The sequence below is a fragment of the Hemitrygon akajei genome, chromosome 3, assembly GCF_048418815.1.
Source record: "Hemitrygon akajei chromosome 3, sHemAka1.3, whole genome shotgun sequence".
NCBI classification, from domain to species: Eukaryota; Metazoa; Chordata; class Chondrichthyes; order Myliobatiformes; family Dasyatidae; genus Hemitrygon; species Hemitrygon akajei.
The window spans coordinates 133,659,391-133,803,569 of NC_133126.1; the positions used below are offsets into that span (position 1 = coordinate 133,659,391).

Below are 144,179 nucleotides of genomic sequence, written 5' to 3' on the forward strand. Positions count from 1 at the left end.
TTGTGTTTTGCAAACTTGGAGCCCGCAGTGTGCAGTTTGGAATTTGATTGAATGAGGGCTAGTGCTCTGCTGGCCCTGGAGAGGGTTGAGAACATGAGCTGCCTTGTGGAAAAGACCAAAGATGGGGCGCGGGGCCACGATCAACTTCAATTTGAAGTGCCGAGGAAGACTGAAGAAACGAGGCAAATGCGGAGGAGACCAGCTGTCGCTCTCCATGGAGGCCGCAGGTTTGACGGCGTTTTGAACCCGCCGTGGCGGTCACTCTTCACGGAAGGACCGCGTTCGTGCAGCAGCTCTCTTTGATGCTGACGAGAGGATTTTTTTCCATGTCTGAGATTTATGTAATCATTGGATTGTAGTTTATATTTGTTTCCTTCAGCTTTCTGTGTTTTCTTTCTTGTTGTGATTGGTGGGTGGGTGATATGTTACTTTTTGTGTGAGGGAGGATTTGGAGTCTGATTGGTGGTTTTCTGTTTTGGTGATCCGTTAGTTTTTGTGTGTGAGAGAGGGCTGGGGGTTCGATGTTATTGCCACATTTTTATTGCAAGGGAGGGAGTTAGGGTTTGTGGTTTTTGATGTTATAGCTGCCTAGCTACGATTTATTGGTTTTTTTTCGCAAGAGAGGGGTTTGGGGTTTGATGCTATAGGCACTCTTTTTTGTGAGGGAAGGAGGGGGTTTGAGGTTTGATGTTATAGTCACTGTTTTTTGTGAGGGAGGGGGTTGGGATTTGGGGTTTCTGATGTTCTAGCTGCCCAGCTGCGATTTATTGGTGTTTTTTTTTCGCGATAGAGGGGTTTGAGGTTTGATGTTATAGGCACTGTTTTTTATGAGGGAAGGAGGGGGTTTGGGGTTTGATGTTGCTGCTTCCATTTTCTGTGTGGGCGATCTGCTAGTTTTTTTGTGCGAAGGATGGGTGGAGGGTTAGGTGCTTATGGGCTTTGTTTCTTTTTTTCTTTATTGTTTGTGGGGGGGGGGGTGGGGGTTGGTGTCTTTCAACAGCACCCATGTTTTTTTTCTGTATTTCATGGCTATCTGGAGAAGATGAATATCAGAGTTATATTGCACATGCATAGCTTGTCAATAAAATGAACTTTTGAACCTTTTTTGGACTTAGGAAATGACATCCCCAAGTTTTCTGAAGAGGCTGTTCCTCAAGTTCTCGTTACAATTTAGCTTCATGCTCCTGATCTATGGTCACCCAAGGTGGAGGAGAGAAGGCCGCTCCAGGGATCTCCTGGCTGATTTGCTCTTGCTATTTGGAGGATAGCCAGTGTTGTTCTGCTGTTTAAAAAAGACTCTAAACAAAAACCAGGAAATTAAAGGCAGATATGTCTGAATCAGTTGTGGGAAAGGTATTGGAAGGTATTCTAAGGGACCAGATATAGAAAAATTTGGATAGACATGGACTAATTATGAATAGTCAGCATTGCTTTGTGTCTGGTAGGTCATGTCTAAACAAACTTAGAGTTTTTGAGGATGTTACCAGGAAATTGGATGAAGACAAGACAGTGGATGTTGCCTACAAGGACTTTAGTGAGGCATTTGTCAAGGGCCCACATGGGAGGTTGGTTAAGAAGGTCTAGTCACTCAGCAGTCAGGATGAGTTAGTAAATTGGATTAGACACTGGCCTTGTGGAAGAAGCCAGAGAGTGGTAGTAGAGGTTGTTCTCCCTGACTAGAGGCCTGTGACTAGCGGAATGCTGCAGGGATTGGTGCTCGGTCATTTGTTGTTTGTCAATTATATCAATGATCGGATTGACAATGTGGTTAACTGGATCAGCAAATTTACAGGTGACACCAAGATGGGTGGGGGGGGGGGGGGTGTAGCAGACCGTAAGGAAGGCTATCTTGGCCTGCAGAGGGATCTGGAAAAAGGGGCTGAAATGGCAGATGGAATTTAATGCAGACCTTTGCGAGGTTTTGCACTTCAGTAGGACCAACCAGGGCAAATCTTACACAGTGAACGGTAGGGCACTGAGGAGTGCAGTAGAACAAAGGGATCTGGGAATACAGGCCCATAATTTGTTGAAAATGGCATCATAGGTGAATAGGGTTGTGAAGAAGGCTTTTGGCACATTGGGCATCATAAATCAAATCACTGAGTTTAGAAGATGGGATGTTATGCTGAAGTTATACAAGACATTGGTAAGGCCTAATTTAAAATATCATGTGTAGTTTTGATCACCAGCTTACAGGAAAATGTAAAGAAGGTTGAAAGAGCACAGAGAAAATTTACAAGGATGTTCCTGGATCTGGAAGCCTTTTTCACTGAGCTTGGTTGGGACTACAACCAGCGGTCATGAGTTAAGGGTGAAAGGTGAGAAGTTTAATGGGAACATGAGGGGAAACTCAGAGGGATGTGAGAGTGTGGAATGAGCTGTCAGCACAAGTGGTGCATATGAGCTTGATTTGAACGTTTAAGAGAAGTTTGCATAGGAACATGAATAGTAGGGATATGGGGCGGCGGCTATGGTCCGGTGCAGGTCAATGGGAGAAGGTAGTTTAAATGGTTTTCACATAGACTAGATGGCCCAAAGTGCCTGTCTCTGTGCTATATGACTCTATGATTCTATGGCCTGGCCAAGCTAGCCACTCATGGGTGCCGGTCATGAGCAGCCAAACGCTCTGCCTGAGTTGACGACAAGTCCCTTTCCGTAGTTACCAATATCCATGTTTGGTTGTCCTTGGAAAAGGAGCTTGCAGTTATCCTTGAGCACATTGTCCAATCTCCAGGAACACTGGGCCCCTCAGGAGCTCAAGTGCGTTGTAGATAGTAATAACTGTATTTTGATTTGAAGCTGTTAATAGTTATTGAAGCCCTGATTATTGTAAAGTGTATTATAGCATTGGTATAGTCATTGAATAAACTCTTGTAAAAGAAAAGACATCTCAGCATCTGGTACCTGTTCAGCTTTTCCTTTTGCATATCTGGGGTACTCGATGAAGCACTTTTGAGGTTTTGAACACTTGTCAGACCTGAGAGAATTCTACCCATAATTCTCCAAAGCAAATTTAAACAATTTGAGATGAAGTATGAAGCTGGGAGCTGTAGGTGGAAAAGGTCGAGGGCTGGAGAAGATGGAATCTGATAGGAGAGTGGACCACGGGAGAAAGGGAAGGAGGGGCAGCAGGGTGAGATGTTAGGCACGTGAGGAGCAGAGGTAAGAAGGGGGCCAGAGTGGTGAATTGAGGAAGAGGGAGGGGTAACAATTACCAGAAATTGGAGAAATCAATGTTCATGCTTTTCGTTTGGAGGCTACCAGATGGAATGTGAGGTGATGCTCCTTCCACCTAAGAGTGACCTCATCATGGCAGTAGAGGACCAAAATATTGGAAGGGAAATGGGGATTGCAATTGAAATGGAGGGCCACTGGGAAATCCTGTTTCTTGCAGATGGGGTGAAAGTGCTGTTTAAAGTTCTCCCCAATGTACATAGGGTCTCACCAGTGTTCAGGAGGTCACATCAGGAGCATAGTAGATGACCCCAGTGGATTTGTGGGTGATGTGTTGCCTCACCTGGAAGTGTGAATGAAGGTCAGTGAGAGGTGAATGGACAGGTGTAGCACTTCTTCTGCTTGCAGGCATAAGTACCAGATGGGAGATTAGTGCAACAACATTAAAATGAACAACAGAATCACGGAGGGAGTGATTCCTGTAGAAAGCAGAGAGAGGAGAATGGGGCGGAGAAGGCCACTTGTACATCTGTAAGGGATTCTTTGGATGCCAAAGGATGTTAGATTCACTTGCAGAAGAAATTCAGTCCCATTAGCCAGCCCAAAATGAGGTGAAAATGTATAGTAGCACTCCAGAGAAAGGTTGTTAATGTAACACATCAACAAGTAAATATGTGAAAAAAAGCCAGTTTAAACAATTAGTTTGACAGGTTACATAGATGCAACATCATGAAAAAATGATGAGGATATTTTAACTGCCTCTATATTATCTTGTACAGCTAAGTACAGTTTGCAAGATTAGAACCTGAATACCAAATTCAAACAGAGGTCAGAACCTCAGCACATAGACTCCACTTTAATACAGGGGTCACAAGTTTAGGACACCAGAAGTGGTCAAGTTACCATGCAGCAGAAATGTTCACAGTTGCAGAGTAAAGAGGAAATCAGATGAAGCAAGTGAACATGAAGAGGCACTTTGTAAAGGTCAGATCTCTGAGGCATGAATGCGTATGGTCGGCAGAGATACTTTAATATTAAGGTCTTGTGGGTAACTAATTGCCTCAAATACTTAACCTTAAAAATTACCGAATGGATCCTGAATGTCAGATTTATATTTAATCTCTTATATTATTACACAGTTTACACAATGGCTAATTTGCAGCCATATTAATATTTTGGTGTGGATATATCATTAAGGTAATTAGGTAAATTTTAGAGAAAAAGAGAAACAGAGACATAATATTGTAAAATTCTTCTCTGAGCTGTGAGTTCATTTAATTGCAGCACAAATCAGAAACTTAAGTGTATTCACTATGATTTTCACTCTTTCTTTTAAATAGAGGGAAAATCACAGAGAAGGCACAGATCTTACTGTGGACTTATGGTACTCTTAAAATACCTCTTCAAATCTTCTTGTTTAATTCAAATTTAATTCTGAGTAATGAAAATTGCAAACATCTCATATGTTGGAGAAACACAGGACAGCAAATATTTTTGAAAATTTTGCTTCCTCAGATTTTTTTGTGGCTATGATAGACCGCTTGAAGCTGAACACAAATGTTATTTCAGACTACTTGTATATCATAGGAATTTGGAGAAAGCAGAAATGAACTTTTATTGAATATAGTTAATTGCATAATGGTGCTGATGCTTTGCAATGGTTCAACTAACTTGATGATTTTCATTTATACTCAGTGGCTGAGACTTCATGCTCAGGAACTGGTGCCGGCTGCAGGGGTTCAGATTTATGGATCATTGGGTTCTCTTTTGGGGAACGTACGACCTGTACAAAAGGAATGGGTTACACCTGAACCCGAGGGGGTCCAGTATCCTTGCGGGCAGGTTTGCTAGAGCAGTTCAGAATGGTTTAAACTGATTTAGCAGAGGAATGAGAACCAGAGTGATACTGCTGAGGATGAGGTAGTTGGTTGACAAACAAAGGTAGTGTGTAGTGAGACTACTGGCAAGGAGAGGCTGATAATAGGGCAAAATTGCTGTCAACAGGATCAGTTGGAATGTAAAAGATGGACAAAATACAGAACACAGGACTGAAGGTGTTATATTTGAATGCACAGAGTATATGGAATAAGGTAGATGAACTTGCAACACATGGCTAAAAGAAGATTCTAGCTGGGAGCTTAATGTTCAAGGATACACCTTGTATTGAAACAACACAGAGGGAGTGGTATGGCTCTGTTGGTTAAAAATGAAATCGTATCATTAGAAAGAGGTGACATAGGATTGGAAGGTGTTGAATCATTTTGGGTAGAGCGAAGGAACTGAAAGGATAAAAAGACCCCGATGGGAGTTATACTTAGACCCCCAAACAATAGTAAGGACGTGGTCTACAAATTAAAACAGGAGATAGAAAATGCATGCTAAAAGGGCAATGTTACAATAGTCATCCGGGATTACAGAGGCACAAGAGAGGAACTGGCCAGAATTGATTGGAAAAGAACTCTGGCAGGGCTTAAGGCAGAGCAGCAATGGCTGGAATTTCTGGAAGTAATTTGGAAGGCAAAGCATATATACATCCCAAAGAGGAACAAATCGTCTAAAGGCTACTGACACAACCGTGGCTAACAAGACAGGTCAAAGCCAACATAAAACCTGAAGAGAGGGCATATAATAGAACAAAAATTACTGGGAAGTTAGAAGATTGGGAAATTTTAACAAACTAATAGAAGGCTACTAAAAGGTAATTAAGAAGGAAAAGATGGTGTATGAAAGTAAGCTAGCCAATAATATTAAAGAGGATAGCTAAAGTTTTTTCATATGCATAAAGTGTAAAAGAGAAGTGAGACTGGATATTGGACCATTGTAAAATGATTCTGGAGAGTTAGTAATGGGGGACGAGGAAATGGTGCATGAACTGAATTTTGCATCGGTCTTCACTGTGGAAGACACTAGCTGTATGGTGGAAGTTCCGGGTGTCATGGGTCATGCACTGTGTGAAGTTCCCATAACTAGGGAGAAGGTTCTTGAGAAACTGAAAGGTCTGAAGGTAGATAAGTCACCTGAACTAGACGGTGTACACCTCAGGGTTCTGAAAGAGGTGGCTGAAGAGATCATGGAAGCATTACTAATGATCTTTTAAATATCACAAGATTCTGGAATGGTTCTGGAGGACTGGAAAATTGCAAATTCCACTCCACTCTTCAAGAATGGAGAGAGAACGAAGAAAGGAAATTATAGGCGAGTTAGTCTGACCTCAGTGGTTGGGGAAAATGCTGGAGTAGATTGTTAAGGTGTGGTTTCATGTACTTGGAGGCTCATGTAGTCCATAGTTGGCATCGTTTCCTCAAGGGAAAATCTTTCCCAACAAATATGTTGAAATCCTTTGAAGAAATAACAAATAAAATAAACAAGAGTATCAGTTGATGTTGTGTACTTGGATTTTCAGAAGGCCTTTGACTTAATGCTGCTTAACAAGTTATATGCCCATGGTATTACAGGAAAAATACCGGCATGGATAAAGCAGTGGCCGATTGACAGGAGGCAAAGAGTGGGAATAAAGTGGCCTTTCCTGGTTGGCTGTCATTGACTAGTGGTCTTCTGCAGGGATCTGTGTTGGGACCACTTCTTTTTACGCTATATGTCAGTGACTTGAATGATGGAATTGATGTCTTTGTGGCCTAGTTTGCAGACAATACAAAGTTAGGTGGAGGGGCAGGTAGTTTTGAGGAAGTAGAGAGCTACAGAAGGACTTAGACATCTTAGGATAATGGGCAAAGAAGTGGCAGATGGAATACAGTGTTGGGATGTGTATAGTCATGCATTTTGGTAGAAGAAATAAAAGGGTAGACTATTTCCTAAATAGAGAGAAAATTCAAACATTGAGGCACAAAGGGACTTCGGACTCCTTGTGCTAGATCCCCTAAAGGTTGATTTGCAGATTGAGGCTGTGGTGAGGAAGGCAAATGTAATGTTAGCATTCATCTCCAGAGGACTAGAACATATCAAAAAATGGGTGTAATTTTGAAGTTTTATAACGCACTATGAGGTCCCACTTGGAGTATTGAGAGCAGTTTTGGGCACCTAATCATAGAAAGGCTGTGCTGACACTGGAGAGGGTTCAAAGGAAGTTTGTGAAAATGATTCCATGATTGAATGGCTTGCCACGTGAAGAGTGTTTGATGGCTCTGGGTCTGTATTCACTAGAATTCAGAAGAATGAGAGGGGACCTAATTGAAACCTACTGAACTGTGAAAGGCTTTGATAGAGTGTATGTGGAGAGGATGTTTCCTATGGTGCGAGTGTCTACGACCAGAGAACACAGCCTCAGAACAGAGGGGTGTCCTTTTTGGACAGGTGAGGAGGAATTTCTTCAGGTAGAGAGTGTCATAAGGTGGGCGTTGGGAGTGAACCCAGATGCAAGCCACAGACACTGAAGTACTGGGAACTGGACTGGACTAGAGTTAGGGACAAGACAGTACACAGACTCGAAGCTGGGACAGGAACACAGACTTGGGCTAGGACTATGGCTAGGAAAGTGGGACCAGGACAGGGAACTGGGAACTTGGAGCCTGGGCTTGGACTCCAAGCCAGAGACTGGACAAGGACTCAGAACCTGGGTCGACTCTGGCTTGGATCCCGGAACTAGGCGAGTACATGACGAGGCTTGGCTGCAGGACTAGGCGAGGCTTGGGTTCTTTGAGGCATGACTGCAGGACTAGGTGAGGCTTGGGTTCTTTGAGGCATGACTGCAGGACTAGGTGAGGCTTGGGTTCTTTGAGGCATGACTGCAGGACTAGGTGAGGCTTGGGTTCTTTGAGGCATGACTGCAGGACTAGGTGAGGCTTGGGTTCTTTGAGGCATGACTGCAGGACTAGGTGAGGCTTGGGTTCATAGTGGCTTGGCTACTGGACTAGGCATGGAACTCCTGCAAAGGACGAGGCACATGGACTGGACAAGAACCCGAAGCCTTGACGATCTTGGGACACCTGAGCACAGAGCCTTGGTCTAGAGAGAACAGGAACACGGAGCCTTGGTCTAGAGAGAACAGGAGCACAGAGCCTTGGTCTAGAGAGAACAGGAGCACAGAGCCTTGGTCTAGAGAGAACAGGAACACAGAGCCTTGGTCTAGAGAGAACAGGAACACAGAGCCTTGGTCTAGAGAGAACAGGAGCACAGAGCCTTGGTCTAGAGAGAACAGGAGCACAGAGCCTTGGTCTAGAGAGAACAGGAGCACGGAGCCTTGGTCTAGAGAGAACAGGAACACGGAGACTTGGTCTAGAGAGAACAGGAGCACAGAGCCTTGGTCTAGAGAGAACAGGAGCACGGAGCCTTGGTCTAGAGAGAACAGGAACACGGAGCCTTGGTCTAGAGAGAACAGGAGCACGGAGCCTTGGTCTAGAGAGAACTGGAACACGGAGCCTTGGTCTAGAGAGAACAGGAACACGGAGCCTTGGTCTAGAGAGAACAGGAACACGGAGCCTTGGTCTAGAGAGAACAGGAACACGGAGCCTTGGTCTAGAGAGAACAGGAGCACAGAGCCTTGGTCTAGAGAGAACAGGAGCACGGAGCCTTGTTCTAGAGAGAACAGGAGCACAGAGCCTTGGTCTAGAGAGAACAGGAGCACGGAGCCTTGGTCTAGAGAGAACAGGAGCACGGAGCCTTGGTCTAGAGAGAACAGGAACACGGAGCCTTGGTCTAGAGAGAACAGGAACACGGAGCCTTGGTCTAGAGAGAACAGGAGCACGGAGCCTTGGTCTAGAGAGAACAGGAGCACAGAGCCTTGGTCTAGAGAGAACAGGAGCACGGAGCCTTGGTCTAGAGAGAACAGGAGCACGGAGCCTTGGTCTAGAGAGAACAGGAGCACGGAGCCTTGGTCTAGAGAGAACAGGAGCACGGAGCCTTGGTCTAGAGAGAACAGGAACACAGAGCCTTGGTCTAGAGAGAACAGGAACACAGAGCCTTGGTCTAGAGAGAACAGGAACACAGAGCCTTGGTCTAGAGAGAACAGGAACACGGAGCCTTGGTCTAGAGAGAACAGGAGCACGGAGCCTTGGTCTAGAGAGAACAGGAACACGGAGCCTTGGTCTACAGAGAACAGGAACACGGAGCCTTGGTCTAGAGAGAACAGGAGCACGGAGCCTTGGTCTAGAGAGAACAGGAGCACAGAGCCTTGGTCTAGAGAGAACAGGAGCACAGAGCCTTGGTCTAGAGAGAACAGGAACACAGAGCCTTGGTCTAGAGAGAACAGGAGCACAGAGCCTTGGTCTAGAGAGAACAGGAGCACAGAGCCTTGGTCTAGAGAGAACAGGAGCACAGAGCCTTGATCTAGAGAGAACAGGAACACAGAGCCTTGGTCTAGAGAGAACAGGAGCACAGAGCCTTGGTCTAGAGAGAACAGGAGCACAGAGCCTTGGTCTAGAGAGAACAGGAGCACAGAGCCTTGGTCTAGAGAGAACAGGAGCACAGAGCCTTGGTCTAGAGAGAACAGGAGCACAGAGCCTTGGTCTAGAGAGAACAGGAACACAGAGCCTTGGTCTAGAGAGAACAGGAGCACAGAGCCTTGGTCTAGAGAGAACAGGAGCACAGAGCCTTGGTCTAGAGAGAACAGGAACACGGAGCCTTGGTCTAGAGAGAACAGGAACACGGAGCCTTGGTCTAGAGAGAACAGGAACACGGAGACTTGGTCTAGAGAGAACAGGAACACGGAGACTTGGTCTAGAGAGAACAGGAGCACGGAGCCTTGGTCTAGAGAGAACAGGAGCACGGAGCCTTGGTCTAGAGAGAACAGGAACACGGAGCCTTGGTCTAGAGAGAACAGGAGCACGGAGCCTTGGTCTAGAGAGAACAGGAACACGGAGCCTTGGTCTAGAGAGAACAGGAGCACGGAGCCTTGGTCTAGAGAGAACAGGAGCACGGAGCCTTGGTCTAGAGAGAACAGGAACACGGAGCCTTGGTCTAGAGAGAACAGGAACACGGAGCCTTGGTCTAGAGAGAACAGGAACACGGAGCCTTGGTCTAGAGAGAACAGGAACACGGAGCCTTGGTCTAGAGAGAACAGGAACACAGAGCCTTGGTCTAGAGAGAACAGGAACACAGAGCCTTGGTCTAGAGAGAACAGGAACACGGAGCCTTGGTCTAGAGAGAACAGGAACACGGAGCCTTGGTCTAGAGAGAACAGGAACACGGAGCCTTGGTCTAGAGAGAACAGGAACACGGAGCCTTGGTCTAGAGAGAACAGGAGCACGGAGCCTTGGTCTAGAGAGAACAGGAGCACGGAGCCTTGGTCTAGAGAGAACAGGAACACGGAGCCTTGGTCTAGAGAGAACAGGAGCACAGAGCCTTGGTCTAGAGAGAACAGGAGCACGGAGCCTTGGTCTAGAGAGAACAGGAGCACGGAGGCTTGGTCTAGAGAGAACAGGAGCACGGAGCCTTGGTCTAGAGAGAACAGGAGCACAGAGCCTTGGTCTAGAGAGAACAGGAGCACAGAGCCTTGGTCTAGAGAGAACAGGAGCACAGAGCCTTGGTCTAGAGAGAACAGGAACACGGAGCCTTGGTCTAGAGAGAACAGGAACACGGAGCCTTGGTCTAGAGAGAACAGGAACACAGAGCCTTGGTCTTGAGGGAGACAGGAACACAGGGACATGGAACACAGAGCAGGGACTCCTCCTTGGGAACAGGACTTGGGGCCAAGTTCTACACAGAGTCAGGACCCCTCCTAGGGAGCAGGACGTAGGGCTGGGACTCGTTCACAGAACACAGAGAAATGGTTCTCAACACAAGGTAATGGCAAACAGCTGGACCTACCTAGCAAAGGCGTTGACATGAAGACAGTTCCAAACAATGATAGACAGTTTCTTATCTGGACACAGTAAGGCTCCAGTCTTGCTCCAGCAGGAGAACTTGACAGCAATACAGGCAAAGTTGCAGGCAAGGCTTCAGGAAGAAGGTGAAGACAAGAGAAGGGAATAGTCCAACCCAAAATGAGAATCAGGTGCCTCAATTAGAGCACCCAACAGAACAAGGGAAAACTGGAAAATCTGGAATAAGGAATAATGGACTGGATTGTGAACCGGAATATGGATATCATGGACTGGACCATGACAGAGAGTGGTGAACCTGTGGAATTTGTTGCCATAGGTTGCTGTGGAGGCCAAATGTTTATGTGTATTTATGTCAGAGATTGATAGATGCTTGATTTGTCAGGGCATGAGGGGATACAGGGAGAGTGCAGGAGACTGGGATTAAGAGGAAAATGTATTGGCTAAGATGAAATGGCAGGGCAGATTCAATGGGCAAAATAGCCTAATTCTGCTCCTATATCTTATGGTCTTAAGTGTCCAACAATAATCAGCCAGTATTCATGGATTCCAGTTGCCCTGATACCATTTCTTCATGGTTGCAATGTCCTGGTAAAACCTCTCACAATGCTCATCATTGACAGCACAAGGATTGGCAAGGAAGAAGTCTAAATTGGAATGCAGAAAACAAATCTTTTGTGACATGTTGCATTTCATGGTTCTGTATGTCTGAAGCATGTTGTCAATCAGCTGCATATAGTTTAGAGCTCTGTAGTTACCAAGAAAATTTTCAACAACATCATTGAACGCCTTCCCTGTGATTTTCAATGGTTCTGCTAGAAGTTCTTCAAATTGCCTGTTATTGTTGATCAGTTTGATTTGTGGATCAACAAAAATGCCCTCCTTAATCTTGGCATCAATTATTCTGGGAAACATCTGCCTCAAATATTGACAATCTTGACAGAAGGTTTGTGCATGGTGACAGAAAATTCCAATACTGCTTGAACTCAGTAATACCCAGTAATTAAAAACCCAGCTTTTTCCTCTGACAAACCCAAGTCTCTGACCAAGTCATTTCACTCAGACTGAGTTATCAGATGAGGCTCATTTGGCATAAAGGTTTCAAAATCAATGTTATTTTCCATTCTTTCCTTGTGCATCATGGCATCTTCATCTGCTTCCTCTAGAGTCCATGTCTCTGGTGGCTTCGATACTGGAAGACTATGGTCATGTGGCACAGGTCTCAGGGCTGAAGGGAGACTGGGGCATTCAATGGATTTCTTGTTTTTAGCAGAGAAACCAGACTCACTGGTCAGACAGAAGTAGCAGTCTGTCACATGATCCTTCTGCTCTCACCATATCATCAGGACACTGAACGGCATTGTTTCTGAGTATCTCTGAGCCCTGCACTAAGATCGACAATGCATGTTGCGCAACAAATTTGAGAAGCCCAGGCTTTGTCTTGGTTGCCACTTTTATACCCAAATTAGACTTTCTTCATAAAAGGCATCATGCTTGGTCTTTGAGATTTAAGCTTATACTCACCACAAATGTAACAGAAAGTATTGCGGCTGTTGCAACATTGACAAAGCATTTCGCTATCACCAATATTGCTGAAAATATAATGACTTTATTTTAATGAGTATGCACAATATGCTATGTATGTAGAGCATATGCATTAATGTGATCACAAACTGACATACATTTAATATATTTACAAAAACTCATGTCTGATGCTTTTATAACCTTTCTAAAGCCATACATGCCTAGGCATGCCTGGACAAGATAGAAAACTTTTTATCTTACATTGTGGGCAACATTTTAATTGGCTTGAATTATGAATTAAAATAACAAAAACAGGTGATTTTTTAAAAATCATGCAGGATAGGGAAGATTCATGTTTATTTTCATGGTCAACAGCCCAAAGTCCATAAGATGCACTCAAAAATATTCAGGAAGCGAAATCTTTGTTGTTCAGCAAAATCTGAAATAAAATCAGAAAATGCTGGGAACACTCAGCTGTTGAGGAGCCTTCCGTGAATGAATGCTGCTTGACCTGTTGAGTGTTGCCAGCATTTTTATACAAATCAACCTTAGTCTCCTGCAATAAGAAGCTCAAATATAATTCTATGCAGATGTGAATGAGTTAACTATTTATTTAATCTTGCCCACCCATCCACTAATTTATCATTCCTCACTTGCAGAATCCACACATCTTCCTTGATTCCAAATTCTTTGCCTCTACTGGCTTATCCAGGGATTCATTTAATGCACTGGCCATTTATTGCATGCAGGGAAACTTGTTTGCCCTTTCCCAGTCAGCTTCTGTATCACTAAAATGAAGGAAGAGAAGTGAAAGCCCATGTATTTTCAGGTTACCAGTGTCCGGTTCACTGCTTTGCCTGAAGTAACATGGTTAGAAAAACATCAACTGTTTATTCCCCTCCATTGATGTCGCCTGACCTGCTGAGTTCTCTCAGCATTTGTGTGTGTTGCTCTGGATTTCCTGCATCTGTAGGATTTCTTGTATTTAGCGAACAAAGGCTATTCTTAATTATTATGTTTTAATGAAATGATAACAAAGTTCTATTCACAATCAACTGGCTTCAACAAGTTGTAAGCTGGAATACATATTGAAAATATTAGCAGTAACTGAAACTTGTTTTCCAACAGGAACTTAAATAAATATCTTTCCTCAAAGCAGAAACAGACAAAATATTAAAATAAATATAGCTTTGAAAAAATCACGCTTGAAATTTGATTTTCAGCATGTTAGATTGGAAGATATGTTTTATCCAGAGCAGAATGTAATGTTACAATTTCTAGAATATACCACGGTGCTTGGGAGATTTGATTGAGACTTCTAGTTAAGATAAAACTTGCATGTCTGAGGTGTTTTCAGTGATAAGTGTGCAATTGATAATGCTAGTTCTCAAATACCACCTTTTTACTGTTTCTGGTATGAAATGGTCTCACAGACTGATATATGACAGTCATAAATAGAAGCACGTCTAGCTCAATTACAATACATTTAAATGGCCACCCACATACGAAAGAAGAGCATGAGATGCTTGCTGTGGAATCTTGTGTGGGCTGTTTTGCAGAAGGTGAAAAGACTCAGTCACCACAAACATTTAAAATTGAGCCTTACTTATAATTTGCCATTTGCAAACTATATACCATGGCTATAACCATGATGATTGTGCTAGCTGGAGTTTTTGAGTGACAGCTTTCTCTCTAGATACTGTAAGTACTTCAGATACTTTTTCAAAGTAAGAGGCAGGAAATTTATGTTTGTGAGTCTCCTAAGGCAGACAGAGATTTAATCCCAGCCAAACATTTTGAGAAGCAAAATGTTTCAGTAGGCTCAAATTTACCAAGACAATGGATACTATGTACCACAATAGAGGACTTTAATTGTACCAAGTTTCACTGATCATGCCATCTAACCTTAACCATCCATCAAGAACATAATTTCTCATCTGTGCAGGCTATCTTTTGCCAACTATTCCAAAGGCAACAAAACTGAAGATTTGGTATCTGAAATAAAACTCATGAAATTGTTGAGCAGGCTGTAAGTACTCAACATTGTTCTGATGGAGAGGCATCAGTCTGAAACGTAACCTCTATTTATCTCTTCACAGATGCTGTTGACCTGCTGGATGTTTCCAGTTTTTGCCGTTCTTTCATCACAAGGGAATCATCAAGAAAATCTGGGACTTACACATTCTCTTAAACAAAATTTTGAATTCTCACATGCAAATAGAGGTGTAATGTTGCAGAATGCTTAGGAGAGTCTGATTAGAGACTCTCCGTAACAGATGTTGCATTGATATGCAAGGTAATCAGTTATCTTAAGATACATAGTCCCCTCAATCACCGAGGAATTTGACTGATAAGAAGCAAGTAAAGCTCCTTAGCAAATCGATCTACATAACTAGAATCCTGCAGGACACATAAGAGCAGATCCACAATAGCTGTGACTTCCATCATTCAGAACAGATGAAATGGAGGCAAAAGGTGCACTGTTAGGCCTACTCAAAATATTCAACTTTCCTGCATTAACTCATATGACATGATTAGTTTCATATCCAAAAGTCTACCGAGCTCTTTCTTGAATAGATTCAGTGACTGCGCCTCCATAGCCCTCTTGGTTAGAGAATGCAAAGATTCCCTGGGTACAAACTTTCTTCTCATCTCTGTCCTGACTAGCCAATTCTTCGTCTTGAGATTGTGTCCTATGGTTCTAGATACACCTGCCATGTAAAGCATAAACTCTGTGTCCAACAGGTCAGGAATTTTGTATGTTTCTAAGCCAAAGTAAATTTGTTATTAGAGTACATATATGTTATCCTACACTACCTTGAGATTCATTTTCTTGCAGGTATTTTCAGGAAAATAAAGAAATACAATAGAATTTATGAAAAATAAACAAAGACTGGAAAACAACCAATGTGTGAAATAAGACAAATTATGTAAATATGGAGAATATGAGATATAGAAACCTTGAAAGTGAGTCTGTAGGTTGTGGAATCTACAACTCAGTCAAATTTGTGGTGAGCAGAGTTTCCCACGCTGGTTCAGAACCCTGATGGTCAAAGGGTAATAACTGCTGCTGAACCTGAAGATTCTGGTACCTCCTGCCAGATTGTGGTATCGAGAAGGGATCATGGCCTAGATTGTGGGGATCCTTGGCGATGGATGCCTCTTTCTTGGAGCAATGCTGTGGGGAGGGATTTTCTGTTGATGTACTGGGCGGTATCCATTACAGTCTGTAGACTGTTCTGATCCTGGGCATTGGCATGTCCATACCAGGCTGTGACACAACCAGAGAGGATACACTCCACACTGCATCTATACAGGTGTGTCAAAGTTTTACATGATGTGCTAATCTACATAAGCTTCTAAGAAAGTAGAGACACTTTAGTGTCTTCTTTGTGATGGCATTTGAGTTGATAATGCCAAGGAATTTAAAGTTACTGACTCTCTCCACCTCTGATCACCTAATGAGGACTGGCTCAGGGACCTGTGGTTCTTCCTCCTGTAGTTACTAATCAACTCTTTGGTTTTGCTGAGTTTGAGTGAGAAGTTATTGTTGTGGCACTATGCAGCCAGATTTTCAGTCTACCTCCTATATGCTGATTCGTCATCACCTTTGATTTGGCCCACAACAGTAGAGTCATCAACAAACTTAAAATACGGCATTGGAGCTGTATTTAGCCACACAATCATTGGTATAAAGCGAGTAGAGCAGGGGGCTAAGCACACAGCCTTGTGGTGCACCTGTGCTGTTGAATTGTGGACAAGATGTTGTTGCCAATCCATATTGACTGGGATGTGCAAATGAGGAAATTGAGGATCTAGTTGCAGAGGGAGGTAGCGAGGCTCAGGTCTCAGATCTTTGTGATAAGTTTAGTGAGGATGATAGTGTTGAATGCTGAGCTGTAGTCAATGAAGAGTATCCTGATGTATGCATCCACCTTGTTCAGGTGTTCCAGAGCTGGATAAAGAGCCAATGAATTGGCATCTGCTATTGACCTGTTGTTGTGGTAGATAAACTGGGCTTCAAAGAAATTCAGTCTAGAATGCTTACTCCCTTCAGATACGATAAAACTGTCATAACAGAAATCAGTCTGGTGAACCCTAATTGCATTCCCTCAATTGTGAGCATAATCTTCCTTCGAGATAGAAATCAGATCTATGCACAATATTGCAGTTTCTGCAAGATCATCGAATTGCAGCAAGATGTCTCCACTTTGTCCCCAAATCCGCTTGATTAATGGGCCAACTGCCTTTCTAATTGCTTATTGTACCTTCACATTCATTTTCATTGACTTAATGCAAGAGGATATCGATTCCTCTCTGAAAAGCTACACCATTCAATATCCCACCATTTAAAATAATTCTCTGCTTTTTGATATTTTTTCTACCAAATGCATGACATCACACTTTAAAACACTGCATTCCATCTGCAATGTTGTATTTGACCAAATAAAATCATATTGTGAATTAGCATCTCCTATTGAAATCCAACCCAATCATCAACATCCATTGATCGTGTGGACAGTCAGATGATTTTTCCCAGGGCTGAAATAGCTAACACGAGAGGGAACAGTTTTAAGATGCTTGGAAGCAGGTACAGAGGAGATGTCAGGGGAACGTTTTTTATGCAGAGGCTGGTGAATGCATAGAATGGGCTGCCAGCAACGGTGGTGGAGACAGATACGATAGGGTCTTTTAAGAGACTCCTGGATAGGTATGTGGAGCTTAGAAAAACAGAGGGCTATGGGTAACCCTAGGTAATTTCTAAAATAAGTTCATGTTTGCATAGCATCGTGAGCTGAAGGGCCTGTATTGTGCTGTAGGTTTTCTATGTTTCTATCCAGATAGTTATTATTATGAGAAATCTGATAACTAGTTAAAGCAGTAGATAACTAATGTGTCTACAAGAGAAGGTCAGTTGGAGGTTGAGTATTAAGAAACTTAATTCTTTGCAGAGTAAAGAAACTCCTTTAACTACCACCATAGGCATTCAATCTCTCTATCACTAGTGTACTGTGATTACACTGCATATTGCCATTGTGCATCATAAAGGTATAAAAATAGAATCTTTGCAACAATAAAGTGGAAGTAAATACATATCTCTTTCAGTTAATTAGCAGTAATCCCAGAAGGTTTCCAAAGCAAACAGGTTGTTAGATTAAAGATGTAACGTCTTTTCTAGGTGCCCTGAAGGAAGGATTCAGAAACAGTTGGACACCCACTGGAGCACAATTAAAATAAGTCTCAGGACAGTGAGTGACAAGGCTTGGAATTATTGTGGTGAACTACATATATCTGTCTGGACACGCCCCCCCCCCCGCTGTCTGCTCCTGTGACTCCTCCCACAGACCCCGGTATAAAGGCGATAGGAGGCACTGCCCCTTCCTCAGTCTCCAGGATGTTGTGTGGTGGTCACTTGCTGCTTGTTCTTTCTTCCAGCCAATAGAAGCCTATATCTCGCCTTATGTCTCCGAGAGTTATTGATGGTGCATCAATTTTATTGGCTGGAAGTTTTAAAACATGGAGAGCATTTTACGTCCTGAAAAATTAGACTTGGACCCTCAAGCTCCAGAAGCAGCTCTTGCCTTTGAACTCTGGCTTGCATGCTTCCAATCATACTTGGAAGTGATTCCCGTGACTGAGCCTGCCACAATGCACAAAATCCTCCTTTCCAGGGTCAGCCCGAAAGTATTCTCCCTTATCAGTGACCTGCTGACCTACCAAGGGGCACTGGATGCCCTCAAAAGACAGTACCTGCGGCCAGTGAACACGGTCTACGCAAGACATCGCTTAGCGACACGGCGGCAGCGGGCCGGAGAGTTGAGCGCTTGGTTTGCCCGGGCCCTACAGACACTCATGCGGGCCTGCAACTGCAGGGGACTGACGGCGGAACAGCATGCAGAGCTCCTGGCACGAGACGCCTTTGTTACGGGGATCAGGTCAGTTTACGTGCGCCAGCGGCTGCTGGAAAACGCCGATCTTACCTTACGCTCGGCGATCGAGCTGGCCGACACGCTGGAGGCTGCTCTGCACAACGCTGATGCTGTTCAGCCACGCGATCCCCCGCCGGTCCCGTGGACGCTGCAGACCCCGCCACCCACAAGCGAATCGACCTCGGCTGCTGCCAGTCGCGAGTCCACGAACTCCCCGAAACCAACCACAGCTGGTGCCAGTCGCAAGTCTGCACAGTGTTACTTCTGCGGACTCGAAAAGCACCCCCGAAAATGCTGCCCGGCCCGAGAAGCTACCTGCTCCAGCTGCAGAAAGAAGGGCCATTTCGCCAAGGTCTGTAAGTCTGAACCATGAGCAGGGTCGGGCAGCGCTGCATGTGAGGCATGGGGGAAACCATCTTGGTCGCCGCCATCTTGCCTGCCCGCCTCATGCGAGACATGGGGGCAGCCATCTTTGTCGGTGCCACCTCGCCCCGCCCCCGACCCACCGGTGCTTACCGGGCACCAAGATGGCGATTCATCTCTGGCCTCCGTAACCCTTGACCAAGGCGCCCCACACCAGCTCGCAAGGTCAATGATGGACATCCTGGTGGAGGGGCACAGGACTAGCTGCCTGTTTGACACGGGCAGCACTGAGAGTTTTATTGACCCGGACACAGTGCAACGCTGCGGACTTGTGACACGGCCGGTAAGCCAGAGGGTCACCTTGGCTTCTGGGTCGCATTCCACAGACATCCGGGTGGGTTGTGTAGCGACATTGGTGGTGCAGGGCACAGAATATCGGGACTTTGCGCTACTGGTCATGCCTCAACTGTGTGCACCTGTGCTATTGGGGCTGGACTTCCAGAGCCACCTCAAAAGTGTGACTATGGCATATGACGGGCCCCTCCCACCACTCACTGTCAGGAATCCTCAGTTTTGTGGGACTTCGTCATATACCCCGCTACTGACCACACACACACACACCGACCCACACATCCCACTCAGCACCATGCCGACAGCTGCGCTACTGACACTACTTGCAGCCTCTCCACCCTCAAGATCTCTCCCCCACCACTGTTCGCCAACCTGACCCTCGACTGTAAACCAGTGGCAACTAAAAGCAGGAGGTACAGCGCGGGGGACAGGGCCTTCATTCAGTCAGATGTGCAGCAGCTGCTCAGGGAGGGGATCATTGAGCCAAGCACAAGTCCTTGGAGGGCCCAGGTGGTTGTTGTTCAGACCGGGCAGAAAAATAGGATGGTCGTGGACTATAGCCAGACCATCAATAGGTTCACGCAGCTTGACGCGTACCCCCTACCCCGCATCGCGGATATGGTCAACCAGATAGCTCAGTACAAGGTGTACTCGACAATAGATCTGAAATCCTCTTACCACCAGCTCCCCATCCGCCCAGAGGACCGCCCCTACACCGACTTCGAGGTGGGCGGCAGGCTCTATCACTTCCTGCGCGTCCCCTTCGGTGTCACGAATGGTGTCTCTGTCTTCCAGAGGGAAATGGACCGGATGGTGGACCAGTGCCAACTGAAGGCCACATTTCCCTATCTGGATAATATCACCATCTGTGGTCACGACTGGCCGGATCACAACGCCAGCCTCCAACGATTTTTCCAAGTGGCCAAAGCCCTGAACCTTACTTATAACAGGGTCAAGTGTGTGTTCGGAACCACCCGACTCGCTATCATTGGGTATGTCGTGGAGAACGGGGTCATTGGCCCTGATCCAGACCGTATGCGCCCCCTGTTAGAACTCTCTCTTCCCACCACCCTCAGAGCCCTCAGACGGTGCCTGGGCTTCTTTTCCTATTACGTCCAATGGGTCCCTCATTACGCAGACAAGGCCCGCTCCCTGTCAAGTCTACCACATTTCCTCTCTCTGCCGAGGCCCGCGCGGCCTTCAGCCGCATTAAAGGGGACATTGCCAAAGCAGCAATGCATGCGGTGGACGAGACCATTCCCTTCCAAGTAGAGAGTGACGCCTCCGACTTCACGCTGGCTGCTACCCTCAATCAGGCAGGAAGGCCAGTAGCATTCTTCTCTCGTACCCTTCAAGGCTCTGAAATTTGGCACTCCGCGATGGAGAAAGAAGCCCAGGCCATAGTGGAAGCTATTAAGCACTGGAGGCACTATCTCGCTGGCAAAAGGTTCACCTTACTGACAGACCAGCGCTCAGATGCGTTCATGTTCAGCAACCAACAGCGGGGCAAAATCAAAAATGATAAAATTTTGAGGTGGAAAATAGAACTCTCCACCTACAACTATGATATCCTGTACCGGCCTGGAAGGCTCAATGAGCCCCCTGATGCCCTATCCCAGGGAGCGTGTGCCAGTGTGGAGCTCGACCAGCTATACGCCCTCCATGCAGATCTTTGCCATCCGGGGGTCACCCGATTTTACCATTTCGTGAAAGCCCGGAACCTGCCTTACTCCCTTGAGGATATCAGGACGATGACCAGGGACTGCCAAGTCTGCGCTGAGTGCAAACCGCACTTCTACCGTCCTGAAAAGGCACAACTTATCAAGGCCACCCGCCCCTTTGAGCAACTGAGTGTTGACTTTAAGGGCCCCCTTCCCTCCACCAACCGCAATGTCTACTTTCTCAACATTATCGACGAGTACTCGCGGTTCCCCTTTGCCGCCCCTGCCCCGACACCACTGCCACGTCCGTCATAAAAGCCCTGCGCCAGCTCTTCACTCTGTTCAGATATCCCTGCTATATCCACAATGATAGAGGGTCCTCGTTTATGAGTGTAGAAGGCCACACTTTTAGCCCTTAAGTCAAAGGGGTTGCCGGTCTCTCGATGGCAGGTCCTCCCCGAGGCACTCCACTCTATCCGCTCTCTGTTATGTACGTCCACCAATGCCGCCCCTCAAGAGCGACTCTTTCCTTTTCCCAGGAAGTCTGTCACTGGGACCACCCTACTGGCTTGGCTGACGTCCCCAGGGCCAGTGCTGCTCCGGAAACATGCGAGGAGCAGTAAATACTCCCCGATAGTCGAGAGGGTTCACCTTCTACATGTAAACCCCCAGTATGCCTACATGGTCTTACCTGATGGGCGGGAGGACACGGTCTCCGTCTGCGACCTGGCGCCCGCAGGAGCAGCAGACCACTACCCCGAACACTCCACGGTAACTATGAACCCTATACCCGAGGTGACACCATGCACACCAAGCCCTACACAGACTGCTCATGACACTCCTATACCGGGCGCCTCGCACGCACATATACCAGGCGCCTCGCACACGCATGAGGGATCACTGACGCCTAGTGAGCTGACACCTCCAGTTAGGCCGGAACCAGCACAACCACCGTCTCCGGTGTAATCACCACCGGCACCTGTGCAATCACCACCGGTGCTACGTAGATCGCAGCGACAGATTCAACCACCTGATAGACTAAACCTGTAAATATACTTGTAAGAAACTTCGCCCCATGGGGACTCACTTTTAAAACAAAGGGGGGGGGGGGGTGAATGTGGTGAACTACATATACCTGTCTGGACATGCCCCCCCCCCCCCCCCCCCACTGACTGCTCCTGTGGCTCCTCCCACAGACCCCGGTATAAAGGCAATTGAGGCCTGAGTCCTCCCCTCAGTCTCCAGGATGTTGTGTGCTGGTCACTTGCTGCTTGTTCTTTCTTCCAGCCAATAAAAGCCTTAATCTCGCCTCACGTCTCCGAGAGTTATTGATGGTGCATCAATTATGTAGATGCCCTGTGTCCAAAGTACATTTATTATCAAAGTATGTATGCAGTATACAGGTCTGAGATTTGTCTTCCCCACGGACAGCCACAAAACAAAGAAGAACCATGGAATCCATTCAAAGAAAAGAATCAAACCCCCTTCCCCCACGCACAAAAATATTGCACATACGGCAACAAAAAAAACAAGCGAAAACACAGAATATAAAACATGAAATCAAAAGGCATATTTCAGTTCAGCTCAGTGTTCATTATCTGCAGGCCGCCCGGATTCAAAATTGCCCAAACTAGCAAAAAAAAAGGAGACCAGGAGTGCTGCTGGAAGGAAAGATGAGAGTAACAAGCGTCAGAACATTCCTGATACAACATACAATCATTGTAAGAGAATACATTCCATTGCCACAGGTCAGGATACCCAGACGCTGGGGAAGTAGGGCTATGTATCACTGGGTGATCATGCAGAGCTAGTGATGTCAGCAGCAGCTGATCGAGTTCCCCTCGAGCTGATTGGTTCTGCTGATGAAGATATTGGTATACCAGATAAGATGCTGTGCCACGTCTCTGATTATGTATGAAAGCTCCATGTAAAGTTTGGGAGTTTCTAGTGGACTGCCTCTTCCCATTTGCAAGTGTCAGACTGATCAAAGTGAATGCATTCTGTTTTACCTTACGAGTGGGTAGTGTGGCTGATCCTTTTCACAACACGAAGCACACACAACAATCACTGCAACAATTTGCCAAAGCTGCAAAATCTCCAACTTAATGCATGCTTTCTGCTTCTCAGAAGGACAAAGAGAAGGAGGCTCATGGAACAGCGTGACTTTCAGGTAACCCTCCATGCCACGATCCTTCCTGAGGTGGAAAGTTTGTTTACCATAAAGGATCAAAGTTCCTGAAACTCAGTTTTTCAAGTGGAGGGTTTACCTTCCCGGAACAATATACAATAGTTCAGAAAAGCTACTGCACCCATGTCCTTTGAATAGATTTTATAAGAAATGTGTAGTCTACTGAACACTTCAAGGCCACATTTTCTGAGCAGACAGCGGGTTCCTCTGTGACTGTTGAGTATATGCTTTCAGATCTTCCACATCTTTACCTGGTGATGTCAGTTTTCTTTTGTACTTCCTTTGTCGAAGTAATTAAGATTGTTGAGTATGTGTAATAATCCATCTTCCTAGTCATAAAAAGCAATCTGCTTTTTTTCTTTAAATCAGGTTGTGCAATTTATTTTCTTCAATGGTGTAAGATGCATGTTTGCTAGTTAATTACTTCTGGATTGTTTTATTTAAGTAAAATGGCAAATAGGTATTATAATACAGATAGATCCCTCAATGAGTCAGATAAATGACACCATTTCCGACACCTCTTTCCCCTTTCTCAATCTCTCTGTCTCTGTCTCTGGAGACAATCCTATCCACTGATGTCTATTACAAACCCTCTGACTCTCACAGCTACCTGGACTACACCTCGTCCCACCCTGCTACTTGTAAAAATGCCATCTCCTTCTCTCAATTCCTCTGTTTCTATTGCATCTGCTCTCAGGATGAGGCTTTTCATTCCAGAACTAAGGAGATGTCCTCCATCAAAGAGAAAGGGGCTCCCCTTCACACACCACCAACACTGCCCTCACCCTATACGCCAGCCACCCTACCAGGGTTAGGATGCCTCTTGTCCTCACCTACCACCCCACTGGATTCTGTGTCCAGCACATAATTCTCCATAACTTCCGTTATCTCCAACGGGATCTCACCACGAAGCACATCTTTCCCTCCCCATCCCACTTCCTGCTTTCCGCAGGGATCGCTCCTCATGCAACTCCCTTGTCCATTCATCCCTCCCCACTGATCTCCCTCCTGGCACTTACCCTTGCAAGTGGAGCAAGTGCTACACCTGCCCCTACACCTCCTCCTCTACCATTCAGGGCCTCAAACAGTCCTTCCAGGTGAGCCGACACTTTACCTGTGAATCTGTTGGGGTCATGTACTGTATCCGCGGAGTGCTCCCAGTGTGGCCTCCTGTATATCAGTGAGACCCAATGTAGATTGGGAGACAACTTCGACTAACTCCTATGCTCCATCCACCTGAAAAAAATGGGATCTCTCAGTGGCCACCCATTTTAATTCCACTTCTCATATGTTAGTCGATGGCCTCCTCTATGTTGCCATGAGGGCACACCCAGGTTGGAGAAGCAACACCTTATATTCCATCTGGGTGGCCTCCAACCTGATGGCATGAACATCGATTTCTCAAACTTCCGGTAATGACCCCCCCCCCCTTCACCATTCCCCACTCCCATTTCCCTCTCTCACCTTATCAGCTTACTTGCCCGTCACCTCCCTCTGGTGCTCTGCCCCCTTTTCTTCCTTCCATGGACTTCTGTCCTCTCCTATCAGATTCCCCCTTCTCCATCCCTGTATCTCTTTCACCAATCAACTTCCCAGCTCTTTACTTCACCCCTCCCCCTCCCAGTTTCACCTCTCACCTCGTGTTTCTTCCTTCCCTCCCCCCACCTTCTTCCTCTGACTCCTCATCTCTTTTACTCCAGTCCTGCTGAAGGGTCTCAGCCTGAAACATCAACTGGACTTTTTTCCATAGACGCTGCCTGGCCTGCTGAGTTCCTCCAGCACTTTTAATGTGTCGCTTGGATTTCCAGCATCTGCAGATCTTCTCTTGCTTATCGTTGTTCATAAGCCTGATAGCCTACTTTGTGTCATGGTTATCACAACTGGGGTGCACTATACTGGTGAGTCTGAATGGAGCACTGGAAAAAAGTGCTGATGCATTGTTCGTCAGCCTGGTAGGAACTGCTGTTGCAGTGCGTGATGTTTCAGGGTGCTGTGCAGAGGAGCACGACCATAAATGGAAGCTACGTCAAAAAGAAGAATTAAAATAAGCTGAGGGGCAAAAAGGTTAATTGTTCATATCACCAAGTTTGCTGAACATGGACAATCACAGGATGCCAATGAAAGTCATCAATTGTTGAAATACATTCTTCTAGAATTTGCAAGGAAAGCCTAAAAGTATCATTTCTCAGCCTTCTTAATGAGCAGAGTTACATAGAACTGTCAACATTTTCAAAAAGCAAATTTCCCCACCCCAGTGGAAACATCAGCAAGGTTCTTCAGTTTTGCACAACTGACAGAGGACAGGAAACGTGGATTTATATTTTGTATTTGTTCATGAAACATGAACATCATTAACAAGGCTGGCAATTAGTGTCTGCCTAGTGACTGAACCATTCCGATGCCATCACGTTGCTGTTGGTAGGAGTCACATCAAGTCCAGACCAGATCAGGACAGTGGTGAGTTGTGAACATTTATATACTAAACAGTTTTGTTATGAATTGAGGTGATTCAATTTCAATTACCCTGGCTTTGATGATGGGAATTAAAATCATGCATCAAAGACAAAAATATAATTTGCTCAGTGTGTCTCAGAAGAACTCCTGAACACAATATGTGGACAGGCCAAATAGAGAAGAGGCCATACTAGATCCAGTGCTAGGCATTGAACCTGGTCAAGTGACTGATCTCCAGGAAGGTGAGCATTTCGGAGAAAGTGGCAACATCTCTATGACCTCTTTACCACCCTGTTACTTTTACAACTCCTCTTCCCACCCTGTTACTTGTAAAAATGCCATCACCTTCTCTCAGTTTGTCCGTGTCCACTGCATCTACTCTCAGAATGAGGCTTTTCATTCCAGGACGAAGGAGATGTCTTCCTTTTTTAAAGAAAGGGGCTTCCCTTCCTCCACCATCAACACTGCTCCCAAACGCATCTCTCCCATTTCATGTACATCTGCTCTCACCCCATCCTCCCGCCACCCCACTCAGGATAGGGTTCCCCTTGTCCCCACCTACCACCCCACCAGCCTTTGTGTCCAACATATAATTCACAGTAACTTCCGCCAGCTCCAACGGGATCCCACTACCAAGTACATCTCCCCCCCCCCTCACTTTCTGCTGTCTGCAGGGATCGCTCCCTAGCGACTCCCTTGTCCACTCATCGTGTTCCCCCCCCCCCCCCCCATCCCTTCCCACCGATCTCCCTCCTGGCACTTATCCTTGTAAGCGGAACAAGTACTACACCTGCCCTTACACGTCCTCCCTCACCACCATTCAGGGCCCCAGACAGTCCTTCCAGGTGAGGCGACACTTCACCTGTGAGTCGGCTGGTGTGGTATATTGCGTCCGGTGCTCCCGGTGTGGCCTTTTATATATTGGTGAGACACGACGCAGACTGGGAGACCGTTTCGCTGAACACCTACGCTCAGTCCGCCAGAGAAAGCGGGATCTCCCAGTGGCCACACATTTTAGCTCCTCATCCCATTCTGATAATGTCTATCCATGGCCTCCTCTACTGTCAAAATGAATCCAAACTCAGGTTGGAGGAACAATGCCTTATATTCTGTCTGGGTAGCCTCCAACCTGATGGCTGAACATTGATTTCTATAACATCCATTAATGCCCTTTTCCCCTTCTTACCCCATCCATATTTATTTATATATATATATATATATATATTTTTTTTTTTCTCTTTGTTCTCTCTCTCTCTCCCTCTCTCTCTCTCTCTCTCTCTCTCTCTCTCTCTCTCTCTCTCTCTCTCTCTCTCTCTCTCTCTCTCTCTCTCTCTCTCTCTCTCTCTCTCTCTCTCTCTCTCTCACAATAACTCCTTGCCTGTTCTCCATCTTCCTCTGGTGCTCTCCTCTCCCTTTCTTTCTTCCAAGGCCTTCCATCCTATGATACTCCCCCTTCTCCAGCCTTGTATCCCTTTTGCCAATCAACTTTCCAGCTTTTAGCTTCATCCCTCCCCCTCCTGTCTTCTCCTATCATTTCAGGTCTCCCCCTCCCACTTTCAAATCTCCTACTATCTTTTTTTCTTGTTAGCCCTGACGAAGGGTCACGGTCCGAAACATCGACTGTACTTCTTCCTATAGATGCTGCCTGGCCTACTGCGTTCCACCAGCATTTTGTGTGTGTTTCTATGACCTTCAGCAAGGCTTTGGACAGGGATAGGAGAGACAAGATGGGAAAGTAACTGGGGGAGGGTAAATTTTGGTGGCTATTAGGCAAGAACTTGGGAACATCAATTGGGAAGAGACGTACTCGGGGAAATGTACAATGAAAATTTGGAGGTTGCTTAGGGAGTACTTGATGGGGTCATGGATATGCTTGTCCCATTGAGGCAAGGAAAGGATGATAGGATGAAGGAAACATTGTTGCCATGAAAATTGGAACATCTAGTCCAGAGGAAGAAAGAAGCATACCTAAGGTTTAGGAAGCAAGGATCCAATCGAGCTGTTGAGAGTTACAAGATAGCCCGGAAGGAGCTTGAGAAGGGATTTAGGAAAATTGGAAGGGGGCATGAGAAGGCCTAGGTGGGTAGGATTATGAAAAATCCTGAGGCATTCCACACACATGTGAAGTACAGATGCATGATGTGAATGAAGGTAGGACTGATCAGAGCAAAAGAGGAAACATGGGCCTTGAGTCGGAGGAGGTAGGAAGGTCCTTAATGAATACTTTGCTTCAGTATTCACCAGTGAGAGGATGTGATGAATGTGAGATCAGTGTAGAACAGACTACAATGCTGGAACATGTCAACCTTAAGGAAGAGGATGTGCTGAACCTTTTGAAGAAAGGTCCCTGGGGCCTGGTGGGATATACCACAGGTTACTACAGGAAATGAGGGAAAGGGTTGCTGTGCCTTTGGTAATAATCTTTGCTTCTTTGCTGGCCGCAGGAGTAAGTACCAGAAGACTGGAGGGTGGCAAATGTTACTCCTTTGTTCATTAAAGGTAAAAGGGGTAATCTTGGAATTCCGAGCGTTTGGAAAAGTATAGTCCGATATGGAAAGGTCAGCACGGCTTTGTAAGGGGCAGGTCTTGCCTCATGAGCCTGACTGAATTCTTCTAGGTAGTGACTTGATAGAGGTGTATAAGATTATAAGAACCATAGATAGAGTGGAAAACCAGCTCCTTTTTACCAGGGTGATTCATCACCACCTTTGTTTTGGCCAACAACGATGGTGACATCAGCAAACTTAAAATATGGCATTGGAGCTGTACCTAGCCTTACATTTGTAAGAATAAAGCGAGTAGAGCAGAGGGCTAAGCACTCAGCCTTGTGATACACCTGTGCTGAAGGTGATTGTGGAGTAGATATTACTGCCAATATGTGCTGACTAGAGTCTGCAAGTGACAGAATTGAGGATCCAATTGCATAATGAGTTATTGAGGCTGATATCCAAGGTTCTCCATCCTAGATGAATTAATGGTTTTATTTCCAGTACTGTTATTAGCTCACACTTTCAGTACATAAAAGGCAATTTAAAAATCTAAACAATTCCATTCAAATCTATGAGAATAGTTGAAAGATATCCTGCTCGAACAGACTCGTTAACACAAGTTCTTCTCCCTTTAAATGTAATTTTTAGCTTTAACACGAGAGGGCGCTGTTCGACATAACATTCCCTGGTCCGCTGCATATCCTGGAAAGACACGTTATACACACAGGAAAAATTTCTAGTTAGAGAAGTGACGTTTATTTGCACTTATTTAGACTGAGCCAATTTAAACATTTTGTCCTACAGGTAGCTAGCAACGCATTCTAGTTCTGAAGCTTAAAAGCTTTAAGCTTTCTCCCCCACAATCACTGCAAAATGTAAGTACTGAATGTTATTTGGAAATCTTTTAAGTGTAAAGCCAAGTTATAGTCCGTAAATAAAGTATGATTCAATTTAATAATTTGTAGACCTTATTAAAGTTTAATTTGTGACTAATGCTAAATACTTCATGATGCGTGGATTGGTTAGATGCTGAAAATGAAATGAGTTTTTTCTTACAGTCAAAATGAAGGGGCTTGTCTGTATTGGACTGTTCATACTTCTCACTTTGAGCATACAAACTGGTAGGTTTAATAATATTTAATTTAGAGCAAATTTGCCTTAATATTGCAATAATGCACATATTTTACATTATGATTTTACACTTATAAATGTTATAGAATAATCTAAAATGTTATGTTAATTGCCAGCGAGATGGAAAAATTCTTGAAGTGCTATGTTGGCATTTCTCAAGGGAAGCATTTTATTTCAGGGCTATGAAAAGCCCCTTTGTGAGTTGTCCATCTCAGCATACTGATCACTTCTCTATGTATTTATTTTCAGATGCCAACGTGATCCGACAGTCAGACAGTAAGAAATCTTATTTGACATACTTGCAACCGAGACACAGCAGCACTCAGAATATACGTTTAATTTTATACCAGAATTTTCCCTCACGAGTAGTTTATATTCACATTTGCAGTTATTGTCAGTATAGAAATACAGAATGGAAACCAGTCTTTTAAATTATTTATGTCTTTGGATAGAAAGTAGATAAAATGTTGTGAAATCTAAGAGAGAAATCTCACATCCTTTAAATACAAGGGAGAAATAACTAAGTTATTCTTTAGAAGGAAACTTGGAGCACTGTATATGGCAAATACAATAGAGCAGAGATGCAGGAGACATAAAAGTATATGCATGGTCTATTTTGGTCAACATTTAATCAAAGTAACAGTTCAGGTAATTTTGCCATGATAAGACTCTTACAGAATACTTGTACTGAAACCTAACAAAATCACACTATCAAATATAATCATATATTTTGAGTCCTTGTAAACAGATAACAATTATTAGCAGTTGGAGAGATTTAATGCATTTTCATTGTTGTATGATGAAAAGATGATAAATGTTAATGAAATATCATCAGTATTAAATTTACATATATTCAAATGAAGTATATTAATAATCTGACAGTGTACCATGTACTTATGGATGATTGGCACCTGCACACAATTTCATTACCAGTTTACCGTATATCTCTGTTACATCTGTGTTATTAGAAAGGCACATTTTTATTTAGGTATTTTTTCCTGTAGTGTATCTACCATATTTTTATTGGAATTAATATGACAATTATATTGTATTAATCCATTGTTGTTTTGGATAATTCTGCAGTGCATTTACAGGGATCAGTATATACACACACTCAGTGGCTGCTTTATTAGGTATGAGAGTGGAACCTGCTGTGGTCTTCGGCTGCTATAGCCCGTCCATTTCAAGGTTTGATACGTTGTGCATGTAGAGATGCTCTTCTGCTCATCACTGATGTAACTTGTGCTTATCTGAGTTACTGTTGCCTTCCTGTCAACCCAAAGTAGTCTGGCTAGTCTCGACTGACCTCTCTCATTAACAAGGCATTTCCACCCACAGTACAGCTGCTCACTGGATATTTTTTGTTTTTTTTTTGCACCTTTCTTTGTAAACTCTAAGAGACTGTTATGCATGAAAATCCCAAAGAATCAGCTGTTTCTCAGATACTCAGACCACACTGTTTGGCACTAACAATCATTGCTTGGTCAAAGGAACTTAGATCACCTTCATCCCCTATTCTGATGTTTGTTCTGAAGAACAACTGAATCATTTGACCATGTTTGTTTGCTCCTATGTGCTGAATTGCAGCCACACAATTGGCTGATTAGAGAGTTGCATTAATTGTACCGTGGAGAGCATTCTGACAGGCTGCGTCACTGTCTGGTATGGAGGGGCTACTGGACAGGACCGAAAGAAGCTGCAGAAGGTTGTAAATCTAGTCAGCTCCATCTTGGGCACTAGCCCACAAAGTACCCAGGACATTTTCAGGGAGTGGTGTCTCAGAAAGGCAGCATCCATTATTAAGGACCTCCAGCACCCAGGGCATGATCTTTTTTCACTGTTACCATCAGGTAGGAGGTACAGAAACCTGAAGGCACGCACTCAGCGATTCAGGAACAGCTTCTTCCCCTCTGCCATCCGATTCCTAAATGGACATTGAATCTTTGGACACTACCTCATTTTAAAAAATATACAGTATTTTTGATTTTTCATGTTTTTTTAATCTATTCAATATATGTAATTGATTTACTTGTTTATTTATTATTACTATTTTTATTTTATTTATTTTTCTCTGCTAGATTAGGTATTGCATTGAACTGCTGCTGCCAAGTTAACAAATTTCACAAAACATACCGGTGATAATAAACCTGATTCTGATTCTGTATAGGTGTATCTAATAAAGTGGCCACTGACTGCCCTTGTATTCTTATTGTAGTGAATGGAAGATGACATAAATTATTTTTTTTACTGATGAGCACAACCAACATATTCTTTGTTCCAAATTAGTCACTTGTGGATTTTCATTCCTTATTTAGGCCACCGTGTGGAAAAACGAAGCCCCCCATATTGGCCTTACTCCACCAGTGATTTCTGGAGATATGTCGAGTATTTCCGAAGCATTGGGGATTATGACAGAATCCAGCAGCTGGCGCACACGTTTTATGCTCACTTCCCTATAGGGAATTACATGGGCTATGACACCCCAGAACAACAGGAAATACAAGCTAAGATTGCAAAGGAGGCACACGCGTAGAGTGAAAATGCAAGGAAACGGAGTTGGTCTGAAACAAAAGTAAACGGTGGAGTCAACTTCATTACCATATAATTAATTAACTTAATAATCTGCCTTATCTATCTGTTGCCTTTATGTAGTGTCATAATTGTATGATTCTTTATATATAATCATACGGAATTCACCAGTATTATATAGTTTCCTCAAAGAATCTTTATTTTAGCAAGAGATGATTTGTTTTCTCTTTTGTGACTTAAATTGGATTTATTTAAACTTATTAGAACATTGCAATAATTATTCAAAGGAATCTATTTCTTGTTAAAGATTTAATTTCTTAACTCAGAATCAATTAGCCAATATGTATAGTCTGACCTCTTTCTAATTTGCTCCAATAAAATCTACATACGGTATCTAATGAAAAGGTGTAACATTGTATAAAACTGAATGTAAATGGCAATATTACCTTTCACTTCTTTGACTGAAGAGATAATGCTCTTTTCTTGCATGTACTGTACATAATTCATTGTTGAAGTGTAATTTGCATTTGGTAATACATGAAAATTGACCAAAATTGTAAAACAGTTTTATGCACATACATTTTGAGGAAAAAACATGTACATATCTTAAAGCCCATTAATGAACCATCGATGTATAACTTAACTGGATTATTCTTCTCAATGCTAAATGTTTGAAACACATATTATGTCCTTAAGTATGTACTACACTTACAAGTCAAAGCCAGTTGCAAAACTATGTAGTGATAAGGTCAGGCAGCATGTATGGAAAAAGTAAACATTCGACTGTTTGCTCTTTCCCATAGATGCTCCTGACCTGCTGAGTTTCTCTAATGCTCTCTGTGAATTGCTTTGGATTTCCAGCATCTGCAGACTTTCTTGTGGTTTATGTAATGAAAATGTTGATAGTAAAACCTCATCAGTCTACACTGACCTAATACTTTCAGTTGAGACACAGAGCCATTGAACAATACAGCACAGAAATAGGCCCTTCGGCCCATCTAGCCCATGCCAAACCATTAATCTGCCTAGTCCCATCGACCTGCACCCCTCCCATTCATGTATCTATCCCAATTTCTCTTAAATCCACAACTTGCAATGACATCTTGTTCAACACTGTCACTTCCCTCTCTGATTGAAGAAGTTTCCCCCCATGTTCCCCTTAAACATTTCACCTTTCACCTCTCACTTACTTTCATTTACCCTATCTATACCCCTCATAATTTTGTATACTCTCAAACTTCCCCTCATTCCTCTATGTTCTGGGGAATAAAGTCCTAATGTATTCAACCTTTCCCTATAAATCAGGTAATCAAGTCTCAACAATAGCCTTGTAAATTTTCTCTGCACTCTTTCAATCTTCCTATAGCTGGGTGAAAGATTATATTGAAGATTGTTTTGGCATTGTTTCCTCTGTCCTTACCTGAGCTCCTTATACACAATCTATGCTGTGGCACAGTTTCCATTGCATCATTTCTTATATGAAGAAAATTCAGTAGTTAAATTGCCCAAGAGGTTGTTTATACTTTACTTTATTGTCACCGAACAATTGATACTGGAGCGTACAATCATCACAGCGATGTTTGATTCTGTGCTTCGCGCTCCCTGAAGTACAAATCAAAGTAAATATAATAAAAATTTAAATTATAAATCATAATCAGAAGATAGAAAAGGGAAAGTGAGGTGGTGTAAGTCAGGTCCGGATATTTGGAAGGTATGACTTTATAGACAGTATGCCAATTATTCAGAATAAGTTCATTTTAAAATTTATCCCTCCAAAAGGAGAGATTGTTGGGTTTGGAGGCTAGTGTACGTTAATGTTCTGGAGAGCTATCCTGGCTGGAGTCAGGGCTTTACGCTTTGGCTCTTGGTAGGGTCACCCATGCCAAACAGATCAAAGGGTAAAAGCCGGACTATGTGGTCCACTGTCCTCCAGGTTCAGGGGTTCAGCTCAGGGCCAACAACCCTGACTGGTAAAACAAAATTGTTGTGGAAACAGCGATGAAGAATCTTTCTATATCTGAGTGCGATGGTATTCCTGAGTCTCCACCCAGGACTTGCCTGACTGACAGTAGCGCAAACCGAGAGAAAGCTACTGACATGGTGAAGGAAACCCTGAACACCATCGGAGATGGAGGAACTTCATTGCTGTCATAAACACCAGTGACATAATGGACTGTAAGTAAATAAGTAAATTTTATCAAAAGACATTGTATATAAAGGTGAATTATGTTGTCCTTGATAGAAGCTAAAAGGAGTTAAACATAGAATTTTATCCCAAAATTACTCATATAAGCTGCTTGAACATTCCAACCAGAGAGCAGAACGTGAAATTTGAAACAAGCGTTAATAATGAGAACTTGCACCAGCTCTGCAGCAAAGGCAAGATGTGACTGGTCCATGACCATTCATTGGGGCAGAAATAGTCAAAGGATTGACGGCAGGCCAGCCTGCACAAAGAGCCACATTCCTCCCATGAGAGGCCAGGCTTGAAGAGTTAAAAAAAAACCATGCCTGCAAAATTTGATCTCCGTCTGCTGAATGAATTGTTTCCAATATGGTCAGCTTTGTGGGGAAGTTCAAGTTGTAGCACAACTTGGACCAAATGACAGATTCTTATAGACATTAAGAAGCGCACAGCAACCTCCCTCTGAAATACGAAAAGCATAATGTTCATGGCATCAGTCAGCAAACACTGCTGATTTGAGAAGAGGACTGCAAACCTGGAGTTCATGGTTACAGCTAGGGCACTTCACCTCACACAGTTCAATACACTTACTGAGCAGCTGGAAGGACCAGAAGTTGTACTGTTTAAAGGAATGATCATGTACATTTTGGTCACTTTCTAGCTGCTTTGTATTGGTTCAAAAAGGTTTTGAAAATTTATGGGAGTTGGTGTGGCAGGCTCAGATGGCCTTTACCTGGATTCCCCATATAATAATGGCTCTGTGACATCATGATGCAAGAAGGCATTCCCGTTTGGGCAAAAAATGCAGAGACCTTCCACGACAGCATAGGCTACAATGAGAGAGGTGAGAGAGGATTCTCAGCAGGAATCATGACCACAAAGGCTCTTCAATGAGCAGTTGATCACAGCAATACAAGATCTGCTCTTCACAAGAGCATCCCCACTGAAAGATACCACTTCCAGCCACATCTCCAATCTCAGGACAAGTTGAGGGGTCATTTATTGAGGTCATTGTGACCCTGACTTCCAGATCTCCTTTCTCACTGTTTGCTGCCCTGTGCTGCATAGAAGCAGAAACTGTCAACCACCTTTCAAAGAGAGCTCAGTAGTTTTCATTTTCCCTGACATAAAGCAGTGGGAAAGATTTTTCAGGGTTGCAGGCTGCTCTTAAATGCAGGGTACAAATAACTACATGCACATCCAATTCTGGGTAGTGTATGCTAACTGAAAGGTGTACGTGAATGGCCCAAACTATTCCAGTCCCACGATATCCATCACGTTTTGCAGGTCAACACTCAGAAGGCAGTCATGGCATCTCCATTCTGAGGTAGTCTCCTGTGCTGTTTACGTACACTGGAACACCAACGTTCCCTCTAATTATTTTACAGCTGCACGGACTAACCAATGCTCTGAACAGGAAATTTTTACACAAACTTAAACCTGTGCGGCATTTTAAACATTTTTTTGTATTTATTCATACTTTGAATATTTAGAAAGAAAATTTTACAAAAAAAATCTCTAGTGGGTACAGGCCCATCAAATGCTCCTCAAATGTTAACTCTTTCATTCCCGGAATCAGTCGCGTGAACATCCTCTGGACCTTCTCCAAAATCAGCACATCTTCTCATAGATAAGGGACCCAAAACTGTTCACAATACTCCAAGTGCAGTCTGGCCAATGCTTTATAAAGCTTCAGCATCACATCCTTCTAAACAAATGCTAACATTGTATTTGCCTTCCTTACCACTGACTCAATGTGCAAGTTTACCTTTAGGGAATCCAGCATGAGGACTCACAAGTCCCTTTGCACCTCTGATTTTTGAATTTTCTCCACATTTAGAACATAGTCTATGCCGTTATTTCTTTTACAAAGTGCATGACCACACGCTTCCCCTCCACTACGTTTCATCTGCCACTTCTTCAACCATTCTTGTAATCTGTCTAAGTCCTTCTGCAGATCCCTGCTTCTTCAACACTACCCGCCCCTCCGCCCATCTTCGTATTGGCCACAAAGCCATCAATTCCATCATCCAAATCATTGACATATAATGTAAAAAAGGAGCAGTCCCAATGCTGGCTTATGCAGAACACCACCAGTCACTGGCAGCAAACCTGAAATGGCCCCTTTATTCCCAAGAGTTATTCCTGCCAATTAGCCAAACTTCTATCCATGCTAGTATCTTACCTGTAATGCCGTGAGCTCTTAGCTTGTTTATCAGCCTCATGCGTGACAACTTGCCAAAGGCCTTCTACAATATCCACTGACTCTCCTTTGTCTAACCTGCTTGTTAGTTCCTCAAAAACTTCCAAGACTTTTCAGACAAAATTTCCCCTTAGGAAAACCATGCTGACTTTGGCCTATTTTATCATGTTCCTTCAAGAACTCTGAAACCTCATCCTTAATAATGGACTCCTACATCTACCAGCTACTGAAGTTAGGCTAACTGGCTTATACTTTCCTTTCTCCTGCCTTCGTCCCTTCTTAAAGAATGGAGTGACATTTACAATTTTCTAGTGCTTCAGAATCATTCCAGAATCTATTGACTCTTGAAAGATTATTACTAATGCCTCCTCAATCTCTTCAGCTACCTCTTTCAGAACCCTGGGGTGTAATCCATCTGCTCCAGGTGACTGATTTACCTACAGACCTTTCAACTTCCCAAGCGCCTTCACCTTAGTAATAACTACACTCACTTTTGCCCGACACTCTCAAACTTGTGGAATTCTGCTTGTGTCTGACATAAAATATTTATTGTTTATCTGGCATTTCTTTGTCCCTTATTACTACCTCTCAATGTTATTTTCCAATGCTCCAATATCCACTTTGCCTCTCTTATACTCTTCATATATCTGAAAAATCTTTTAGTATCCTCTTTTATATTATTATCTAGTTTCCCTTCATATTTCATCTTTTCTCTATCTTTTCTCTATTGTGGCATTTTTTAGTTGCCTTCTGATAATTTTTAAAAGCTTCCCAATCCTATAACATACCCGCACTAATTTTTGCTGTTTTATTCTGTCTTTGACTTCCCTCGTCAGCCACAGTTGTGTCATTCTCTTTTTACAATACCACTACTTCTCTGGGATCTTACTATCTTGCACCTTCGGAATTGCTCCTCAAAACTCTAGCCATTGCTGTTCTGCTGTCATCTCTACCAATGTCTCCTTCCAATCAGGTTTGGACAGCTCCTCTTTCATGCCTCTGTAATTCCCTTTACTCCACTGGAATACAGAAATATCTGAATTTATCTTCTCCCTCTCAAACAGTAAGGTGAATATTATGATATTGCCTCCTAAGGATTCCTTTACCCTAAGCTTCCTAACCAAATCTGGCTCATTACTCAACACCCAATCCAGAATTTTTTGCCGTTTTCCTCATGAGCTCAGGCACAAGCTGCTCTAAAAAGGTATCTCGTAAGTATTCCACAAATTCCTGTTACCTTTTTCTAAGCTTTTGAATTCATTTTTACCAACATAGGCACTTTACGCATCTGCCTATCTGCCTGTCCTTTTGATACAAGGTGTATCCTTGAATGTGAAGCTCCTATGATCTTCTTTCAGCCACGACTCGGTGATGCTCACAATATCATACCTGCCAATCTCTAACTGTGCTCCAGATCATCTACCTTATTCCATGTGCTGCGTGCATTCAAAGATAATACCCTTAGTCCTGTATTCATCATCCTTTTCGATTTTGCCCTCATGTTACACTTCAACTCATCCCACAGACAGCAATTTTTCCCTATCATCTACCTGTCCTTCTTCACAATTTCACTGCATGCTGCATATACTTGTATACCAACCGCTCCATCCTCAACCCTATGACTCCTGCTTTCATCCCCTTGCCAAATTAGTTTAAACCCTCATCAACAGCTCCAGCAAACTCGTCCACAAGGATATTGGTCCCCTTCAGGTTTAGGTACAACCCGTTCTTTTTGTAAAGATCATACCTTCCCCAGAAGAGATTCCAATGATCTTGAAAATCTGAAACCTTTTCCCCTGCACTAATTCCTCAGCCATGCATTCATCTGTCATACCATCCTATTCTTACACTCACTGGCACATGGCATAGGCAGCGACCCAGAGATTACTACTCTGTGGGTTCTGCTTTTCAGTTTTATACCTAACTCCCTATATTCTCTCTTTGAGATCCCCTCCCTACACCGTACGTACCATGACATCTGGCTGTCCACCACCCCGCTCTCTGAACACTGCATACCCAATCTGATACATCTCTGACCCCAGCACTTGGGAGGCAAAATACCACAAACAAGAGAAAATCTGCAGATGCTGGAAATCCGAGCAACACACAAAATGCTGGGGAAACTCAGCAGGCCAGGCAGCATCTATGGAAAAGAGTACAGTTGATGTTTCGGGCCGAAACCCTTTGGCATGCAAATTGCCATCTGGGTTTCTTTTTCATGTTTATAGAATCTCTTACCTGATCCACTAGCCATGGCTCATAACTGTGGCTGTAAATCACAATATAGGTGATGTTGCCACACAATTACTCAAATACTGACCTCACTGTCTGGATTTCTCTAAAGGAACCACATCGTCTTTGGCAGTGCAGGTCTGAGGGTCTGTGGTAGATTCTTGCCTGTTGCAAACTTTTGCTGTAATGAGCTCATTGCCTGAATACTTGCTGTACGGCAGCCTTCTGTGCGCAGGACGTGGACAAGACAATCCCAGACAGCACATGTCTGCTCAGACTGACTGCAAACAATTCATTTAACCTCAACACTACAAACACAACATTAATTCCCTCTTCACCAGGAGTTCCACATCCTCTGCTGTAGAAAATAACAGAACACAAAAACCAATGGAAAATAAACCTGAGTCCAGTTAACAAATCAGTGTGCCAACTTCCACAAAAACATCAACTATTTATCCTTGCCCGATGCTCCTTTCCAGTTTCTGCAGCATGATTAATGTAAGTCTGTTGATTTTAAATGGAAGAGGCAGCATGTGGTTTTGGGAAAAGTTTGGCTCTTGACTACAACCTCTTCAGCTGGCTAACCTTTAGGCATCAGGAAGGGCACTGGCTGTGTTCATGATTACTCTCATCCTGAGAGAGGCCTAGAGAATCATGCTGCAGACATTACTGCACTCCTTTGGTTTTAATGTCTTAGAAACCCTGGCTATTAACTGGATGGCATATTGCTGGACTAGTGTGAATTATTCACAGCCCCTTTAGGCACTGATATCTTGGAGCTTCAATGGCAGAAACCAATAAAAGCTCTATCTGAGCCTTCACCACAACACCGCGATCTTCAATGGTTCTAATTGTGGTGCAGCGAAATCCTGCACATGGGACATTTGCATCGTGGTTGGATTTACAAACTTGTGAATGGGGTTGCCCAATATCTCCATGTTGGAAAGGATGGACTCCACCTCTATATCTCAGAAAGGTACTTGACTCCTTAACATTCTATGCAGGCTTTTCATCAACACAACTATGTAGATGCTGACCATCATCTTATATGTTGACCTGTCACTGAGTTCTGTGTTCTGAGTAGAACTCATGTTTGATCTCAGCTCTTAAGTCAATGTCAAGTTTATTGCCATAGCCACAAGCACATGTATGCACAGGTCAATGATAAACTTGCTTGCAGCAATATCACAAGAACGTAGAATCAGATTGTGGTAAATTATGTGTATACCTGTCTGGACACGCCCCTCTGCTGACTGCTCCTGTAGCTCCTCCCACAGACCCCTGTATAAAGGCGATTGGAGGCACTGCTCCTCCCTCAGTCTCCAAGATGTTGTGGTCACTTTTGCTGCTAATAAAAGCCTATCGTTCGCCTTCCGTCTCCGAGAGTTATTGATGGTGCATCACAGATAAGCTGCATTCACAATAACAGCATAAATTAAGGCCACCCATTTTAGTTCTACTTCCTGTTCCCATTCCGACATGTTGGTCTATGGCCTCCTCTACTGCCACGATGAAGTCACTTTCAGGTTTGAGGAGCAACACCTCATATTCCATCTGGGTAGCATCCAATCCAATGGCAATAACATTGATTTCTCTAACTTCCTGTAATTTCTCCTTCCTCCCACTTCCCTCTTTTCCCATTCTCCTTTCTGGCTCCCCTCTTACCCACTTCTTTTCTCCTCACCTGCCCATCACTTCCATTTATTGCCCCTCCTGCTTCCCTGTTTCCTGTTGGATTCTGATGATTTTAATCCAAGGTTTTTTTGGAAGTTCAAAAAGAGGCACAAAACTTGTTGCTTCACAAACATTTTATTAAGTGTTGTAGAATGTAGAAAAATTTAAAACAAACAGTAATAGAGTTTTACTAAGTGAAGGGAGCTAGAAGCAGGAAGACAAAACACTGAAAGATAGCTCTGCTTTGTGGTCAGCTCTTTTTATACACATAACCCTCTTTTTCTTGTTTCCTTCAATCTTAAAGTACTTGCATCTCTTGAAGGCAAACATTCCCTTGAATCAACAGTTAACTTCACATCCTTCAGCCTCAGAACAGTTTTCTTTATAGTCTTGTCCTGTGTTGGAAAAATAAATTTAGTCTTCTCACTGCAAACACTCTGTATTCTGTCATATTATCTCTTATACTGTGCATCCAAACAGTGCTTTTTCCTCTTATATTGGGTAACTCTATATGTAGCTGATGTTTTCAGTATTTCTTGTAGTGTACCCTCCAGATCTTTGGTATATTAACCAACTTCCCTTTTCAATAGAAAATGGGCTGTCCTAAAGTAGATTGCTACAGGACATTAATTTCTGTTAGGATTTTCATAACCTAGGTACCTAAGACCATCCTGGATCTAAAAGATCCAATGGCCAGTATTTTGCAGTTGTGGAAAACATTGTTGGCTTCCTAATGGAATTGCACACAGACAGGAATTTACTGTGAACTGACATGATTTCCCCAATGGAAACTGGAATTCTGACAAAGCTAAACAAGTCGTGCACACAATGCAACCTTACTTCCATTTCTTTCCACTATTCATCAAACTGTATGGTCTTGAAATATAATCACTTAGCACCCATTCACCATATTTTCAGATAGCTACAATTTTCGAAATACTACCCGATTCACCCAAGTGAGGGTCTTTAAAATATATCAAGAAAAACGGTGGTGCTAGTTTGAATCCTTAGGAACCAAGTTGTCTGTGTAAACACAGTAACTGTGGCTGGAGACCAGGGTTGGCACTTAACTTGATCCAGTAAGTTCTAAGTTGTGCTATTGAGAGTCAGCAAATAAACAAGTCGGAAAGTGCCTATATTTTGAAGGTTATGTTGTCTTTCTGACTTCAAATGCATATTTATTTATCTTAGTAACAACCTTCGGGTACGTTCATTGATTGAAGAAGATTCGACATAACTCCCAATTCCCTCCCACTCACAAGACAACCTTGCACCAATACGGCGAATTTGTTGCCTTCAAAATGCAAAATAAATATTTATATTGTAAACACGAATAGTTTCGAGAATCTTTACAGTAAAATAGCCCCTACAACTTGTGCCTCAGCCCCCGGAGAAGGTGATTATTTGGGAAGGGAGGTCCTTTATCCGCGGTGCCGGTTTCCAGCGACAGAGAAACGACCGGGCACCGGAAGTTCCGTCTGTTTTTGAGTCCGGGCTTTGGGTCTGCTACAGGGAATTTAGTGACAATGAAACCGGCGGTAGATGAGATGTTTCCTGAAGGTGCTGGACCATATGTAGACCTGGATGAGGTGAGAGGGGAGAGGGGAGGAGGGAAGAGTTCAGTACCGGCTGGCTTTGTAGGGAGGAGGAGGAGGAGGAGGAAGAAGGGGAAGGGGAGGATTGTTCAGGGAAACTCGACAGATTTGGATGAAGCTTAGGGTCGGGAGGAGGGGAGGGGAAGGTTGGTGCGAAGAAGAGGAGTTGTCACAGGCGCAGGCTATGTGGTGCCGAAACAACAGAACCCCAGACTCAATCTACAGGGACTGGAGGAGGCATGATAATTTCTTTTTGTCATAATGATTTCCCTGCCCTATTTTATCATTCCCTGCATCCTCCCAAATGTGTGATCCTATTCCTTTCTTGCACCTGATTATTAATCTTTCCATCCTTCTGCTTAGACACGGACCTGCACTCCAGTGTGTTTTCCTTCAGCATTTTATTTCCCTTTGCCTACCTGCTGCCCCCATGGCATTGCAATTGATAAGTTTGAATTGGTTTCTTTGCGTGGATAACATCTTCCTAATACCACTGAGCAGAAAACAATAACTATTATGTACTTTAACCAACATTAAAAGAACAAACACAACTTATTCTCTTAACATTAGTGAGTCTAATTCTGTACTCCACTATAGTTTCTCATTTAAATTATAAAAACTTACATAAACTTTATATTCTCCTTATGCTGAATTTTAACGCCTCCAAACTATGGTGTTCACTTTCTTAACTTTGTTATTCCTATTCCAGCATTCTCTACAGTATATCCTGAATTCCTTTTAATGTAAACTACAATACATTCAGATCTATGCTACCAGTATAAAACCAATTCCCAGTGACATCCATTATTTCCTAAATCCTGGCACATCAATTTAGAATCAATTTTCATCTACAAATCTCTCTTGGCCTTGTGCTTATCTGTTGATGACTTGTTCCAGCATAAGAAGTCCCACATGCTCTCTATTCTCAATCTTTTCTTGAAAGTTCCCTAAGCCCATTCACAGTGCTTTCTGTCTTTTAAAAAAAAAACAACTCCGTAACTTTAGCACCTTGACCTTGTGCCACTTTATTCTGTCTCTATATGCACCAGCCCCAACACCAAGTAACTGTGTGCAGTGAGTAAAGGGTGAATGAGAAAGTTCCTCCTTTCAGTTGTCTGCATTACTCAATACCCAGTTACAAAGAAATTAGAAACTATTGTAAATTTAAGTCTAATTTTGTTATTCATGATGTGCATTATTTCTTTTTATTTTCTCCATTACTATTGTATATTCACTTTTTTTTCTAGTACACTTGTATGAATTGCGATAAATTCACACAAGTGTACTGTTATATGAATCCACATACCAAGGCATTGTTCAAGTAAATATTCTTGATATGAGAATTATTCAGTGAATATAAGCAGTTTGCTCACAAGCACAACATGATCTACCAGTTCATTCCCATGTAGGCATACTTTCAGCACGGATCTGGAATGCAATTTTTAAAAAAAAAATTCCACTAATTTAAAGCTTTCCAGTTGTTGCCCTAATGTAGATTAAATAACAGAACACAAACTCAGTTTTGAGTTTGGCGGAGAAATTAAATCAAAGAGTTCTGTAAAGTCCAGACGTTGTGTTAACTTTTTAGGCAGGGGGAAGTTCGGGACTTCTGATGGATCTTGCAGCTAATGAAAAAGCAGTTCATGCAGATTTCTTTAATGGTGAGTGATTTATCAATATTTTTTTTGCACAGTTATTGTTTATTGAGAACTTACTGTGGCCAATTGAGTATTCTGCTTTAAATATGGTTTTCAACTTTGCCCATTTTTCTTTCCACTTTATCCACATATTTTTGTTGCTTCTTTGGCCTATATTGTTCAGAATTCACACGATGCAGTGTCTAGTTCTTTTTTTAAGCTGTATTGGTGTGTGATCTCTGTTTCACATTTTATTGTAATATTCTGGAGACTCTCCGTCACGCCTTGCACTAAATGATCTTCACTTGCAAAGCTCAAGTGGCTTGTGTTTGACTGAGAGGAGGGGAAAGGTGAACATAAGCACTCAAAGAAAGCAGCAGAATAATTGCTGATGCTCTTGCCTGCAATTTTGGATTACTTGCTCTTCATCTAAGTGTAGCTGCAGTACCTCGTACTATACAGTATAACCAGCCATGTTCAAAGAAATGTTGCAGCAAAAGTTACAGTATGAAATTAATAAAAGTGGACAACAAATTTAAAAGAGAGAGCAATTAACATTTATGGATTCTGAAAGTCTTTTCCCATTTGTTTTCATATTTTCTGTTTTGCTTCTCTAGCTTTCTTGTGAAATTTCATCTTGTTTTACCCCAGTGGAAGAAACATTAATGATTCAGTTCTTAGTCATTTGACTTGAAATATTGCTCACTGCAATAGGGAAAATGGTTCTGGCTGAAATAGATTATTTATGCACAATGCAGACATCAAAATGTTGACAGTCTCAACTTTAGTAGTCATTTTCAACCGTAGCTTTGGAAATTTGCAAGTTAATTGAATTTTTCTATTAAACCTGTATTTCAAACACTTGGTATTTGTAATATAATAAAATAGGTAGAACATATTATGGAGTCATAGACTACCACAGCACAGAAACAGGCCTTTTGGCCCATCCAGTCCATGCTGCTTGATCTTTTGCCAATCTACCTGCACTATTTCCAAACCATTCAAACCTGTGTACCTATCCAAACCCCTCTTGAAATAAAGAATAAAGTTTTGATTTCCCCACATTGTTGCTTTCAGGTTTCAGTCAAATGTCTAACCTTACTTGCAATATTTTTCATTTGCTATTATGTGGATTCTGAGTAAGACTTTTAACCAAAATTTCCCACTTCAACTATTCACTTTAGCATGTTAAAACAATGAGATTTTTTACACTGGTGTCTGTGGTTAGTTTTAAACTGAGTTAAGATCTCAACCACTGTTTGAAGTAGGATTCTTGAGACGGTTGTATGAGAAATGGGTCAGAATTTGCTGCAGTAATGAACCAATAGCACTGTTTGGTGACCTTGAGAAACTGACTCAAAGATCTAATGATTTGTGTTGAGAACTATTTCTGTATTGGGTATCATTTCTTGTGGGTATTTTTTTCATTCTGCAACCTCTCCAATTATCTTGGTGGGTTCACTGTCGAGGGTCCAGGGAGCTTTTATATTCAACATAGCAGGTGAAACTTCTAGACATTAAAGGGTAGTTTTTGAGTAAGATAAACTTCTAACCAATATTTATTCAGCTTCTTGTTATAAACAGGAGCTAGTCTTCAGTTCGTAATGTCAGTGGCAAGCAATAAACAGTCTGAAGTTAAAAGGACAGCTTTGAAACCAAGAACTATCCATAGAACACAAGATGCTTACTCAGAGCACCTGGGCTGACTTCTCAAAAGCTGCACTGTAAGACAATGGGGCTTGTTTCAAACCAGACAATGTGGCTAAATTACTTAGTTCAAGGAAGCTTATAGACCAGATTTATACTAACACATAGCACATCAAATAGCTGATCTGTTAGTATTTGGAATGTTTATATATTCAGAGAATCAGCTTCAAAACATCAATTGTGCATACCTGGGAATCGTCTCTCCAGAAACTTTTAGAGTATTTGTGTATAAAGGTATCTGAAAAAATATCATATGCGTGTGAAGTCTCCAAAGTGGCAAAAAAAAACAGAAGAATGTAGAGAGCAGTCAGGCTTATTGGGAATGGTCAGGGAATAGTAAGAAGAATGACAGAAACAAAAGGTGAAGTAGAATCAATTCCTTTGCCTTTGAATTCTGCAACAGGTAATTAATTTGTCTACATCATTGGTATGTTTTTTAGCTTATAGAAATTGCATCTGTTTTGGAACCTATTTGTAACTTGGAAATCTTTTATAAGATATCCCCTGTTAGTTTGAAACGTGTTTGAAGAATTTTTTCTGGATTTAACCATCATTTTCGTCGTTATTTGGCATGTTGTATGACTTGGGTGATCATGGTCTTCCATCTGTACCGTGACTGTTCTTGGCAAAATAACTTGCCATTGCGTTCTTTTGCACAGTGTCTCCACAGACAGGTGACCCCAGCAATTATTAATAATCTGCAGATACTGTCTTCTACCTGGCGTCAAAGGTTGCATAACCAGACAAGGTATGCACTAGCTGCTGCTCATATGACCACCATTACCTGCTCCTATGGCTTCATGTGATCCTGATCGGGGGTGGGGAGTGGGGGGATGGCTGCAAACAGAAGCTACATCTTGCTTAAGGTTGACCTACAGACTACTGGAGAGTAGGAGTGTCTCACACCTCCTTTGGTAGAGACATATGTCCACCCCGCCAGCCAGGATTTAAACATGCGTCACTAAAAATAAATGAACTGTCTTTAAGCTACTTTGCTAGCTAGAAGTAACTCCTGCTTGGTAGGGAGAGGAGGGCCCACTGCTTAAATAGTGGGATTAGGCAGCTAAACTCGCCATTGAGAATAAACAGGGAAGTGAAATAGTCTTTGAAGAGTAGGTAGTTACAGTATAACCTTTTAGTGAGGGTACCCATTGCTGTCTTTATTGCATAGGGATTAATATTTTTGAGTTCAGAACATTGCGTTTAGCAAACCCAAAACCATCACTGCTGCTTTCCATAGGTTGGAAAGTAGAGCACCAAAGTTTCAAACTAAGTAATAGAACATTTACTGTACTATTTGTGTGCTGCTTTACTAAGAGTATCCCACCGATGTACTTGTTAGCTGGGTTAAGCAAATAACGATGTATTTAAAAGCTTTGTTCCAGGGAAGGTGGGATCTGTTCTGAAGGGACGGTTTACACCTGAACTGGAGCGGTACTAACATTCTTGCAGGGAAGTTTGTTAGTGCTTCTTGGGGGGGTTTAAACTAAATTTGCAGGGGGTGGGGATCCAGAATGTGAGAGAGGATAGCGAGAGGAAGAATAAAGGACAGGTGGGGACTACACGGTTCCGGAATATTAAGTGTGTAGTAGAGGAAGGTGGGGCGGAACAAGTGATAAGGAGGACTCATGTACAGAGGGATGGTCTGATGGAACATGGAGTTAAATGTGTTGAAAGAATAAGTAAATTTAGGAAGGACAACAAAATTCTAGGGGCGTATAGCCCGATGGGAGTTCAGGGAGCTGGGTTAAGCACAATAGGCAGCGATTCAAACAGAGAGAGGAGAAATGGGCTAAAAATTCTATATCTGAATGCACGAAGTGTCAGAAATAAGGCGGATGAGCTTGAAGCCCAGGTGCGAATGGGTAACTATGATGTTGTTGGGATAACGGAGACATGGCTGCAGGGAGATCAGACCTGGGAAATGAATGTACAAGGGTATACGTGCTATCGTAGGGACAGAAATGTGGGCAGAGGGGGTGGGGTGGCCCTGTTGGTGAGGAATGAGATTCAGTCCTTTGCAAGGGGGGACATAGGGTCAGGAGAAGTAGAGTCTGTGTGGATAGAACTGAGGAACAGTAAGGGCAAAAGGACCCAAATGGGTGTTGTCTACATGCCACCAAACAGTAGCATGGATATTGGGTGCAAGTTGACTAGGGAGTTAACATTGGCATGTGGCAAAGGTAATGTCGCAGTAGTTATGGGGGACTTCAACATGCAGGTGAACTGGGAGAATCAGGTTGGTGCTGGACCACAGGGTAGGGAGTTTGTAGAGTGCCTACGGGATGCATTCTTGGAACAGCTTGTACGAGAGCCGACCAGGGACAAGACTATTCTGGATTTAGTGTTATGTAATTAACAGGATTTGATAAGCGATCTCGCGGTAAAGGAGCCATTAGGAGGTAGTGATCACAATATGATAAGCTTTTATCTGCAATTTGAGAAGGATAAGGGCAGCTCGGAGGTGTCAGTGTTGCAGATGAACAGGGGAAACTATGGAGCCATGAGGGAGGAGCTGGCCAAAGTTGACTGGACGGATAGCCTAGCAGAAAAGACAGTGGAACAGCAATGGCAGGTATTCTTGGGAATAATGCACAAGGTGCAAAATCAGTTCATCCCCCAGAGAAGGAGGGATTCAAAGGGGGGAAAGGGGCCACAGTGGTTGACAAAGGAAGTCAGAGATTGCATAGCATTAAAAAAAAGGAAATATGACAGAGCTAAGGTGAGTGGGAGGACAGATGATTAGGAAGTGTTTAAGGAACAACAGAACTTAACTAAAAAGGCAATACGGGGAGAAAAAATGAGGTACGAATGCAAGCTAGCCAGGAATATAAAGGAGGATAGCAAAAGCTTTTTTAGGTATGTGAAGAGAAAGAAGATAGTTAAGAACAACGTTGGGCCCTTGAAGAATGAATTGAGTGAAATTGTTATGGGAAACAGAGAAATGGCAGAAGAATTTAATGAGTACTTTAGATCTGTTTTCACTAAGGAAGACACAAGTAATCTCCCAGATGTATGGATGGGCCAAGGACATAGGGTAACAGAGGAAATGAAACAGATTGACATTCGGAAGGAAAAGGTGATGAGTAGACTGATGGGACTGAAGGCTGACAAATCCCCAGGTCCAGATGGTCTGCACCCTAGGGTACTAAAGGAGGTGGCCCTGGAAATTGCGGATGCATTGGTAATCATTTTCCAATGTTCCTTAGATTCAGGATCAGTCCCTGAGGATTGGAGAATGGCTAATGTTATCCCACTTTTTAAGAAAGGAGGGAGGGAGAAAACAGAGAACTATCGACCTGTCAGCCTAACATCAGTAGTGGGGAAGATGCTAGAGTCCATTATTAAGGATGAAATAGTTGCATATCTAGATAGCAGTGATAGGATTGGGCCGAGCCAGCATGGATTTACCAAGGGTAAATCATGCTTGACTAATCTGTTGGAGTTTTTCGAGGATGTAACCAGGAAGTTAGATGGGGGAGATCCAGTGGATGTAGTGTACCTCGATTTTCAGAAGGCATTTGATAAGGTCCCACATAGAAGATTGGTGGGTAAAATCAAAGCTCAGGGCATCGGGGGGAAGGCATTGACATGGATAGAAAACTGGTTGGCAGATAGAAAGCAAAGGGTAGCGGTGAATGGGTGTTTCTCGGAATGGCAGGTGGTGACTAGTGGGGTGCCACAGGGCTTGGTATTGGGACCACAACTGTTTACCATTTACGTTAACAATTTGGATGAAGGCATAGAAAATAACATCAGCAAATTTGCTGATGCTACTAAGCTGGGTGGCAGTGTGACATGTGATGAGAATGTTAGGAGAATTCAGGGTGACTTGGATAGGCTGGGTGAGTGGGTAGATACTTGGCAGATGGCGTTTAATGTGAATAAGTGTGAGGTTATCCACTTTGGGAGTAAGAACAGGAAGGCAGATTATTATCTGAACGGTGTAGAGTTGGGTAAGGGAGAAATACAAAGAGATCTCGGAGTCCTTGTTCATCAGTCACTGAAGGTGAATGAGCAAGTGCAGCAGGCAGTGAAGAAGACTAATGGAATGTTGGCCTTTATTACAAAGGGAATTGAGTACAAGAGCAAGGAAATCCTCTTGCATTTGTACAGAGCCCTGGTGAGACCACACCTGGAGTATTGTGTACAGTTTTGGTCTCCAGGGTTCAGGAAGGACATCCCGGCTGTAGAGGAAGTGCAGCGTAGATTCACGAGGTTAATTCCTGGGATGTCTGGACTGTCTTACGCAGAGAGGTTAGAGAGACTGGGCTTGTACACGCTGGAATTCAGGAGATTGAGAGGGGATCTGATTGAAACATATAAGATTATTAAGGGATTAGACAATATAGAAGCAGGAAATATGTTCCAGATGCTGGGAGAGTCCAGTACCAGAGGGCATGGTTTGAGAATAAGGGGTAGGTCATTTAGGACAGAGTTAAGGAAAAATTTCTTCTTCCAGAGAGTTGTGGGGGTCTGGAATGCACTGCCTCGGAAGGTAGTGGAGGCCAATTCTCTGGATGCTTTCAAGAAGGAGCTAGATAGGTATCTTATGGATAGGGGAATCAAGGGATATGGGGACAAGGAAGGAACCGGGTATTGATAGTAATTGATCAGCCATGATCTCAAAATGGCGGTGCAGGCTCGAAGGGCCGAATGGTCTACTTCTGCACCTATTATCTATTGTCTATTGTAAAGAAGCATGGTCAACTAAAAAAAATGAACTTATTAAACATTCAAACATTTGGAATGCTCATGTGTTTTGTTTTGGGTTCATGGCTGGTCAGTGGAATTTGGCTTTCACTTTGCTTTTCTAGAAATGACCCCTGTGAGAAAATAAATTTCCCAGGGAAATATAATAACCAGCGGAGCAATTTTTCAGTGCGTTCATGACTTGAATGTTTAATTGCAAGTGGTACTGTTCACAACTAGAGGGCAGATGCTGCTTTTCGAACTGCAAGGTTCAGGGAAATATTTATGCATTACTTTTGTTAAGAAAGTAATTTAAGTTGCAGAAGTTTAAAATTGATTTTCAATTGCAGTTTCAAAATGTAAATATTTATTGAAATTGTCAGGTTCCCTATAATTTCAGATCCAATACTTGTAGCAAAAAAACAAAATGCTGGAGGAACTCAGCCAGTCATGCAAAATCTGTGGTGGGAAATGGATAGTCAACATTTCAGGTCGAGTTCCTTTATCCAGATGCCCACTACACTCCACAGATGCCACCTTACCCTCTGAGTTCAAGGATTTTTGCTCCAGATTCTATCATCTGCATTTTCTTGTGACCTAATACTGATATCCGGAAATCCAAAGCTAGGTATGATAGCTACATAGTGAAGCATGGAATCAGCTCTGATTGTGGCCAGATTTCAAACTAATAATACCATAAGACAAAGGAGCAGAACTAGGATGTTTGGCCCATTGAGTCTGCTCCTCCATTCAATCATGGCTGAATCTTTTTTTTACCTCCTCTGCCCCACTCCCTGGCCTTCTCCCAGTAACTTTTGGTGCCGTGTCAGTCAAGAACCTGTCAGTCTCTGCCTTAAGTACACTCAATGACTTGGCCTCCTCGGCTGCCTGCGGTAACAAATTCCACAAATTCACCACCTTCTGGCTAAAGAAATTTTCGCATCTCTGTTTTATATGGGTACCCCTCTATCCTGAGGCTGAGTGCTCTTGTCCTGGACTGCCCCCCCCCCCCCCCGGGAGCATCCTTTCCACATCTACTTTGTCTAGGCCTTTCAATATTCGAAAAATTTCAATGAGATCCTCCCTCATCCTTCTAAATTCCAGCTTGTGCAGACATTGAGCCATCGTAAGTTCAACAACTATTTCATTTCTTGAATCATCCTTATGAACCTCCTCTGAACTCTCTCCAATGCAAGCACATCGTTTCTTAGAAACAGAACCCCAAACTGTTCACAGTACTCAAGGTGAGGCCTCAGCAGTGCCTTATAAAGCCTTAGCGTCACATCCCTGCTCTTGTATTCTAGACTTCTTGAAATGAACGCTAACGTTGCATTTGCCTTCCTTACCATTGACTCAACCTTCAAGTTAACCTTTAGGCTGTTCTGTACAAGGACTCCCAAGTCCCTTTGCATCTCAGTTTTTTGGATTTTCTCCATGTTTAGAATTTAAAAAAATTTATTTCTACTGCCAATGTACATGACCATGCATTTTCCAGCAATGTATTTCATTTGCCACTTTCTTGCTCATTTTCCTAATCTGTCCAAGTCTTTTTGCAGCCTACCTGTTTCCTCAACACTACCTGTGCCTCCATCGGTCTATAATTTCCTTTCTGCTACCTTCCTCCTTTCTTAAAGAATGGAGTAACATTTGTAATTTTCCAGTTCGCTGGCACCATGCCAGACTCCAATGATTTTTTGAAAGATCCATTTCAATTGCTTCCAGAATCTCTACCACTACCTCTTTTAGAACCCTTGGGTGCAGTTCATCTGGTCCAGGTGACTGGTGTATCCCTAAGGTCTTTCAGCTTTTTGAACACCACCTCCCCTGTAACAGTAACTACACCCACTTCTCTTTCTTTACACACTACAACATCAAGCATACTGTGTGTCTTCCGCAGTAAAGACTGATGCAAAATACTCAGTTTAGTTCATCTGCCATCTCCTTGTCTCCTGTTATTATTTCTTCAGCCTTATTTTCTAGTGGACATATATCCACTCTCATCTCTCTTATATTTGACATACCTGAAGAAGATTTTACTATCCACTTGATATTGTTTGCGAGCTTGCTTGCATATTTCATCTTTTCCCTCTTGATTCTTTTAGTTGCTCTCTGTAGGTTTCTAAAAGCTTCCTGATCCTCTATCTTCCCGCTAATTTGTGCTTTGTTACATGTCCTCTCTTGATTTTTTTTACAATAGCTTTTACTTCCCTTGTAAGCCATGGTTGTAATATTTTGTCATTTGAGTATTTCTTTGTTTTTGGAATACATTTATCCAGCACCACCTTCATTTTCTCCAGAAACTCACGCCATTACTGCTCTGCTGTCATCCCTGCCAGCATTTCCTTCCAATTTACTTTTGCCAAAACCTCTCTCATACTCTCTCACTGTAATTTCTTTACTCCACTGAAAAAGTGCAATGTCAGACTTTACTTTCCCCCTGTCAAATTTCAAGTTGAATTCAATCATCTGCCTCTTAAGGGGTCTTTTACCTTAAACTCCCTAATTGCCTCAGGTTCATTACATAACACTGAATCCAGTACAGCTGATCCCCTGGTAGGCTCAACAACAAACTGCTCTAAAAAGACATCAGAGGCATTCAACAAACTCACTCTCTGGAGAATATCTCTCATGAATATTATAACATTGCCCCTTCACATGCCTTTTCTATTTCCCGTTGTAATCTATGGTCCACATCCCAGCTACTGTTGGGAGGCCTGTATATAACTGCATTGGGGTCCTGTTGCTCTTGCAGTTTTTTAACTCAACCCACAAGGATTCAACATCTTCTGATCCTATGTCACATCTTTCTACTGATTTGTTACCATTCTTTACCAGCAGTGCCACACCTACCTCTGCCTACCTTCCTATCCCTCAATGTGTAACCTTGGACATTCAGCTTCCAACTACAACCATCCTTCAGCCATGATTTATTGATGTCCATAACATCATACCTGACAATCTGTAATAGTGCACAAGATCATCCACCTTGTTCCTGCACTGCACTGAGATGTAACACTTGCTACCGCTTTTGAATCTGCATCCCTAATGCACTGATACTCACCCTGCTGGCTGTAATTTTGTCCCGTCATCTGCTTGCCCTTTCTGACAGTCTGACTGCATGCTACCTTTGCTTTTTTACCATCTGTCCTTCCTGAGTCCCTTCACTCTGGTTCCCACCCCCCTGCCAAATTAGATAATGCTTCAGTAGGTAATAAAAGTCAATTGCTGGAGATCTGAAATAAAATCAGAAAGTGCTTGAAAATGTTCATTAGGTCAGGCAACATCTTGAATAAATGCCATTGATGCTTCTGATTGTTGTCGGAGAGAATGGTAAAATATCATTGTTCACAGCAGAACCCCCACCCAGAGATGAAATGAATGAGAATACAGAACCTTCATGCAACATTTTTTAACTTGTACTAGCCATCTTGCAGCCTCTTGAGTTACAGTTTTAACTTTTATTTAACTCCGCCATTCTGTTAGCATTGTTTTATGTGTTCAGTATTTTAATTTGTCTTGAGTCACAGTTGTCTACTATTGACATGCTGAGTTCACCACTTAGATCTTATCCTTTTGAAGATCTGCACCTACCGCTCTGGGTATTTAAACACAATACTTGCCTCATAAATCTCTTAAATTTCCCACTCTCGCCTTAAAGCTATGCCTTCTAGTATTTGACATTTGCACCCTGGGATAAAGACCCTACTGTCAACCTTGTCTATACTTACATTTATAAACTTTTGTGTTTTAGTTTTTCGTTTGTTTTGAGTCACAGTTGTGTACAGTGAGTATGGTCATTTGGCAGAAGCCAATTTCCACTCACTCTGTGCAAGCTCACGAAGTAGAGCCTTTGCATGCAGCATTTAGAAGTCTTTAAATTTGCAATTTAAAACATGCCACGTTTTAGCCACTAGAAGTATCCTTTCCATGATATGAAGTGTGTTTAGAGGGAACTTTGTTAGCTGAGGCTTGAACCTCCTTTGTGGTTCTTCCAGACCAATTAGATTAGAACATAGGACAGTACAGCATGGGAATCTGCCTTTCAGCCCACAGTCATGATACTAGTTTAAATGAATCCCACCTCCCTGCACAATGTCTTTATCCCACCATTCTCTGCCTGTTCATTGCCTAAGTGTTTCTTAAACATAGCTATCATATCTGCTTTCAAAACATCCTCTGATACCACGTTTTTATGTACCTGTCACTCTGTATAAAAACAAATTCTTCATGAGTGTCACTTAAATTTTCCCCTCTCACCTGAAAGCTATGCCTTCTTGTATTTGATATTTGCACACTGGGGGAGAAAGACTGGCTGTCTACCTTACCTATGCTTCTCATAAGTTTATAAACTTTAAACCAGTTCTCTCCTTGGTCTTAGCTGCTCCAGAGAAAACAATACACATTTCTCCAGCCTCTTCTTTCAGCTAATACTCTAATGCAGGCAACATCCTGGTTAACCACGTCTGCACCCTCTGCAAGCCTCCACATCCTTCCTGTAAGGCAGTGACCAGAACTGCACACAGTACTGCAAATGTAGCCAGACCAAAGTTTTATACAGCTGTAACATGACTTCTCAATTGTTATAGTCAACACCCTGACTAAATGAAAGCAAATATGCCATTTGCAACCTTTATGCTACCCTGTCTATTTGTGTTGCCACTTCCAGGGAGTTATGGACTTGTACCCCAAGATCCTTCTGTGCATTAATGCTCCTTGTGCTCCTGCCTTTAACTGTATACTTTCTCTTACATTTGACCTTCAAGACTGCATCACCTTGTATTTGTTTGGATTGAAGTCCATATGTCATTTTTTGTGCACATTTCTAACTGTTCAATCCTTTGACAACCTTTTTCAGTATCCATAACTTTACCAGATTTGTGTAATCACAGACTTTGCTAAGTTGCCCACCTATATGAATCATTATCATAAGTAACAGAGGTTTTGGCACTGATCTCTGTGGAACATTTCTAGACAGTGACCTCCAGTTAGGATAACACCCCTTCATTGCTACTCTCTACCTTCTGTGGCAAAACCAGTTTTGAATCGACTATGCCAAGTTCCCATTGATCGTATTTGTCTTAATTTACTGGATAATAAATAAACTTCCTCAATAATATTAGTATACTCTGGATACTGTTTAGAGGGATGACCAATTAGGGGAAAGTCATAGTGACCAGGTCTCAGGCACTGAATCTGGCTCTGTGGCTTGGGGGGGGGGGGGGGGGCGGGGGTAGAAGAGGACCACAGTATTGATAGGTGAATCCATTGTTGGAGGACCAGACAGTAGATTCAGTGGACCTGAAAGAGATACTGGATGGTACATTGTTTCCCATTGCCTGCGCCAGGGACGTCCTAGATCGGGTCATCAAAGAGGGAGGGTGAACAGCCGAAAGTCATGGTACATATTAGCACTAGGGTTTTGAAGAGAGAATATAGCGTGTTAGGTAGAATGCTGAAAAGGAGGTACTAATCTCTGGATTGCTGCTTGTGCTATGTGCCAGTGAGGGTAAGAATAGGATGATTTGGCTGAGGAATTGGTGCAGGGGGCAGGGTTTCAGATTTTTGGATCACTGGGGTCTCTTTTGGCGAAGGTATGATCTATTCAACAAGGATATGTTACACCTGAACTGGGAGTGGGGGCGTGAATGTCATTGCAGGCAGCTTTGCTGAGCAGTTGGTTAAAACTAATCTGGTAGGGAGATGTGATAGGCTGTGGTTGGGGCATTTGGTATATAAGCAGAAGCAGTACGTCATGAGACTGTGAGGAAGACCTTCTTCATTGCTGCTGCTGCTGTGAGGTCCGGGTCTCTGCTGGGAAGAACAGGCCCTCAGTCCTCAGGGTCAAGTTGACAATGGCCATTGGCGGGGCCGTCTTAATACGCTCGGCAGAGGATGGTGCTCGGAGAAGCTGTACGGGAGGGGATGGTCGGAGGCTCGAAGGTTCAATCGACTCGGAGTCCGCTGCGATCAGGTCGCTTTCATTGTGTGCTGTGTCTGTGAGGCTGAGTCCGGCGGCACTTTTATTGTGTGCTGCGTCTGCGAGGCTGAGTCAAGTGGCGCCGTGGAAGTCCATAGCGGGGGTATTCCCTTCTGCCACCGGCGTGAGATGACGAGTCTATTGGGACCCTGAGGACTTGTGGAAACTGTGTGGTGGTTTCTTTCGAACTTATAGTCTTTTAACATCTTTGGACTATTTTTACTGTGCTCATGGTCTTTTTTTTATTAATTATGCTATTGTTGGCACTGTTGTAACTATGTGGTTTTGTGCAGGTCTTGTAGCTTTAGTTTTTGGTCTTGTTTGTCTGGTGGATTTGGAGCTCCTTTCCGGGGAACACGCTAGACGGTAGCGCGATATTAATACGCAGCAGCCTCTCCGGACTCTGGATTGGGATTTGCCAAACGTTATGTGGATTTTCTGGTATAGTCTGTTTTGTCATGCATTTTTGTGATAACATTCTGGAGGAACGTTGTCTCATTTTTTAACTGCATTGCATTTGTGGTTTCTAAATGATAATAAACTGAATCTGAAGAATAGACAGATGATAGGGAAAACTTTCAGTCAGTGGGGTGAGTTGCAGTGTGACAGGGGAGCAAAATTGAAAAGAGTGATGAATACAGGATTGAAGGTCCTGTATGCATTTTACGGAATAAAGTAGATCTTGTAGCACAGTTAGAGATTAATAGGTATGATGATGTGGTTATCACTGAATCATGGCTGAAAGATCATAGTTGGGAGCTTAATAGCCAAGGATGCACATTGTATCAAAAAGACAGGCAGGTAGGCAGATGGTTTGGGGTGACTTTGTTGGTAAAAAAAAAGAAATCAAGTGCTTAGAAAGAGGTGACATAGGATCGGAAGAGGTAGAATCCTTGTTAGTAGAGCTGAGAAACTGCAAGGGTAAAAAGACCCTGATAAGAGTTACACAGTATACAGGGCTTGAAGCAGTGGCCAGGATGTGGGTTACAAATTACAATGGGAGATAAAAAAGACATGCGAAAAGGACAATGTTACAATAGTCATGGGGGATTTCGGTATGCAGGTAGGTTAGGAAAATCAAGTTGATGCTGGATCCCGAGTGAGGGAATTTGTAGAATACCTATGAGATGGCTTTTTAGAGCAGCTTATGGTTCAGTCTGCGAGGAAAAAGGCAATTCTAGATTGGGTATTGTGTAATGAACCAGACTTGATTAGGGAGCATAAGGTAAAGGAGTCCTTCGGAAGCAATAATCATACTATGATAGAATTCACCCTAGTGTTTGAGAGGGAGAAGATAAATTCAGATGTATCAGTATTCCAGTGGAGTAAAGGGATTACAGAAGCACGAGAGAGGAGCTGGTCAAAGTTGATTGGGTGGGGACACTAGGAGAGATGTAACGGCAGAACAGCAATGGCTGGAGTTTTGGGGAGCAATTCCGAAGGTGCAGGATAGTGACATCCCATAGAAGTAGTAATATTATAAAGGGAATATCACACAACTGGCTGACAAGGGAAGTTGAAAACAGTATAAAAGCAAAAGATAGGGCATATAAGATAGCACAACTCAGTGGGAAGTTAGAGGATCAGGAAGCTTTTAAAAACCAACAGAAGGCAACTTAAAAAGCTGTTAGGAGGGAAGAGATTAAATATGAAGGTAAGCTAGCCAATAATATAGAAGAGGATCTAAAAAGTTTTTCAGATGTGTAAAGAGTAAAAGAGAGGTGAGAATGGATATTGGACCTCTGGAAAATGACGCTGGAGAAGTAGTAATGGGGTCAAAGAAATGGCATAAGTATTTTGTATCAGTTTTCACTGTGGAAGATACAAATGGTGTGCCAGAAGTTCAATTGTGTCAAGGAACAGAAGTGAATGTAGTTGCTATTACTAAGAAAGTACTTGAGAAGTTGAAAGGTCTGAAAGTAGATAAGTCAGCTAGACCAGATGGACTGCATGTGTGGGTTCTGAAAGAGTTATAAGCTGATAAGATTGTGGAGATATTAGTAATGATCTTTCAAGAATCACCGGATTCTGGAATGGTTCCAGAGGTCTGGAAAATTGCAAATGTCATTGCTCTCTTTAAGAAGAAAAGGGCAGGAAGGAGATTATAGGCCAGTTAGCCTGACTTAAGTGGTTAGGAAGATGTTTCAGTCCATTATTTAGGAGGTTGTTTCAGAGCACTCAGACACATGATAAAATAGGCTGAAATTAGCATGGGTTCCCCTGGTGGAAATCCTGCCTGACAAATCTGTTGGAATTTTTTGAGGAGATAGCAGTCAGCATAGACAAAGGAAAAAGTCTGTGGATGTTGTTCATTTGAATTTTCAGAAGGCCTTTGAAAAATTGCCACGTATGAGGCTGCAAAAGAAGATAAGATCCTGTAGTGTTAAAAGGAAAGGTACTAGGATGGATAGGATGGCAGGGGGCAAAGAGTGAGAATAAAGGGGGCCTTTTCTGTTTGGCTGCTAGTGACTAGTGTGTTCTGCAGAGGTTGGTGTTGGGTCCACTTCATTGTATGTCAGTGATTTTGATGAGGGAATTGATGGCTTTGTGGCCAAATTTGCAGATGATATGAAAATAGGTGGAGGAGTAGGTGAGGAAGCAGGGGGTCTGCAGAGGGACAGACTGATTATCAGAATGGGCAAAGAAATGGCAGACAGAATATAGTGTTGGTGGAAGGAATAAAGGTCTAGAATAAGGGAAAATAGTCAAAAATCAGAGGTACAAAGAAACTTGAGAGTTGCAAAGGTTAACTTACAGGTTTAGCTGGTGGTAAGGATGACAAATGCAGTGTTAGCATTCTTTTCAAGAGGATTGGAATATAAAAGCAATGATGTATTGCTGAGACTTTATAAGGTATTGGTCAGACAGTAGTTGGAGTATTGTGAGCAGTTTTGGGCCTCTTATCTAAAAGGGATGTGCTGACATTCGAGAGGGTCCACAGGAGATTCACTAGAGTTATTCTGAGAATGAAAAGCTTAATGTTTGAGGAGCTGCTGATGGCTCTGGTCCTGTAGTTGCTGGAGTTTAGAAGAATGAGGGAGGATCTCATTGAAAGCTATGGAATGCTGAAAGGCTTAGATGAAGTGGATGTGGAGAGGGTGTTTTCTATAGTGGGGGAGTCTAGGGCTAAAGGACCTATAGCAGGACGTCCATTTAGAACAGAGACGAGGAAGAATTTCTTTATCCAGAGGGTGATGAATATGTGGGATTCATTGACACAGACAGCTGTGAAGGCCAAGTCAGGGTGTCAGAAAGTTACAGAGAGAATACGGTTGAGAGGGATAATGAATCAGCTGTGATGAAATGACAGATCAGATTTGATGGGCCAGACAGCGTAGTTTTATGGGCTAATGGATCATCTTATCACAAAGGACCTTGTCAAAAGCTTTATTAAAGTACACGTATATGACATTCACTACCCTACCTACATCAATCATCTATGTCACCTGCTCCACACAAAGTTATGCTATCTGTAGAATAGAGAACATTATCACAGATTAACCTTCACTCTGAAACTTTGTTTGATAATTGTGAAATACACTTGTTTTATTTTGTGTATCTATTTATTTTTATATCATTCATTATCTCAATTGTAATTAAACCTGACTAGAAAAATATGTGCATTGAAATAATTTCTTGCTTGTAGGATTGGAAATTACTTGTTGCTTTATCTAAATCTAGGCTTCAAACAAATTTGTGCAGCAGGACTTGTATTCTGTGCTATAGCTCCCTTCATTAAAACCCCAATTTATTGTCGGCTCCTTGCGCATTTTCCATCTGTGCTGGGTTGAGCGTCGAGCTAGCAACTCAGCCTCATAAAATAGACGAATGATAAAGGAATGGCAAGGTTGTCACCCAATGCACCAAACAAGGTGTGAGGAGGAACTTTACCTTTTTTTACAAAGGAAATTATATGGTTGCATTAAAATTGTTAACTTATCCAGAAATCTTCAATATACAATGAAATATCTTGAGGTAGCACAGTTCCTGTTGTTTTGAATCTATTTTAGGTTATTATGGTCACCTTTTATGTTTTGTTTATGGTTCCAGGAGGAGGTGTAGTGATCCAACATCAAATTGTGTGCAGCTGGGAATATTATAATGTGGCAGTAACTAACCTTTAACGATCTCTCCCAAATTTAGCTTTGCTTAAATTACTTGCAGGTTCCACTAGGAACTTGTGTACAGTGCAAATTATTCTGTGATTTCTGTGAAAGTATGGATACATCATGGTTGCATTGTATTTGCATGCCACAATAAAGAATTTTCAAGTTTTTAACTGAATGAAGCAGTGATGTTCAAAGAAATTTCAACAAGATAATTCCTGTACATGTATCTGAGAAGTTATTAGATGTGGCTGGATATACTTTTAATTTCTTTAGCTTGCATCTGTAAGTAAACTACTCACAGTGAAGTCCTTTTACTTGCATAATATTTTAGAATACAGGTTTCCCCTGCTATCCAAAGGCAGAGTGTTCCTATGAACCTGTTTGTAAGCTGAAATGTTGTAAAGTGAAGAAGCAATTACCATTAATTTGTATGGGGAAAATTTTTGAGCGTTCCCAGACCCAAAAAATAACCTACCAAATCAAACCAAATAACACATAAAACCTAAAATAATACGAACGTATAGTAAAAGCAGGAATGATATGATAAATATACAGCCTATATAAAGTAGAAATATTGTGTGTACAGTGTAGTTTCACTTATCAAAATCGGGAAGACAGCAAGTGAAAATCGATTTGAAGAAAAAAAAACGGAACATACACACATACCTACATACATGCGTACACAACTGCCCGCACAAGGCTTCATGGTAGTCTTTCTCGGGGTAAACACACATATAAAGCGAGCGTCTTTTTTTCATAAAAGCGAAAATCCTCTTTGGTTAGCGAAAACAAGTACTAATGTAGGTCTTCCGTAACAGCAGGCTGTCATAAAGCGAACGTTTGAAAAACGGGGGCCACCTGTACTGATTCACTTCAATAACCTTGATGGAATGTATGAATTAGTTTGCACTGACAGGCTTTGCAGTTTGAAGAGAGGAAGTGCCCATTATAAAGAACATTCCTCTTGTTCAATGATTAAGTGGGCTTTTATGTATCACCATCCTTCTGGTTATAGAGATGTCTAATTGCCAGTTTAAGTTTATTCTGTTCTTTAGAATCTTGCAGACATAAATTTTGATGCAATATTCCTTGTTAGTTTTTTTTTGTTTTTTGAAGCCAGTGGTGCTGTAGCATTGCACTGAGCTCCACTGGCACCTACGTAGAGAACAGGTGTACATAGAGTTTGCTCTACTTCAGGTTTATACTACCTTTTACACACAGGTTTGCAGTACTTTCAAACAGCCAATCTGAAGTCTACAATTGCTAATTTTGACAAGTATGGGTACATTTGAAATTGGAAAGAAGGATCTGATTATTTTATGCCTTTGCTTGTTGGGCCATGATATAGATATCAAAATTCACAAAAACAACCAGCAAACCTGTCCAAAACTCTTTTATAAGTTTGGTATTGAACTGTGATAACAGGCTGTTTTGAGAACAAGGAGCTGAGATCTACTTCAGATACTTAGAATGGCGTTGTAGAAATTGATGTGACTTAAAAGGCCTCAATTGGTTTCAAAGTGCTGATTTTTGAACCAATGAATTTTGAACAGGAAATTCTTTAGTGGCCAAAACTGCAAGTTTCTTGCTGTTATCTAAGTGTGTCCCTATGTACATTGATGTTCTTCCCGAATAGGATTCTATATTGAAAAAAAATTTTCAGCCTCATATTTTCTGACATGGACATAGTTCTATAATTTATGGAGAACTACAGAAGGTTGAACTTCTATATGGGATTGGCCTTATTTCTCATATTCTTAAATCCACTTAAGGCAGTGTGTTAAAGCTATATGTCCTTAAACAACTTTATTGAAATCCTACACTAAAGTATAGAGTTTTAATCTCTGCTTCCATTTTGACATCAATTGGAGTACTAAATTAAATTTGGTTCTTGCAAAAAGTGGCAAAAGTCTTACAAGGGTAGGAAAATTGAGAACACCTTGCACAACTGAATTTTGTCTACTGACAGTCATTGCTAAAAAATTGTGGTGAGGCAGGAAGCCAAGCCTTGAAGTCACTTGAGTTGCAGTTTATATTCATTCCTACAGTGGATTCTTTTTGATTTAAAAAAAAGCCAAATGCCTTCACACCATTTTCTGGCTCTCCCACCATCACCATGTTTTTGTCTTCTGAAGTTAGTGTATGCTATCTCAGTTAGTTAGATTTCTCGGTTTGAACCTACAACACAAATATTCTCAATCAACATTTAACATGTACAGTTGTTCAAGGTATTTCTTGCAATGACATTGAGCTGCAAATATAAATACTCTAATGGCCAATTCTAACAAATCAATTGCCACTGCTGGTGACCTAGCGTGGATTGTTACCCTTGTATGATGCGCCTTCCAGTTGATCCAATAATAATGTTGATGAACTGTATTAGCCTTATTAGCCTTTATTAGCAATGAACAAAACATACAATCTTGAAACGATGAAATTAAGCCTTCAGCAAAAGATATGACATCCGCTGGTCCCCGGAACTTAACTACTCGAAGTAAAGCAGGAATACATACCGGTAACTTATTCCCTTTGGATTTACCACATTTCACCCAAGTGACTAACTACCACAATAAACATAATAAATGTGCAGCAAGAATACAATGCAGATAGAAAACTGATGCTTGACAGGTAATCAAACACATAGTTAAATTGAGGATTTATAACTTCCCTTGACAGAATAGAAGGTGTTTAGAAAGTGTACATTCTATAACTGGAGACCTGTCAGTGGTGGAGCAATAACATAGGGTTTGTGAAGTGGCCAGAATTTGTTCAGTGAAGGGGTCCAAGAGCATTGGAGGACTCAGTTACAAGATACAGTAATTATTCGATTTGCTCAGTCTGAAAATTGTGACTACAGGTGATGTGCAAAATGCCATGGTCTACACTGAGGGAAGATTGGTTGATTTTAAATTAATCTGCTTATACGTGTCCTAGCAATGCATAGTTGGTACCTGGATTGAGAAAAGCTTGGTCCTTCATATAAGTAATTCCAAAACATTTCTTGGATTCTTGAATTCAGATATTACTCCAGATTGGCATTCACACTGTTTTATTTTGATCATATACTCTACCAGTCCTATTACTCAAGATAGGAAGTAATGTGAGTTCTTTTGGTGTCATCAAGCATATTTTCTTGTGTGAATGAGGGAATGTTAGTTTCATGGTAGGGAAGTGTTCTGAGGAAAATTGTCTATCATTTTCAACAGATGAGTTTGGTGAGTATGTAAAATTAACAGGAAGGAAAGGAAGGTTGTAGAGAAAAACTAACTTTTTCAGGATATTAATGTGCCTTCTTTAAACTTTAGATTTTGAAGACCTCTTTGATGACGATGATATTCAGTGATTCATTCTCCTTGCTTCATCCAAGCTTCAACTATAAAGGAGGAAAGAAAGTGGGCAACACCTCAGCACATTTACATACATGAAAATATCATCAAAATCCTACGAGTGGATTTCATTTCTTGTGTTAAAAATGTAAATTCATTATATTAAATTAACAACGTTCTGTGTATTTCTGTAAAATATACTTGAAACTTCTGTAATTTGTGTTTCCTTACAATAACTAATAAATTTGTAGTTTCACCTGGAGTGAAAATCTGTGTCCTAGTCCTAATCACAGTTCTAATATGATTGAAGGATTGAGTTTTTAAAAACACATGTTAGGGTACACAATTTAATGAAATAATTTAAGTCTGACTTGGTTCCAGTGATAAAATTTGTTAATTTTGTACAAAGATTTACATTAGTATAATGTACTTTGTTCAAAAATATGTGATTAGGCAAATTCCCAGAGCTGTGAAAAATATGGGTAAACTTAGTGGGGGCTTCCAATTTTTATTCCCAAAGTTTCACTCTGATGCTGAGTGCACAGCATTGAACACAAGGTTATCACACCATCTAACTTGCTCTAATGTCAAAAAGATATCTTCTCAATAATCAGCTGGCACTGAGCTATTTCATTTTGTTTTCATTTGTGGAAATTGCTCTTTTCTCCAAACCTGCACACTGGGCTTGATTTTTTTAAAAAAATATTGCATAGTATTTACAGCGGAGAAAGAAGCCACTCAGCCGATCCTGGGGCTTACTTATGCAATTCCATAAAAAACCATTGTGTAGTGTTACCTCCTTTTCATGTTGTGCTGTTTGTCTCAACCAATCTTTATGGTAAGCTTCTACCTTCTAATCATACCTGAATGAAGACACTTCTCCTGAGTTCCTTTTTAGATATGTTTTAACAATCTATTTGTAGCCCTAGTAATTTATATTTCCTCTTGTGATGAATTTGTTTATAACTAGACCTGGCTGTAAAGACATAATTAAATAAGATTTTTAACATTGGATTTTCTTGGATTAATAACCATATAACCATATAACAATCACAGCACGGAAACAGGCCATTCCGGCCCTCCTAGTCCGTGCCGAACTCTTAATCTCACCTAGTCCCACCTACCCGCACTCAGCCCATAACCCTCCACTCCTTTCCTGTCCATATACCTATCCAATTTTACCTTAAATGACACAACTGAACTGGCCTCTACTACTTCTACAGGAAGCTCATTCCACACAGCTATCACTCTGAGTAAAGAAATACCCCCTTGTGTTTCCCTTAAACTTTTGCCCCCAACTCTCAATTCATGTCCTCTCATTTGAATCTCCCCTACTCTCAATGGAAACAGCCTATTCACGTCAAAAGTTATAAATATAATTATTTATAATTATTTGTAATAATTATAAATGAATTAAATTAATATGTAATTTGGGAATCATAAGTTAAAATGAGAATTGCAAATATAAACTTGTAATGCAGAGATATCAGTCACTTGTTTAATACTACTGTTTTGCATTTTAATTTAGCTATACTCCAAGCAATTGTATTTTGCTACTTAGAGCAATGTATTTCAGTTTTAGCAACTTAGTAAAAATATAGAATTTGGATAGCTGGGCAGTGTGTGACTTTTAAGGAACATACTAAATTACATTGTGCCATAGACAATCTGTCTTCTAATTTGCTTTTAGTGACTATTCATCTCATGGAAAATTGACTAGTATGTTTGAAATAACTTCAAGGTCATTAAGGTCACTGGGCATACATTGCATGAGATCTGTAAGTGAAATTGAATTACTTATATATTTTCCCATACTTGAATTTTGTTTTTACAATAACTGGAATACAAGGAAAGTGTTTTAGAGGAGGTTTATTAGCAAAGCAAAGGTAAAGGCACTTATCACTATTGATATCCATTGGCTGCTTTGATTATTTGTGAAAAATAGTGTTTCTTCAGCCTTAAATAAATACGATATTAATAACCACAAGAAATTCTGCAGATATGGAAATCCAGAGCAACACATACAAGATGCTGGAGAAACTTTGCAGGTCCAGCAGCAATCATGAAAATGAGTAAGCAGTCAACATTTCAAGCTGAGAACCTTCATCAGGATTGGGAAGAAAGGGGGAAGATGGCAGAATAAAAAGGTGGAGGTAGGGGAAGGAGGAAAACTTAAAAGATGATAGGTGAAACCAGTTGAGCAGGAAAGGCTGGAGAAGGAGGAATCTGATAGAAGAAAGTGGACCATGGGAAAAAGGGAAGGAGAGGCACCAGGTGGAGGTGTTAGGCAGATGAGGAGAAGAGAGAAGAAGCCAGAGTGGGAAATAGAGGGAAGGTGAATGGAAAAGAAAAGAAAAATTACCAGATGGAGAAATAGATGTTCATGCCATCAGGTTAGAGGCTCGCTAGATGGAATATTAGGTGTTGCTCCTCCATCCATTTGGCCCTTTGAGTTTCCTCCACCATTTCATCACGGCTGATCCATTTTCCCTCCCAGCCCCAATCTGCTGCCTTGTCCCCTTATCCCTTCATATCGTAACTAATCAAGAATCTATCAAATATATCCAATGATTTGGCCTCCATAGCTGCCTGTGGCAATTAATTCCACAGATTCACAACTCTCTGGCTAAAGATATTCCTCATCTCTGTTCTAAAAGGGAGCCTCTGTTCTGAGGCTGTCCTGGTCTGAGACTCCCACACCATAGGAAACATCTCTCCACATACACTGTATCGAGGCCTTTCAACATTCAATAGGTTTCAATAGGGTCACAATACTTCTAGTGAGGCCTCAACAGTACTCGACAAATCCTCAACATTACATCCTTGCATTTATGTTCTAGTTTACTTGATATGAATGCGAACATCCCATTGCCTTCCTTTGCACCTCAGATTTTTGAATTTTCTCTCCAGTTAGAAAGTAGTATACCCTTTTATTTCTTCTACCAAAGTGCATGACCATATACTTCCTGACACTGTGTTCTACCTGCCACTTCTTTGTCCATTCTCCTAATTTGTCTGAATCCTTCTTTAGTATCCCTACTTCCTCAAGACTATCTGCCACTCTACCTATCTTCATATAGTTTGCAAACTTAGTCACAAAGCTATTAATTCCGTCATCCAAGTCATTGACATATAATGTAAAAATGTGGTCCCAACACAGACCCCTGTGGAAGACCACTGGTCACCAGCAGCCAATCAGGATAGACTCCCTTTATTCCCACTGTTCGCATCCTGCCAGTCAGCCAATGCTTTATCCATGCTAGTATATCTTCAGTAATACCCTTTCCTCCAGCATAATACTGATAAATCTGATTTTAGCTTCCCCCTCTAAAATTGCAGAGTGAATTCTATCATATTATGAATATTATTCTGTAATTAAAATTCTATCATAGTGTGAACCCCTAAGGCTTCCTTTCCCTTAAACTCCCTAATCTAATCCATTCATTGCACAACACCCAATCCAGAATAGGTGATCACCTTGTGGACTCAACCAAGAGCTATTCTAAAAAGCCATCTCGTAGACAATCTAGAAACTCCTCATCTTGGGATCCAGCACCAGCCTCATTTTCTGAATCTACCTGCATATTGAAATCTCCCATGATTATGACATGCATTTTCTATCTTCAGTTCAAAATCGTAGACCATATCCTTATAACTCCCAACAATTCAACATCTTTTGATCCTGTGTCACCTCCTTCTAATGATTTGATTTCACTTTTACCAACAGAGACACATCACCCCTCTGCCTATCTACCTGTTCTTCCCATTGAATATGTATCCTTGAATTTTAAGCTTCATTGGTGCGGGGTGGGGAATTCTTGCCAAAGAAGTAGGCTCGGAGACTGGCAATGGAGGAAGAGCTTATAGAGTGGTGAGTGTGGAACTCACTGAGGAGCAGGTGTTATTCTTTCATTTCGGATTTTCTTTTTGTACAGTTTTTTCCAGCATGTTGGCTATGAGCAACATTAATGTGATCTCTACAGTTCTTTTAAACTTCTCTGTCCTAAGACTGTGTATTAGTGTCTTCAGAATAGTAACACTACAGCAAATGCAAAACCAGCTCTGGAAATGTCCTGCATCAGACCTTAGAAGCATGAATGGGATCAGCACTGGGCCATATTGCTTATTGGACTTGTTCTACCAGTCAGTAATACTGTGGCTGATCTGATCTTAGGCTGCAACTCCATTGTTTTCCTACTGGATATCTATAGATCGAAGTCCAATAATCCCAACCTTAGATATACATAATAAATTAATATCCATAGCTTCTGGAGTAGAAAATCCCCAAGATTCACAGCGCCCAGCTTCTTAAGATTGACATCAAAGAAGCCATGTTTCAACATCTTTGATTCACTCTGACACTTGGAAGTGGCAAAACTCACTGGATGCACCTAAAGCATTGGGAGATGTCAGTATCCTAATTGTATAGCTAAAAGATATTTGGATCAAATCTTAGCTAAAATATTATCAATCATCCATCATGGAATTTTTTTCAGGTAAGCCTATTCACAAAAAATAGAACAAATTGATTCTGCCTGGTTATTCCCTCATCATCTGCCTGTCAATCATGAAGATAATGATAGTCAATTTAAAAAAAAAAGAATGAATAGAAGAGCTGAATTCTGGAAGTGATGCGAAAATAATTACAGTGGACATCAAGACATTATTTGATAAATGTGACGGTAAGGAGCCTGAATACAAAAGAAGATGTTTATAATTACTGGAAGTCATCATCAGGATTCCCAATGAAGAATCTCAGTCCAAAATATAGACTGTGTATTCCCTTTTATAGATGCTGCCAGATCTGCTGAGTTGTACCTGCATTTTGTGCAAGTTGTTGTGAGAGAAACTGCATTTAACATTTGTCCCTTAAAAATGAGAATGAGGAATGCCCCTCCTCCCCTTCTTACCCCATCTCTGACATATTTAGTTGTTTGCCTGTTCTCCATCTCCCTCTGGTGCTTCACCCCCCCCCCCCCCCACCTTCTTTCTCCTGAGGCCTCCCGTCCCATGATCCTTTCCCTTCTCCAGCTCTGTATCACTTTCGCCAATCACCTTTCCAGCTCTTAGTTTCATCCCACCCCCTCCGGTCTACTATCATTTCGCATTTCCCCCTCCCACTCTACTTTCAAATCTCTTACTATCTTTCCTTTCGGTTAGTCCTGACGAAGGTTCTCGGCCCGAAACGTCGACATCGCTTCTCCCTATAGATGCTGCCTAGCCTGCTGTGTTCTACCAGCATTTTGTGTGTGTTGGACTGAGGAATTAATTATGTGAAATAAAAGAAACTGAACAAATAACTTTAATCTGTCTTAAACACACTGAAAATATCTCAATAATAGTGAAAACAAAATCGGGCGAATGGAAAGGGGGAAGAAGCATGTTTATCTTTGAGAATTATGCGCTGAACATCTACTTGTTGTAATAAAACACATTTTACGTGTCTATCACAGCAAGGTAGTTGCCCATTTTAAATTATTTCTACATCAGAATCACAAGTAAACAGTAATATTAAAATTTTACATCCCCTCCCCCACACTCCCACATACTTAATTGGGAGCAGCTTGGGTTCTATTTCTAACATCCCAGTTTGTTTGATATGACTGTAGTACTTTAACTATTTGCACATTTGTTACTGGCATATATTTTTAAAATGAGATCCTGTGCAAATAAGCATTTAAAAAGCCACTTTATATGTTTAATAAATCTGAACAATGTTCTGAAATGTTTGACATAACAATTTACCTGCAAGAATGAATTATATATTGCATTTGAGATCTTGGAGATGAGTGTGTGGCTTCTGCTAATGGCCATTAATGAGGGAAAAGTCTAAAGAAATACCATATAAAGCCAGGAACAGAATTAGGCCATTTGGCCATTGAATCTGCTTAGCCATTTGCAGACTCGATTCTCCCCATTCTCTGCTTTGTCCCTATAATCTTTGACACCCCAACTAGTTAAGAAACTATCAACCTCTACTTTAAATATATCCAATGACCTAGCCCGCACTGCTGTCTGTGGCAATTAATACCTCAGATTCACCACCGTATGGTTAAAGAAATTCTTCTTTATATCTCTTCCAAATGGATGTCCCTTATGAGGCTGTGCTGTCTGGGCCTGGACTCACCAACTGGAGAAAACATAACTCTACGTACATTCTATCTAGGCCTTTCAATATTTCATAGGTTGCAATGAGATCCCCCTTCTTTCTTAACTCCAGTGAGTACAGGCCCAGAGTCATCAAACACTCCTCGTATGTTAAACCTTTCATTTCCAGAATCATTCCTGTGAACCTGCTCTGGATCTTCTCCAATGCCAGCGCATCTTAGATAAGGGTCCCAAAACTGTTCACACTCCAAGTACATTCTGATCAATACTTTATAAAATCTCAGTATTTCATCCTTGCTTTTATGTTCTAGTTCTCTCAAAATGAATGCTAATGTTGTATTTGCCTTCTTTACCACTGACTCAGCCTGCAAGTTAACCTTTAGGGAATCCTGCATGAGGACTCCTAAGCCCCTTTACATCTCTGATTTAAAAAAAAATTCTTCCTGTTTAGAACCTAGTCTATGCCTTTATTCCTTCTTCCAAAGGTCATGACAATACACTTCCCCACACTATATTTAATCTACCACTTCTTTGCACACTCTCCTAATCAGTCTAAGTCTTTCTGTAAACTCCAAGCTTCCTTCACACTACCCGCCCCTTCACCTATCTTCATTTTGTCTGCATACTTGGCCATAGAATCTGAAAGTAGTTTTTTTTTGGCTACATGCCAATTCCCATTGGTGTGTCAGAATGGAGAGTGTAAGCAGTTTCAAATATTTTGGTATTAATATCTTAAAAACCTGACACCGATTGAGTGTTTTAAGTATCCTGACTGGTTGCATCACAGCCTAGTATGGCAATTCCAATGCACAGGAATGCAAGAGACTAAAGAGAGTTATGAGCACAGCTTAGTTCAGCAAGGGCAAAGGTGTCCCTACCATAGACAGCATCAACAAGAGGTGCTCCGTCACAAAGGATCATCAAGGATCATCACTTTCCCAGTCATGCCTTCTTCTTGCTGCTACCATCAGGCAGGAGGTACAGAAGCCTGAAGTCCCACACAACCAGGTTCAGGATCAGCTGCTTTTCCACAACTATCAGGCTTTTTAAAAAAATTGACCTGTCTAACCCTAATCTATCTCAGCAATGGAACACTGCCAGCTATTTCTTGAACTTACATGGAACTTATTTAATTGATAATTTTTTTGCACTGAATTCTTGTTTTCACACAATATTTTTCTCTGTCTCATCATTGACTTGTAAAATATATGTATAATTTATATTCTGTGTTTTGTCCATATTTATGCTGCTGCAAAGACATTTTTTATTGTTCCTTTACTCATCGTACTTTTGCATACGACAATAAATGCAACCTGACTTAATTGATTGGCTTTTGTTAGATCAGGGGTTCCCAATCTTTTTTATGCCATGGACCAATGCCAGTAAGCAAGTGGTCCATGGCCCCCAGATTAGGAACCCCTGCTTTAGAGAGATGCTTAGTGTAAAATGAGACTTTGCTGAGCAATAAAGAAACTAATTTTTTTTCATGGTTTCAAAATAATTCTTTGAGCATCCTAAAACACAACATTTAAAAAACAAAAAAGAATTAAACAAGTAATACACACAAAATACTGGAGGAACTTGGCAGGTCAGGCAGCATCTATGGAGAGGACTAACCAGTCAGTGTTTCAGGCCGAGATCCTTCATCAAGTCCTGATGAATGGTCACAGGCCAAAACATTGATTACTAATCCTCTCTATAGATCAAGTTCGTGTCTCTCTTAGTATCCCCCAGTGTTTTAGTTCCATCACTATACTCTGGACAACTGTCTTAGTGCAGCCTCTTGCAAACAAACCCTGGCAAACAAAGCAAGATTTCTGCGTCTTCACAGCAGCTACATCTACCACAATTCTCTTCCCTTTCTTTTGATCTGTTTCCCCAGCCCATTAAACTATTGTGAAGTAGGTGAATCCTACGGTTATTCCCAAGTCAAAAACATCCTGGTGAGCTGAGCTCTCCCCTTCCTTTTCAGGAAAACTAGATAATCTCTCTCCCGATTGCCCAGCCCTGAGTATACCTCATAGGCCCAGTATTTTCACTTTTCATCGTCCATGTCAGGTTCATCAGCCTTCTGAACAACTGACATCATCATTCCCCAGTTACCCTCTCTTCCTTCAAATCACTGCCTCACTTCTTTATAGTTCCGATATCTTTCCTCATTGCTGGCATTCTGTCAAATTATCCAGCACTTCCCAAATTTACCTCATCACTTTTCTCCACAGTTATTCCCAAGTTAATAAATAATAGTCTAACATAGTTTCTTTACTGTGGAGATGCTGCAGAAAAGAATGTAGGACAAACTGTAGACCTGCTTTGGCAGTAGGCAAATCACAGTGGTCAAAGGTATCTGGGAGGCTGGAGGTAATGTGTGCTATGACCGCTTTCTCAAAGCGCCTCATGATGGTGGATGTCAGAGCCACTGGACAGTAGTTATTAAGGCACATTACCTGTTTTTTCCCTAGGTAGCAGGATGATAATCACTCTGGTACTTAAAGCAGGTTGGAACCTCAGACTGAAGCAGGGAGAGGTTAAAATATCTGCAAGTAACCCCATCAGCTGATCTCTAGAGCATGTAAGGACATGGTCCATGCACCGTCCAGGCCAGATACTTTCAATGAGTTCTCCAGATGATGGATGTTATGTTTACAATGTTGTCTGTAAATACAGGTGCATTGAGTGTTGACATTCTAATCCCTTCTGTTCAAAATGTGCATAGAATTCATTAAGCTCATCATGAAGTTATGTGCTGTTGTTGGTAATGCACATTGATTTTGTTTTGTAGCTTGTTATAGCAATGGATGGTCCATCTGGGACCCAATTTTGGACAAGTGTTGTCTCTTGGCATCCCTGATGGAGGTAGTATCTCAATTTCTTGTAAAGGTCAGGGTCACCTGATTTAAACACTGCAATCTGAGACTTCAGTATAGATTGGATCTAGTGGTTGATCCATGGCATCCATTTGGGAACACCCAGATTGTCCTCTTTAGTATACCTTAGACATGCTACTTCCCTTTTCACTATACCACCAGTTTTGGTGTTTTTTTTGCAAATTTATTAATCGTGCACCTACATTTTCATCAAATCATTAATATGTAACTACATAGGACTCACCACTGATTCCTGTGACATTCCACTGGTCACTTGTCTCCAATCTGACTCCACCACATTCTGCCTCATATCACCAAGCCAAATTTGTGTCCAGTTGGTTAACATATTCTTGATCTCATAAGATCTCAACATCTGGACCAGAGTATCTTGAATGATCACATCAAAGGACTTGTTAAGATCCATATAGTCTACTTCTACTAGGCTACCCTCATCAATCCTCTTGGTCACCTCTTCTCTTGAACAAAGCCATGTTGACCATTACCAATCAATCCTTGCCTTTCCAAATAGAAATTAATCCTGTATCTCACAATAACTTTTCCACTGCTGACTTTAGGCTCAGCAGTCTGTATTTCCCTGGCTTACCTCTGCTGTTTGTTCGACATTTTTAAAAACACTCAAATCCAGTGCTTTAATGTTCTGGGTGGTGAACGGAAGAAATTCAGATAAAATTGACCTGAAATTAAGAAGCTGTTGAGATGAAGGTGAACCACATTTAATACAGTCAGTGAAAGTTTAATAATCTTCTTTAAAGGAAGGGCATATTTGACCAAGAGTCACAGTAACCTCATGCAAAAATTCAATTTATTACTGAATGCTAAACAAACAATGACCAGTTTAACATATAACATATAACAATCACAGCATGGAAACAGGCCATTCCGGCCTTCCTAGTCCGTGCCGAACTCTTAATCTCACCTAGTCCCACCTACCCACACTCAGCCCATAACCCTCCACTCCTTTCCTGTCCATATACCTATCCAATTTTATCTTAAATGACACAACTGAACTGGCCTCTACTACTTCTACAGGAAGCTCATTCCACACAGCTATCACTCTCTGAGTAAAGAAATACCCCCTCGTGTTTCCCTTAAACTTTTGCCCCCTAACTCTCAAATCATGTCCTCTCGTTTGAATCTCCCCTACTCTCAATGGAAACAGCCTATTCACGTCAACTCTATCTATCCCTCTCAAAATTTTAAATACCTCGATCAAATCCCCCCTCAACCTTCTACGCTCCAATGAATAGAGACCTAACTTGTTCAACCTTTCTCTGTAACTTAAGTGCTGAAACCCAGGTAACATCCTAGTAAATCATCTCTGCACTCTCTCTAATTTATTGATATCTTTCCTATAATTCGGTTTAAATGTGAATACAGGCAACTTCCCAGACTGTATAACATGCCTTGACCTTGGTAGTGGATATCTTCTAAGAAGAGGGAATTGTGTAACAAGATGTGATCTACAGCCAGATAGATTTAGGAAGAGAGCTGGAAAAATGAAGTATAACACCAAATGTGCTTGTTTAGCTGGCACAGGTATAATTGTATGTTGGAATGGATGCTCCAAAAAGATCTTTTTATGCATTATTTTTAATGCCAAATTTAAAAACTAATATTTAAATATTGTACAATAGAATGTGTATAAACTAATCCAAAGCAACTCAATTTGAAGAGGAACCTTGGTCTTGCTCATGCAAAAAAAATGGCTTTAATTCTTTTACAAACGTACAGCTTATCTGTTTTTTTCTAAGTTTGGCTATAGTCATCATTCATTTCCATACCAAAAGGCGGCACGATCCACTGCAGGAACTGGAAAGCTTTCGCATTATCTCAACCTTTTCCTTAGCGGGTGGATTTACTTCTTCCTCTGTGATTACATTGATTATTCAGTATTTTATGAACCATCCCAACGGAATTATTATAATACTTCATCCGCTTAGTTACTAACATGTCTTGGGGTTAAATAACCCATTCCTAATCTGTATCATTGAAGTATTCTGGTCCAGCTTTTGGCCAATCTCACTCATTCAGCTCATTTGCCAGCTGTATACAGACAAAGGAAAGAACATTGATGCACCATCCTCAGGGTGCTAAAGAGATTGTATTTAAGTCAAGTCAAGTCATTTTTTATTGTCATTTCGACCATAACTGCTGGTACAGTACACAGTAAAATTGAGACAACATTTTTCAGAACCATGGTGCTACATGAAACAATACAAAAACTACACTGAATTATGTAAAAACATCACAGAAAAAAAACTACACTAGACAACAGACCTACCCAGGACTGCATAAAGTGCATAAAACAGTGCAGGCATTACAACAAATAATAAACAAGACAAATAGAATTAAGTAGAATTCAAATAGAATTCTAAATGGAATTATGAAAATGGTGCTAAAGGCTGAACTTTACTTAAAAAACTGAAATTCTGTAATTTGTTAGTAAGCTTTTTATTCACAATTAAAGTACCCTTTCTTATTGGAACTGTAGAAGGGGGCTGGGAGTCTGCTATCTCCTATATGAAATGAGGCACTGTAATGATAAAGGACTAAAAATGTGTGATTTCCTGCAAGTCTTCAGAGTTCTGAAGAATTGATGTTGAAAGTTTTTTTTTTGAAATTTATTAAATATTAAATGGTGACGAAAGGGCGTACAGGAGCGAGATATACCAGTTAGCTAAGTGGTGTCGCATTAACAACCTTGCAAGACCAAAAGTCTGATTGTGGACTTCAGGAAGAGTAAGATGAGGGAACACGAACCAATCCTTATAGTGGGATCAGAAGTGGAAGGAGTGAGAAATTTCAAATTCCTGGGCATCAATATCTCTGAGTACCTAACCTGGAGGCAACATACTGATACAGCTATAAAGGCAAGGCAGCGATTATATTTCATTCTGAGCTTGATGAGATTTTGTTTGCAAACTAAAATACTCAAAACTTCTACAAGTGTACCATGGAGAACGTTCTGACTGGCTACTGCACAAGATTGAAATAATGACAGAAACCAGCTCTATCATGGGCAGCAGCCTCCATAGTATCCAAGGCACCTTCCAGGAGTGGTGCCTAGGAAGATGGTGTCCATCATTAACAATCCCCACCACCCAGGACATGCCCCCTTCACACCACTGCTATTGGGAAGGAGGTACAGAAGTCTGAAGGCACACACTCAGTGATTCAGGATCAGCTTCTTCCCCTCTACCATTTGATTTTTAAATGGACATTGAACCCATAAACACTACCTCCCTACTTTTTTATTTCTGTTAGTTTGCATTACATATTTTAACTATTTAATAGAGATACATATACTTAATGTAGCTCAGTTTTTTCTCTATATTTATCATATGTTTCATTGTACTGCTGCTGTAAAGTTAGCAAATTTCATGAAGTATGGCAATGATATTAAATCAGATTCTGATTCTGATTCATATATATATATATATATAGGACAAACATGGAATGAGAAATTGGAAGGTGTTATTTCTATACAGAAGGTTGTTGGTAGGCTACTGAAGCTGGAGTTTACTTAACACAATCAAAATTAATGTTTGAAAGAGTATAATATAAAAGAAGGCAAATGACAGATGGCAATGGAACAGGTGCGATGAGTAGAGTGGTTTTGTTCAACTGATTTTAACGTCTGTGATCATCTGGGCTATGTTACAGCCATACGAAAGCTGCCATTCATCCTCCCACAATCGTACCTCAATGTCGTGTTGCAAATGGTGGAGGTGCTATTACAACTTCACAAAATCCATAGGTTTACTTGAGTTAGGAGAAACACTACTAATGGTTAAACATTCTTGAAATTTGATTCCAAATTTCTTCTGTTGGCTCAAACGTTATGTATTTAATTAAAGCAATTTGTTTTTATTTCAATTTTCCAGTGTCTGCCATATCCTGACTTTATGGTCAGTGAAAGTTATTTTTATTATAAAGATCAAAGAAAGATGATTATATTCTCCTGAGAAGAAGGACCCATGTGCAAGCTGTGGCAATATGCTTGAAAATATGTTGTGCTCTGCATTTGAGCATGTGTGGCCTTAATGAAAATTTAAGCAGATTATGTCATTATCATTCTTCTGTAAAGTTTATTCATAGTTTAATAATTAGTTTTCAGAATACATGAATATAATTATAAATCTGGGGTATTATTTTGTATTTCCTGAAATGTACTTACTTTTCATCAGAAGGAATTTGTATGTTGATTGGCACAAGCTCAGAAATAATCATTCCACTCCTGGTGATATTCTCCTGTTCTTGATTTCTCAGAGAGCATTTTATCAGAAAAAATATTTAATTAGGATTTAACAGAATATTTTTGTATTTAGAAATGTTATTTCTATATTGTTTCATTATCAATATTATCATAAAAAGAATATATTAAAATGGCCACTTTTATGAGTGATTTTATTTAGACTTATCTTCTATAAATTGATTGATTTTTTCCAAAGTGAATAACACATCTGTAGCTTTTGATTTTATTAGTCAGACTAAGGTGTACTTAACACAAATTATTGTCTATGAAAGCAACACAGTGCCTTTAATTTCTTAACTAGTGGTTGCAATACAGGAATCTTAGGCAGTTGAAAGGAACCAATTGCTTTGCAGCTACCAGCATGCATTCTCCATGTAATGTGCCTATTTGTTTCTTATATAAAATGGTTGCAGAAACACAGGAGTGATCTGAAGGTGGTTCCTATGATTTTCCCTGAGTAGTAGCAGTGTCAGCTGAGAGAACTGGAGCAATACTTTATGGAACCAATCATTCTAGATTGGAGATTTGGTTAAATCACACAAGGGATATTGAAACAAAAGTTGGTTAGTGATACCAATGAATAGCTGGTGAGTTGGTTTTGTTTATAATGTTTACTTTTTACAGAAAGTTCAGTGTTGTTAATTTACATGTTACTGCATTTTTAATAATAGCAGTTTAAACAGTTTTAGCAGTCTAGCAGTGTGATACTTGTGGGATTTAAATGGTTCAGGATTAAATGTCATTAAAAGATGAACCTATTTTTCCCTGTATCTTCATTAAATTGAGGCTTCATTCTTGTGGAATGAAAATAAAGCAGTGGTACTCAACCACTCAAATTCAGAATCAGGTTTAATATAACCAGCATATGTTGTGTTGTCTTTGCAGCAAGAGTACAATGCAATACATAATAATAGAAAAAATATGAATTATATGTTAAATAATAAATTAATAATGCGATAGTATTCATGGGTTCAATATCCATTCAGAAATTGGATGGAAGATAGGAAGAAGCTGATCCTGAATCATTGAGTGTGTGCCTTACTGCTTCTGTGCCTCCTCCTTTCAATCTACCACTTGTTCCACATGCATGTTTCATGGTTTGAATGAAGTAAGCTTTCAGTGATGGAATCAGGTTCAGAGACGGGACTTAAAATACTTTATCTCCTCATTTCAAGATAGCACCCATAATTCCCAACTCTGTGATTGTATATTTTCCATCACTATTTAATCTAACATTGAAAATTATTTTCATGCAACACACACAAAATGCTGGTGGAACACAACAGGCCAGGCAGCATCTATAGGGAGAAGCACTGTCGACATTTCGGGTCGAGACCCTTCATCTATGAAATAATTTTCATAAATGTTTTGCATTGTCCACTCTGGAAAAAATGTAAATTTGAATTCTGTAGAATGGTCTATCATTTGTAAAAGTACAGAGTTTCAAATAATTTGTAGAAGGAAGAAATGATTAGTTTTGAAAGTTTTGTTACAGCACAGGTGGAGCATAAAAACATGTCAATGTTGTTGGATTTACTGTTTGAACTCTAATCATAATGTCTTGGAGAATTCTTGCAAATCTTTATTATGCATTTTTTTTTGCTTACTAATTCAAAAGGATACTTAGTGTTGTAATGTGAGTATTATTAAAAGTAAGTTAATACTAATTGAGAAGCTGTTGGTAACGAGAGGCAGGATCCGGGGTTGGCGGGGTCTTTACTTCTGCTCTTTTCACTCCCAGTATGCACTGTATATAGTTCCTCCACCCACGCCACACAAGGTACCTGGAAGCCTCTGTATTGTAAATATCATTTGCCATCCCAGATAAAGATGCTCTTTTGGCCATAAAATTGTCGAGTGGTCTTTTGTAAAGTAGAAGTTACCACACTTAGTGTGTTTTTAAAAAAAGCTGACAAAGGTAATATTGACATTATGCTCATGGACCCATAATTCACGGATCAGAACTGTTTATCTGAGAAATAAGCTCAAATGCCGGTAACTTAAAGACAATTGACTACATACTGTAAATGTAAATCATGTCATTATCAGTAATGGTAGCCATGCAGTATTGGGATGATGTAAAAAGCTCTCTGGTTCATTGATGAGATTGGGGAAGAAGATCTGTATGCCAACCCTGTGTGTGACTTCAAATATAATGTAGTGTAGCAAGTCACTAAGTTCAAAGGGAAATAATGCCATTCTTGACAATGATGCCAATATCCCACACGTGAATAGCAAAATTCATATCTCTTCTTGAGAAGTCTTTCTGTGGCATACATAGGAGATGATTGGAGTAATAAAGTTCAGATCACCCCATTCCATAACAATTGTAATACACATTGAGGCCCAATATGTCTGTTTAAATTGACCCTCCACTTAACACACAACGTGAAAATCATTTGCATGCTTATGGTAGAGTTGTTGATTCTAATTGTGCGTTTTCCATGTTAAAGCAATTGCATTCAGGAAGCTAAATGTAGGTAAGAGCTTTATCAACTATCAAAGAGGAAGATGGTAAGTCAAAACTTAATGGAACCAATTTTAAGAGGGCTGGAACAAAAAGAAAAGTCCTATTCCCTGGTTGTGCATATGCAGCCATTTGCTTGTACTGTGTAACTTTCAGGTAATGTTTACATCCCTCAAAGATGCAACCTGGAAGTTCTCAGCCATCAGCTCAATAGCTACAAATATAAAGGGAACTGCAGTTTTGAGAAGTGAAATTCACCATGTTCTCAATCTTTCTTCATAAGCTTCAGTTTACTTCAAAGGAGTTTATGGAATTAGTCTTAACATCACATATGAGGGGTGACTGATAAGTTTGTAGCCTAAGGTAGAAGGAGTCAATTTTAGAAAACCTAGCACATTCATTTTTCAACATCATCCCCTTCTACATTTACACACTTAGTCCAGCGGTGGTGGAGCATATGGATCCCTTCTTTGCAGAAGTGGTCCACAGCTGGGGTGATTGATAAGTTCATGGCCTAAGGTAGAAGGAGATGAGTTATACAGCTCTTGTTAAATGCACGTGCAGGTCAACTCTCTGAGTGAAAATGCTGGAAGTTTGAAGTTAATAACTCCTCTCCATCTGCTTTAGGCCACAAACTTGTCAATCACCCCTTGCTGTGGACCACTTCTGGAGGTCCAAGACGCCGACTTCTACAAAGATGGGATCTGTATGCTCCACAACTGCTGGACTAAGTGTGTAAATGTAGGAAAAATAAATGTGCTAGGTTTTCTAAAATTGACTCCTTCTACCTTAGGCCACAAACTTATCAATCACCCCTCGTATAAAGATAATGAATACAATGGAAAAGTGGGATTTTTCAGAATGTAAGTTAACTTACAAATCCCACCAATGCTATTCTCCAGGGAAAGCTTATGAAGTTGTGCAAACAACCACAAAAACTGTACTCGTTTTAAAAACTCCACAGTTTGATTACTGATTTATTTATGTATTTAATTCTCATAAATTTCAGATTTTGCTTCAGGAAATATTTATTGTTATTTTTTTCTGGTGACTCTGCTTGTATGTAGTAATGTAACAATGGAAAGCCAAGATCTGTGAGCTACACTTGATTAGAACACATCCCATTGCCTCTTGGGCTGTTTAATGTACTCCATATGGATGGAGTTTCCTGTTTGAGATAGTTGTTAAAGATCCTAAATCAAAGCAGATTGAGGAAATCTACTAAATTCCCTGTGTGCAGACATTTATGATATTAGGTTTCTCATAATACTACTTTAATTAGCACTGGTTACCATACCTCATTGATACATTGTTTACGATAGTAGCTCATGTGGGGAGAGGATGGTGAAAACTGCATGGTTTGCTTTTTTCCGTCAAGGTTCAGTTGAATTATTAGTAATTACAATGGATGTTGTTTGATAATGTTGTTTTGTTTGACACATCTTGAAATCCACGTTGAAAAAGAGGCCCCATATATGAATTTAAATTTATAATGTGAAATGTCATAATCATTACTGCACTTACTTTTCTGTCTTCTAGTTTCAAGAGGATAAAACTGAAAGCTGTATGGGGAGCATGGGATTGGAAAAGGCATGTTACTTTTGCAGTCCAATTTATCACAAATTGTCACCCATGCAAAAAAATAACATGATCTTTGGAATGACATCTCCAATAAATCATTAGAAATTCCACAATACTGATCTATTTGCTTTTTTTAAAAATCTTTGATTCAGAAAACTGAGGAAAATAACAGTTGGATGTACCAAATATCTCCGTAGCAAAGGTTCATGGGCCATTTTCTCAGCTGAACAACTCAAAGGGACTGCATCAAGGCTGAGTTTGAATAAGGCTGGCAGTAGACAGGACAGAAGAGCGAAGGTAGTGACTATGAACACAGTTCACTTGTGCTCTACCTTCCTAGTTGACAATTTAATCACGGGGATCTGACCACAGGAAGTGGTGCTCATGATTGAATTTACATTCCTAAGACACCACAAGAATGGGCAGTCAACCAGGGAAAAAGATATTGCCAAAGGAACATCCTACTTGGGTTAACACCAAACTTGGTGTTATCAGGAAGCACAAAGGAAATTCAGTATTGCCCCTGGACTCCTGGCTGTCATGATAAAAGTAAAATTAACTCCTAAAATAATTGCGTTTATTTCCACAATACACTCTCAGAAGGAAAAGCATACCAATGTACAGGTACAGCTGCTCTAATCAGAACAATGATCACAAAATATTCAATAAGTGTTCAAAATTGTAACTATTTCTTTACAAACTGGAATAGTATAATAATTATTTGGTTCATTAGCATACTTGAAATGTGAAGTGCTCATTTTAGAAATAATGTATGTACTTTTAAAGAATTTTGATAGTGAAGAAATATAATAGGAGGAGATTGAAAGTCTGGATGAAGTACTAATGAAGAGTCCTGATGAAAGACTGCTGGCCAAAATATCAACTCCTTATTCCTTTCCATAGCTGCTACCTGACCTCCTGAGTTTCTCCAGCACTTTGTGTTTGTTACTCTGGATTTCCAGCATCTGCATAATCTCTTGTGTTTAAGAAATTAAAATGATGATACTCTCTTAGAATACATTTAATCATTAATTTTTCCTCACTTTTTATTTTGAGGAATTCCTATAATTTCTCTTTTTTGTTTTAAAATTAAACCTAGCTCTTCAAACAATACTCTTGGTCACTTGACCTTTTGCTCAGTCGTACAGTATGGAAACAGGCCCATTGACCGAACATGTCCACGCTGAGCAAAATGCCCTTATCCCTCTAAAGCTTTCTTGTCCATGCCACATTTTGACTGATTTACCCCTGTGAATCTCTTTGGAATGCTTCACTGTATTAAAGGTAATACATAAATGCTTTTGGTGTTTACTGCCCCTTCTTTCTTGTTCTGTACCCACATTGTACCCTTTCCTGGACCAACAGAACATGGTGGTAAAGGCCTGAATTCAGAGTTCTACCATTATCTTTCATAAAGAATAAGGTTTATATCAAGTGACTTGTTCTGCAGCTCTCCCTGCCACTCTATGGGGAAGCACGTGGGTCCCACTTGATCTATTTTTTCTAAGAGTAGTTTATATTGTCTTGGTCAGATCCCTAACATGAGTAAGTGTGTCACCAGACTGATCAAACAAAATAAGGTTTTAATAATTATTTTGTACCTTTCAATGTTTAGTAATTGTTCTCTGTTAAATATTTGACTGACTTTTTTAAAATGTGCTTTTCCTTCTGCCTATAACTCCTGCAAGTTGTTTTACATATTTATTCTGAATTTTGCAAAATAGGAATTGAAAATCAACTAGTTTTCTTTTTCTGGATCACATCCAACATTTCCAAAGCCGTCTTCCTGAACTGCCACTCCAACAATAAAGAACCTTTCACTGAAACAAGATCAAGTCCACTGTATGTCATTTGCATCTTAGATCAGTTTGAGGCGAAGCCCACTTATTAAAATGTAAGCATTTGTGCAAATCACTTTACATTAACTCATGATTCCAGAAACATCAAGAAGCTGGTGCATTCAGGTGGAAAAGAGGCCTGTTCGATTTAAAGGAATTGTTTATTGAGGACACAGTAGTGAAATTGGGTTGGTTTAACATTCTGACACTTTTCTGTAATTCTGTGCTATAAAAATATGCAGTTATGATTCAGTCACAGTGATAGTCCTGAGGTCAATCCGTTCCACACAAAATCATGGGAACAATTGTGTGTGGGTTTAAATTCCTTCCATTAATTGTAGTTTCTTTTGCCAGAGCATAACAAAATGACAAATGGCAGGAGCATATTTCCTGCACTTTTGGAAATAAAGTACACCTTGATCTTCTTTCCAAAGTTTTATTGAGAAAATATGTTTGAGTTTTTTTAAAAAACTCTCCTTTGCTGTACAAGAGCCAAATTAACAGTTAATTTTGTGGAGCTGCTAAGATGATACATACTGCCTTTCAAATAAAAATATCTCCGAAACAGCTCGATCATCTACTGCAGACAGAAGAGATTCTCAATATTTTCCGTGCACTGATTATTCCATAGTACTGGGGACAAAGCTGATTGCCCAGATTTTCCAATGTGCTGTATGTGTGTACTGAGACCATGTCACAAGTGACCCACACTTGTATTAATCATTATCACATTGTGGTCCAGGGAAGCTTGCTGGGTGCAAATCGATTGCTGTGTTTTGTTATTTTCCATCAGTGCCTACACCTCAATACTATCTCCTACATTAGTTTGTAAATACTAATCTTGCATAATGGCCAAAAGCTACTTTTGTTGAAATACTTTAAAGTAATTCAGTTTAAAACAATGTGTAACATCTATTTTTCAGTAGTCTACTACTTCTACAACTCCCAATGCTGGGCATCGATGGAATAAAGTTGTAGAAAGTGCTTACTTTAGCAGAGTAACAGTGAACTATAATTATATAATTGAAAACACAGCGTTAAGGTTTGTCTAGGTTTAAGTGGGTAAGCTAAAGCTTTGGTACTTCTCCACATCATCCAATGGTTTCCTGCCAGTTTATATGTTCCTTTCATCTTATGATTAAAGGAAACTCAACTCAAGGGTGCCTCTTGGTAGGTAGGAAATATTGTTCCGTCTACAATAGCTGGAAACTCATTATGAGCAGAATTTAGATGGCTCCCGTAAAAGGAGATAGTACAGCAAATTAAAACAGCTTGGTGTCTGAGCTTTGTGTCTGGCAATTTTACAGACTCATTTGGTACATGTTTTAATCAGCAGTCTCTCGGTTCACGCCCAGCATCACTCACTGTTTTAAAGGACCATAAAATGACAGATTTGACTTGAGCATGATCAAAGCTCTACCAGAAATGGCAATTTTATTTTGGGAAATCCCTGCAGTTTGCTTTGCATTTCACATTAAATCATGTTCAGTTAAATTGAAATAATTTCAGTTTTGATTCTTTTCTCCATCCAATCTCAAGATATGGCTGTCGGTGGTAAGGCTGGCATTCATTCTCAATTCTTATTGTCCTTTGAAAGCTGGTGGTGACTGACTATCCTGGAGGCAATGTGGCAAAGGTGCCTCTAGAGTGCATTTACATTGTGAATTTTAGGATTTTTCTCACTGTTATGATAATATATTTTTGAGTTTAGACAGTGTTTCTCTTTGCAGAGAGCTCCCTGCTGCCCTTGTCCTTCAATGATGGTGCCTTATTGATCAAGGACAGCACAGCAAGCAAAGTTGTTGCCGCACACCCTGAGTGACTGAAGTTCAATTCTGACCTCCGGTACTGTGTACGTGGAGCTTTAACGGGTTCCTCCCACATCCCAAAGATGTGTTTAAAATTCAAGAAAATTTATAATCGAAGTACATATACATCACAATATACCACCCTGCCATCCATTTTCTTGCAGGTATTCGCAGTAAATACAAAGAAATGCAATAGAAAGGCCCCAATGAAAAATGGCAACAAATTTCCAAAAGACAACAAACTGTGCAAATAGAAGAATTAAGAAAACAAACTAATAATAAATGAAAAAGCAATAAATATCAATAACATGAGATGAAGAGTCTTTAAAAGTGAGTCCATAGGTTCTGGAAATAGTCCTGGTTGGGGTGAATTAAGTTATCTCCTCCGATTCAAGAGTCTGATTTCTGAGAGCTAATAACTATTGCTGAACCTGGTGCTGTGGATCCTGAGGTTCCTCTACCTCCCTGCTGATGGCATCAGTGAGAAGAGAGCATGGCCTGGATGATGGAGGTCCTTGATGATGGATACTCCTTTCCTATGACAACACTCCTTGTAGATGTGCTCATTGGTGGGCAGGGCTTTACCTGTGATAGACTGGGCTGCATCCACTACTTTATTGTAGGCTTTTCTGTTCAAGGGCACTAGTGTTTCCATACCAGATCGTGATGCAGCCAGTTAGTATACACTACATCGTGCATCTAGTGAAATTTGTCAAAGCTTTAGATTACGTGCCAAATCGTTGCAAATACCTATGAAAGTAGAGGTGCTGCTGTACCTTTGTAATAACGCTTGCATGTTGGACCTAGGACAGATCGTCTGAAACGAAAATGCAGAGTAATTTAAATTTACTGAACCTCTCTACCTCTGATTCCCCAATGAAGACTGGTTCCTGGACCTTTGGTTTCCACTTCCTGCAGTCAATCATCAGTTCTTTGGTTTTGCTGACATTTGAGTGAGATGTTTTTGTTGTGGCATCACTCAGGCAGATTTTCAGTCTTCCTCCTATATGCTGGTTTGTTTCTGCAAATGAAAATGGTGTCATCACCAAACACCATGGCATTGGAGCTGTGCTTAACCTCAGTCACAAGTGTAAAGCAGTGTGGTACACCTGTGCTGATGGTGAATGTGGAGGAGATGTTGCGGATCCAAACTGACTGGCGTCTAGTAATTTGGTAGGATACTTTGAAACACTGTAAATTTTGTTCGGTAGAATCTAGAGGAGGTGAAGGGAATATGAGGGGAATAAAATGGGATTACTGTTGGCTTATTATAAATGCTGTCTTTATGCATTGACTCAGTGGACTGAAGAGCTGGTTTCCATGCTGTAGGTGTTTCTGTTTATGACTCCAGGTTATTAGCTGTTGAGATGCTATGGACTTGGCCTTGGCAAGTTTCTGCAGTACTTCCAGGGAATGCAGCTTGCAGGAATGTTTGGTCTTTGCTGGAAGAGGTGAACATTGAAGATGGCGGATGTGCGAGAAAGTGTCAAGAGCACTGCAGACACCCAGTCGCTGCACAGCCAGCAGAGTCCCTGGTCAGTAGTGACACCCATGGAATGTTGTTGGTGTGAGACTTGCTGAGAGTAATTCCCTTGACGATGGAATTTATTTCTTTAGAGATACAGTGAGGAGTAGGCCCTTCCAGCCCACTGAGCCACATCGACAGCAACTCACTGATTTATCCCTAGCCTAACCACAGGACAATTTACAATGACCAATTAACCTACTAACCGGTACACTGGATGCTCTTTTTAGTGATGATCATTGCCTGGTACATGTGTGGTGTGAATGTTGCCTATTATCAGCTAAAGCTGTCCTTCATGACTGCGCCAGAGTATTACTTGATCTATAAATTCTGATTTATTGGACCATTCTTTAGTTATAGAGATCAGATATTTTAAAAATATGAAAGAAAATAAATATATATATATATACACACATTAATTTTTGCCAGTAGTATAAATCATATATACGTACAGGTTAAAGGAGTTTTAAATTTAAAATCATTGAGTGTGCATTCTTCAGCTTGCTTTTTGTTTTCACAATTATGAATGATCCCAGTGAAACAGTGAAGACTGAAGACTGTTAAAGTCAGCAGACAACAAGGAAAAATGTGGAGCTGAATAATTGGGGAAAATTTCTCTAAATATTTTTGCCAAAGGAATAAAGTTTTGAAATAAGTCACTAATTTAATTTGTATTAAATTAAATATGAATATAAATAACACACCTTTCTGGGGGAGATTAGAAGGAATGATGGGGAAGCAATGCTTTGAGGTTATCAACTTTGCCTAGAAGATTTTATGTACATTTTCTGCTCGAGGGATAGGTTTTGGAATAAATTAACAATTGAAACAGGGAGTATAACTAATATCATTTCTGGTAGGAGATTAGAAGGGATAATGAAGAAAATGGAATTGGTTGTGAAATAGCAATAGGTCTGTAATCTTCAACTGTTCTGAAAAGATTTATATAATGGTCTGAGTTTGCAGATTTGTTTTGTATGTTATTAAACCCAGATTGCAAATGGAAATGTGTCATCAATTTGCTCTCAGCATCACAAGGTAATTAGGCACATTTTTATTGTGTTTTTTCCACAGTATATACAGGTGTTAAAACATAGGTTAACATGGCCGACACAAAAGGGAACTTTTCTTCTTTGATCCTGGCGACCGTGGTTCTGACTATTTTGTTCTTACCCGGTGAGTGGAAATTATTTTAACTACTTTTAATATTTTGTAAAAGATTTTATTCTTGTATAACAGTACACAGATGCATTCCAACTGGCTGAATATCTAAAAGCATGCCTATTTTAATGCCACTGGATTCATGTTAAATTAGAAAAATATAGCAAGATTTGAAACATAAGAAATGACATACAAAGATATTTTAAAGGTCAAATTTATTTTGTAATCTTGCTGCAAATGCATTCCATGTAATGTAAAAATGTCACACCGAGACAAATCTGATATATTCCAGATTTTATCATCAGAATTTCTCTCGAGTTTTATTTTGCTAGTTCTTTCTATCCTAAATCCATTATTTCTATCTAATACCTTGTCTTATTGTGTTTTAACCTGATTAATTGAGATGGTATCTATCCAAATTGTATTTACTTAAATTAAACCATCAATCTGCTCAACATGCTGCAATCTAAAAAAATGTTTAATTAATAATTTGGTATGAATATTTTCTGTTTTATAAAATGGTATGGCAGTGAAGGGCACAATAAACTTTTCATGTCTGAATAAATTATTTGAAACTGCTGTCCAACTGGATCCACCATCTCACTATTTACCTTCATTCCCTTTAGTTTCCTGCTTACTGATACTGAGGAACTTCATATGACATAAAGGCTTCCTCATGTAACTGGACAAAACTTAGCTTTGTCTCACTACCATCACTCTCAACTTCTCTGTTCTTTCTAAGCTGACTACTTATCAAACACACAGAACTGTAATTTCCTTCAGCTAAACATTGGGAGGGGTGCAGCCATAGTCTACTGGGTCCACAGCACTCCTCAGTCCTTATCAGTGAATTTTTATCCTTCTCCCTGGTGTCCGTCCTAAATGGAACCAGACTTTTGCAGATATCATCCTTGGATGGGCTTTGCCAAAACTAAGGCTGCCTATTTGCCCTGTTATATCACTGATAGAGAGTACAAGTATTGTGACTATTCTAGCCAGACTTCCTCCTTCTATCTGCTGGAAACTTGAATTGTACCAAATATCTGACAGTTCCTTTCATTCATAACCATTGTTACTGACCTAACACTTGCCCCTGGATAGGCAACACCTCAGACTGAAAATTCTCACCGATTTTTGCATCAGAGGCAACTACAGTTCTTCAAGTGTCATTGAATTTATTTGTTCTACCTTTAGCAGCTGTAACTTTATAAGGGACAATCCGAGAGTCTAAAATTTCTTCCCTAAACCACTCTGCATTCGAGATCTCCTCCTTTCTCTTTCAAAATGTTCCTTCAAGCTTACATCATTGACCAAACATTTTGTCCAAGGTGGTTCAAAGTCAAATTTGGATTCAAAAATCTCATGTAAAGTGCTCAAAAATTGAAAATTTTCAGGCAACCAATGTACTGTACTTTTTAAATATATGACTGAAAACAAATTTCCTTACTGAAAACAAATTTCCTTACTGAATAACTCTTTTCTGGAAGAGGCTGTGCCATGCCATAAGCCTATTTCTTGACTGGAAAGATTTTTACAGGAACTACTGCTGGGCTAGCAACAAAGAGATCTCCCACTCCCCTTCCCAACCAAAAGGAACACCTTTTTTTTAAAACCTGGCCAAATTCTTTTTTTTTCATTTTTATATTAAAATACATTATTTTTCTGTGGTATCTTTGCTTGCTGAGCTTTGTTAACAATGAATATTGTGGGAAGTCAAGAAGGAATGGTGGTGCAATGAACTACAATGAATGCATAGAGTTTCAAGGCACCTAAAATGACTATGTGGATTTAATTTTCCATAATATTCAGTAAGTTTGATATTTGGGAACAAAAGATGGAAAATTAGACAAGAATATTTCAATGTTTCCTTGCCTGAATTATTGAATATATTGAAATGTTTTATTATTTTTCCACAAATAGTAAATGCTTGATCACACTGATTACTTGGTCAATGATTCTTGGAGCAATTTGATTTGGCAATCACTGTTTGAATCATTAAATAAATAAAATAAATATTCTGAAAAATGAACTACTTTGTTTATGGCTAGTCTTGTTGAAATGTCTCTTATCCCTCAATAAGTAACAGCAAAAGAGCAGATTATATAATAAAGAGAAAATGCTATTTACTATGTGACATGTGTCTATTAAAGGAAGATGAAATACTCAAAATGCAGTAGGCAATGTACTATCATTGAATCTAACTGTTGAGATAAACTAGTTAAGCTAGTAATGCTGTTATTGAGACAAACCAAACTTCTCAACTAATTTAAAACATTTAATTTAACTATTTATTCTTGGGATAGGAAGAGATGCCTTCTTAAACTGTTCTAGTCCAAGTGGTGAATTTACTTTCACTTTCTCAACCAGAATATCTTTCCAAGGGTAGAAATGGAAATATAGGAGGTATAGCTTTAAGATGAAAAGGGAGTGCATGGGCTACTTTTTTTTCCACAAAGTGGCCAGTGCAGGTACGTGCTACCAGGGTTGGCATTTGAAGCATATATGATATTGGTGATCAAGAGGCATTTAGATAGTCATATGAATATGCAAGGAATGGAGGGATATGTATCGCTTTCAGGTAGAAGGGATTAGTTTAATTTGGCATTAAGCTCAGCACAGATATTGTGGGCTGAAGGGCCTGTTAATCAGCTGTATTGTTTTGTGTTCTGTTCTTGTTGTGAGGTACTGAATGACAGAAATAACAGAACATATCATGGTTGTGAAGACTATTCAATAAGATATTTGCTGGCCTTGAACCTCAATTTAATTTTCCTGCCTGATTCCCAAATCCCTCAATTTTCTTTCATGTCCTAAAATCTATCGATCGCACCGTGTATGTACTCACCAAATGAGCATCCAGAGTACATTCATTAAATGATTTGCAACTCTGAATGAGAGAGATTTCCTCATAACTAAATCATGCCTAACTACCCACTAGTCTGGACTTCTCACCAGATAATGTAATGTTATTTTGTCTATTTTACAAAGCTGCATATTCCCATCAAATAAAACTACTATTGTTAAGACAAATAATCTGCATATTATTGTAGGTGAAACAAATCAAAATGAAGCTGCTGTTATCCTGCAAATTTATTTTTGAATTTTTATAAATGTTACTTACCACTAAGTAAATGCTTTTTCTTTAATCCAAAGAGTGAGAATGCAAAACGTTTTACTGAATTTCTCCTGCGCCTCCAGCAAATTAGATGAGCTTTGTAGTTCCAGGTCTAGGTTTCCATTAGGGTCACATTAACAACCAGCTCCTGCTGACACAATTTTGCAAGACATGTTTGAAGATTCCTCCACTAAAATACCACCTGTAGCAACGAGACATGAGGATTTCACTGTGTCTACTGAAAAGGCTATTTTACAGGTAGCAGATTTGGACAGATTCCTTCACTCCATCATATCTGGTTTGCTTATTTTTTTTTTGTTGGTTTCTTTCAGATATGCTGGAGGCTAACGTGCTCCGCCAGCTGTTTAAAAGGGATGGTAAGTAGCTTGCTGTGCATTGATAGAACAAGGTGTCTAAACGGTAGACAATTACTGAACAGATGTATGATTGCTTTAATCCTAGCAAACTAACTATATTACTGAGGAAGCAACTGCCCTGTTATAATGTAGCTTGTATTGGGGCTCTTTGGTGTGACACTTGGCCAGAAGCAGATTGTTTCAAGGTTTGGCCTATATTCTGACCAGAGAACAACACAGAAACAGGCCACATGGCTCACAACATTGTGTTGAGCCAATTAAATTAGTAATCAAATGGCCAACAAAACTAATTCCTTTTGACAACACAATGTCCATATCCTTCCACTTTCTTTGCATTCATATGCCTGTCTAAATGTCTCTTAAAAGTCCCTAATGTACCCGGCACTACCACCACCCCACGTTGTTATAGCAGGAAGTGGTAGTGGGGACAAGCTCCCTCTACGTATTAAATGCTCCCAACAATGTGCGACTCAAGTCGTCTCTGACAACTAAGCCCAGATCCTGGTCTTCATGTATGGCTTAGCTACTAGGCCTGGTGGAACCGTTTCTACTGACAGGAGAAGGAGCAAAAGCAGGTTACCTGTGCCTTAAAACCAGTTGCTTTGGGAAGATGGGGTTTATGAGTTGTGGCTGGCAGCTCATCTAGGAGAAGGAAAACTTTGATCTAATGACTCCACTGCCCTGTGCTATACCCATTCATTGAGAAGGCTTCTGGAGTAAATCCTGAGGGAAAATTCTGGGCCTGGAGTCCCTAAGGCAGTCCTACTTTGCATTAAACTCTGTTGGCAGCTCTTGCAACATTCCTGGTGCCGAACTGTATCAGTCTCTGCCATTCCTTTGGATTCCTCAGCTGTGTGGAGAGGGGGAGCCTGCTGCATGAGCAACAGCTTACTCTCCATGTTGTACTGCCCAGGCTTGTGTATCTAGACAGCAAGGACACAACATCCATGGTCAACCCTGACTCACGGAGGCCTCATTACCACCACTCCAGGTAGCGCATTCCAGACACCCACCACTCTCTCTTTTTTTTTAAAAAAAAAAGAAGCACTTTGCCCTCAAATCTCCTTTGAACTTGCTCCCTCTCATCTTAAATGCATACCCTCTGGTATTAGACCTTCCAGCCCTGGGAAAAAGATATTGTCTGTCTATCTATGCCTCTCATAATCTTATAAATCTCTATCAGATTGTCCCCCCCGCCTCTGCCGCTTCAGAGAAAACAACCCAAGTTTGGCCAACCTCTCATTATTGTACATGTCCTCGAATCCAGACAGTATCCTGGTAAACCACTTCTGCACTATCTCAAGAGCATTGACACAATGGGGTGACCAGAACTATATCCAATACTCCAGGTGCGCTTGACTGGAGTTTTATAATGCTCAACATAGCTGCCCTCAGTAACTAACCTCTACTGCTCTGTTTCTTGCAGGTGATGAAGAGAAAATAGTTGTGGAGCCCAAAGAAGCAAGCAACTTTTTAAGCAAATTGATACGTTCAAAACGACATAGAAAGCGAGATCAAATTTCCTCAGATTTCTGGAAGGCCTACCAGCATTTCTCTGATATAGGATTTGATGAAGGAGTAAGTATTTAATGTGCTTGTGATATAGGGATCTGTAAGTTAAAGGTGAGTATATTTACCAGGTGGGAAATTGCTTGAAATTGAGAGGGATGTTAATGATATTGTGTTTGTGGGTAGTGATTTAATTACCAGCTGAGAAACCGAGGTCTGGATTTACAAACCAGAGACCAGGGACCAAATCCCATTATCGATGATGTCTAATTTAAATATGATGGAAGCTGTCTTTAGTATGAGGATGAAACTTAGTCTCCTTAAATCTAGAGTTGAAAAAATCCTGCCATTTTTATAACATTGCTTCTCCATGTGTACGTGATTTGATAAGGAATTCACCCACTGTAATTCATTGATTGAACTGTTTCCCTTGTTGTGCTGTTTACATCGAACAAATTCTGCAGCATTAGTATGACCTACTTGAGCTGAAGTGTCATACCTACCAACTGCCAGTGAGTTAGCTGATGCCCCCTATACTGGATTCTAGCCAAATAATCACACGATGCACTAGGCCAATGACCATTCTGAAATTTATTCAACACGCTGCCATTCTTTTTTCAGAGGGTAGCAGGTCAAAGGCAATCTTAAAATCATAAAACATAGGAACAGAATTTGGCCATTTGGCCCATTGTGTCTGCTTTGCCATTTCATCATGGCTGATCCATTTCCCTCTCAACCCCATTCCCCTGCCTTCTCCCCATAACCTTTCAAGCTCTGACTAATCAAGATCCTTTCAAACTCCACCTTATAGTAGAAAAAAAAGGATTATTTCTGTATATAATATAACCTACTAGATGTAATTTTAAGTTGAACCTGGAATACTGATAACTCACTGAATACTGCTACCTCTAAGAAATATTGATTCTCTGGACTGCGTGATCTACAGAAATACTTTTATTGTTGATGATTTAGGCATCATGTGAAAATAAAATTGACAACATATTTGCTTATAACAATTAATTAAAATGCCTGCTGTAAGAAGATAAGGTGCTTTTTCACTATGGTCGAATGTTTTAAACCATGCCTTGTTAAGTTTGTTTCTATTACATTGTTACAGTGGAACCTATTGTACAGTAGGTCTTGGATTTCCAGCATCTGTAGATTTTCTCTTGTTTGCACAGTATGTCATCCTGTGGCATCAGCCTTCACATGGTTCGATGATTGCAAAGTCAGTGTACCTGGTGTCTCAGGCAACATTTTTCACTCAGCTACCAACTGAAAGCAGATTAATTGCGTATACTGTACAGCTCATGTTCTTTTGTAGGAATATTATGTGTGTCAAATGCCTGCCATATAACAATAGTATCTGCTGAATGCAACTTATTTTGAGGCTTTGTGCAACATTTCTGAATGATGTGATAAGAAGCAACATATGACTATCTGTTATTTGTAACAAGTGCAGTGCATGCACAATTAGACCAGGAATAAATACCTTTTTCCCAATCTTTTGCCATATAGCTTCCTATTTTCTTCCAACAAATACTTAATCACATTCTCTTAAGTTGTGCTTTCCTCTCTGTTCACTTCAGTGGGTTCAATAGGTGCATTTAATGTCAGAGAAATGTATACAATATACATCCTTAAATTCTTTTTCTTCACAACCATACATGAAAACAGAGGAGTGCCCCATTGAATGAATGAATGACAGTTAAACATTAGGACCCCAAAGCCTCCCCAGCTCCCCCTCCCACGCACAAGCAGCGGCAAGGCAACCACACCCCCCCCCCCCCGCCACCAGCAAAAAAAGCTTTGGCGCCCCCCCACGGAGCTCTCATGCGTGCAGCAAAGCATCAATAAAGACACAGACTTGCAGTGCCCCAAAGGCTACTTGTTCACCCAGTATTTGACATGCCACTGGCTCTCTCTCTCTCCCTCATAAGGGAAAAGGAGGTGTCCCCATTTCACAGTGAAAGGGGAGACATAACAAACAACTCACTGATTTATGATGTTAAAGGTCTGTTGCATCGCTTTTTCCGAGCTCTGTTCCCAGAGAACTGGCCCCGGAATAGCTCAGGTCTCTGGACACACACCTCCTGATGTTGTGTCCTCCCATGACACCTCCGTCAGGGGCACCGGCATTGATCAGCCTGTCTCCAGAGCCACGAAAATCTGGCACCCTGAAGCGGCACCCACCTTCCAGGCCGAGTCACTGGCATATCAAAAAGTGGCCGGTCATGAGGCCCTGAGAGCAGGTCCCATTCCCGCAAAGAACCAAAGCCAGAACGTAATTCCCGGTCAGGATCTTCAAAGTAACCTTGGAGAAAGAAAATAGAGAGACATCAAAGAGAGAAACAGAATTGTTTCAAAAGATGCAAACAAAGGAGTCACAGTTTAGCACCATCTTAACTTTGCTCCGATCTCCTTATATCAGAGTTCTAGGATGCACACTCTTGCCTTCTGAGTATGAAATTTTTAACACATCTTCCTACTTTTGCAACCTTTTCATTGTATTAAGCTACTTGATTAAAACAATGATTCCACAGTGTTCAGTTTCAATTGCAACTTCTCAGAAAATCAAGAACTCTCCATCTATATGGATCAACATTCAAGTGAAGGCTGATAGCTCACATCTCTCCATAGTGACCAGCAATATTCATCTCTAATAAGAGAAAATCTGACTGCTTATCCCATCCGTTCAGTAGCATTCCCATCATTGAGTCAATACCATCAATATCTCGGGATTTATCATTTACAACAGGGGTTCCCAACCTGGAATCTACAGATCCCTTGGTTACTAATAGGGGTCCATGGTGTTTTTAAAAAAAAGGTTTTTGAACTCTTGATTCACCCGATTTTTCAATGTGATGTCATAACTAGAAAGCAGGTTGAAGCCTGGCTGTCCTATATCCTGCAACAAGACTCATCTCTTGACTGCTCGAGGCCTTTTCACCATTTGCAACTCATAACCTAACAGAATGATGGAATACACTTTCCTTGCCTGGATAAGTGCAGTGCCTCTCAAGAAACATGACAGCACACAGGACAAATACCTGCCTGAATGGCCCCCCATCCATAACTGAGTCTCTCCATGAACAGTGCACTGTGTCTACTGGGTGTGCCTTGTAGTTACTCACCTGGGCAACTCTAACACCCCTGAGCCACTTGGACAGCTGACTGTATGGGAATACCTCTAACTGTGAGTTCCTTTCTAGGTGATACAATATCATGATTTGAAAATATTGCTGGTCCTTCATTGATGCTGGGTTGAAATCCCTGAACTCCCTACCCAATAAAACTGTGGATGCAGCTTCTTAATGCAACAGCCCAAGAGGACAGCTCTCTTGCTCTTGCTCAAATGCAATTATGGAGGGGTAATTAATGCTGACAATTCCCTAATCATGAAAATAAAACACTGTTATAATGTGGTATTTGAAGGGCAAACCTGAAATATCAATTGAGAACAACATAAGTACAGTTATCAAGTAAAATAATTCATTCATCAGTAGACATGCATAGAAATGAGTAGGGAGCATGTTATGTGGCAGATGTTTGCAACAGTTTCTGTTAGCATAACTGTTTCCATTTCACTTACGTATTTTCTAGGTATATGAAATGGACAAAGTTTATCTACAGTACCTTCAAGCCAAGACTAGAGATGAATCCGCCCGGTCACATCAGGCCCTCCTGCAGCATCTACGGGAGGAATGTGACACTACAAATGATCCTAATTGTCACACAAGTATTCTTCAAAAACATTTAATCCCTGCTCCTAAGGCATGCGATCCATACAGAGATCCGTATTGCAGGACTGAATCTCCCCAGTGTGATCCAAAGACGGACCCCTATTGCAGAATGGAAGCATACCCATGTGATCCACAGAAAGATCTATTCTGTAATATTGAGCAATGCGATCCATATGAAAACCCCAGCTGTCAATCACAACTACAATCATGTGACCCTCAGAAAGATCCTTATTGTATCCTCGAGTCACATTCCAAACACTCAGAGCCATGTGATCCACGTTATGATGCAAAGTGTCATCAACAATCCTTCACCTATGAAGAATATGCTCAGTTAGTAAACCAGTACTGTAATCCGTATGACCCCAACAACCCGCACTGTCAGGTACTGGTTGCCTACCTCAAACAAGTTTGCGATCCATATTCAGACCCTAACTGTTTTCCAAGAGCAAAGAAAGGACACGGTGAACATCAAGCCTGTGACCCTGCAAAGGATCCCTACTGCCGTCCCACTGCGGCAGTGTCATATGACTGCAACCCATACTACGACCACAACTGTCGAATGGCACTCCACCCTAAGGATGAGCCTGCACCAGAACCTGAATGTGACCCCAGGTACGACCACCACTGTAGCTCTGTATATGGTCGTTGTGATCCCAAATGTCGTCAAAATGTGAAGTCCATTGATCGAGGTGTCCGAGACCACAACTGCGATCCTGAGTACGACCGTGACTGTCGCAGGCCACAGTCCGTGTATAGAGGTCAAACAGAGGAAGGTTATGCTTGTGACCCCTATTATCATCCAGACTGTTACCCTGTGCGTAATTCTGAGACTAGTGCAGGCTGCGATCCATATCGCTCCAACTGTAATAGAAATTATGAATCTAATCATATACCTGAACACAGCCTACATTGTGATCCTGCACGTGATCCTTATTGCCAGGAAAGAGCAGCCACAGAGGACTGTGATCCATACTCTGATCCGGAGTGTTATTCCCGATATCGGGCTAGACAGGAACAACAAAGAAGTGACAGAGGGAACTGTGATCCATACAGTGATCCCGAGTGTTATTCCCGATATCAGGCTAGACAGGAACAGCAAAGACAAGGCTCAGAGGACTGTGATCCATACTCTGATCCCGAGTGTTATTCCCAATATCGGGCTAGACAGGAACAACAAAGACAAGGCTCAGAGGACTGTGATCCATACACTGATCCCGAGTGTTATTCCCAATATCGGGCTAGACAGGAACAACAAAGAAGTGACAGAGAGAACTGTGATCCATACACTGATCCCGAGTGTTATTCCCGATATCAGGCTAGACAGGAACAGAAAAGACAAGGCTCAGAGGACTGTGATCCATACTCTGATCCTGAGTGTTATTCCCAATATCGGTCTAGACAGGAACAACAAAGAAGTGACAGAGAGAACTGTGATCCATACACTGATCCTGAGTGTTATTCCCAATATCAGGCTAGACAGGAACAACAAAGAAGTGACAGAGGGAACTGTGATCCATACACTGATCCCGAGTGTTATTCCCGATATCAGGCTAGGGAACAACAAAGGGAAAGCACAGAGCACTGTGATCCATACACTGATCCAGAGTGTTATTCCCAATATCAGGCTAGACAGGAACAACAAACAAGTGACAGAGAGAACTGTGATCCATACACTGATCCTGAGTGTTATTCCCGATATCAGGCTAGACAGGAACAACAAACAAGTGACAGAGAGAACTGTGATCCACACTCTGATCCTGAATGTTATTCCCGACATCTGGCTAGACAGGAAGAGCAAAGACGAGGCACAGAGGACTGTGATCCACACACTGATCCAGAGTGTTATTCCCGATATTTGGCTAGACAGGAACAGCAAAGACGAGGCACAGAGGACTGTGATCCATACACTGATCCCGAGTGTTATTCCCGATATCAGGCTAGACAGGAACAGCAAAGAGAAAGCACAGAGGACTGTGATCCACACACTGATCCCGAGTGTTATTCCCGATATTTGGCTAGACAGGAACAGCAAAGACGAGGCACAGAGGACTGTGATCCATATGCTGATCCTGACTGTTATTCCCAATCACGTGATAGGGAGCAAGAAAGAACAGAAACAGAGAATTGTGACCCGTATGCTGATCCTGAGTGTAATTCCCAAGCCCATGGTAAAGAACAAGAAAGAACAGGCACAGAAAATTGTGACTCGTACACTGATCCGGAATGCTATTATTCTTTATACCGTGCTAGAGAGCAGGAAAGAAGAGCCATAGAGAACTGCAATCCAAATTTTGAACCACATTGTGATCAGTACCAATCTCACATTAAGAAGCAAGACCATAATGGAACAAATGCAGAAGACTGTGATCCAAATCATGATCCAAACTGCCACGACTTGAATGAATCAGGTCAAGATTGTCTATCTGACCTGGACCCTAATTGTGGTGGCACTCTCTCTCATCGCAGTGAAAAACCAGATGCTGGAGGATGTGACCCTTATGATCCCTATTGTGGTAGAGAGACAATGGACTCTCATCTACCAGAGCAGAACTGTAACCCTGACTATGATCCTGACTGCGGACCTCAGCCTCATGAGGATAACCAAATGCACCAGGAAAATTGTGACCCATACTATGACTCCAGCTGTCAAAGTGAAAAAGATGATGTGTACAAAACAGATTCTGACTGTAATCCTGACTATGATGGTGAATGCCACATGCAGCAATTCAACTTGAAGAACAAAGAGCTTGACTCCCAAGATACTAGCCACTATGAAATGATCTGTGATCCAGACCTTGAATATTCATGTCCTTTTGATAATGATATTAATGATGTGACAACATCTTATGACGGTTATAACCGAGCATATAACCCCTACAGTGCAGGGTATGATAAACATTATCAAGGTGATCAGGAGGTTCATGAAACTGAAAAGGAAGGTGATTCTCAAGAAAATCCGAATCCATCTGAAGAGATGAAGTAAATTTCCTTGATTTTTAGTTTTGGACAGAAAGCTGTTTATGATGGCATTATTCATATTCTATGCCTTTCAGTAATGTTACAGAATTATAGGGATATGGATCGTATTGATTTAAGAAAATAAAAGAACCTGTTTCTCACTATTCTGCGTCAGTGCCAGCTATTTTTACTGGAATCCCTGAATGCAGTATACTTCAATATGATCAACATCAGCTCGTTGGAAAGCTTAAAATATAACTGGCTAGCATAAGTATAGTTTTCACTCTCTCTATGATAGAGAGTAGTAGTAGTAACAACACCTAAGTCATGTACAAAACTTAGCAAAATTTTAATGATTATGTTGATAATCTAGCTTTTTTATGATGGAAATGTAATAAGCAATTTTATTTAATTGGTTTTGTTTCTCATTAGACTTCAGTGTATGAAAATAAAAAGGTGATTTCTGCCTGAAGTAATGAGTCTAATATGTAAGTAGTCATTGCTTTCCATTTTCAGTTTATATCTAAAGCCAGCTTTTACGTATCACATTTCTTTTTGTTTAAAAAAAAGTCCATCAAAACTGTGGTATGTTCTGCAATTCAATCCAATTACTTAATTTCTTTCATTGGACTTCTATAGTTAATTAAATGACTTCAACCAAACAATGTTTAAGACTTTTTTTTACCAACATAGTGAGTTGTTTGGGCGTGTAGTGCCAAGAAACAGACTTTAAAAAGCTAATAAATGTAAAATAATGCATTAGTGCATAGGGAAAGCAAAAACCAAGTGAAATATTCCCAATGGTCAGCACAATTTAACCATTTAATTACCTACAACTATAAATGTATATCATACTTATTTGGCTAAGTTTTAAAAGCTATCTATTTGCTGTTACATGGATTTTTAGAAGAGGTTAACAATGTTCATTCAGAAGCAAAAGGTATTAAGTATGCCAAAAGATGAACACAGCCATCTATAAGGCCATTATAAGTAAATGACAGTAACTGAAAAATATTGATTAATGGGTCTTGAACAGTTCAATTGCTTTCAGTTAGCTTCATTGCAGGGAATGTGGCTTGGAAAATGTGGATGGATCTCCAATCAAGTAGTCTTAGCCAGTCACAATGCTGGTCCTTCTCTTTTTTACCAAAGACAGTTTCAATGTGACGTGTTCGTTATTGTATTCCACTGTTACAATTGCCATTCCCACTAGAATTATCTTTTCTTTGGTACAAGTTCTTAGTTGGATGTCTGCAGGCTTCAGTTTAGTATCTTTGAAATGCCTCTCAAACTCATTTTGAGGAATTGACTGAAACAGCTGAGCCAGTGTCCAATTCTATTTTAATTAATTTGCCATTCACCTTTGACATAAACCATACTACTTATCTATTGTTAATTTTCACACTGTAAATCTTAAAGATACACAATCCTGTATCACTCATTATTATCAGAATTTCCAACAACAGCATGCAGATTAGTGCTTTCATTGAAACTGCAAGCTGACTTTTAATATTTTTCTCTTCCCTGAGTAGTTCATTTATTTTTGTCTGCCTGACATACTCTTTGTATGTGTTCTATTTTGGTGCATTTTTTACAAGTTTCGTCTTTAAACCTGCATTGGTCTGTAATATGTAAGTCCCTGCCACATTGGTAATATAATTTGTTTGTTTATCCAGGCTGGTTTCTGTTTAGATGCTGCAGTCTTGTTGAGGCTCACTTTCATTCCTAACTACAGTTCGATTGCATCTCTGTCTGCAGTTTCCATTGAAACAGCGATTTCAACTGCTCTTTTAAATGTAAGCTGTGCTTCAGTTAGGAGCTATTTTTTGAATGCTTTCTTTTAAGATTCCACAAACTAAACAATCTCTTAGTGGATCAGTAAGACCATTATCAAATTGACAATGCTCAGCCAATCTCTTCAGTTTAGCCACATATGCTGAAATTGAGTCCCCATTCTTTTGACTCTGCTTATGAAACTTAAAGCATTCTGCAATCAACAATGTCTTTCATTCAAAATGTTCCTGCAAATACTTCTACAATGACAGCAAAACTAATTTCTGCTGGTTTGGTTGGAGCAGTCAAACTTCAAAGCAAACTGTATGTGTTTGAATCCAATGAACTCAGCAAAATTGGTATTTGTTTCTCATTGGCTATTTCATTTACTTCAAAATGTTGCTGAATTAACTCAATGTGCAAATTCCAGTTATCTTTTGTGTAATCAAATGTGTCAATTTTCCAATGTATCTAGCTATTTCTGCTTTTGTATGATTATTATCATCTGGTACTCACTCTTTATTAACCCGTGAAATTCTCCATTTATTGACTTTTTAAAAAAACTCGATCATATCTCACCTTCCAAAGAACACGTGCTGTGCTGCTTTTAACTCGACTGTTCCTCTGTGTGCTCTTTTTTAGTTTGAATGTCTGACTCTGCTTCTACATGTCAGTAGTTGAGGTGAGAGTCAGGGAATGCGGATCTAACTTCGTGTTTACTTTAAGTGAGATGTGCACATATCACACAGTAATGTGATGTCATATGCAATTGAAGTATTTTTACATAACCTTTAAATTCTAACTGTAAAGCTGAAACTCTTCATCCCTGGAATCATTCTTGTGAACATTTTCTACATCTTCTTTAGGACCTTTGCATCTTTCCAAAAGTGTTGTGCCTAGAATTTGATGCAACTGTCCTTTTTTTTGGTCTAAAATTATTTTGTGCAGGTTCATACTAGTGTCAAATGCTTTTTTAATTTATGCTTAATCTATCCTATACAAGGGTTGGGATGAAAGATTTGGGGGTGTAGAAAAGGATGGGTGAAAGTGGAGAAAGGAAAGGAGATGAAAGAGATGTGTACATATACATTCCAAAGAGCTCAAGGAAAAAGCAGTGTGTGGTGGACTACATATACCTGTCTGGACACGCCCCCCCTGCTGACTGCTCCTGTGGCTCCTCCCACAGACCCCTGTATAAAGGCGATTGGGGCCTGAGCCCTCCCCTCAGTCTCCAGGATGTAGCATGGTGGTCAATTGCTGCTTGTTCTTTCTTCCAGTCAATAAAAACCTCATGTCTCAGAGAGTTATTGATGGTGCATCACAGTGGAAAGTTCCACACATGATTTAAGGATGGAAGTCCATTGCACCTCACAGATACCTGTCTGAGCTAGGTCCTTTGGATGTAATTATTGCTCAATGGGACTGTTGGATGTGCTTTATCTGATGCTGTAATAGGCATGGGAAATGTTGGTGGCAGGGGTGGAAGAGTCTGTGACGCTTCCTGACCTTCAGACATAATGATAAAACACTTCCATAATTCACAATCCAGGATGACATTTGGCACCTAAAAAGTAAAGGGTAGAAAATTTAGAGATCTGACAGCAGACACAAGGCTAAGAGAAATGTACAATATTTGCCTCATAAATATACAGGAACCAGACAGTGTACCAGCTGTACTCACAAAGACTGCTAGTTGGAAATGATGAAATAAAGAATTCGCTTCCTTAGAGAGAGGCCAGCAGGGGGTGTAGTCTGGGCAAATGTGGGAGTCAGTGTTTGTAGTGAATGCAGAACTGGTGATAGAAACAGACAGCAATTTAAAAATACAACAAAGCAATGCTTTCAGAGTTGTTGAACATCACTTCACATTGCTGACTGACAAAAATTGCTGAATACATACATTTTACAGAATGGAATATCTTTTCAGACAGATTCTTTGGGTCCACATGACATACTTCTCCTCTTTTGGTTTGGGAGTTCATTGGTCTGGAACCTGAGTGGCCCTGGACTCGGGGTGACCAGTTTAATGGCTGGTTCTATAACAAAGTGGAACTATGTTTGTGTGTACTTGTCCATGCATCATCCACACTGAAGTGACCCTGAGAACTTTCAGAAGACAAGTTTCAGCTTACACAACAACCAAGAAAATGGGAGCACAAGAAGGCAACTGGTCTCTCAAGCCTGTTCTTCTATTCAATGTGATCATCTCTGATTAACACCATGACACTGTAGACAGAGTCCATGGTGGGGAGGTTGTTTTCCATGGTGTGGTGATCTGTATCCACAACTCTCTGCATTTTCTTGTGGTCAGAGGCAGAAGAGTTGCCATTCCAAGCTGTGATGCATCTGGATAGGATGCTTTCTATAGTGCGTTGATAAAATATTGTACCAAACCACATTTCTTCATTTAGCACTCTACCACCAGTAAAAATATCTGGGGATCTATTCAGTCATGCCCCTTCAGGATCTTTTATATTTCAATAGGATGACATTTCATTCTTCTAAATACTAAAGAATACAGATCAGTTTGTTTAGTACAGCATTAACAAGGACATGAATAGGAACACCAGACTCCAATTTGCATAATCTGTCCTGGACGTCACAGGTGCAAGGAAAAGATCAGGAAAACTGCAGCTGCTGAGAATCTGAAACAAAAACAGAAAATGCTGGAAACATTCAGGTGATCTGGCAGTATCTGTGGAAAGAGAGACAATTAACATTTCTTTCCAGGTCTATTGTCAGAACTGAAAAACAGGTACAGGAACTTGAAGACAGTGGATTCCCATTAATGGAATGGTCAAGAACCAGGAGACATGAAAGAAAAGTGATTGGCAGCAGAAACAAAAATGACACGAGGGAGGTAATCTTTTATACAGTACATGGTTGGAGTCAGGACTGAAGTGTGATAATGAAGAGAGATTTAATTGTGGTGTTCATAAGAAATCTGGATAAGTATCTTAGACAAACAAGTTTGTAGAGTAATGTGAGAGTGGACCTAGCTGGAACACTCTAGAGCTCGTGTCCCCGCCTAAATTTTGCTACCATGAACAGAGAGCAAGTAATGCTTGAGTAATTATGATCTCTATTTGTTTATCTGACCATGCATTCTGTTTACAGACCTCAGCAATCAGGACAAATTCGTGGAACTGAATTATGTTACTCACCTTAATTTGAATGGAGTTGGGTTGGGCTGGTTGAGAAGAGTATGTTTTGTTTTTAGTCCCCAAAGACCCGCCACAAGTCTCAGTTTCCATCACTAAATATATGTAAGAAATTTATCCACCTGTTGTATTCAGCTCTGCTTATTTTGGTCTGTTGAGAGTAAGCAGTTTTATGCATTTTTTAAGTTAAGCTAGGGGGAGGAAGGTGGAGTGTGGGGTCAGTGCCAATACTGGAGCAAAGGATCGCAGATATATAGATAGATAGACATCCTTATGCAGCAGTGCTGCCCTGTGAATGCCGAGCTCTGATAACTTCTTTGATAATTTTATTTGATTGCCCTGCACCGGTCCAAGAGTAAATTGCCTAGTCCTGTGCATGGCTGATATGGAGTTGTGTCATGCCTACAAATGTGATTTGCTTCAAGATGTACTTGCCGTAAGTTCTGTAATTACACGAAGTGAATGTAAATAGTGCTTATTGCACTTCACTTGGATAAAAAACAACAACATAGAATTGAATTTTTAGGCCAATTTTCACAATCAAGAGCCCTAAATAGAAGCAGCCAAAGGCTATTCAACCTTTGCATTTTCTCCCTCATTATACAGATCTTTTACCTATTCTGCATTGACATCATAACCCTTCACTTCTTTAAAATCCCAAAGTCTATTGAATTCTGATTTTAATATATAGAGTGATAATCCTCCATAGTTCTTGGGCAGAAAATTCCAAAGGACTGGAAGGAACAGCACCTTATATTCAGTCTGGATAACCTCCAGCCTGATGGCATGAACATCGATTTCTCAAAATTCGGATAATGCCCCCACCCTCCCTACCCCCTCCTACACCATTCCCATTCCTATTTCCCTCTCTCATCTTATCTCCTTTCCTTCCCATCACCTCTCTCTGGTGCTCCTCCCTCTTTTCTTCCATGGCCTTCTGTCCTCTCCTATCAGATTCTCCCTTCTCCAGCCCTGTATCTCTTTCACCAATCAACTTCCCAGCTCTTAACTTCACCCCTCCCCCTCCCAGTTTCACCTATCAGCTGGGGTTTCTTCCTCCCCTCCCCCCACCTTCTTACTCTGACACCTCATCTTTTTTCTCCAGTCCTGCTGAAGGGTCTCAGTCTGAAACATCAACTGGACTCTTTTCCATAGATGCTGCCTGGCCTGCTGAGTTTGCCTAGCATTTTGTGTATATTGCTCTGGATTTCCAGCATCTGCAGATTTTCTCTTGTCCCTTAGTTTAAAATTATGACTCTTGATTCTAGACATCCCAGCCAGGGAAGACATCATCCTTGCAAATACCTTGTCAATTACTGTAATGATATACTGTATGTTTAAAAGGATGATTTCATCCTTCTAAATAATAGATAATGTAGCTTTGGTTTTCTTAATATTTCCTCATGGGACAATCTTTCTGGAATCAATCTGTTAAACCTTTGTTATTATCCCTTTAATGCAAATATATCCAATTTTAGGAAGGGAACCAGGCTTATTTTCCTTATTCTATGTGGGATTTCACCAAGGCTCTATGTAATTTCAATACATTATCATTACTCATAGTTAAGTTTTTTAAAAAAATATAGACCAACACATCATTTGTTGTAGTGAGAATTTAAAAATATGCACCACACTTAACAAGTTTAAAAATTACTTTAAAATAATTTAATAAACAAATATAAAATACATGATTTTAAATGAATGGGAGTAATGTAAATAAATGATACTTGGAGTAAAAAAGATTATGAAATTTTTCATTTTGATGTGTTGATTGACTCCAAATATGTTTTTGTATAAGTAAGAGGGGTAGGCATAATAAGCTGTAGCTTTAGCCTACACCTTTTTGGTCTGTTTTAAAGATTTTTATTATTTAATTTTGTCTTAAGAAATCATCATTGAAAATGCTGCTTTTTGTTATGTTTGTACCTACCGAAATAAAATTTCATTCATTCATTTATTTATATAAATCTCGATAGCCAACAACCTTGATTAATATAAATAATCTTAATTGAATTATAATTAAAAATATCTCATTTTGTTGACAAAATAAAAAGCCATGCACTTATCAAAATACCCTCTAGGGGGCAAACCAGCATGACTCATTGCCTTGATGGACCTTTCTTGCAAAAGCTCAACTGGAAGTCCCTGGACCCTAGTATTATCATCAGAAGGGAGAGTTCCCAGTAACTGTCACTTAACTTCAGAAGTTGTCAGTCCTGCACCTTTGACAATTTGTTGAGAAGAATTATTTGGTATAGTAAATAAAATAAAGTATTTTACTGGACCATATTTTATAGGGACGCTTTTCTGTTGTTTTAGGGTTTTAGTAGCAAAGATGAAAGTACATTTTTATAAGTAATTTGTGGCAAGCATTGAAGACAGTGTCTAAAAGGACAATTCAGATGTAATCATTGATGAAAGAAATAATATAGCAACTGAGTGAAACGTTTTAAAATAAAGAAAACTTACTAAAGTACAAAAGCTTGTTAAGAGTTAATAGTTTATAAAGCAGTTGGTTTCCTTTTGCATAATATCACATATAATTGCGATCTGCGTGAACATTCTTCTTAGAAATTGAGAATAACTTGCTTCCACTCTGGTTTTGAGAGTCTACAAGTAAGTGGTATGTTGGTCTCTATTTTGAAAAGAATTTAAATATGAGTAATGATGATGTACTTAAGTTACACAGGGCCTTGGTGAGATCCCACATAGAATATGAAAAATATGTCTAGTGTTCTTCCTAAAATAGAATATATTTGCATTGAAAGGCTAATAACTGATGAAGGCAATGTGTAAATCACAGACTCTTCCACAGATGAGGCAGATGTTGCCTGGTGGAGAGGGTGGGTGGGTAGTTTGCAAGTTGTATGCTTTTTCTGCCACATATACTGGGCTCGTATGCTCCCAATGGATGGTCTTGAGGTTCTCAATACCATTCCAAATGGTTTTGCCTCAACTTTGAAATGTCACAGACCAAAGATCCCAGGAGTCATTGGAGATGCTTCAGCAATTCTTCATGGAGATTTTGAGTATATTCTTAAATCTTTTTCTCTGTCCATCTTCTAATTACTTTCTGTGACAAAGTTCGGAGTTATGCCATACAAGCAAGAGAACATCTGCATATGCTGGAAATCCGAGCAACAAGCACAAAATGCTGGAGGAACTCAGCAGGCCAGACAGCATCTATGGGAAAAGGTATAGTCAACGATTTGGGCCGATCAGTGGGAAGGGATGAAAGGACAAGAGAGTCACATAGGGTCCGATCCCTGCAGAAAGAAGAAAGTTGTGCTGAGGGTGGAAGGGAAGGATGTGCTTGGTGGTGTCCATATGTCCCTCCCCACTGATCTCCCTCCTGGCACTTATCCTCGCAAGTGGAATTGGTGCTACACCTTCCCCTATACCTCCTCCTTCACTACAATTCAGGGCCCTAAACAGTCTTTCCAAGTGAGGTGACACATTATCTGTGAGTCTGCTGGGGTCATATTCTGTGCTCAGTGTTCCCGGTGTGGCTTCTTGTATATTGGTGCAACCTGACGTAGATTGGGAGACTGCTTCGCCGTGCATCTATGCTCTGTCCACCAGAACAAGTGGGATCACCCAGTGACCACCTATTTTAATTCCACTTTCCATTCCCATTTGTCCATCCATGGCCTCCTCCACAGTTGTGATGAGGCCATACTTAGGTTTGAGGAACAACTCCTTATATTCCATCTGGGTAGACTCCAACTGGATGGCATGAACATCGATTTCTCAAACTTCCACACCCTCTTCACCATATCCCATCCCCTTTTGCCTCTCTCACCTTATCCCCTTGCCTGCCCATTGCCTCCCTCTGGTGCTCCTCCCCTCTTTTTCTTTCTTCCACAGACTTCTGTCTCTTTCACCAATCAACTTCCCAGCTCTTGACTTAATTTTCCCCCTCCAGGTTTAACCTATCACCTGGTTTTTCTCTCTCCCTCCCCCCCCCCCCCCAAGCTTGGTGTATTTTCAGTGTTTTGTATATTCTGCCATATGGGAGAGAAGAGCAGATAAAATTTCTGGTTGGGTGGGGTCTTTCATCATGCTAACTGCTTTACTGAGGCAGACAGCATAATCAAAGACACAGAGTTCACGGAGGAAAGGCTGGTGTCTGTAATGTGTTGGGCTGTCTCCAAAACTACCTGTAATTTCTTGTGATCACGGGCAGAGCAGTTCCATCCAGTTAGCATGTTTTCTGTGGTGCATTGATAAAAATTGGTAAGGGTCGACAGGGACTTGCCAAAATTCTTTATCCTCTTGAGGAAGTTGAGGCATGGCTGAGCCCTCTTGTCCATGGCGTCAATGTGGCTTTGGTGATGTTCACTCATAGGAATTTGAAGCTTTCAACACTCTCAACCTCAGTATCATTGATGTAAGCAAGAGCATGTACCTCATCCTCCTTCCTGAAGTCAATGACAATCTCTTTTGTTTTGCTGACACTGAGGGAGAGGATATTGTCATGATACTACGCTACTAAACTCTCTGTCTCCTTTTTGTACTCCTACTCTTTGTTATTTGAGGTATGGCCCACTATGGTGGTATCATCTGTGAAGTTGTAGATGGAGTTAGAGCAGAATTTGACCACACAGTCATGAGTGTACAGAGGGTTGAGTAGGGGGCTGAGCACGCAGTGATGAGAATATTTGCAGCTAAAGTGATCCCATCCAGTTTGTTGGCCAGGATGTCGAGGATCCGGTTGCAGAGAGAGCTGTTGACTCCCAGGTCTCAGAGTTTGGTGATGGCTTTGCTTGGAATTATTGCATTGAAAGTACAACTGTAGTCAATAAACAATTGTCTGACAGATGGCCAACAACGTCTGTGACAAGAATGATGTCAAATTAAGCTAATCCCTTTTGCCTGCATATAATTCATATCCCTCCATTCTCTACTTATTCATGTGCCTGTCTAAAAGATTTCTGAATGCCACCATCTGCTTCCACTACTACCCCTGGCAGTGTGTTTAACGCACTCACCACTCTCTGTGCAAAAGACTTGTCTTGCAATCCCCTTTAAGCGTTCCCCTCTCACCTTAAAGCTATGCCCTCAAGTATTCGACATTTCTACCTTGGGAAAAAGCTAGAGATTTTGTCAGTGTTTTGGATTTTGGCTGGAGGACACTGGCATTGGTTCGCTTATCCTTGAAGGGATTTTGCTGACACTGATGGTATTTTTCCAGTGCCTTGAGATGCCTATTGTAGGTGGTGCAGCTCTCTGAACCATATAGAATGAACTTTGTCTCCGGTCTGAGGTTTTATTCCTCAAGTATCCTCTTGCTCAATCAATTGAAGGTAGTGGTGAATTTCATCATTCATGTATGTCTTTACAAGGAGGAGGTTCCTGAGAAAGGGGATTGGAGCTACATTTTCCATGGTCTTCCCACAAACCCTTACTATGAGAGAAAGATTGTAGACAGTGTGAGAGGGAAGATAGGCAAGTGATAGAGAAGGGATGCGCTCAGATCGATGGTTTGAGATGTGTCTATTTTAATGCAAGGAGCATTAATTTTAATTAATGTAATGAACAAAGCGGATGAGCTAAGAGCATGGATCAGTACATGGAGCTGTGATGTTGTGGCCATTACAGAGACTTGGATGTGTTTAGGGGCAGGAATGGTTACGTAGAGTGCTATGCTTTAGATGTATCATAAAGGACAGGGAGGGAGGCAAAAGAGGTGGGTGTGGCTCTGTTGATCAGAGATAGTGTCAAGGCTGCAGAACAGGAGGAAGTTATGGAGGGGTTGTCTCGCGAGTCTCTGTGAGAGGAAGTTAGGAACAGGGATGGGTCAATAACTCTACTGAGTGTTTTTTATAGACCACCCAATAGTAACAGGGACATCGAGGATCAGATAGGGAGACAGATTATGGAAAGGAGTAATAATAACATGGTTGTTGTGGTGGGAGATTTTAATTTCCAAAATATTGATTGGCGTCTCCCTAGAGCAAGGGGTTTAGATGGGGTGGAGTTTGTTAGGTGTGTTCAGGAAAGTTTCTTGACACAATATGTAAATAAGCCTACAAGAGGTGAGGCCATACTTGATCTGGTATTGGGAAAAGAACCTGGTCAGGTGGAAAATCTCTCAGTGGGAGAGCATTTTGGAAATAGTGATCACAATTCTGACTCCTTTACCACAGAATTGGAGAGGGATAGGAACAGACAAGTGAGGAAAGCATTTAATTGGAGTAAGGGGAAATATGAGGCTATCAGGCAAAAACTTGAAAGCATAAATTGGAAGCAGATGTTCTCAGGAAAATGTACGGCAGATATGTGGCAAATGTTCAAGGGATATTTGTGTAGAGTTGTGCATAGATACGTTCCAATGAGACAGGGAAAGGATGGTAGGGTACAGGAACTGTGGTGTACAAAAACTGTTGTAAATCTAGTCAAGAAGAAAAGAAAAGCTTATGAAAGGTTCAAAAAACTTGGTAATAATAGAGATCTAGAAGATTATAAGGCTAACAGGAAGGAACTTGTGGTGAACTACATATACCTGTCTGGACACGCCCCCTGATGACTGCTCCTGTGGCTCCTCCCACAGACCCCTGTATAAAGGTGATGGAGGTCTGAGCCCGGCCTCTCAGTCTCCAGGATGTAGTATGGTGGTCACTCACTGCTCGTTCCTTCTTCCAGTCAATAAAAGCCGATATCTCGCTTTTACATCTCAGAGTGAGTTATTGATGGTGCATCAGAACTTAAGAATGAAATTAGGAGAGCCTGAAGGGTCCATGAGAATCCTTGGCGAACAGGATTAAGAAAAATCCCAAGGCATTCTACAAAAATGTGAAGAGCAGAGGATAAGACATGAAAGAATAGGACCAAACAAGTATGTCAGTGGAAAAATGTGTTTTGAACTGGAGGAGATAGCAGAAGTACTTAATGAATACTTTGCTTCAGTATTCACTACAGAAAAGGATCTTGATGATTGTAGGCGTAACTTACAGTGGACTGAAAAGCTTGAGCATGTAGATATTAAGAAAGAGGATGTGCTGGAGCTTTTGGAAAGCATCAAGTTGGATAAATCACTGGGACCGGCTGAGATGTACCCCAGGCTAATGTGGAAGGTGAGGGAGGAGATTGCTGAGCCTCTGGCGATGATCTTTGCATCATCAATGGGGACGGGAGAGGTTCTGGAGGATTGGAGGGTTGCGGATGTTGTTCCTTTATTCAAGGAAGGGAGCAAAGCTAGCCCAGGAAATTATAGACCAGTGAGTCTTACTTTAGTGGTTGGTAAGTTGATGGAAAAGATCCTGAGAGGCAGGATTTATGAACATTTGGAGAGGCATAATATGATAGGAATAGTCATGATGGCTTTGTCAAAGGCAGGTCATGCCTCACGAGCCTGACTGAATTTTTTGAGGATGTGACTAAATTTATTTCAGACAGGATATACTGATATTGGAGAGGGTTCAGAGAAGATTCACAAGAATGATTCCAGGATGAAAGAGTTACTGTATGAGGAACGTCTGGCAGCTCTTGGGCTGTATTCCCTGGAGTTCAGGAGAACGAGGAGGGGATCTCATAGAAACATTCTGAATGTTAAAAGGCCTGAACAGATTAGATATGGCAAAGTTATTTCCCATGGTAGGGGATTCCAGGACAAGGGGCATGACTTCGGGATTGAACGACGTCCATTTAGAACTGAGATCCAAAGAAATTACTTTAGTCAGAGGGTGGTAAATCTGTGGAATTTGTTGCCACAAGTGGCTGTGGGGGCCAAGTCATTCGGTGTATTTAAGGCAAACATATATAGTGTTGTAATGTGGGCATTATAAAAATAAGTTAATACTAATTAGGTTAATGATAATATAGCAGTACTCACGCGAGGGGAAGTGTTTTGTAAAGAGAGGCTGGTTCCGGGGTTGGGGGGGTTTTACTTCCGTTTTCTTGTCCGGTGTGCATGTGTACAGTTTCTCTGCCATGCAGTACGGTTCAGTGAAAGCCTCTGTATGTAACTATTGGTTTTACTGTCCCAGATAAAGTTGTCTTTTGGACATGAAGTTGTCGAGTGGTCTTTTTTCAAAGTAGAAGTTACCACAGATAGGTTCTTGATTAGCCAGGGCATCAAAGGGTATGGGATGAAAGCAGGGGAGTGGGGATGACTGGAAGAATTGGATCAGTCCATGATTGAATGGTGGAGCAGTCTCGATGGGCCGACTGGCCTACTTCTGCCCTATATCTTATGGTCATGGTCTTATGATCTTATATTGATGAAGGTAGAGTAGTTGATGTAGTGTATATGGATTTTAGCAGGGCATTTGATAAGGTATCCCAAGCAAGGCTTATTGAGAAAGTAAAGAGGCATGGGATCCAAGGGAACATTGCTTTGTGGATCCAGAATTGGCTTGCCCACAGAAGACAAAAAGTGGGTGTAGACGGGTCATATTCTGCATGGAGGTCGGTGACAAGTGGTGTGCCTCAGGGATCTGTGCTGGGACCCCTTCTCTTCGTGACTTTTATAAATGACCTAGATGAAGAAGTGGAGGGCTGAGTTAGTAAATTTACTGATGACACAAAGATTGGAGGTGTTGTGGATAGTGTTGAGGGTTGTCAGAGGTTACAGCGGGACATCGATAGGATGCAAAATTAGGCTGAGAAGTCGCAGATGGAGTTCAACCCAGGTAAATGTAAGGTGGTTATTCTTGGTAGGTCAAATATGATGACAGAATATAGTATTAATGGTAAGACTCTTGGCAGTGTGGAGGATCAGAGGTATCTTGGGGTCTGAATCCATAGGACGCTTAAAGCTGCTGCATAGGTTGACTCTGTGGTTAAGAAGGCATATGGTGCATTGGTCTTCTTCAACCATGGGATTGAGTTTAGGAGCCAAGAGGTAATGTTGCAACTATATAGGACCCTGGTCAGACCCCACTTGGAGTACTGTGCTCACTTCTGGTCGCCACACTACAGGAAGGACGTGGAAACTATAGAAAGGGTTCAGAGGAGATCTACAAGGATATTACCTGGATTGGGGAGCATGCCTTATGAGAATAGGTTGACTGAACTCAGCATTTTCTCCTTGGAGCGACGGAGGATGAGAGGTGACCTGATAGAAGTGTATAAGATGATGAGAGGCATTGATCGTGTGGATAGTCAGAGACTTTTTCCCAGGGCTGAAATGCCTAACATGAGAGGGCACAGGTTTAAGGTGCTTGGAAGTAGGTACAGAGGAGATGTCGGAGGTAAGTTCTTGATGTGGAGAGTGTTGAGTGCGTGGAAGGGGCTGCCGGTGATGGTGGTGGAGGTGGATATGATAGGGTCTTTTAAGACTCCTGGAGAGGTACGTGGAGCTTAGAAAAATAGAGGGCTATGGGTAACCCTAGGTACTTTCTAAAGTAAGGACATGTTTGGCACAGCATTGTGGGCCGAAGGGCCTGTATTGTGCTGCAGGTTTTCTATGTTTCTAGCATTTGTTGAGGCCAGGATAGCTTCTGTGAACTGCACTACCTGCCAGCAGGTTAAGGCCAGGGGATAACCAGTGGCCTCACAGGATGCATCCAAAGGAGTGTGGTCAGCTATAGCATGTAGATGATGTGGGATTCTGCCATCACAGAACAAGAAACCATACTGTAAAATCGAATTAATATAGGGTTAGTTTTAACGGGTGCTTGACAGTCAGTATTGATGCTGTGATATGAAGGGCCTGTTTCCATTTTCTTCTAGGACACTAATCTTACATTGAAACTTTGAATCTTGTATCTGAAAATAAGCCGGATGAATTACAAAGCATCCACTTCAAGTTCAAGTTCATAGTCTTTCAACCATACACATTATACCATCAGATGAAACAACGTTCCTCCGGACCAAGGTGCACAACACAACTCACACACAGCACAGAAAGTAAAATCACCACAAATCAATGAACAAATAATAAGACACATTTATGATACAAATTAAAAATAAACAGTATAACTCCACAGGTGCTTCATGTGTGGTGAGACCTGGGTAGTGGCAGGAGGTTCAAAGGTATTATGGCCTGGGGAAAGGACCTGCTTTCCATCCTAACAGTCCTTGGCCTAATATTATGGTGATATTAAAGAGATTGTTGGACAGATAGGAGGGATTATTGACAATACTAAGGGCCCTGCATGTGCAGTGCTCCTGATAAATATCTCAGATGAGTGGAAGAGAGATTCCAATGATCTTCTCAGCAGCCTTTGCAAACCTTTGTAGAGTCTTGTGGTTAGATGTCTTGGAATTCCCATACCAAGTAGTGATGTAGTTGGTCAGGACACTCTGAATAGTGCTCCAGTCAAATTTGGTACAAAAGGGCAGGGGGTAGCCAGACTCACCTCAGTCTCCTCAGGAAGTGGATATGCTGCTGTGCTTTCTTCACTAACGAGGTGGTGTTGAGGGACCAGGTGAGATCCTTCATTGTGAGCACTCCCAGAAACTTAGTTCTCCTAACTCTCGCCATGTAGGAGCTGTTTATGTACAGTGAGGAGTGGTCAGCCAGCACCTTTCTAAAGTTCACAATCATTTCTGTAGTCTTGTCCATGTTGAAACTCAAGTTATTGTGCTCACACCATTCTGCCAGCTGCTCTACCTCCTCTGAATGCTGTCTTTTCATCACTGTTAATGAGGCCTACCACTGTTGAGACATCAGTGAACTTGATGGTTTGGTTCTGTTATGACCCCAGCCCCTTCCTTTGTGAGAATCGCAAGAGAGAGAAGCCTTACGGTTTGGAATGTGGTCTGGCCTCTCAGCCAGACAAAAGCCACGGACATGGCCATTGTCTTGGGAGACACCTTTGTGGAATAAGGGACTGGACTACGTGCAAACCCTCAGGGCAACGTGGGCTGGGTGATGGGGGAAAGATTGCCTCACCCCCACCCTGATTGACATCTACAACCCTGCCAGTCCAGATAAAAGGTGGGCTGCCGAGGCGGGGCCTCAGACGCACCAAGGAGACACTAGGAAGACACGATAGCGCTTCCTGTCGGATCGGGAATCCATTTTGAAGGAAGCCACGTGCGTTAGATTCCGGATCGGGAGTCTGTGGCTGAAACCAAAGGAAAACCGTTTTAACTAACAACAGGGATTTGCTTCGCAAAGACGACAGGCAAGTGTTCCTTTTCTCTCACCAATCTCTCTCTCCAACACGTGAAATGCCAGTGGTTCCCAAAACGGGAAAGCCTGCAGATTTTGAGTGACTCTTATATTCCATTGGACTCAGTATTATCCCCTAGACAACGATAGAGCTTATTTCTGATTGATTATTACTATACCTGTGCTTTAGATTGAGTTTTGACGACGTATATGATCTGAATGTTTTGTATTAACCATACGTTTGTGCCCCTTTATAAATAAAAAACGTTTGAAAATAGTACCATCAGACTTCAGCGGACCTCTCTATCTTTGCTGGTAAGTCACCCGGTTACTGGTAACGTAACAGTTCAAACTAGATCTAGCAATGTACTCATATATCAGCAACGTGTACATCAGTGGGCTGAGCTTAAGGCCTTCGGGGCACCAGTGCTCAGTGTGATAGACCTAGAGATCTGGCTGCCAACATGGGCTGACTGTGATCTCTTGTCTGTAACAAATCATTTTGGTATCATTTAGTGAGGTCTGCCATGATTCCTCCATCAATAATTGCACTCCACCGATGGTGAAGCAATGTGAATGGCATCGTATAAATGTCTACTTTTTAAAATTGCCACTTGTTTGTTTTTTATTAGAGTTTAAATTTCATAAAGGTCTGGTGCACTGTGATCATGAATGCCACAGATACTGTCAATGTAGCAGGTATTGAGTTATATCATACCTTAGGATAGAACTGTCCTTACTTAGCAATGTTACAGTCACGTCCATTAGTAGAAGAATTACAGCTAATTCTGTCTTTACTGTGTGTATTTATAAAGGTCTCAAAGTGTGGATGACTCACTGAAGTTCATATGGCTACTTTTACTCTCTCTGTAGTACATGACCAGGCACTTCAGATTAAAATATAATAATTTGTGAACAAGATGATTGTTCTTAGTTTAAGAATCTTTATTCAGTTATATCTTGACAACCATGTAAGAAGATTATATGAAATATACACATAATTCACTTAATTTTTGAGGTTATGGATTCATTGCAAAGAAGCAAAAAACGGAACTGACAATTTTCTTCTCTGTGTTCTCAGTTTGTAGTTATAAAACAAATAGTGGTGGTTACATTTTTAAAGTAATTTATATAGAAATTCTGTAATTGTTTTAAGAAAATAGTAATTTAATTTATTTAGTGCAGATCTGGGTACAAGAGGAATCCTGTGAACACAGAGTCATTATTGTTGTCAGCATAAATCCCATTAAATGTATTGTCTCCATAAACCTGCAACCACACTTCATCCCCTTCATCCAAATGAATAGCTACAGAACTTCCAGCTTGGTCAACATCATTATTCTGAAACTGATCATAAGTAAAAATGATAACCTTATTGTTTTTATACAAGCCAACCTTGACATCCTTAGTATAGACAGTAATGTGATATGAAAAGAAATAGATCCCTGAGTATGGGCAAGTGAATTTTCCAGTGTCTTCATTGTAGTGCTGTTGATCATTGTAGAAGACTTTGGAGAACTTGATAGGCATGTTTGGGACAGGATTTCTTGAGGTCAGACCCACGCTGAATACTGAGCGATAAGAATACCCACTATCTCCCTTTTCTCCCTTGTCTCCTGGAAGTCCAGCAAGCCCCTCTTTACCATCTAAACCTGGTAGGCCAGGTACTCCTTCATCACCCTTTGGTCCTGGTTCTCCTAAGGAAAGGAAAGGAAAATAATTAATGACTGATGTTTATTAATCTCACAGTTTGTGCACTCACTTAACATTGACTGCTTTACATGTTCCTTCTCCAAGTATTAAAATTTATAGACATAATTTCTAACTTGCTGTTATTAGCAATTTGCTTTGATGCCAACAGCAAAGATGCATACATCAGGATACTCTTTATTGAATACAGCTCAGCATTCAATACCATCATCCTCTCAAAACTAATTAATAAGCTCCAAGACCTGGGCCTCAATGCCTCCTTGTCCAATTGGATCCTTGATTTCCTCACTTGCAGATTCTAGTCAGTTTGGATTGGCCAAATTACCCTCTCTACAAATTCCATCAGCACAGATGCACCACAGGGCTTTCTACTTAGCCCCCTGCTCTACTTGCTTTACACCTATGACTATGTGGCTAAACACAGCTTCATGGCATATTCAAGTTTGCCAGTGACACCCCAGTTGTAGGCCATATTGAAAGTAGTGATGAATCAGCACACAGGAAGGAGACTGAAAATTTAGCTGAGTGACGTCATAACAACAACCTCTCACTCAGTGCCAGCAGGATTTCAGGAGAGGGAAACCAAAGGTCCATGAGCCAATCCTCATTGGAGGATTAGAGTTGGAGAGGGCAACTTTAAATTCATGGGTGTTACTATTTCAGAAGCCCTGTCCTGGACCCAGCACATAAGTGTAATTGCAAAGAAAGCGCGGTAGCACCTCTACTTTCTTAGGAGTATGTGGAAATTTGGAATGGCATCTAAAACTTTGACAGACTTTTATAGATGTGTAGCAGAGAGTATGTTGACTAATACCTTGGCATAGAAATGCCTACAAAAAATAACAAATTTGGATCAGCACATCGTGGGTAAAGCCCGCCCAACCATTGAGCTTATCTACATGTAGGAATGCAGCATCCGTCATCAAAGTTTCCCACCAACTAGGCCATGCTCTCTTTTCACTGCTGCCATCAGGTAGAAGGTACAAGAGCCTCAGGACTTGCACCACCAGGTTCAAGAACAGTCACTACCTCTTATCCATGAGGTTCTTGAATAAAAAGGGGATAAATTAACTCACTTTCCCCATCATTAAAATGTTTCCACAACCAATGATCTTACTTTAAGGACTCTTTTTCACATTATTTCACATTCTTGTTATTTATCGCTATTTATTTATATTTTCGTTTGCACAGTTTGTTGTCTTCTACACTCAGGTTGATATTTCATTGATCCTGTTATAGTTACCATTCTGTAAATTTGCTGAGTATGCCCAAAAACCGAATCCCACTGTTGTATGTGGTGACACATATGCACTTTCATAATAACATTTACTTTGAACTTTGAGCTTTAATCCAAAGCACACTTGTACGTTACATTTTAACCTAAACTGCATGAGAAGTATCTGGCCAAGTGGTTCCCTTCCACTTCTCATTCTATTGATTTAAAACCATAAGACCTTAAGAGATAGGAGCAGAATTAGGTCATTTGAGTCTGCTTTGCCATTTCGTCATTGCCGATCCAATTTTCCTCTCAACTCCAATCTCCTGCTTTCTCCCTGTATCCCTTCATACCCTGACCAATCAGGAATCTATCAAGCTCAGCCCTAAATGTACATAAAGACTTGGCCTCCACAACTGCCTGTGGTGAAGAATTCCACAGATTCACCACTCTCTGGCAAAAGAAATTATTCCCCATCTCAGTTCTAAAAGGATGCCCCTCTATTCTAAGGCTGGTCTTGGACTCTCCCACCACAGGAAACATCCTCTCCACATCCATGTTATCAAGGCCCTTCACCGTTTGATAGGTTTCAATGAGTTCACTCCTCATTCTTCTGAATTCCAGTGAATACAATCCCAAAGCCATCAAACACCCTTCATATGACAAGCCATTGAATCCTGGAATCATTTTCCTGAACCTCCTTTCACAGGAATGATTCCAGGATTGAATGGCTTACCAGATTTCAGGGAATTAAATGATTGTTTATCAATCCTACAATAGGTTGCTGACTCCTTTTACCAGAATGTCAATGATGTGATGTAGACAAGAACTTACTCTAGTGAATAAGGAAATCAGATACAGTCTAGCTCAAAAGTATAAAGTCTTTATAGTTGGTGTCCCTGAAAGAAATCAGTGTGCCAATTCTGGGGTCTCATTTTCTGAGCTCCTGATTATTGAAGGTATGTCACCTCTGGTCCTGTCTATCCCAGCAAGAACACAGAAAGAACTAAACCTAGCTTATTCTTGATCAACAGAATAAGCTTCTTGTTTGAGTGAGGTGACTAAAAATGGTCATTTTGCAACTGAACACGAATTGTATGAAAAAATACATCTGACACTTCCATTTGCTATGTAATTCAATAAAATGCTGAATAACACACTTTGATCAGAGCTCCCATTCAAAATATACAATAGAAAAATGCATGTGACCTCAGCAAAATAAATATTCGTAAATATTAATCTGATTACATTGATTTCAGTGGAAGAAAGTGCCACAATTGACATGCACCTAGTTGCAGCTGCAGAACCTTACATAATGTAGCATTTTTAGCATGGTTCCACAGAAGAACACTTTAAAAAATAATTTATTGGCTGCAAAGTTCTTGACATGATCTTAGAAGATTAGAAAGTACCCAGCAGGGTTCTAGGGTGGTGGGGTTTAGAAGCTTTTCACTCCTTTATTTCTGTAGTAGGAAATTTCACAGTCTCCGGTGGAATAGTCCACACTCTCAGAGCAATTGCAGCCATCCCTTTCCCCTATTGACTATTCTGCAATGTATCATCTCTCATATGGCCATCAGCTCCCAGCTGTACCAGAGGAGAACACCTTATATTCTGTCTGGGTAGCCTCCAACCTGATGGCTTGAATATCAATTTCTCCTTCCAGTTAAATGTTTTCCCTCCCTCTCCCCTCTTCTTGTATTCCATGCTTTACGGCAGCAAGGCAGAAATCTCATGTCGATGAAAAGCCACATCATTCACTGTACACATTTCTGGAAAAACATTGGACACACTGTGATGAATAGTGTATAAAAGTGCCTGGTCCTATTTCACACAGCATTTATTACAATAATCTTGAAATATCTAAGCCTGTGAAAACAGTTTTCACAAGTGAGGGAGGGTGTAAGAGTATTTATGTGATTTACTTTTGAAGAAATGGCTGCTAGTAGATGCTATTTCTTGTCATATATGTTCTTTCTTTTTCTTTCTTTCAATATTAACCACTCTTACTTACTACATAGAATGCGAATACATTAGATTCATATCAATGGATATTGATATGATGTATAAGAAAAGTTATATTAGGAAAAGTTAAACTCAAAACATAACAAAAGCGAGTAAACTGTGAGAAGGGCTTGTGATATTTATAGAAGGTGAAAGGGTGATAATATATACGGAACAAGGAGTAATATATAGGGAAAGGCAATTATGAAAGATAGGGAGAGGGAGAAGAGGAAGAAAGGAGGAGTCCAAGGTAAATAATGGAAGTGAGTGGGATGCATAGAAATTAGAAGCACAATATTGGCTTGCATTTTTATAGCACATTTGAAGTTAATTACATTTTCTCTGTCAGTTGTGAAGTACGGTTCACAGCTGTAAAATAGAAAAGGCAACCACCAATATGTAAACAGTTTCCTGAGGAAAACATTGTGACAACAAACAGATCACTTGCTTCATTAATGTTGAGTGAAGAGTAAATAATGATAAAGAGACTGAAGCACCAGGAATCATGTCCCCACATTTCTTTTTTGTACACCCAAATAAGTGTTTGGAGTCTTGGTTGAAAACCTCAACTCAAAGTTATTAGTTCCTGCAAGACATGATCAGCAGTAGTGCACTGAACTGCCAGCCTAGGTAATCGATGACTCACAGTGAATAGGCTAGGACGTGACCACTGCTGTTAGAATCAATTAAATTCTTTAGAATGCCAGTCATTATATCATATAAAATAGAAAGGCACTTTGGGAGGAGAATGTAGCTGGCGTTGGACTATTTACTTCCTGGATGAATGGTAGCACAATGCTTTACAGTACAAGTGACCTGGGTTTAATTCCTGTCACTGCCTGTACAGAGTTTGTACATTCTCCCTGTGATCACGAGGGTTTCCTCTGGGTGAAATATAGAAAATAGGTGCAGGAGTAGGCCATTCAGCCCTTCAAGCCTGCACCGCCATTCAGTATGATCATGGCTGATCATCCAACTTAGAACCCTGTACCTGCTTTCTCTCCATACCCCCGATCCCTTTAGCCACAAGGGCCATATCTAACTTCCTCTTAAATATAGCCAATGAACCGGCCTCAACTGGCAGAGAATTCCACAGATTCACCACTCTCTGTGTGAAGAAGTTTTTCCTTATCTCAGTCCTAAAAGGCTTCCCCTTTATCCTTAAACTGTGACCCCTGTGACATCGGAAACAATCTTCCTGCATCTTGCCTGTCCAATCCCTTTAGAATTTTATACGTTTCAATAAGATCCCCCCTCAATTTTCTAAATTCCAGCAAGTGTAAGCCTAGTCAATCCAGTCTTTCTTCATATGAAAGTCCTGCCATCCCAGGAATCAATCTGGTGAACCTTCTCTGTACTCCCTCTATGGCAAGAATGTCTTTCCTCAGATTAGGGGACCAAAACTGCACACAATTCACTTTCCTTCACTTCACTTTCCTCCCACAGTCCAAAGACATATTAGTTGATAGGTTAATGGATGTGGTACATTGTCCTGTGATTAGACTAAGATTAAATCAGGGGAGTGTTGGGTGGCGTGGCTCGAAGGGCCGGGAGGGCCAATTCAATGCTGTATCTTAATAAATCAATAAAATAAAATAAAATAACTATCATCGGCAAGAAGGGTTTTCCGCTTGCATTATGTTTGACTTCCCATCGCTGAGGGAATAACCTGCCCATGAGGCGCTGCTGCTCCAAAGACAATCTCAATGCAAATTTGATTTGCGATGTCCATTACCTGTTTCACCAGTTTCTCCCTTTGCACCATCACGGCCGTCTCTACCATCTCTGCCAGGGATGCCATTGTGGCCGGGGCTGCCAGGTATTCCTGCCATCCAGTTTGGGCAACCTTCAATTACTCGAGGAGGTGCTTGGGGAGTTGCTGCCAGGATTTCAGGAGGACTGATGTCAACAGGGGATTCAGTCTCAAGTTCAGGTTCAGCTTCAGGTTCAGCTTCAGCTTCAGGTTCAGGTTCAGCTTCAGGTTCAGCTTCAACTTCAGGTTCAGGTTCCACGTCTTCTGGTTGTTCAGTTGTTTCATCAGAGTAGGTGAGGCCAATTAGAACAACCAGCCAGAGGAATCGTTTGAATAACATCGTTACTGTGGTAACCAAGCTCTGTTCCAAGTGACCTAAAATATGTATAAATACTTATTGTTAAAAACTCACATTGAATCATGAGAAGTCTAATACAGAGGAAGACCATGTAGCCATTTAAATCAGGCCTTCTTCCTAATGATGTCTCTAGTTCTTCTGCTAATCACCATAAATCTCCGCCATCTGGTTATCAACTCTTCAGGTATTAGAAACACTTTTTATTTACTGACTTTTAACCTTTCATGATTTTAAATATATCTGTCATTCATTTCTTGGACTTTGCTGCTGAAAGAGCCACTGTTAATCTGTACCAAGAAACCATTCCGATAGATTGCTTGTGTATCCTCTCAAAAGTCTCCATGTGTTTCATAGAATACAAGACCAGATTTACAATGTAATATTTCAGCAGGGATTGAACTAGTATTTTATGCCATTTACATAATGTTGTGCCAAATATTAAGGGTAATTTGAAAAGCATGTATAATAACAGGAACAAGGGAATCAATCTGAATATCAATATGGAACACTTATTGACATGTTGACAGGACTGGCCGTAATCAAATAACAAAAGTGTGAGGCTGATTGTCTTGATGCTGGTTAGCTATATCAGGCTCACCACTGAGACCCACCTCCCATCAGTCACCAACCTCTCATCTGTTCTTCCAATAAACTATCCCAATCCCATTCCCCAATCACGAAAACCCTCAGATTAGATTCAGGGCCCCAAACAGTCCTTCCAGGTGATACAACACTTCACCTCTGAGTCTGTTGGGGTCATCTACTGTGTCCAGTGCCTCTGGTGTGGCCTCCCACTTCTCCAACCCTGTGTCTCTTTCACCAAACAATTTTGCAGCTCTTTACTTCACTCCTCTCCCTCCTGGTTTAACTTATCACCTTGTGTCTCTCTGTCCCCTCCCATCACCTTTCAACTCTACCCCTCATCTTTTTTTCTCTAGTTCTGCTGAAAGGTCTCATCCTGAAACATCGACTAAACTCTTTTCCAAAGATGCTGTCTGGCCTGCTGGGTTCCTCCAGCATCTTGTGTGTGTTGCTTTGACTCCTCCCATCTTCAATTCCAACTACCTCCAATGCAACATAATTTGTGCTTTCCTTTCCATGTCATTAGCACCAATCCTGACCCATTCTCCACTTCCTTCTGTGCCCTAATTGTTATAATGATGTATGCAGCTTGTACCACCATTTTACACAAAGCAGATCTTACGTAAAGTAATAAATTGCACACTGAACTAATTGTTCATGTGTTAATGTTCCTGGTGAAGAAACGTTAAAGGTAAACTTGCTCCTGTTTTGAACCATGATTTTTAGCATCTTATTTTTATTTTTTATTTTTAGAGGTACATCATGGTAAAAAGCCCTTGTAACCCAACGAGCCTATGTTACCCAATTACATCAATGTGACCAATTCACCTACTAACCCATACGTCTTTGGAATGTGACAGAAAACTAGAGCACCGGCAGGAAACTCGCGTGGTCACAGTGAGAACATTCCTTACAGACAGCAGAGGAACTGAACCTGGGTTGCTGGCATTGCAGTAGCATTATACTATTCACTACACCCCCATGAATGCCCTCATCAGCATGAATGATTGCATTTGAGCAGTTCTCAGCTGATATATCCAAAAATCAACAATTATACATCAGCAGACATTATTTTCTGCTTTAGAACTGATTATAAACTTCTGGCTCAGGCCTTGAACAGATCACATATAGAGAACAAGCAATTAAATTATCACAAAGGGAAAGTAAATTGAGCCCTGTAAAAGACCACTGGGCAATCGTCTAACTAACAAGGTCAATAACAATTTCAGCGAGGAAGAATGCCAAATTGCTGTCAGCAGTATAGAACACTGTACGAAATGGAGATATACAGTAGAGATCCTCCAGAGAGGTTCTCCAAATGCTAACACAGACAGTTACTCACCTAGTTGAGTCATTTAATCTTAGTAATATTTGAATTAATAATATTGGATCTGTACTAAATCACCACGTTATAAACACTATCAGAACTAGCTTGCGGAAGGAATAGTTTCAGTTATCTGTCGAGATGAAGAACACCCTGAAGGTAAAGCCCTCAATTTAACATTGATGGTTGGAGTTGAGTTGATGGTATCATGCCCAGTCTCTGCTCTCTGGGTGATACCTCGGGTGATTTTAAAGCCTGGACCTGATCTTAGTTAAAATCTGGCCAGGAAACACCTAACTATGATGCTGAGTGAAATAAATCAGCAAATTCTGGAAACACTCAGCAGTTCAGGAGGCCTACCCTCCATGAACTCTGTCTATATTTCTTGCTGGCTCAGTAAACAGCCAGCATTATCAAAGGCCACACCCACCCTGGATATTCTCTTTCCCCCCTCTCCCATCAGGCAGACAATGCTGAAGCCCGAAAGCACATAGCACCAGACTATTTTATGTGTTGGGAGATGTAAAATTGATTATTTATGTGATATGGACTTGCTGGTGTGCTAAACATATAATGTGACTTTGAACTGATGCTTTAGTGCATGCAATATGTCTACACAAGGAGGTCATCTGACATGCTGGCAGTTACTGTATAAATTACTGTACATTCAACTTCGCAACTGCAACATTGAAATTGGGTGTGTAACTGGGAGACAGCATGAGCTTTGATCAAGAATGAAGGCTCTAATGGAAAGATGTATTTGAATTTGAATTGACTTTATTTTTTGCATCCTTCCCATACACGAGGAGTAAAAATCTTTATGTTACCTCTCTGTCTAAATGTGCAATGTGCAATCATAGTCATTTATAATCATTTGTAATAAAGAGAACAGTCAATGTAACATAGAAATACACTAAAATCAACGTGAGTTAATCAGTCTGATGACCTGGTGGAAGAAGCTGTCCCAGAGCCTGTTGGTCCTGGCTTTTATGCCTCAGTACTGTTTCTCAGATGGTGTCAGCTGGAATAGATTGTGATTGGGGTGACTCGGGTCCCCAATGATCCTATGGGTCCTTTTTACACACCTGTCTTTGTAAATGTCCTGAATCATAGGCAGTTCATAACTGCAGATGCGTTGGGCTGTCTGCACCAGTAGACCTATTTCTATGATTGATTCTGTGTATTTCATCTGATGTTCCATTTCTGGCTCACTGTGTGTGTAGGAAATTTTGCATAAAGCAATGTTTGTTCCAACAATGTTCTTCCCTCCATCAATCTTCTCCATTGATAACAAGCTCATTCTATGTGTTCACTTCATTGCCCAAAAACGGATGTCCGTATAAGTTATCCTGTTTGCACTTTATCAGTCAGTTCAAGTACAATCAGGTGAAGGTTGAATTTACAGGGCTGAATCAAGCTTGCATTTCTGAAAGTACTGGTTATTAGACTCTCACACCTGGTTGTCCTCTGTACTTTGGCAGTCAAACGCAGAAATCTGAGACATTCAGACGATAGTGATCTGGTTGTCTATAGCATTAACATCAAATTCAAAGGTGGAATACTGAAACTCTGAAGAGAGAGTTCAGATGCATTTTACACCCCACTCATGATTTAACCAGGGAGGATAGATAGGTTAAATGGTACCCCACTCAAAAAGAACGCATTTTTTGGAAAAAATGTAGTAGCAACAGATAAATAGTACAAAAATGTAGCCTCAGGTAATTTTTTTTCCTTGTTTGTATATTATTTGCTTTAATTATTTTAATGTTAGTGCATCTTAAAGCATCTTTTTAAAGTTTTAACCATAGAAAAGAATATTTGAGAAGTTTATACTTGTCTCTGTCTATTAGAAATGTTTCACACCAGTTCAATAACACTTTACAGCTTCCAAAACAAAAGCTGTTATGGTTTTCTGGAGAATTGGTGTTGCATCAGGGCATCTTACCTGAGGCCCACACACAGTTTAGAGCTTGCTCTCCCTTTCCTTCAGGTGTGGAATTCAACTGTTCTGTCCTTTGCCTATTGGGAAGTTAAATGTGGGTAAGAGGGAACTCTAGTTATTGGGGATGATGGTACAACCCAATATCTTCTTAATCTCACCTTCCAGTTTTGATATCAATACATCCATTTAATGCTTCCACAAAAGCTCCCATCTCCTCTCCCATCCCAAAAATATGTGGGTGGTAGGTTAATTCAGCACTGTAAGTTCCCCATAGTATGTAGATGAATTTGAAAATCTAGGGAGAGAGCTGATGGGAATTTTGGGAGAATTAAATAGGTTAGGGTAGGATTAGTGTGAAAAAGGGGTATTTGATGATCAATGGGCCATAAACAACACGCAGTGAATGCTGGAGAAATGCAGCTAGTTGGGCAGTATCTATGGAGGGAAATTAACAGAAAATACAGTCGGCTCTCCTTATCAGTGGGTTCCACATGCATGGATTCAACCAAACGCGGATCGGGAAAACCGGGAAGTTCTCCCTGCAGTACTCATTGTTAGAGCATTGTTCGCCTCGTGTCTCATTTGGTCGCTGCTTTGTTTCTGTGAAAAAATGGCTCCTAAAAAGCAATTAAGTGGTCAAAGCAATTCCTCAAAGGCTAAGAGGGAACGTAAAGTGCTATCTCTCGCCGAGAAAGTAGAAATCTTACATTGTTCGCCTCGTGTCTCGTTTGTTCGCTACTTGTGTTGTGAGGAAGAGGAAGGAGTTTAAAGCTAGTAAGGGATGGCTGGCTAGCTATGTAAAGTGCTACAGTCTCAAGAAGTTGAAGATTATGGGAGAATCGGGATCAGCATTCCCAGAAGAACTATGATGGTTGCGTCTGTACTGAACATTTACAGACTTTTTTTCTTGTCATTATTCTCTAAATGATACAGTATAACAACTATTTACATAGCATTTACATTGTATTAGGTATTATAAGTAATCTAGAGATAAGTTAAAATATACGAGAGGATGTGCGAAGGTTATATGCAAATACTATGTCATTTGATATAAGGGACTTGAGCATCCACGTTTTTTGGCATCTGCGGGGGGTCCTGGAACCAATTCCCCACGGAAAAGGAGGGCCGATTGTAATTTGGGCCAAGACTGTTCATCAGGATTCTAATGGGCCAAAAAACCTGTTTCTGGAACATGATACATCTAACATATAGTATTTATACATAATTTTGTCATTAAACCCTTGCTAATAATAAAATAATGTTGCTGAAGTAAAGAGTTTTACACTAGAGCATGTAATTGTAATACCTGTCTTCATTCACTGAATAGAACAATGTTTCTTTTACTGTTGCATCTCTAAGTTTGAACCATTGAAGTTAACAGTGCAGTAGTTTATCTATACGTGCTGCAATATTTGCAGTTCATGCCATGCATTTTAAAAATTTATGCAATTATGCACCAAGGCTTGAAACACGATAACATTATCAAACTGAGGGAGCAATATTAGTATATTTTGAAAGTATAACGACTTATTCTATGGCAGCTTTAGCCCAGCCACTACAGTGTATGACAGGGGCACAAGAAATAACCACCATACTGCTTTTGGAATGCTACAGATTACACTAACTTCTATAAACAACAAGCATAAACTAAGTATTTGTTTCAAAATAAACTCAGAATAATTCTCCCTGAGTAAGTTATTTTAGAACAGAAAATGTTACCTGTCAGTCCTGCTGTTCTTGCCTTTTGCTAGGAGCTGACTCCTGGCAAAGTATCCAAGGCTGATGTCATGTTATAGTCCTGATAGTGCTCCACATGGAATTGTCTGTCACACAGAAGCAGGATCCTATTTGACGGTTGATATTTTGATCTTCGTTCATGGCTCTTTTTATAAGCTTGCTAGATGTCAATATGTCCTCCTCCGTTGTCCCACAGGAGCTGGCAATTAAAAATTAAGTACATAATCTGAAATGCATGTTAAAAGTTATTTAAGATACTTTCCAAATGGGATGGCATTAGATCTGTTAATTTCAGTCTTAAACACAATGTGTTTCAATGTTAAAAATGCCTGGCCCTACAATGGATATTAACGCAATTCACCTGATAAGCTGGCTTACCTCTACTGTTATATTTGTGACTATTAATGTTTTTGATGCCTTTAGAGCAGTAGTTAATTGCACCTTTTACCATTATTGGATGTTCCAGTGTCTCACATATTGCAGCACTATATTTAGATACATTCCTAAAATGATCTCTGCATCTGTTTGGAAAGATCATGTTAGCTCATAGGCCGGTATTCCACAGCTCAGTTATAAAAATAGCACATTCTGAGATCAACAGTTTGAGCTCCAGCTAAAGGCTAATTTCAATTATTACAATTAAGAAAAATACATTGGCAATTTTATACTGCATTCAATTTGTTTCCTCTGTTAGTGCAAGACATTAAGAAGCAAATTATCAGCTGGTTTATGTTTGTGAAGCAGCAAGGCAGGGACATAGGGCAAGAGAGTGGGGAATAAAAGATTTAAATCAATGAATGTGAGGACTAACTCAGTGAAGAGACTGGGGCTCAAATATATTTTTGTAGAGACCCTACCAGTACCCTTTGAATCTCTCTCCAATTATGGGGAGTCTTACCTTTTCATATTGATCTTTGCCTCACATGCAGAAGGGTTATCTAGACTATGACTGGTGCCAGACAATGCACAGTCAGTATTCATTGAGAACTCCCAATGACCGGTGAGCAGGAGGGGAGGGAATCTCCACAACTTCTGCTCCTCAGTATTTGGTAAGTGACAGAAACATGTTAGCTCTTTGTTTAACTGATTGTACATTTACTTTGCAGGTGACAGGAATATTGCACAGTTGGATATTAAATGGGGGACTCAAGTCATTTTATGAGAACTGTTAAAACATTAAAAATGGAAATAGCTTCGATAGATTTCAATGTGTAGATTTGTTTACAGCTACTGGTTAATATTTTCCAAAATTCAACATTGGCAACCAAATATGAATCCTCTCCCAAACACTCTTTGTTTTATTTATGAGCTTATGAGATTTGTTGAGTCTCGCTAATGAGATGATCTTCATGGCAGATCCACCAGGGAACTCTCAACATTTGCCTGAATCATGGGAGTACCATATGTCAGAAGGTTATCAGAGTTACTGAAATGTCAAAGTACCTCGGAACACAATGATTTCAAGTCCATTTTCTCAGTAAAAGAACATTCCTAGACTGTTTCAATGACTGAGTGGTTGGATGTTTAATATTCTGTTTGTTATTCACTTGCTTTTTGCCGTTTATGTGATTTGTTCTTTTTTTTTGCATGGTGAGTGCTTGATCTTTTCTTTAAATGGATTCCATGGTGCTTCTTTGTCTCATGGCTGTCTGTGAGAAGACAAATCTCAGGGTTGTATACTGCATACATTGATAATAAATTCTTTGTATCTTGAATCTTTAGAAGAGAAGAGGGCATAGTAAACAAAGCCATTAATAGGCTTACTCATGCTATTCTTTAATTTTGCTTTATATACTGTTTATTATGATCTGATGATCCCTTCATCATCTAACTGTATTCATTCTATGCTGAAGAGCACTGAGAGGTTTGCACTATACTCTATGTGCTATCTTATTGTTGGCTTATCAATAGATACTTAGTCCCATATATCTGTCACTCTGCATGCCACTTAGTTTCATTATAACCACCACCTGTTCTAGTCAGCAGCAAAGCTGCATTTGAGGGCAACAGATTTGCTCATTTCTGAGAAATGGAGCTGAGAAAGAACTTCTCTGTTTCTTAAACTGACAGCTGGCTTGTTGCAATACACTCATTTACTGAATGATCAAATACACCCAGTAAAAGATGGCCTGGTGAGGTAGCTTCATGACCTGGATGCTGTGAGATTGATTTTGCTTGGCGTGGGTGTGAACCTTAGTGCTTGCCCTACAGAGGGCTGGGAACTGGAGTATCAGGTCAGGAAGTGGGTGGATGCAGAGGAAGGTAGATGTCTGGACCAGTACAGGCAGGAGTAAAGAAATAAATGCGATGAAGCGTGTATTTTTTTTATAGTTTGAAGTGTGTGTATTTTAATGCTAGAGAATGTATAAAATATACAACCTGAAGTTCTTGCTCTCCACAGACATCCATGAAACAGAAGAAAAAACCTCAAAGAATGAATGACAGAGGAAGAGCATAAGAACCACAAAGCCTCCTCCCCCCTCCCACGCACAAGCAGCAGGAAAAGCACCAACCCTATCCCTACTTATTCTAGAGAAGCATCAGCATTCCTACCTCCTATGATGCAAGTAGCAACAAAGCCCCCAAAGAGACCATGGGCTACAGTACATCAAAAACTAACTGTTCACACCAGCATTTCAAAATCCCACTGGCTTTCGCTCTCACTAACAAGAGAGAGACAGATATGGTTCCTTTCGCAGCAAGAGAGCAGACAAACAGTTGCTGTTTCAATGTGACGGTCAGTCTGAAGCATTGCTTTTATTTTGAGTTCCCCAACTCAGCAAACTCTCGCTCACCATTGAGGGATGGGGAGGGAGGGGGAGGGGGAGAGAGAGAGAGAGAGAGAGAGAGAGAGAGAGAGAGAGAAATCACTGAGTGCATAGCCCTCCGACAGCCGTTCTAGCTGTCTTTGATGTTTTGGCTCCTGATATGCTTCAATTTGCAACATTGGCAAAAATTCGTGCACACTGAACCACACAAGGCCACAACCTGAAGGCACCCGACTTCAGGCTAAACATGGACATATTGAAACGTGGCTGATTAGCAAGCTCTAAGAACGGGAACACACTGCTGTGTAGAACCGCAGTTTGAATGCCACTGTAGATCAAAGATCCCCACAGGACCACAGCCATCCTGAAAAGGAAAATAAAGAGGTTAGAATAGGAAGAATTTCACTGTTTCACTGATGAGCAAAGAGAAGTCGCTCTCTAGCACCATCTGATAATGAACATCGAGCATGGATCAGTACATGGAACTATGATGTTGTGGCCATTGTGGAGACTTGGTGGTGAGAGAAACAGAACAGGTGCTTAATATCTCAAACTAGAAAAAAATCTGCAGATGCTGGAAATCCAGGCAACACACACAACAGGCTGGAGGAACTCAGCAGGCCAGACAGCATCTACGGAAAAGTGAACAGTCAACATTTTGGGCCGAGACCCTTCATCATTTTGTGTGAGATGCTTAACATCCCTGGGTTTTGATGTTTTAGGAAAGATAGAGAGGGAAGTTAAAAAAAGTGGGTGAGTTGTACAACTAATCAGGGACAATATCACAGCTGCACTCAGAGGGAACATAATGGAGTGGTCACTCACTGAGTTGTTGTCATGGTGAATTTTAACTTCCCTAATATAACATGGGAACTTCTGAGTGCAAGAGGTTTAGATGGGACAGGATTTGTTAGGTGCACCCAGGAGGGTTTCCTAAATCTGCATAGATAGTCCAACAAGAGGAGGGACTGTATTGGATCTGATGCTGGGTAATGAGCCTGGCCTTTCATTGTGCAAACAGTTAGGGAACAGGGACCACAACTCATTAAGTTTTAAGAAAGCTATAGATAAGGATATGTATGGACCTTGTGGGAGAGTTTTAAATGGGAGCATTCAAATTATGAAAGAAAAAGGCAGGAACCAGGGAGATATCATTGTAAACAGCTGTTTTTGGGTGTCCATATGAAGGGTATTAAAAGACCAACTGCGCAGATTAGAGGGTGGGTACATTCCAGTAGGAAGGACAAGGATGGCAGCTGACTTATTTACCGTCAGACCTTTCAGTTTCCCAAGAACCTTTTCTCCAGTTATGATAACTTTACACATTTCATGGCCCCTGTCACGGGTAACCCTAGTTTGGAATGGGATCAAGAATTGACCCTATGAACTGTGCTCTTTTTAAGAGAGAGAGAGAGGGAGGCATCCAGCACAATGAGAGAGAGAGAGAGAGAGAGAGAGAGAGAGAGAGAGAGAGAGACAGAAACTGCTTGAAAGATTGATGTTATGGTTTCTCTGAAAGCTGTTTACCTTTCCACAAGGACAGTTGCCTGCTTGTTAAAGTTCCTTCAGAGAGAGGAGGGCAGAGCAGATTGATGGACAGCTGGTGTATAACATGTGGAGATAAAAACCAGGTCTGCTGGGACACAGACAGACACCCAGTTTCGGACACTGAATGAGCTTTGTTGCACCCACAGGAAGGTGGGGTTTTCGGAGGATCAATTCAGGGAAATTGATCAGTGGCACTTGCAGTGTAAAAGGTGTGACCAGTGGGAAATTATTTGTGTGTCCACCCTTGCCTGGGTGATAATTCCATCACTGAAGAACGGTTTTGTTCCTATTTCCACACTTATGCATATATATCATTGCTAACCTGTTTGATATATTTGCATTTATAGTACTGTATTGCATAGTTTACTAATACACACTAATAAATAGTTTATAGCAATACCAGACTCCAATGTGTTTTCCATTTCTGCTGGTTCTTTAACCCGGTCACAGGGTACATATCAAAATTGGGGGCTCATCTGAGATTTGAGCCAGTTCTGTGGGGGCTTGTTTGAATTGATTGGGGAGAATCCCTTATTTGATTTGGTGTGAAAATACAGCAGAAATTGAGTTTGAGGTTAGTAATTTTGTGGCAGAATCAACCCCTGAGGCATTGGATGATGCTAAGAGGGATGTACTGTTAGGAATTGCTCGGAAACTAAAGATTAAAGTGACCACTTACATGAAGAGGGCTAAGATACAGCTGTTACTAGCACAGCATTATGTAGCTGAGGGGAAATTCGAAGAGGAGGTGTTTGAAATTGGAGATAAAGTCCTGGTTTTGTTTCCCTTAGTGACCAATCCACTCCAAGCGAGATTTCAGGGACTCTACGGGGTAATTAAGAAGATTGACTCTTTGAACTATGTTATCAAAACTCCTGATAGGTGAAAGGCTAATCAGCTAGTTCACATAAATATGCTAAAACCATATTATGACTCTGAGATAGTACCAGTCAGTACTGTCATGAAAACAAATGAGGTTGTGGAATCTGATAATAAGGGGCAAGAGCATTTAATAAGTTAAATATGGACAATAGACAGTAGGTGCAGGAGTAGGCCATTCGGCCCTTCTAGCCAGCACCGCCATTCACTGTGTATGATCATATGATCATGGCTGATCATACACAATCAGTACCCCGTTCCTGCCCTCTCCCCATATCCCTTGACCCTGCTATCTATAAGAGCTCTATCTAACTCTCTCTTGAATGCATCCACAGACTTGGCCTCCACTGCCTTCTGGGGCAGAGCATTCCGCATATCCACCACTCTCTGGGTGAAAAAGTTTTTCCACATCTCTGTTCTAAATGGCCTACCCCTTATTCTTAAACTGTGGCCTTTAGTTCTGGACTCACCCATCAGCGGGAACATGCTTCCTGCCTCTAGTGTGTCCAATCCCTTAATAATTTTAAATGTTTCAATCAGATCCCCTCTCATCCTTCTAAATTCCAGTGTATACAAGCCCAGTCGCTCCAATCTTTCAACATATGACAGTCCCGCCATTCTGGGAATTAACCTTGTGAACCTACGCTGCACTCCCTCAATAGCAAGAATGTCCTTCCTCAAATTTGGAGACCAAAACTGCACACAATACTCCAGGTGGGGTCTCACCAGGGCCCTGTACAGCTGCAGAAGGACCTCTTTACTCCTATACTCAATTCCTCTTGTTATGAAAGCCAGCATGCCATTAGCTTTCTTCACTGCCTGCTGTACCTGCATGTTTGCTTTCAATGACTGATGTACAAGAACACCTAGATCTCGTTGTACTTCCCCTTTTCCTAACTTGACTCCATTTAGATAGTAATCTGTCTTCCTGTTCTTGCCACCAAAGTGGAAAACCTCACATTTATCCACATTAAACTGCATCTGCCATACATTTGCCCACTCACCCAACCTGTCCAAGTCACCCTGCATTCTCCTAACATCCTCCTCATATTTCACACTGCCACCCAGCTTTCTGTCATCAGCAAATTTGCTAATGTTACTTTTAATCCCATCATCTAAATCATTAATGTATATTGTAAACAGCTGCGGCCCCAGCACCGAACCTTGCGGTACCGCACTGGTCACAACCTGCCATTCCGAAAGGGACCCATTAATCGCTACTCTTTGTTTCCTGTCAGCCAGCCAATTTTCAATCCATGTCAGTACTCTGCCCCCAATACCATGTGCCCTAATTTTGCCCACTAATCTCCTATGTGGGACTTTATCAAAAGCTTTCTGGAAGTCCAGGTACACTACATTCACTGGCTTTCCCTTGTCCATTTTCATAGTTACATCCTCAAAAAACTCCAGAAGATTAGTCAAGCATGATTTTCCCTTCATCCTTCTACTGCTATCCAAATGTGTCGTAATTTCCTCTTTTATAATTGACTCCAGCATCTTTCCCACCACTGACATCAGGCTAACCGGTATATAATTCCCTGTTTTCTCTCTCCCTCCTTTCTTGAAAAGTGGGACAACATTAGCCACCCTCCAATCAGCAGGAACTGTTCCTGAATCTATAGAACATTGGAAAATGATTACCAATGCGTCCACAATTTCTGGAGCCACCTCTTTAAGTACCCTGGGATGCAGACTATCAGGTCCCGGGGACTTATCAGCCTTCAGACTCAACAGTCTATCCAACACCGTTTCTTGCCTAATATAAATTTCCTTCAGTTCATCCTTTACCCTAGTTCCTTTGGCCACTATTACATCTGGGAGATTGTTTGTGTCTTCCCTAGTGAAGACAGATCCCAAGTACCTGTTCAACTCATCTGCCATTTCCTTGTTCCCCATAATGAATTCACCCGTTTCTGTCTTCAATGGCCCAATTTTGGTCTTAACTATTTTTTTGTTATTCACATACCTAAAGAAGCTTTTACTGTCCTCCTTTATATTCTTGGCTAGTTTACCTTCGTACCTCATTTTTTCTTGGCGTATTGTCTTTTTTGTTATCTTCTGTTGCTCTTTAAAACCTTCCCAGTCCTCCGGTTTCCCACTCATCTTTGCTATGTTATACTTCTTCTCTTTTATTTTTATACTGCCCTTTACTTCCCTCATCAGCCACGGCTGCCCCTTACTCCCCTTGGGATCTTTCTTCCTCTTTGGAATGAACCGATCCTGCACCCTCTGCATTATTCCCAGAAATACCTGCCAATTTTGTTCCACTGTCCTCCCTGCTAGGGTATTTTTCCATTGAACTTTGGCCAGCTCCTCCCTCATAGCTCCATAGTTCCCTTTGTTCAACTGTAATACTGACACATCCGATTTTCCCTTCTCCTTCTCAAATTGTAGGTTAAAACATATCATATTATGGTCACTACCTCCTAATGGTTCCTTTACCTCGAGGTCCCTGATCAAATCCGATTCATTGCACAACACTAAATCTAGAATTGCCTTCTCCCTGGTAGGCTCCAGTACAAGCTGTTCTAAGAATCCATCTCAGAGGCACTCCACAAACTCCCTTTCTTGGGGTCCAGTACCATTCTAATTCTCCCAGTCTACCTGCATGTTGAAATTCCCCATGACAACTGTATCTTTACCTTTGCGACATGCCAATTTTAACTCCTTATAGTGTCAACCAGACTGGAGAATTCCATTATTTTGACCAACCTTACTGATAAAGTCTGTAACTTGGAGCCTGCACAAGAACACAACTGACAGAGTTAATTAACCGGCATAAGGATTTATTTCCTGATGTTCCAAGGCAGTGCACGACTGCAGTGCATGATGTCATTGTAAATTCAGCGCAGCCCATTAAGCAACATCCCTACAGAATGAACTTAGAGAAAAGCAAGTTGGTGGAAAAGAATTTGAATACAAGCTAGCAGCCGGTATCATTAGGCGATCTACCTCAGACTGGGTGGCACCTTGTGTTCTTGTTCCCAAATCGGGCAGTAGCATGAGGTTCTGTACCGACAACAGGAAAATCAATGCCATGACAAAGACAGATGCTTACCCTATCCCGAGAGTAGATGATTGTATTTATAAGGTGAGGAAGGCTAAGTACCTCACAAAAAATGACTTGCTGAAAGGATATTGGTGTGTTCCTCTGACTGAAAGGGCTAGAGAAGTCTCAGCGTTTGTCACCCCTTCAGGGCTGTATGAATATAATGTTTTACCTTTCGGAATGAAAAATGCTCCAGGGACATTTCAAAGAATGATCGGCTTGGTAATTAGAGGGTTAGAAAACACAGGAGCTTATATCGATAATTTAGTGGTCTGGAATGACATGTGGGAAGAGCACATTGTGGCCGTGGAAAACTGTTCAAATAGCTGTCTGAGGCAAATCTAACAGTGAACCTCGCTAAATGTAAATTCGGCCATGCTACTGTCACGTATCTGGGGTATGTGGTAGGTCAGGGGCAACTGGCTCCTGTACAAGCCAGGGAATAGGCTATTGCTGATGTTCCCATTTCGACTAGCAAGAAAGCTTTGAGAAGGTTTTTGGGAAGGGTAGGGTATTACCGAAAGTTCTGTAAAAACTTTGCAGATATCGTTCTCCCCCTTACAAAACTCCTGGGGAAGAGTGAGAGATTTGTATGGACTGACCTCTGCCAGGAGGCATTTGAGAGACTGAAAAGTGTCCAGTGTATGGAAAAATGTGCAACAACTGTGATAAGAATAATTATTTTTCATGCTTTGCAGAAGTAGAAAGGAAATAAAACACGTATATCCAGTGCTTGAAAATGAACGTGAGGAGTTTTATACAGTAGAGATGTGCTCTGTGAAAACAAAGTAAGAATGGCTGGACTATTCCATTGCAAGTGAACCAAAACAATATTCTGTTTAAATTGGATACTGGAGCACAAGTAAATGTTCTTGCAGAATCTGAGTTTAATGCATTAAAGCCAAGATCAAAGTTACATCAGACAAATATAAAAGTGACTGGGTAATCAGGTGCAGATATTCCAGTTAAAGGAACATGTGTGGCAAAAGTATCACACAAAAATAAGATGCATACACTTTCATTTGTGGCCTTGCCTAAGAATGTACAGTCAATACTGAGTTTATCTACCTGTGAGAGACTGAATTTGGTGAAAAGAGTATTAGTCCTGGACAGTGACACAGAGTTAGAATACAGTGACGATGAAAGAGCAAGAGAGAACAGAATTTGATTCCAACACAGCAAAAGTAAAAGAAGTCATAAAGAAAGCTCCCAGACCCATCCCTTTGTTACCAGCATATGACAAAGCATTGCCACCAAAACCGGTACAGTACAATACTGATCTGAACCCAAAGAGTAACAAGAATCAGGATCCAATTGAAGAAGTGAAAGCACAAGAAATGAGAAGTTTTATTGAAGTGATGAAGTCTCAGCATAAAAAAGAGATTACACAGTTAATGAATGAATTGTGATTTCTTCTCAAAGACCTTAAGAAAGAGCCAATTTCAGAGTTTCAGTTAACTGATGCAGACCAGACAAAACATGAAAATAACAATGAAACACAAGAACTGTGTGAACCACTTAGAAGGTCTACTCGTGTTCGTAAACCCCCAGAGAGACTGATAGAGACATGTTAAATTATGCATTTGTTTTGATTAATGTTGCTAATTGTTTTTCTTTTTAAGGAAAGGAAGATGTGGTGATACCATGTGTCACGTGTAAGAACGTGATTGGACAGAGTCAGAGGCATGCGTAGAAATGACAGAATGATCTAGAAACTGTATCTTAAAAACGTGTTTGGTTTTGGTTGCTGTAAATAAAAGTTCTAGTTATATTCTTCCAGAATATGTTTTGTTGTGAGTAACCCACGATACGTATAAAGAACACAATGTAGACTGATGCATAATACTTATTCAGTTCATCCACCATTTTGTTGTCCTTTATTACTACCTCTTCAGCATCATTTTCCAGGGTTCCAAATACACTCTCACCTCTCTTTTACACTTTATGAATATGAAGTTAATTTTATTGATTAACTTACTTTCATATTCCATCTTTACCCTCTTATTTACTTTTTTTAGTTGTCCTCTGCTAGTTAAAAACTTTCCAATCCTCTAACTCCTCACTATTTTTTTGCTCTATTATATCCTCTCTCTTTGGCTTTTATGTTGGCTTTGACTTTTTTCATTAACAATGGTTGTGCCATCTTTCCTATAGAACACTTCTTCCTCTTGGGGATGTATATATCCCATGCCTTCAGAATTGCTCCCAGAAATTCCAGCCACTGCTGTTCTGTCATCATCCTCCTCAGTGTTCTTTTCCAATCAATTCTGGCCAGCTCCTCTCTCATGCCTCTATAATTCCCTTTACCCCACTGGCACTCATACTGATACATCTGACTTTAGCTTCTCCTTCTCAAATTTCAGGATGAATTTGATCATATTATAATCACTTTCCTCTAAGGGTTCTTTTACCTTAAGCTCTCTAATCAATTCCAGTTCATTGCACAAGACCCAGCTGTGAATATCTGAACCCCTAGTGGGCTCAACTATGAGCTGCTCTAAAAGGCCATCTCACAGGCAATTTAGAGAGTCCCCCTTTTGGAATTCAGCACCAACCTGATTTTGCCAATCTACCTGCCTATTGAAGTCCCTCATGACTATTGTTACATTGTCCTTTTGGTAGACATATAAATGATGAACCTTAAAACAAAAGCAAACCAGAACTATGAATGTAGGGACCTCTGATCTACAATCACATCACATCTCAACACAAGTAAAAAAAACACATCACCTGGCAATGATCCATTTTATAATCTTCTGAGTTCAATAATTTCTAGTCAAAACCACAGAACCCATTTTTTTTTTGGACAGGCGTGGTGGGTCACGCAAAAGCAAAAATCGTAACAGCAGAACATTTAGCAATTTGATAACAATTCTGTTCCCATTTACGCCTCTCTGGGTCCACCAATAGTTTCATTTTCTCCTCCGTTATACACAGAATTGGATATAGTGATGCTGCTGTGTCACCGCTTCAGTGACCTGAGTTCAGCCCTGAACTCCAGTGCCATCTGCGTGGAGGGTGCGTATTCTGTGACTTTGTGTCTGCTCTGGTTCCTCCCGCATTCCAGAAATGTGCAGGCTGTTAGTTTAACTGGCTTCAAAAAATTGTCCTACTCTTTAGTTGAGTGGTAGAATCCTGGGAATCCTGGGGGATGTTGGTGAAGGTGCAAGGAGAATAAAATGTGACTACAGACAGACAGACATACTTTATTGATCCCGAGGGAAATTGGGTTTCGTTACAGCCTCAGCAACCAAGAATAGTGAAGAAATATAGCAATATAAAACCATAAATAATTAAATAATAAGTTAATCATGCCAAGTGGAAATAAGTCCGGGACACAGGGCATCCTATTGGCTCATGGTGTCTGACACTCCGAGGGAGGAGTTGTAAAGTTTGATGGTCACAGGCAGGAATGACTTCCTATGACGCTCAGTGTTACATCTCGGTGGAATGAGTCTCTGGCTGAATGTACTCCTGTGCCTAACCAGTACATTATGGAGTGGATGGGAGTCATTGTCCAAGATGGCTTGCAACTTGGACAGCATCCTCTTTTCAGACACCACTGTCAGAGAGTCCAGTTCCATCCCCAAAACATCACTGGCCTTACGAATGAGTTTGTTGATTCTGTTGGTGTCTGCTACCCTCAGTGTGCTGCCCCAGCACACAACAGCAAACACGATAGCACCACAGACTCATAGAACATCCTCAGCATCGTCCAGCAGATGTTAAAGGACTGGTGTATCAGACTGTGTAAAATGGGTGCTTAATGGTTATCATGGGCTTAGTGAGTTAAAGGGCTTGTGTCCAGTTATAGAACATAGACCTTTCTGAACTGGACAGGCTATTCAGCCCAGGATGTGCTAACCTTGATTACAATTTATACGAAATGGCCTCCCCCTGTATATCATCGACATTCCTCCATTCCCCCATATTCTAACATTCAATTAAATCCTATTCTATCTAAAATCCTATTTAAGCTCTACCAAACTGCTGGATTCCACTGCTACCCTGGTAACTTATTCCAGGCCCCTATCACACACTGCATAAAAACCTGCCCCTCATGTCATCTGTAATCTTTCCCTCTCTAACCTTACAAGCATTCCTTCAATATTTGGCATGGGGAAAAGATTCTGTCAACCCTAACTATGCCTCCCTATTTTTAAAGATCTCCCTCAGGTCTCCAAGAAGAGTAAATTTAGTTCTAGTCCACCTTGTCCTTGTATAGCTCATACCTTCTAATCCAGCAGCAGCATCTTAATAAACTTCTGCACCTTTTCCTCAACCTCCACATCCTTCCTATGTTGTAGCAACCAGAACTGCACATAATGCTCCTGATGAAAAGTTTTATGTGGAGTTGCAGATGACTTAACATCCTCATCTATAAAGGCAAGTGCTTTCCTTACCAACTTTTCCACCTGTGTAGCCACCTTCAGTGAATCATCGACTTGGACCCCAAGCTCATTCTGTAGGTCAATACTGTTAGAGAGTCTACCATTAATGGTAAGCTTTCTTCTTTCATTTGACTTCCCAAGGTGCAACCCCCTTCACAGTTGCCTAGATAAACCTCCATCTGCCTCTTCTCTGCCCGTATTTGTGACTGATCTCTCACTGCATTTTTTGGTTGTCCTTTACACTGTCCAGAACTCCACCAATCTTGATGTCATTTACAAACTTTTTAATCTACCCATGTACATTTTAATCTGTATCATTATTATGTGTCACAAACAGTTGTTCCAGCTCCAATCTTGTAGAATACTAGGAACACCACTGGCCATGGACTTCCTGTCAGAATAACAGCCTTCTACCCTTACGCTCTTCTATAAGCAGGCCAATTCTGAATTTCAAATTTCAATCTACCCTTGTAGATTTTCACAAATAAAATTGGTGAAGGCATTTTATGTTTAAGAAAGGCCGTAGTTATTGTACTTCAAACACTGAACACAAAGCATGGTAAAAACTTTACGTAATTACATCATCACGTCCGACAAGCCTCTTAACTAGGAACTCCATCTTGTTGGTGGTTGTGAATTGTGAATTATGTACATTTCCACCAATAATGGTAACCTACACAGGCCCCAGCCCTCCAGAATTCACTAAACTGGCATTGTGAGCCTATCCAGAACTCTAACGAGCTGCCCAGCTCAAGTCCTGTTTTCCAGGGGTGGAGCAGGTGCCCCTGGCTCGTGTTGACATGCTTATGGTCATGTCATGATGGCAGGAGCATGGTAGTGGAATCTTCCAAATCTTGGTGGGCCAGTTTAAGGTGATCTACTGAAATGTGTTCAGTTTTTCCCTTCTTTTCTATGATAAAAATATTCTCTACCTATCCCAAAGCGTGGACTGAGCCATCGTAAGGGGGCCTAAGGGGATGTTGGTGTGAGTCACGGTGGATGAAATCCAATGAGGTGGAAGGTAGGTCAACAGGAACCCAAGTGTGATGTACACCATGATGGGAGGTAGGAATAGGTGAAAAGGAATTGTATTTACTGGGAAAGGTGGAACGCTATTGAGAGGCTGAAAAGGTGGTTTTGACATCAGAAATTAAATCATCTGGCACAAGTAATGGCTGCCTGTTTACTAACTCAGCCCCGGATGACTGCAGGTCCTCTTTTAGAGCAGTTCTGAGCCCCAGCAGGACCTACGGAAGATGATCATGCCAACACTCATCAGTCATGGAAGCCCTTAGATCAGCTTTTAAGGAGTGGCGAAACCCAGCGCATAGGCCATTGCACTGTAGCTGATATGATGTGGTGTGATGTAGCCTAATGCCAAGGAGAGATCTGATGTAAATTGGGGACCGCAGTCAGAGGAAACATCAGATGGGATGTCAAACCGAGCAAACCAGGTGCTGATGAAAGCCTGAGCCATGCCTGCGGCCATCGTTGATGCTAGAGGAATGACCTCTGCCCACCTGGTGGAACAGTCTTCTAGCCATGGTAAGGAGGTGGGGGGGGGGGGTGGTGTTGGGGGAAGAGTCTACAGAGACATGGTCTAACCATTCTAACTATTGCTTGGGGACCTCAAAAGGTCCCAATGGCGCCTGAATATGACGGCTGGTTTTTGCCCACTGGCACTCTACACAGGCTGCAGTCCATTCACACACATCCTTTCTAAGGCTGTGCCACACAAACTTTAGTGCAATCGGTTTCTGTGAAGCATTCCGGTCTGGATGTGAGAGGCCATGTATGAAGTCAAAAACAGTCCACCTCCAGTTTGCGGGAACAAAGGGGTGAGGGGGGGCCAGTTGAGGCATTGCACAGGAGAGAAACCCCAGCTTCCCTGAACTTAATGTTAGCCAACCGCAGGCCTGTGACTGCTGTTCGGTAAACCTGGACCTCTGGGTCAGTAATTGGTCAGCTGCCATACTGGCATAAGCAACCCAATGTGTACTGACTCAAGAGCTGGTCACAGAAGCAATATCCCCTTGATATGTTGCGTATCAGTTGTGAACTCTGATGTGCAGGCCAGTTGGTGTTGCTGCAGTGCAGACCAAGGGTCTGGTATTTTGGCCTTGGGTGCACGAGGGGTTTGTGGTCAACAAATGCTGTGGAATGGCGACCCTGTAGAAGAAAATGAAAACAGCAGACAGCCAGATAGAGATGAGAAGCTCATGTTTAAATTGCTGTAATTCCTTTTGGGGGGGGGGGATGTAGCTGTCGGCCGAAGAAGGTGAGCAGTTGCCACACATCTCTGGCCAATTGTTTGTACACAACACCCACAACATAGTCTGAAGCATCAGTAATAATGGCTATGGGTCCATTGGGGAGCAGGTGTACCAATAGGGTTACATTGGAAAGAACTTGTATGGTATCATCAAATGCATATGGTTAGGGGCATTCTCTTTAAGTGTGCTATGCAGGGAAGTATAAGTTCAGCAGCTCATGGAATGAAATGGTGATAGAAACTCACCATGCCTAAAAACTCCTGGCTTTTTAGTAGTGCAGGGCGATGGGAAATCCATAATAATGGCTATTTTTGATGGAGGGGGCTTCGTACCATCTGTGGAGATGTAATGGCTAAGAAAGTCAATGGCTGACAACCCAAATTGGCATTTAGCAGAGTTAATAATCAATCATGTTGGCTTAAGGGCTCATGTGTGGAGATGAAATATGTGTCCAGATTTGGATGCACTGGTGACGAGTATGTCATGCAAGTAAACAAAAAGAAAATCTGAGTCTTTTAATGCAGAGTCCATTAGCTGTTGGAAAGTCTATGCTACATTTTTTAGCCCAAATGGCATGAGTAGAAACTCAAGGAGGCCAAATGGGTTAATCATAGCTGTCTTAGGAATGTCCTCCTAGCACAAGGCACCTGATGCTAGCCCCTAACTAGATCGACTTTAGAAAAAATTAACTTTCTGCCTAAATGTGCAGAAAAGACTCGGATGTGTGGGACTGGGTAATGATTGGAGATTGTGAGCTTGTTAAGGCATTGGTAATCACCACATGGGCGCAACCACCTTTTCAGTTAGGGACTATATGCAGGGGCGAAGCCCAGGGGCTAATTGGCCGGTTTACAATGCCAAGTCTACCCATGTTGACAAACTCAGCCTTCACGTTTGCCAGCTTTTCTGAGCCCAGACTACACGTGTGGGAATGGACTGGCAGGCCAGTTGTAGAAATGTGGTGTTTGACCCCATGTTTGTGACAGTATTAGAGAATGTGGGCTTGGTGAGGATTTTGAATTTACCCAACAGTCGAGCAAATTCACATGTGGTGGTGCATGCGCTTAAAAAAATCATTGTGGGGAACTTACGGGGGAGCTGGGTAACAACCCAAAGTCCTTGACATTCACAAACCAGCAGTTCTAAAGATCAACTGATAGTTCTTGGGCACACAGGACATCTGCACAGAGCAGAGGTCTAGACACTTTAGTCAGAACGAAGTCATAAGTGTAACATTGCCCACTGAAGCAGAACATCATCCTTCACGTCTTGTAAGTCTCAATCCCGCTGTTGTTGCTCTTTGCCTTCTCATCAATAGGCAGTGTTGCCAGCATGCTCACTTGAGCACCCATGTCACACAGGAAGCATTGCCCTGAAAGGGAGTCTGTGATGAGCAGTAGATGACCTTGGTAGCTGGAACCCATGCTGTTCACAGACCTTTGTCCCAATGAGCTGGCACCATTGAACCTACAAGGCGATCAGCATTTCCTAGCATTCATACTAAAGTGATTGTGGTTAAAACACAGGCCCAACATCATCTGTTTTGCAGTTGTGGGCATCCTTATCATTGGGGCTTTACTAACCAGGCTTATTGAGGTAGAGAAAGGAGGAGGAACGATGTACTGCTGCCTGGCTGAGTGTAGACCATCAGCTATTTTAGCAAGCTCCCTATAGTTCTTCATGACTGCATTAGTGAGGGATACACAAACTGGATCAGGCATTTGTTGCATGAAGAGTTCTTTAAAAATAAAACATGGATGGTAATTTCCCAGGAGAGACAGCATGTGGTCCATTAGCTCTGATGGCTTAGCATTGCCGAGGCTGGGAAAGGAGAGAAACTGTTGGCACGCTCAGACTCCATATAGTCCAAAAGTCTGTAAAAGATGAGTTTTCAGCCTTCAGTATTTATTGTGTTCAGGTGGATGTTCTAGTAGGCTCACCACTCTAGCAGCCGTAGAGTTGCAGAGGGATAGAAGTATTTGGTGTTGTCGGCGGTGATTTCTCACAGAGTGAATTGGGCCTTGGCCTCAAGCGACTGCATTGGCCAACATGTTCAATAACTCTGGAGTCGTCCCAGAGTATTGGGGTCACCAATGTAAGTTCTTGCAAAAAAAATGGTGGAAGTGTTTTATATTTAAGAAAAGCCATAACATCTCATTTATTGTACTCCAAACACTTAATACAAAGCGTGGTAAAAATTTCGTATAACTACATCATCATGCTTCTTAAACTGAAACTACAACTCAATGTCAGTGGTTCTGAATTATGTACATTTCCACCAATTACATTACCCTACACCCTGAATCCAATGCTACACACTGACTCCAAGCAGAAATCACCTTCTTCATCCATGAGTGGACCTACTCTCCCCTTGGTTATCCTCTTTCGTAATATAAGTATTAAAGGCCTT

The 144,179-nt window shown here is 41.1% G+C and overlaps 4 protein-coding genes and 1 pseudogene across 4 annotated transcripts; 3 read left to right on the forward strand and 2 right to left on the reverse strand.

Moving 5' to 3' along the window:
• The first annotated feature begins 28,643 nt into the window (after window positions 1-28,643).
• Window positions 28,644-31,973, forward strand: otos (otospiralin). The gene is made up of 4 exons (XM_073040843.1): window positions 28,644-28,784; window positions 28,968-29,030; window positions 29,290-29,316; window positions 31,356-31,973. Exons 2-4 carry the CDS (start codon window positions 28,973-28,975, stop codon window positions 31,571-31,573), a joined length of 303 nt encoding a protein of 100 aa, XP_072896944.1. The 5' UTR covers window positions 28,644-28,784; window positions 28,968-28,972; the 3' UTR covers window positions 31,574-31,973.
• Window positions 31,974-40,057: 8,084 nt separating this feature from the next.
• LOC140724581 (large ribosomal subunit protein eL42-like) lies at window positions 40,058-40,533 on the reverse strand (annotated as a pseudogene).
• Window positions 40,534-41,299: 766 nt separating this feature from the next.
• On the forward strand, window positions 41,300-63,175 carry cops9 (COP9 signalosome subunit 9). Its single transcript, XM_073040844.1, has 3 exons — window positions 41,300-41,452; window positions 43,047-43,119; window positions 62,886-63,175. The coding sequence occupies exons 1-3, from the start codon at window positions 41,390-41,392 to the stop codon at window positions 62,921-62,923; spliced, it is 174 nt and encodes a 57-aa protein (XP_072896945.1). The 5' UTR covers window positions 41,300-41,389; the 3' UTR covers window positions 62,924-63,175.
• Window positions 63,176-76,576: 13,401 nt separating this feature from the next.
• LOC140725413 (uncharacterized) lies at window positions 76,577-98,403 on the forward strand. The gene is made up of 5 exons (XM_073040845.1): window positions 76,577-76,744; window positions 86,451-86,552; window positions 89,985-90,029; window positions 91,456-91,607; window positions 95,142-98,403. The coding sequence occupies exons 2-5, from the start codon at window positions 86,480-86,482 to the stop codon at window positions 98,262-98,264; spliced, it is 3,393 nt and encodes a 1,130-aa protein (XP_072896946.1). The 5' UTR covers window positions 76,577-76,744; window positions 86,451-86,479; the 3' UTR covers window positions 98,265-98,403.
• Window positions 98,404-115,158: 16,755 nt separating this feature from the next.
• On the reverse strand, window positions 115,159-126,990 carry LOC140725414 (uncharacterized). The gene is made up of 3 exons (XM_073040847.1): window positions 126,844-126,990; window positions 120,901-121,293; window positions 115,159-115,932 (listed from the first exon to the last, which is right to left on the reverse strand). The coding sequence occupies exons 2-3, from the start codon at window positions 121,256-121,258 to the stop codon at window positions 115,412-115,414; spliced, it is 879 nt and encodes a 292-aa protein (XP_072896948.1). The 5' UTR covers window positions 121,259-121,293; window positions 126,844-126,990; the 3' UTR covers window positions 115,159-115,411.
• Between the last annotated feature and the right edge of the window lie 17,189 nt (window positions 126,991-144,179).

What these genes read in the sequence shown, in the direction of transcription:
- otos (XM_073040843.1), top strand. Translation starts at nt 28,973, where the DNA reads ATGAAGGGGCTTGTCTGTATTGGACTGTTCATACTTCTCACTTTGAGC. An exon ending in CACTTTGAGCATACAAACTG is followed by an intron (nt 29,031 to 29,289) that starts GTAGGTTTAATA and finishes ATTTATTTTCAG; the next exon opens with ATGCCAACGTGATCCGACAG. An exon ending in CGTGATCCGACAGTCAGACA is followed by an intron (nt 29,317 to 31,355) that starts GTAAGAAATCTT and finishes TTCCTTATTTAG; the next exon opens with GCCACCGTGTGGAAAAACGA.
- cops9 (XM_073040844.1), top strand. Translation starts at nt 41,390, where the DNA reads ATGAAACCGGCGGTAGATGAGATGTTTCCTGAAGGTGCTGGACCATAT. An exon ending in CATATGTAGACCTGGATGAG is followed by an intron (nt 41,453 to 43,046) that starts GTGAGAGGGGAG and finishes TTAACTTTTTAG; the next exon opens with GCAGGGGGAAGTTCGGGACT. An exon ending in TCATGCAGATTTCTTTAATG is followed by an intron (nt 43,120 to 62,885) that starts GTGAGTGATTTA and finishes TTTAAACTTTAG; the next exon opens with ATTTTGAAGACCTCTTTGAT.
- LOC140725413 (XM_073040845.1), top strand. Translation starts at nt 86,480, where the DNA reads ATGGCCGACACAAAAGGGAACTTTTCTTCTTTGATCCTGGCGACCGTG. An exon ending in GACTATTTTGTTCTTACCCG is followed by an intron (nt 86,553 to 89,984) that starts GTGAGTGGAAAT and finishes GGTTTCTTTCAG; the next exon opens with ATATGCTGGAGGCTAACGTG. An exon ending in CCAGCTGTTTAAAAGGGATG is followed by an intron (nt 90,030 to 91,455) that starts GTAAGTAGCTTG and finishes TGTTTCTTGCAG; the next exon opens with GTGATGAAGAGAAAATAGTT.
- LOC140725414 (XM_073040847.1), bottom strand. Translation starts at nt 121,258, where the DNA reads ATGTTATTCAAACGATTCCTCTGGCTGGTTGTTCTAATTGGCCTCACC. An exon ending in GGGAGAAACTGGTGAAACAG is followed by an intron (nt 115,933 to 120,900) that starts GTAATGGACATC and finishes TCCTTTCCTTAG; the next exon opens with GAGAACCAGGACCAAAGGGT.